This window comes from Mesocricetus auratus, unplaced genomic scaffold, assembly GCF_017639785.1.
Source record: "Mesocricetus auratus isolate SY011 unplaced genomic scaffold, BCM_Maur_2.0 Super-Scaffold_4256, whole genome shotgun sequence".
NCBI lineage: Eukaryota > Metazoa > Chordata > Mammalia > Rodentia > Cricetidae > Mesocricetus > Mesocricetus auratus.
The window spans coordinates 46,437,627-46,578,735 of NW_024429182.1; the positions used below are offsets into that span (position 1 = coordinate 46,437,627).

General features: G+C 37.0%; 8 protein-coding genes and 3 pseudogenes across 8 annotated transcripts; 1 reads left to right on the top strand and 10 right to left on the bottom strand.

Annotated features, from left to right (window-relative positions):
* Nucleotides 1-1,149: 1,149 nt before the first annotated feature.
* LOC101828319 (olfactory receptor 5B12-like) lies at nucleotides 1,150-8,920 on the bottom strand. The gene is made up of 2 exons (XM_005063792.3): nucleotides 7,987-8,920; nucleotides 1,150-1,169 (listed from the first exon to the last, which is right to left on the bottom strand). The coding sequence occupies exons 1-2, from the start codon at nucleotides 8,918-8,920 to the stop codon at nucleotides 1,150-1,152; spliced, it is 954 nt and encodes a 317-aa protein (XP_005063849.3).
* An 8,591-nt stretch (nucleotides 8,921-17,511) lies between these two features.
* On the bottom strand, nucleotides 17,512-20,613 carry LOC101838435 (olfactory receptor 5B2-like). Its single transcript, XM_013110693.1, has 2 exons — nucleotides 20,577-20,613; nucleotides 17,512-18,419 (listed from the first exon to the last, which is right to left on the bottom strand). Exons 1-2 carry the CDS (start codon nucleotides 20,611-20,613, stop codon nucleotides 17,512-17,514), a joined length of 945 nt encoding a protein of 314 aa, XP_012966147.1.
* Nucleotides 20,614-28,318: 7,705 nt separating this feature from the next.
* Nucleotides 28,319-29,275, bottom strand: LOC101838697 (olfactory receptor 5B12-like). Its single transcript, XM_005063245.3, has one exon. The coding sequence runs from the start codon at nucleotides 29,270-29,272 to the stop codon at nucleotides 28,319-28,321; it is 954 nt and encodes a 317-aa protein (XP_005063302.2). The 5' UTR covers nucleotides 29,273-29,275.
* A 10,743-nt stretch (nucleotides 29,276-40,018) lies between these two features.
* LOC101838963 lies at nucleotides 40,019-40,577 on the bottom strand (annotated as a pseudogene).
* Nucleotides 40,578-61,405: 20,828 nt separating this feature from the next.
* On the bottom strand, nucleotides 61,406-62,359 carry LOC101828587 (olfactory receptor 5B12-like). Its single transcript, XM_005063793.1, has one exon. The coding sequence runs from the start codon at nucleotides 62,357-62,359 to the stop codon at nucleotides 61,406-61,408; it is 954 nt and encodes a 317-aa protein (XP_005063850.1).
* Nucleotides 62,360-71,816: 9,457 nt separating this feature from the next.
* Nucleotides 71,817-72,575, top strand: LOC110341882 (annotated as a pseudogene).
* Nucleotides 72,576-82,004: 9,429 nt separating this feature from the next.
* On the bottom strand, nucleotides 82,005-82,937 carry LOC106020828 (olfactory receptor 5B3-like). Its single transcript, XM_013110702.1, has one exon. It carries the CDS (start codon nucleotides 82,935-82,937, stop codon nucleotides 82,005-82,007), a length of 933 nt encoding a protein of 310 aa, XP_012966156.1.
* Nucleotides 82,938-94,226: 11,289 nt separating this feature from the next.
* Nucleotides 94,227-95,159, bottom strand: LOC101829926 (olfactory receptor 5B3-like). Its single transcript, XM_040732534.1, has one exon. It carries the CDS (start codon nucleotides 95,157-95,159, stop codon nucleotides 94,227-94,229), a length of 933 nt encoding a protein of 310 aa, XP_040588468.1.
* Nucleotides 95,160-101,312: 6,153 nt separating this feature from the next.
* Nucleotides 101,313-108,986, bottom strand: LOC110341883 (annotated as a pseudogene).
* A 10,764-nt stretch (nucleotides 108,987-119,750) lies between these two features.
* Nucleotides 119,751-120,677, bottom strand: LOC101829651 (olfactory receptor 5B2-like). The gene has a single exon (XM_005063797.3). It carries the CDS (start codon nucleotides 120,672-120,674, stop codon nucleotides 119,751-119,753), a length of 924 nt encoding a protein of 307 aa, XP_005063854.1. The 5' UTR covers nucleotides 120,675-120,677.
* An 11,761-nt stretch (nucleotides 120,678-132,438) lies between these two features.
* LOC106020991 (olfactory receptor 5B3-like) lies at nucleotides 132,439-133,362 on the bottom strand. The gene has a single exon (XM_013112136.1). The coding sequence runs from the start codon at nucleotides 133,360-133,362 to the stop codon at nucleotides 132,439-132,441; it is 924 nt and encodes a 307-aa protein (XP_012967590.1).
* Between the last annotated feature and the right edge of the window lie 7,747 nt (nucleotides 133,363-141,109).

Sequence of the window (141,109 nt, forward strand, 5' to 3'; positions counted from 1 at the left end):
TCATATTTGCCAGATATCTACCAAGAAAGTAGGATGTTTAGAAAGTAAGACAGCAAGCCATGAGTAATGTGACAAAGCATAGATAAGAACTATGGGTTAATTAAAATGTAAGGGTTAGTAACAAGCTTGAGCTATTGACCAAGACTTTATAAGTAATCTTAAGCTCTGAGTGTTTATTTGAGAGTGCCTGCTAGGCAGGAAATTTCTGCTTACATTATTTTTCTCTTTTCCATAAGACAAAAATTTCTGTGCAAGGGGGAAATCACCTCACAACCACAAATTGCATATTTTCCAGAAACAAATTACAATCTTTACACAGGAAGAAAATCACATTATGATCACAGTTATGTTTTTCTTAGAAACCTACAAGTAGTTATCTATTTTTTGGGTATTAATTTTTGCACCCAGATCAATGATTTTTTTATTGTTTAACCAAGTAGAAAACACACCAAATTAATTTCAGTCAGTTCATTTGTACTTTCAGGCAGCTGTCTGTGGTTTCAGTGTACCAAAATTCCTATCTTATCTGTTCTACAAAACCTCAAGCAAGTGGTCTAGCTCACCATCTATTCTTTTTTTTTACACATAATAGGGCATTTAATTTTTTTTCACAAATTTGTTGTTTCAAGGTGCATACCAAAGCCTGTGATTAATTCTATAAGCTATGTAGCCAAGAAATTCAAACCTATTCTTGTATGTAGGAACATAATTACTCTCTTTGATCAGCATCTTACTTTTCCACAGGCATAAGTCATGGGTCTATAATGCAAGACATTTCTTTGTTTTCATTTTCCACTCTTGGCATGTCTTACATCTAGAAAAAAGGAAGGTAACTTCTAGCCTTACTTTTACAATTCTTCTATGTCTTACTGGAATAATTTACAGAATAACCTAAACCATGTCCCTAATCATTTTTACTAACCACCTGCATGTTTAAATACTTGATCTAACTGAATGCCATAGCTCTTTAAGTTATCTTCATTATAATATGAAAATAAATTGAACATTGAGGAGTGGGATTTTCCCACGAAACAACCATACTCTATAAGATACATTGGAATTCTTTCAGAGAAGTAAACACACCATGCCAAATACACTAAGTACGCAAGAGCAGCCAGCAGGAAAAAGCACAACAGAAGCAAGGGGAATTCAGAAGACAAAGCCCAGAGGGATTTGCTTCTCTAGGATTAACCTATTATAGCTGTGCTATATGGTGCATTGTATTCCATTAGTTCCACTCTGTGTCCACCACCAGGTTTCCTTTTCACTTAAATGATTGTTTCTTCAGCAATGCAGATTTTTAGTTATATGAAATATCAACTGTCAGTTTTTGGCCTTAATTCTTCAGCAAATGAGAGTCCTATTTATAAAATTCTTTCCTACTTTATATCATGGATTAGGTATTATCTTCATTTTCTTCCATCAGTTTCAGTGTTACAAGTTACATGTTTATGTTTTGATCCATTTGGAGTTGAATTTCTGTAAGGTGACAGATAAGGGTCTAATATTATTCTTCATGTGGACATCCAGCTTTTCAAGCAGCATTTCTTGAAGATTCTTTCTTTTTAAAATACATACTTTTGATATCTCTGTCAAACATTAAGTGGCTACAATTATGTGTGCTCATGTTTCAGTTGACAATTTTATTCTGTTGCTCCTCATGTGTGCTTTTCTGCCAATGCCATATTGTTTTTATTGCTACATCAATAATATATCTTACAAATCTATAAATGTAATGTCTCCAGCATTGTAATTCTGTTCAACATAGTTTTTCCTATCTGCAGGAATTTGGGGTTATATATGAATTTTTAGGCTAGTTTATTTTTCATTCTGTGAAGAAGAAAATGGGGAGTTTGATTGGAATTGCACTGAATATGCAAATATCTTTTGATAGAATTGACATTTTCACAGTATTATTTATATCAAACCATGAGTATGCAATGTCTGTCTATTTTCTAGTGCCGTTCTTCAGAGGTTTCATATTTTTGTTGTAGAGTTTCTATACTTCCATGGTTAGGTTTATTCAAAGATATTTCATTTCTTTTGAGGTAATTTTGAATGGGAATATATTCATAATATCCTTCTCTGTGTTGGTGGTTGCTGTGATATGGACTATGACTAGCTGGTTCTGTTTCCTGCCACATTGTTGAATATGTGTATCATTCCTAGAAGTTTCCTCATGGGATTTATAGAATCACTAATAGAGTACCATGTCATATTTTGACTTGCCCCTTTCCTATTTGTGTCCATTTAATTTCTGTATTTTACCTTATGCTTCAACTACTATTTTGAACTTAATAAAAATCAGTAAGGATGGTATACATCCCATTCTCATTTATGACTTCAGTAAGTTTGCCTCAAGATTTTCTCCATTTATGATATTGTTGGTTGTGTGTTTCTTTCTATTGCCTCTCTGGTATGCTCATTAGTCTTGGGTAAAAAGTAATACCTTCTGTGTTTTCTTTAGGTTTGGTGTTAGATATAAAATTTTATGCTGTTCATTTTGTGGAAAGATTTTCTTTCTTCTTCTTCAATCATCAAAGATAGTTTTGCTAGGTATATTAATCTATGTTGGTCCTCATAGTCATTTAAGACTCAAAATGCCTTGATCCAGGATATTCTAGGTATTTATGGATTTCATGTCCTTCACCAAATTAGCTGTTTTTCTGATGGGCTTTCCTTTAGATGTGACCTGCTTGTTGTTTTTTCTCTGCTTTTATTTCTTCTGTTTTTTTTGGTCTTTGACTTTTTTATACTTTCCTTAATATGTATACTTTATGTTTTAGCTATGATGTTCCTTGAGAATATTATTTTCTGGTCTTGTCTATTTGATATTTTATGTGTATTTTCTTAGCTTGGTGAAGCATACTTCTATGATCTTGTTGGAGATCTGGTCTATGTCATTGACCTGTGATTCTTATCCCTGTTCTATAACTGTAATTCAAATGTTTGCTTTTTATCAAGGTGTCTCATATTTTCTGTGTCTTCTTTCCCTAACTTTAATTTTTTATATTCCTTGCTTATCTTCTCTAGATTCTCTATTTTATCTTTGAGTCCCATTATTCTATATTCTGCTTGATTCATTATACTTGAGAGATTTTCTTTGAGTTTTCCAGCTGGGTTATTGGGTTTCTAAATTTTATCATTTCACCTTCAGTATTATTCAATGTTTTCATCTCTCAAATGAATTTCATTCTCAGCTTCTGGATAGTATTCTTCATTTCCACAGAGCCTTATGTTTTTACTTCCTTAACTATAACTCTGATGTTTATTCTTTATAATCTATTTCTCTTCTATTTCATTGAGCTGCTTCTTTGTGTCCTCTTTAAACACCTTGAATTGTTAATGAAGTCTGTGTTATTTTTTAATTCTGTGTCCTTGGTTTCATCTAGGTAATTCTCATTTGCATGAATGTCTAAAAGACTGCTATAAATTGGAGAAAAGATACTAGCTTGATTTTTTGGAGTGCTGGTATTCTTGCGATGAGATTTGAGCATGTGGACACTTTTGTTCTGAGTTTATTAGACCTTGAGAGAACAATTCTCGACTTTACATAGAAAATCAAGAACATTTGTGCAGCACCTATAGGATATGACATTTTGTCAGTGAGAAACCCTTCCATTAATTTGTGTGTGACTGCTGAGTAATAAATAAAGGCCACCAGGGAGTCATTGCTCAGGAAAAACTACATGGGAGTGTGGATCTGGGAGTCCAGGATCATCAACATGATCATCCTGAGGTTCCCAACAGTCATGATCAAATAAATGAGAGTGAAGGTGATAAAGAAAGGGACCTGAAGCTCTGTGGTATTTGTTAACCCCACAAGAAAAAAATCTTAAAATATTCTCCATGGAATTCATTTAGTAATTGCTATGAGATATGCCTAGGAGGAGATGAACAAAAAATTGTTAGTTGATAATGTCAGAAAGAAAATATGAACAAGTTCTTGTGCCTATACTTTTTCTTTCTATCCAGAGGACAAGCTACATGCAAAATGACACACTGAATCTAGGTAGGAACAGAGAGTTTGATCATACAGAAATGCTACAAATGGTAATTCAAACTTTGTAGGCAGTGGCAGCCATAGGTGGTATAACAAAATTCTGGAGCTCAATTCCATTTGCTGTGAATTTAGAACTATATAGTCTGTTCTAAACAGACCATAGAGGTCTGGAGAATGGAGCAAGCCACTGCCACACCTTATCTCCTTAGTGTCTCTGCAGACAAGAAAAAGACTTACTGTTTCTCTCTGCTTATATCCTGTTTCTGTCTAGCCACCTTGCTTCCTGACTGTCTGTACAAATCTCAAACCTCTATATTTAGCTAGTGGCAAGTTTTCGTCTCTGATCTTCAGACAGGCTTTATTTGTACAAGCAAGATATCACCACATATACCCAGTCAGAATAATAAAATAAACAGAGTAAAGATTATACATAATGGGTTTTACAGTTCTGCAGTACCTCTTAACTTCACATGAATAAATTCATTCTGCCCTGAGATATTTTCCACCAAACTCAATTGGGAATGATCATTACTCACTCCTAGGATGTGATGACACAATAATATTTGAAGCATGATGAAGGTCAGGATGTAGCATCTTTTGTAAAATAAAACTTACATAAAATTCTTATTAGGGCAGGTTGCATGGGTAGTATAAATGGACATTGAAACTTTAAATTTAGGGCTCATTACAAATTGTGTGGTATATGATATTTTTATTGTAGTAAGTCAACTTAATATATTATTTTATTTATATTTTACAAACACAAGTTCAGTAAAGTATTACTAAAAGTGTATTCAGAAGAAAGTATGCTTTGCAAAATCATGGTGTCAAAAACTGTAAAATTCATTTCCTGTCTCTGACAGGTATACCAAGTTAATCATAATATAGTGTCTTAGGGTGTTGCTTAGGAATATACACCATTTCTTCCTCATTTTGAAGTTTTTAGTGAATGCTTTGACCTACAATTTGGGCCATTTGGGTTTCTATTTGATTTATGGGGCCTGTGTGTAGTGATTATTTGGATATATTCAAGCATGTCAAAAATTAAAGAGAAGTTTACTCGATTTCCTTCCATGGCTTGATTTTTTCAAGTAGGCTTATAATTTCCATTTTTGCCATCAAACAAGTCTGTATTACTTCTTTTGTGAGGAGGATATAGGAAGCATGAAGAGTTCCTTTGCTTCTGCCTATGGATTCTGTGCCCTCAATCAGTCTGTATTTCCTAATATATTTAGTTGTTCTCACTTTGATGATGCCTTAGGCGACACCTGCTAATTATATTTTTGGTTATAGTATGAAGTGGCCTTTTAAATCCCAAAATGATTTTAGTCTACAGTTGGGACTTAGTCATTTGCTTTTACATATTAAGGTAAGAAATTATGTAGTCTTGCCTTAAGGGCCTTCTAAATAAGAAGCATTTTTCATTTTATTTGCATATTGAATCTACACCTATATAGTAAATAATATGTAAGTTCTTTGCAAGTTATAAAAGAAACTATAGTTTTAAACGCAAACAATGGGAGCTGTTACTTTACATAGTGTATTTCATCTTTTCCTGGATGCTACATGTTGCTCAGTTCACAGTATCAATGCCTAACAGTTCATATTCTTTAAAAAAAAGTTACATAACCGTTTCACTAGTCAAATGAGTATAGGAATATCTACAGTCTCTAAAGTGACAAAGAATGTAATTGTAATTACACTTATACTCCTGAAAATTGCTCATAATAAAAGAAAATTATGAATGTGTTGTCGCCTTTTGAGCATCACTATCTCTGTAGAGTCAAATAGGCCTGAGAATGGAAATTCATAGGCCTGGAATAACACAGGATAACAGAAATAGTAATGGTTCAAGGTTAAGAAAATTTTTTCAAAATATTCAGGTTGTCATGTGTTCCAGCTGTTTAAGTCTTCTTAGCATTAGTTTTCATACCCGCACTTTCATTTGAAAAGTAAAGAAAGTCGGATATTTTACTGTCCTTGACAGTACTATTTTGCTATGTTATGACATTGGAATGCTTTTTGATTCTTCCTGGCATCATACAAATATGAAAGCATAGGAAATATGGAATCTGCTTCATATCCAAACACTGGTTCAATGTCTATATCCAGGAAAGCATCTATCTATTATCCTTTCCCATTTGTGAAGTACTCATATATAAAGGAACCAGAGCTTGTACCCTTGCAAACATGAAGGCAGAGATGGAAGCTTTGCCCATGTCTCAAGGGAAGCAGTATCATGTAGATGGTGATCTTTAAAGATTTATGATCCCACACTGGACTTTCACCCTGACCTTTGTGAGCACACAGAGGAAAGCATGTGAATTTGTTTGTGAAATGCTTATAAAAGAAAAGGAGAACAGAAGATCAGAATAAAGAACCCAATTTATCATATCATTGGAGAAAGCACGTATTTTTAAAGACAAAAATATTAGTGTATAGTTGAGACTCAGATAGCTCTAAGACAGAAGACTAGAGAGTTTTGCATATATACTGAGTATACTGAGTAATGACTAAAGGCATAGAAAGAATCTTACTGAAAACCTTAAACACCAATGATGTAGTAATAAAAATACAATTTATAAATGACTAAAGATCTAAGTAGACTTTTATCCAAGGTACATATATAAATATGTACATAACACACTTCAAACCATGTCAATATCATTAAATACTAGATATGTGCAAGCTAAAACCATAATTATATATCTCACCTACACAGGGTAGCCAAAGGAAAAAACAGAAAAAGGCAATCAAATGTTATCCAATACTACTGTAGAGAAATGTGTATCCAAATGTCTTTATGGGCCCATAAAAATAATTTGAGAAATAGTCAGGTAACTCAAAACCATCATCATATACTCATTTATGTTGCTATAAAGAAACAGCATGGACTGTGTGGTTCACAATGAGCATTATTTCTGGCAGTTCTGAGGCTTAATGCTTGCATACTCCATACAGCACAGCTGAGGTGGAAGAGGATGTAGCATGAGAGGGAAGCAGAGACTTGGGGTTTGCCGTATGGTCCTCTCTGTCCACTGTTCTAATCTCAAGGTCTAAGTAAGCCGAGGTTTGATCAGGAAAACAGCCTTGAGATCTTAGCAGTGTCTTTAGGGCCATGCTGCACTGTTCTGATTAATAGCAACCGACAGTGTCTGTTCTTGCTATTCATTCCCAAGTTATGAATATAGTTTGCTGAAATCCATGGAGTGAATAGTTTTAGAGGATATATTGTTCTTTACTACTGAAACTCATCTTCAGAACTATTTTAGACTCAAAGTCCAAAAAGGCATATGTCATGTTTTTATGTTAAAACAAAATTATGAGAATTAAAAGTGTTTGGGATGAAATTCTGGGATATACATTCTCTCAGGGTGTCTCAAAATGTTTGTTTAAAGTGCTGTTAAAAACTATAGATTTACACTGTATAAAAAATTGGAATGGAGATATACTTATTGGGCAACAGTTCATAGTTTCAATTATAGATAAACTCAGTTATGCCCTGGACCTATATAATAAAAAGGGAATTAACTGCTGAAAACTGTCCTCTGACCTCCATAGTGGAGTTGTGACTTACACACATACACACACACACATACACATATACACATGCATGCACACACGCACACCAAATAAACTGTATTTTCAAAAATCAGATATGTTAAACTATGATAATTAGCATATAAATGGCATGTGAGATTAGATTAAAAGATTTCATACCAATTATGTTAAACAATGTGATCGTGGCAGTATACAACATTATAATGTTGATTTTAAAATTGAATTGCTTCATATTTCTGCAGGACATTAACAATTTCCTATTAACTATTCATGCTGAAAATAAAGATAGAGATATCATGTGTAAAGGAGGATTAAAAGAAATATAGAATAAATAACTTAAGAAAAAATATTACAAGACAATATATATCTAATGGAAATTTTCAGTTTCAAACTGATTTGTAAATAACTGATTTAGCAAGATTATGATTTTGATTTTCCCACAACCTTCTTGAATGCAGTCTTGACCTCTTTGTTCCTAAGGCTGTAGACAAGAGGATTCAGCATGGGGATGACCATGGTGTAAAACACAGATGCAATTTTGTCAGTGTCCAGGGAATGGCTAGAGTTGGGTTGTAAGTACATGAAAATGATTGTTCCAAAAAAGATAGACACAGTGGTGAGGTGTGATGCACAGGTTGAGAAAGCTTTCTTCCGGCCCTCAACTGAGTGCATCCTTAGGATTGTAATGAAAATAAGCAGGTAAGAATTCAAGATAATGAAAAGAGTAAAAACAACATCAAATAAGGCCAATATAAAAACTATAATCTCATTTACATGGATATCAGAACAAGAAAGAGCCAGCAGCGGAGGTATGTCACAAAAAAAGTGATTAATCACATTGGAATGGCAGAAGGAGAGGTGGAAGGTGAAGGAAACATGGATGGAGGATTGCAGAAATCCACATATATAAGAGACAGTTACCATCAAAACACACATGGGATTTGTCATGGTGGTCGAGTAATGCAGGGGTTTGCACACAGCTGCATGACGGTCTAAGGCCATTGAGGCCAGAATGAAACTTTCAATAGTAGCAAAGGCTGCAAAGAAGAACATCTGGGCAGCACATGCTTTGGAGGATATCATCTTATCTCCAGTGAGAATCCCTTCCATTACCTTGGGAGTGACTGCTGAGGCATAAACACAGTCAACCAAGGAGAGATTACTGAGGAAAAAATACATGGGAGTATGGAGTCGGGCATCCATCAGAATCAACACAATCATCCCAAGGTTCCCAATTAATGTGATCAAATAAATGAGAGTGAAAATAATAAATAAAGGCAACTGTAGCTCCGGGGCATCTGTTAATCCAGCAAGAATAAATCCGGTTCCCTCTGAAATGTTCTCCATCAAAGCCATTTTGGTCTTGCCATGAAATGCACCTACAAAAAGATGAAGAAAAATTACAGTTTTTGAACTTAACCCTGAGATCTGAAATATGTGTCTTTTTTGTGCAAAGGCTTCATCTTTCTGTCTAGTGTGAAACTGTATGCAAGAAGATGACTTGAGTTCTGGGTAGAGACAATGTGTTCAGATGTAACGATGCAGAGAGGAACTGAAATTTCTTTGTTCATAGAAACTGACACAGGTGGTTCATAATATTCCTGTGAGGTTTACTTCTTTTTTTGGTGTATGTCTATACTACTCTTAGTAACAATGTTCATTATTAAGATAATAATTTCTGCTAACATTCTTGTCTAGGATGTACAATGAAAGATAAGTCAGCAGAAAACGTGATGTGGAGGCATGTTGCCTTGCCCTATTTTTCTATGATTAGCTGGCAGTGAGTTTTTCATCTCTAATAAATATCTCACCACCTGGAAGGTATCCAAAACCTAGGACTCTGTGTTAGGAATAAGAAACTATTTCTCTAATTCATGAAAGCATTCTTAGTTGGATATTTTATTTTAAATATTGGAACCTTCAAGATATTGAATGTTCTATCTATCATATTCTTGATGAAATCTTGGTTTATTTCATCATCTGAAAAAGCAAAGAAACAGTTTTTCAAATAGTAGAACTAACATTTTTACTGTTTTCTCTTATCATCCTGATCTTTCTTTTTCAAATAAATTTGATGCTTTTTAATTTTTAGAAACACTCTTATTTACATATCCATCCCCTCATTCCCTCGCAGTCCAATCCTCTCATGCTTCCCACTGACCCCCCAACCCACCCACCACCCACTCCCCAAGGATAGTGAGACCCTCCACGGGGGATCATCGAAGTCTATCACATCATTTTGGTCATGAATACCTTGGCTAACCATTCCTAGAGCCTTGGCCCAGTAGCTGATTGAAACAGAAACAAACACTCACAGCTGAGCACTGAGACATACTCCCAAAATCCAGTTGCGGAGAGGGAGGAAAGATGAACCGAAGACAGAACTGGAGATACGTGCAGAAACAGTTGGCCTGACTTAATGAGAAATTTTGTGCTTTTTATTTCTTGCCATCAATGTATCTTTGCTTTACTTGTGTTTGAGAATGCAATAGGAAAAGATGGAAGGAAGAGTTACTCTTATTTTGGCCTGTAGACATGCTGTCCTCACAAAATCATATTCTATTGTAAATCTAGCTATACTCACCTACACAGTGGCTCAGGTGACAAATAGCTTTACTATTATTCTTAGAGTAAAAGAGGATGTTTCCAGCTTAAAACAATAATAATAAAATAAAAAATCCTCTAAAGTTGTTTGGAATGTTAATTGTACACATTCCTCCAAACTACTTCATACTTAAAGTGGAAAATGATTAAGATTTGTCATTAAGGATAGCGAAAGTAAAATTAATTCTTCTATATATGTTCTCCCCATGTTTTATTGAGTATATACTCTGCACTATTCCTAAAACATACCTGATGATAATCCAGACAGAAGAAATTTTAAATCTGTAGAGCACAGTGGTAGAATTGGAATAATGGTGAATCTAAAAGGAGAAAACACCTAGAAAGGCATACCTTTAGTAAGGATGTTTAACCATTGTGGGCATCAGCCCCCACACAAACCCTCCCATTTTCATTTGTTTGATTGTGGTTTTTTTGTTTGTTTGTTTGTTTTCATTGTAAGGTAAAACTGGTTAGAAATTCTAGAAATAGTTCTAGAAATTCTATCCTTTCTTCTAAATATGTATAATCTAGCTATACATTTTAATTTTGTCCTAAGAAATAGGGCTACCAAATGCTAATAATGGAAAAACCTCATGTCCATATTACTGACTCAATTTGACTCAATTCTCTTTTCCCACCTGTAGAGCTTCTCCTTTCAGGTTTGTGGTGCTCCTCTGTGGACCAGAGCCTGGGCTTATGTTCTTGCCAATATTAAGTTAGTGATGGCAACTTTGCACACATCTCAAGGGAGGCAGTATATGACACTGAATATCTCTAGAGCATTAAGATTCTATATTGGCCTTTCAATCCAAACTTAATGGAGACAGAGGAGGGAACATTGCATTTGCATAAAAACTGCTTACGGGGGCATGGGTGTATAGAAGCTGGAGGAAAGAGACCCCATTTCTGTGTGAAAGACAGGTTTTTCAACAAGAATTAATTTTTGTTTGCAGAAAAAACTCCGGGTACACGCCTTAGCTGTCTTTTACTAAAATTTCTCTATAAAGACTTTGCTATGAGCCATGACATACTGTGCACTTAAATACTCTCTAAGAATTGAGCCTGAGATGTAGATCAATAAAAAATGATTTGGATAGCATGTGTCAGGCACTGAGATCTATTACTAGTACCGAAAAAGAAGAACCAAATCATATTATGACAATTAAGTGTTTTATTTGTTATTAAATAATAAATCGTTTCTCTTCAAATACATTTTATAGATAGAAGAGGTGTTTAAGAAAACCATTCATTATGAGTTACAAGAAGAATAGGAATAATATGATTGTCTAAATATTCAAAGACATAATATATGATAAAAATCCTGAAAAAAATAGGATACATATATAGGCTATTTATGTCAAACCTATGGTGAAAGCTTTACTAAATGGTAAAAAATAAACTTCTAATAAGATAAAGCATCAGCCAACAGTGTCTATACTCTCAACTCTTTTGCAATTGAAAATTAAAGTCTTTCCTATAATCATGTATTTTAAGACTCCCTAAAACTTTTGGCAATGTCTTAGAACTTATAAATACCTTGAGCATGAAACAGCATAAATAATCTAAACAAAATTAGTAACTTTTGTATATACCAATAATGTCAAGCTGCAAAAGACACAAAGAAACATCCATTGAAAAAATTAAAATACGGAAATTAACCTAGCCAAAGAAGTGAAGGAAACCTATAAGGAACATTTGAACACTTAAAAATAAATTATTTGGAGTTTCCCAAATATAGAAATACACAAATCCTGGGTTTTAAGGTCTCCGCAAAATCCAAAGGAAAGATATTTTAATACTCTTTCATTGGATATTGTCATAATTAAAGCAGGTAAATAAGAAAAAGGTACTAGAAAGAGAAAAACACACGTGGTTAAAATAACATTACCAGGAATAAGAAATCTACAAACACAGACAGCACAGTGTACCTTTTTAAGGCTGTTGTGATATAAATACTACTCCTGATTGTAGACCCAGATAAACCATTTTAATTACACTGAAACAAAGGTGTAAACATTAGTAATCATTCCTTCAAGCCTCAGCAGTCACTGTCCATGTACATACCATTCCTTAATATTTAAAGAGTTTGAAGTCTTTGCAAAGAAGCTTAGTTTGATTGTGACATGATGGTCATTTCATGAGTTGGCCAGAACTAAATTTCTCAGCAATAAATAAATGATTGTCAAATCATAATATAGATTCTAGAGGTTTCTCAACCTGAGATGTAGCTTTCTGGAGTCTCACATTATTCAGATGACATTACTCAGACAACTTCTTGGCTATTAAATCTAGTTTCATGTACACCTTGTAACATTAGTCACCAGTTTTAGTACAGAAATAAATTACTATATAATGTAGCACTGATTGGATTCATTACTGTCTGATTGTTCTACCCTTTAGTGATTAATGTTTTCATTACTTTAAAAATAAACTATCTCTGGATGAAGCCTCCAGGATGGTTATAGACATCAAGTTCACTATCAGGAATAGGCATTCGAGGTGGACTTTACACTATTGCTTAGCTTGCCAGTTGGTGTCATCCGTTTAGATCACTAGAGGTCACAATGGTGCCTGATCTGTCTTCTAACCTATGATTCCCTCTTCCCCCCTAGCAGAGGCAAACACCCACAGTTAAATACTGAACAGAACCCAAGGAACCCAGCGACAGAGAGAGAGGAGCAAATAGCAAATTGGCAAAGAATGGGCTGGCAAAACCAGCAGAGACTGCTGATCTGAGCAGGGGAGAGCTCTTGGACCCCAGACCGACAGCTGGTAGGGCATCATGGGACCGATCCAGACCCCCTGAATGTGAGAGTCAATGAGGAGGCCTGGGCTACCTATGGGGTCCTGAGCAGTGGATCAGTGTTTATCCCTAGAATACTAACAGACATCGTGTGTCCATAACACAAAGAGGGTTGCTCTCTCTGCCTTGACTCTTAGGGAAGTGCCTGGACCCTACCCAATGATAGACTCTAGATATCCCCTATGTGCCTATGTGGAAGGAATTGGCAATAGGGTGGGGGGGGATGGTGGGAGGGTGCAGGAGGAGGGGAGGGAGAGGGAACTGGGATTGACATGTAAAACAAGCTATTTAAAATTTAAAAAATGTTAAAAAATAAACTAAAATAAAAAACCTATCTCAGCTTAAACAAAGACTAAGTGCTTATCATAAAAATATTTCCCCCTAGAAACCAAGGTCTTTCCTAAATAGTTCTTTTAAGGTTATTTTTAAATTTTGACCTTAATTTTTATTCAGTTTTGTGGAATTAAAATTTTTCAGAGATTTAATTCTTATGGTAATACTATGTCAAATATTGTTCACGGTTTCTATCATTATTTGGTAAGTGATATTTTCAATTTTAAAAATCAAAGCATTGTGCCATTATTTCTTAATTTTTATCAGTTTTAATGTTTAGCTTCTTTATATATATAATTGCTATATAATGTTTTAAAACTTGTATATTTTCTTATTTTTATCTTTACATAGTGGATTTGTTTTCTCTTCTGTAGGATTCATACTCTTTATTGCATTTCTTTGGGGATTTTTTCATGAAAAAGATTCAAATCTATTTCAGGAGAGTTCATCACATATTTACGTCTTGTATTTAGTATTTTTAGACAAACTACATCTACCAACTAAATTTGCATTTTAATGAATAAGGTTCCATATATTTATAGGTATTGTATTGCTGTGACAGAAATTTTTCCAGATATATTTTTGTCTTGATACTTTGCCTACTGAATGACTCTTCCTCTATATCATTACTGACCCAGGATCTTGTTATGGTTATCAAAGTGAGACAAAAAAATATCTTTAATCCACAGAAAGATATCCTTAGGTGGACACACATGGACCTATCTGTAAATCCCTGATGGAAAGCTCAGCAACATGAATATACAGATAAAATACTACAATGTTTGTCTTGGAGTTGACAGGCAAAGATACAGCGTGAACCAATTCTCTGTTGTTGTTTACTAATTGTAAAACAAACGTTTTAAATTTTTTTCCATGCAGTAGAACAAACATTGTGCTTAATTCTTCAGATATCCCATCCCATTAGATGTCAGGACAACTATAAAAAGTAAATATTTCTATTGCTTCCTGTTTGTAAAAGTTTTTGTATTAACTACTGTGTTAATATAATTTAAAGAGATTTTATATTGAAGAAGAAATGATGTAATTTTGTTATGACTATAAAGCAGCCATTGATGTTTTCTTGATATTTTCTTTCTTGTGTGGATTCCATAGAGAAAGCACTGGGTACTAATAAACTATTTTTTTTATTTATTTATTTATTTATTTTTTATTTTTTAAAATTTTTTTATCATTTTTTATTTTAATTTTAAATAGCTTGTTTTACATGTCAATCCCAGTTCCCTCTCCCTCCCCTCTTCCCACACCCCCCTTCCCCCCTCCCTCCCACCCTATTGCCAAATCCTTCCACATAGGGGATATCTAGAGTCTGTCATTTTACTCTTGGTAGGGTCCAGGCACTCCCCTAAGAGTCCAGGCTGAGAGAGCATCTCTCTTTGTGCTATAGGCACATGAAGACAGTTTGTATACTAGGGATAGACACTGATCCACAGCTCAGGGCCCCATAGGTTGCCCAGGCCTTCTCACTGACACTCACATTTGGGGGGTCCAGATCAGTCCCATTCTGGCCTCCCCACTGTCGGTCTGGGGTCCAAGAGCACTCCCCTGTTCAGATCAGCTGTCTCTGCTGGTTTTGCCAGCCCATTCTTTGCCAATTTGCTCATCACTCCTCTCTCTCTGTCACTGGGTTCCTTGGGTTCAGTTCAGTGATTAGTTGTGTGTTTGCCTCTGCATCCATCAGTCACACGATGAAGGCTCCCGGATGGTTATAGACATCAAGTTCATTATCAGGAATGGGCATTCGAGGTGGTCCTTCCACTATTGCTTAGCTTGCCAATTGATGTTATACCTTTAGATCACTCGAGGTCACTCTGGTGCCTGATCTGTCTTCGATCCTATGATTCCCTCTTCCCCCTATTCTACCCCCACCCCCTCAACTTCCTGTTCCCCCATGACCAACTCCCTTCCTCTTTACCCCCTCTATTCTTCCCAGGTCCCACTCCCCCCCACCCCTCGCCGTGTTCCCCATCCATTCAGAGGATCTTGTCTCCATCCTCTTCTCTTGGGTACTATGCATATATCCATATCTTTTAGGTTCTTTCCTGTTTCCCAGACTCTCTATCTGTGGAAGTTCAGACTGGCACTAATAAACTATTTTTTACAAGGCTTACAATACCTTTTCTGTGGTTTTCTTTGAAAAATGAAAATATTCTTTGTCAGTATGTAGAACTAGACCTGAATCCCCTACATGGATGCCAGTTGATCTCACCTCTAGTTACATTCTGTCCATCAGGCAATGGGTTCAACTATGTTATGCATCCCTGTCATACATTTTCATCATTAGAGATTTTCCCTTGAGTAGCAAGCATCTTGATGTTTAGTGTCATTGTTGGTTTAACTCCAATCCATTGTTTTTCCAATGTTCTTAAGTATGTGAAGTTTCCGTATTCAATATATAAGATATGTTTAGTGACATGTTCGGGGTAAAATTAATGAAACGTGAAAAAGTACACAATTTAAAGTTCAGTGATGTACATGAAGAAAAGATATTGTCCAATAATATTAGATTTCCCTTCTTTATGAGCATAGAATAATCAGTCCCAGAGTTCTGTGATCACCAACATGGAATCCAACTTGGTGTTTACTCATTCATCAGGTTTTAGTTATGCTTCCTCTCATCAAACACTCATTTAATCCCTTGTATACTTATTAACCAATCACATAATTATTTGTTACTTAATTTTAACTCTTTGTTGAATATTCATTTAATAATTCCTGTAAAAAACAAGCTTGGTAGATGAAAAGAGAGCTAATAGAGACCCATTACTATCAGGAATGCATTATTCCCTCTGGGTATTAGTTCTAGTGATCATAATTAATGTTCCTCCATATCAACTCTGGTATGGAACTCCCTTATTAATCATTCCCTCTCAGGCCACCAAAAAGAACATCCAATTACTAATGTTCTTGTGTTTGATATCTTTATATAACTCAAAGTATAACTTAGTAGTGAAGGGAGTACCTCATTGTAATTTTCATCCTTATGGGTTCTGTTCCCATGAGTAATCCATTTATAAACTTCCCATTGTCTAGATTCAGTAAGATATTTATGGAAAAAACTATGAAACACAGTAATGGAAAACATTTCCTTACAAAATATGCAAGAGATGTGGTTACTATCTAGAATGCATGGAAAGAATAGATGTTTTAGAAGTAATGTTTTATTTGTTTTTTGTGCCCTTAACCTTTTATCATTTCACAAATATGTTAAGAAAAATACTACTTAAATAGTCAGAGGATTCATATTTTGTTACTTAGAATTACATAAGTTATGAAGTACACTAAAATGATCTTGTAAATTAACTTTTGTTGACTGTAGTCTGTATTTGGCTTATGCAATTCAATATTAATTAGATTAAACAATATTATTTCCCTCATTGTGGAAACTCCATCACTCAAATTGTTTTAACATCGACATTCAAAATTACTGTATCACTGCAACCATGTGAAATTGTGTTATGTGGAGTGAGGTCTTCAGATTCTGCATGACAAAATCTCAAGATGATGCTTCATAAGCCTAATACCAGAAAACAATTTATTTATATCAGTTAATATTATGGATTTATTTTGCACTTTAATAATGATGAATGAGACCATAAGGAGAGTAAATAAAAGTATATGACATGGCCGGGCGTTGGTGGCGCACGCCTTTAATCCCAGCACTCGGGAGGCAGAGGCAGGCGGATCTCTGTGAGTTCGAGACCAGCCTGGACTACCAAGCGAGTTCCAGGACAGCCTCCAAAAGCCACAGAGAAACCCTGTCTCGAAAAACCAAAAAAAAAAAAAAGTATATGACATGATTTGGAAAGAAGAGAAAAGGGAAATTATGTAATTATACTCTATAAACAAACAATAGTAATTAATAATGATAATAAAAATAAATTAAAATATAATCATTTCATGACCACATGAAGTTGGCCTATGAACTACTCTATGTCAATTGATGAAGCAATATTGCATGTTAATTTTCTAGCGTTATTGTATTGATTTAATAGCATAAATTGACATCTTATTTCTTACAAGATTCACTCCAAATTTACTATAAATTTTTAGTCATATTACCAGTAAATGAAGACATAATTCTTCTTTTTAAAAATACTTAAAGAGATCACAGACAAAAATAATTACAAGTAAATTATTTTTAAAAAATATAGGTCCAAGTTTCAGATGCTTGAAAAATACAACAGAATTAATTGACTAAATTCAGTGAGGACTTTATTTTTCTAACAACTTTCCAGAATGCGTTTTTGACATCTTTGTTCCTCAGGCTGTAGACCACAGGGTTTAACATAGGGATGACCATAGTGTAAAATACAGATGCTATTTTGTCTGTGTCCATGGCATGTTGGGTTCTAGGCTGTAAGTACATGAACATTAGTGACCCAAAGAAAATGGATACAGTAATGAAGTGAGAAGAACAGGTAGAGAAGGCCTTCCTCTGTGCTTCAGCTGAATGCATCTTCAGGATAGTGATGAAAATAAGCAGGTAAGTGTTCAAGATGACCACAAGAGTGAAAGCAATGTCCAGTGTAGCCAAGATAAGGAGTGTAATCTCATTTGTGTAAGTATCAGAACAAGAAATGTTAAGTAGTGGAGGAATGTCACAGAAAAAGTGGTTAATCACATTGGAATGACAGAAGGAAAGACGAAATGCAAGGCCCACATGGATGGAAGATTGCAAGATTCCACACATATAACAGCAGGTGACAATTAGGGCACAGGTGGTGCTTGTCATAGTGGTAGTATAATGCAGCAGTTTGCACACTGCTGCATGACGGTCATAGGCCATTGAGGCCAGAATCAAGCTTTCAATAGCACCAAAGGCTACAAAGAAGAACATCTGGGCAGCACATGCATTGTAGGATATAATCTTATTTCCCGTGAGAAACCCAACCATTACCTTTGGAGCAACTGCTGAGGCATAAACACAGTCCACCAGGGAGAGGTTACTGAGGAAAAAGTACATGGGAGTGTGTAGTCGGGAGTCCAGCACAATCAACATGATCATCCCAAGATTCCCAACCAATGTGATCAAATAAATGAGAGTGAAGAAAATAGACAAAGGGATTTGCAGTTCTGGGGCATCTGTTAACCCTACAAGAATGAATTCAGTGGTGTTATGTTTAGGAAGTGGTCTCCTGTACCAACTCGTTGAAGAGTATCTCCCACTTTCTCTTCTAAAAGTTTCAGTGTGGCTGGATGTATGTTGAGATCTTTGATCCATTTGGACTTAAGTTTTGTACAAGGCGATAAACATGGATCTATCTGCAGTCTTCTGCATACCACTACCCAGTTATGCCAGCACCATTTGTTGAAGATGCTTTCTTTTTTCCACTGTACAGTTTTAGCTTCTTTGTCAAAAATCAGGTGTTCATAGGTGTGTGGGTTAAAATTAGGGCTTTCGATTCGGTTCCATTGGTCTACCTGCCTATTTTTGTGCCAATACCAAGCTGTTTTCAGGACTATAGCTCTATAATAGAGCTTGACACCAGTGGCACAGGCACTGAGATCAACAATTAACAAATGGGACCTTCTGAAACTAAAAAGCTTCTGTAAGGCAAAGGACACAATCAAAAAGACAAAAAGGCAGGCCACAGAATGGGAAAAGATATTCACTAACCCTACATCTGACAGAGGGCTAATCTCCAAAATTTACAAAGAACTCAAGAAACAAGTCTCCAAAACACCAAAGGATCCACTTGAAAGGTGGGGTACAGAGCTAAATAGAGAATTCTCAGTAGAGGAGGCTAAAATGGCCAAGAGACACTTAAGAAAGTGCTCAACATCCTTAGCCATCAGGGAAATGCAAATCAAAACAACTCTGAGATACCATCTTAATCCTGTCAGAATGGCTAGAATCAAAAACACCTAAGACAATTTATGCTGGAGGGGATGTGGAGAGAGAGGAACACTCCTCCACTGCTGGTGGGAATGCCAACTCATACAGCCTCTTTGGAAATCAGTATGGAGATTCCTCAGGAAAATGGGAATTAATCTACCACTAGACCCAGCAATTCCACTCTTAGGCATTTATCCAAATGAGGCAGGTTCATACAACAAGGGCATCTGCTCCACTATGTTCATAGCAGCATTGTTTGTAATAGCCAGAACCTGGAAGCAACCTAGATGCCCCTCAACTGAAGAGTGGATAGAGAAAATGTGGTACATTTACACAATGGAGTATTACTCAGCAGAAAAAAACAATGGAATCTTGAAATTCGCAGGGAAATGGATAGCACTGGAAGAAACCATCCTGAGTGAGGTAACCCAGTCGCAAAAAGACAAACATGGTATGTACTCACTCATATATGGATTTTAGATATGGATCAGGATAGTGCCAGTCTGCACTTCCACAGATAGAGAGTCTGGGAAACAGGAAAGAACCTAAAAGATATGCATATATACATAGTACCCAAGAGAAGAGGATGGAGACAAGATCCTCTGAATGGATGGGGAACACGGCGAGGGGGGTAGTGGGACCTGGGAAGAATAGAGGGGGTAAAGAGGAAGGGAGTTAGTCATGGGGGAACAGGAAGTTGAGGGGGTGGGGGTAGAATAGGGGGAAGAGGGAATCATAGGATCGAAGACAGATCAGGCACCAGAGTGACCTCGAGTGATCTAAAGGTATAACATCAATTGGCAAGCTAAGCAATAGTGGAAGGACCACCTCGAATGCCCATTCCTGATAATGAACTTGATGTCTATAACTATCCGGGAGCCTTCATCCTGGGACTGATGGAAGCAGAGGCAAACACACATCTAAGCACTGAACTGAACCCAAGGAACCCAGTGACAGAGAGAGAGGAATGATGAGCAAATTGGCAAAGAATGGGCTGGCAAAACCAACAGAGACAGCTGATCTGAACAGGGGAGTGCTCATAGACCCCAGACCGACAGTGGGGAGGCCAGAATGGGACTGATCTGGACCCCCCAAATGTGAGTGTCAGTGAGAAGGCCTGGACAACCTATGGGGCTCTGAGCTGTGGATCAGTGTCTATTCCTGGTATACAATCTGTCTTCATGTGCCTATAGCACAAAGAGAGATGCTCTCTCAGCCTGGACTCTTAGGGGAGTGCCTTGACCCTACCAAGAGTAAAATGATAGACTCTAGACATCCCCTATGTGGAAGTATGTGGCAATAGGGTGGGAGGGAGGGTGGAAGGGGAGTGCGGGAGGAGGGGAGGGAGAGGGAACTGGGATTGACATGTAAAACAAGCTATTTAAAATTAAAAAAAAACTAACGAAAAAAAAAAAAAAGAATGAATTCAGTAAACTCTGAAATATTCTCCATCAATGTCATTCTGGCAAAGATCAGTTCCTAGGACAAATAAGATTATGCACTATTTAAATATCACAACAAATCTAAACTATGACAAAGGTATTTTTTATTTTATTATTCCAGTGACGGACACTGTTTAGAAGATGGTGAACTTCATTCTGGGGGAACTTTGGGCAGTTTGCTCATATGGAAGCAATAAAGATTGGCATTGAACTTCTTTGCTTCCACAGATGGTTAATATATCTGTTGGGTTCAATTGCTTTTCCATTAAATAAAGTGTTTTATACTTCACTAAATCATATGATATTCATTATTATTAGCTGTAATATACGTATTTTGTATAAAATAGATAATTGAAACACTAAACAGCAGCAAACACTTTGAGGAACATATGGATTTTGTGTCTCTGCATACAAAATGGATATTACATGTCTGATATTTCCCTCATCACCTTAAAGGTATACAATGACCTTGGAGTCTGATCTAGACACACCCAGCTTTTCTTTCTAATTAATTAGAAATCTTAGTTGGCTCTTCTTAGCTTTAAATATTAGCACTTATGGGATATTGCATGTTATCTTCATATATTTCAGCAGAACAAAATGAACTCAAAACTGTTGAACAAATGTATACCTACTTTTTCTCTATGCCACATTTTTCACAGAGATTGATGCTTTTACTTATTCACCATAAACAATGTTTGATTTGTGTTTTGGGAGAACAGAGGAGAAAATTACTTTCATACTTCCATAGAGACCTGGTGCTCTTCAGCAAGGCATATCACATACCATATCTGGTTTACTTACCTCCACTGTAGCTCTGATGACAGATACTTGCTACTGGTTACTGTATGAAGGACCCTCCAGCCAAGAGAAGCCTCTGACTATGGATGTTGGGACACACTAACTCACAGCAGTGAACATCATTCTTACTCAAGGAAGGAGAAAATATATGAAGATAGCCAAACTGAATGTGATTATTCCCCATCTCATAGGTTCCACCTTTGTAATTTATTTTAGTTTTTCCATCATATTATCAGCCTCTAAAAAGGAATTCTCAGATCCTGAGCATCAAAATATGAACAACATAAAACAGTGTGATATGGTGAAAAAAGCAATGAAGCAGAAAGGAGAAAATAACTTACAGTGTGTCTACAATATGGCTATTGAAGTTGTGCCATTATTTTCTATTTTGTAACTTGGAAAAATGGTTTAATTTTGTCCCCTTTAAAATTCTAAATTGCTACCACTACATATTTTAATACACACTACTGTTCTAGGAACAGACTAGTGTACAAAGGGAATGGAGCATGAAAATCTTCATGCCCAGAAAATTGTCTTGGTATCCACATCTAGGAAACTGTTGTAAGGAATGCTTTGATTTCCTGCCTGTACAAACTCTGCTGTACATCAGAATCCTGTCTTGTGCTTTTGCCAGTATTTTTTGAGCTCCACAAAGTCTCAGGAGAATAGGGGTAGGAGAGTGGAGATCTCTGGAGGAATGTAATCCCCTATTGGCCATTTATCATAACTTTAATAGAGACATCAAGAAGTTTTGAAATTTTGTGGAGCATCCTTATGAGGATGTGAGGGAATAGATGCTTAGAGGGAAGTGGCTACAATTATTAAGTTTAATGAGAAAAATAAAAATCTTTAGAGTCTAAAGGCTAGATACCCACCCAGGACTTTTAGCTTTGTCACATGGTTTTATAGCACATTTTCTTTCCTTCTAATTGGATTTTAATAAAACTCTTATTGTCTTAGCACCACAGTTTTCATCTTTGAATTTCATCATTTTAAATTTCTTTTATAGATTTATCAGCATTTAACAAATATACATAAATGTGTGTGTGTGTATGTGTGTGTGCAATAACCACTGTGTAAACCAGGAGAAATTATTTTTCTATGTAATTTTGACATTACCTGTCAATGTGGGAACACCCAAAGTTTTCTTTTGGAGTTATTTAAAAAATCACTGTTTCTCAAGCTGACCTGACAAGGGTTAGCTCTTGAATGCCAGACTGATGCCTAGGAATCCAGCATGGGACTGATCAAGACCCCCTGAATGTGGGTGTCAGTGAGGAGGCCTAGGTAATCTATTGAGCCTTGGGTAGTAGATCAGTATTTATCCCTGGTATACAAATGGACTTTGGACTCCCATCCAACAATGAGAGATGCACTTTCACCATGAACTCTTGGGGGAGGGTCTAGGCCCTGCCCTGGATGAAATGACAGACTATGGACACCCCCATGGAGGGCCTCACACTTCCTGGGGAAATGAGGTGATATTGGGGGGGTTGGTGGGAGGGCACGGAAGGAGGGGAGGGAAACGGAGAAGGACCTCGAATTGACATGTGAAGCAACCTTGTTTCTAATTTATATTTAAATTTAAAAATTATATATAAAATTATATATAAATTTAAAAATTATATATATGTATATATATAATCACTGTTTCTCTTAACCAAAGTGATCTTCTTTGTAGTATGTTTGTAACACATTAGTAGTAGTAAGTGATTTTTTTCTCTTTAAAATCAGAAGCTACACTTGTAAAGTCTTACCATGACTGCCTAAATATGAGATGAACAAGAACAAAAATAGTATACCAATGTGAAAATATCAAATATCATGAGACCTCAAACCCACCTGTTGTATGGGTGGATGCATGGTATAAAATAAACTTTCTCCAGATTAACAGAATCAGTAGAATACACCAAGATATATAGGAAGTGTACTGTGAGGAATGTGGTATGAGACTCTGGAGAACAAGAATTCCCAGGACTTATAATGTTGAAGTTGGGGCCTCAGAGAGCCAATGGTGCACTTCCAGAACAATTCAAACCTCAAAACAACAACAACAGCAATAATAACTCAGTCAAAAAGGTGATTTCCAATGCAAGTCTGAAGGCCTGAGTACCCATAAAACCATTGCTTCAAAACAGAGGGCAATGGATATGCCAAGATCATCTTTCCTTTGCTTGTTTGTTAAATCAATCCCTCAATAGATTGGAGGATGTCTGCCTATCTCTAATGTGGCAGTATTTTCTGTATGGTAAGGCAGATACCTAGATAGAACACTACAAAGGCCCAAATGTGTTTAACAAATTCTCTAGGCCAGGTGACAATAAATTAATAATTAAGGTAATAAAATTATAGAATCTAGCCAATACTTCACAAGTTTTAATTCTACCCAGGTAAATATAAGTGAAAAAAGTCATGGTACACAACAAACAACCTGTAATATAAAAAGAAAAATCAATATGAAATCACAAAATGATGATTATAATGTAAAATTTTGACAGTTAACATTAGTATTAACTAGACAAAAATTTGCTCAGACTGGTATTGACCTTGCCACCATCCTAACTCATCCAACCAAAATCTGAGACTAAAAGTATGTGCCTTACATCTTACAACAGCAATCTTTTATTATAATGAGCCTAATGTCAAGCATTTCTACAGAAAAAAATGAAATGGTCTCGTCTTTAAATGACTGAATTGCATAAATGCCAACTGATATTTCTAAACCAAGACAGAATACCAATCAAATTTAAGTGAAAAGTCAAGCCATTATAAGATACAAAAAAATTAAAAAGTAGCTTTAGTGTCCAAAGGAGTATGTACAGAATGAAAGTGATGCATCACAGAAAAGAGACACAATTAATATCATGTGGGAAAATAGGGTACAGTTATAAACAGAAAAAATCTCAATAGTGTAGATATATGTATTTTTTTACCATGGACAGTTCCAAGTAGCTACACAGAAGCTTATATTAATTACAAATGCTCAGCTGATAACTCAGACTTGTTACATTTCCTACTTTGTTAATGCTTCAGATTAAGACATTTACCTTTCAGACAGGTGTGTTTGTAAACATGTGTCCTTGTCAACTGCCCTGGCTATTTGGGAAAACTGACGAGACCCCCTTGACCAACAACCCAATTAGATGCAACCCATTCCTGCTATTGAATCTCAATTTGGTGACAAGAGATATCAAGTTGAGGCTCTGACTCCCCTCTTATTTGGTGATGTCACTTATATTGCCTTCATATATTTATATATTTTGGAAAGTTTCCATTATATTAGCCCTCAAAAGTCCCTCAATTTTCACTGTCCCTCCTCATATTCCTTCCTTCATTCCCATCTTCGCTCCATCTCTCTGCTTGATATTCCCATTACTGTACTTCCTCCTCAGGGAAATGTAGCTCAAAACAACTCTGAGATACCATCTTACACAGACCAGAATGGCTAAAATCAAAAATACACTGATAATCTATGCTGTAGAGAAGGGAAAGAAAGAGGAACACTCCTCCTTCCTGGTGGGAGTGCAAACTTGTAAAACCACTTTGGAAATCAGTATAGAGGTTTTTCAGGAAAATGGGAATCAGTCTACTTCAAGATCCAGTAATTCCTTTCCTGGGCATATACACTGTAAAAAGAAGCTTTTTTCTTGAGTAAAGCCTTCCCACAAGCCTGGTTCTAGAGCCGCATCAGTCTCAAATAAACACACAGGAGGCTATATTAGTTATGAAGCTGTTTCTTACTGGCTAGCTCTGACTTAAGTATTTATCCCATAATTGTTAATCTAAGTATTTCTCTTACTGGAGAATAGTTCCGGGCTTCCTACCCCATGGTGGTTACATGTCGACTCCTTGTGTTTCTCCTTCCCAGAGTCCTCCTGGACTCCTAGTCCCACCTATCTAGATTCCTATTGGCTCAACAGTGCTTTATGGACAAATAACAGGCAAATAACAGGACTTCCCCAACATGTTCTCAGTCATATATGAATTTTAGACATAGAGCCAAGTATTCTCATCCTATAATCCATACGGCCTGAGGAGCTAGGAAACAAGGAAGACCCCAAAGGAAGAACACATGGTCCCACAAAGAAGGGGAGGCAGACAATAACCCCTGAGCAAGTTGGGAGCATGGCGAGAGAGAGGAGGGTGGTGGGAAGGGGAGGGGGAGAAGGGATGGAGGAGAAGAGAACAGGAGGGCTGAAACCGGAGAGGAATAGAGAAGGGCAATAAGAGAGATGCCTTGCTAGAAGGACCCAGTACAGGTTTGGAGAATGGTCTGGCACAGGGGAAATGTTAGGGGATCCACAGGGATAATCCCAACTAAGAATATAGGCAGTGGTGGAGAGGCTGCCTTTGATGCCATTCCCCTACAATGAGATTGATGATTACCTTGGTTACCATTCCTAGAGCTGATTGAGGCAGAGACATGCACACACAGCTAAACACTGAGCCATAAAACCCTGAATCCATTTGTGGAGATGGAGGAGAGATGAGCAAAGGAGCCAAAACAGTGCTGGAAAACCCCACAGAAACAGCTGACTTGACCTAATGAAAGCATGGAGACCCTAGTCGTAAAGTTGTGCAATCAGCATTGGACCAAACCAAACCATCGGAATGTTGGTGCCAGCTAGGAGATCAGGGAAGTCTATGGGACCTCTAACAGTGAAGCCAGTGTTTATCCCTAGATCACAAATGGACATTAGGAGCCCTTCCCCTATGGAGGAATACTATTGTAGCCCATATAAAGGAAGAAGGGCCTGGGCCCTCTCCCAAATGATGTGATGTACATTAATGATCCGTGGAAGGCCTCACTATCCCTGGGGAGTGGGTGGGGGTGTGTTAGGGAGTGGGTGGGAAGCATGGAGGGTGGGAGGACAAGGGAATAGGGGTATGGATATGTAAATAAGAGTGCTTCTAAAATAAATTTTTAAAAATGCTTTAAAAAAGAAGAAATAGGGAATACCCAGGTGGGCAACATTGTCCTCCCTCCATTCTCTTCCAATGCAGCCACCCGTAGTTTGGAGGCCATTTGCCAGGAGTGTCCCCTTCTTTCAGACTCTTGCCATGCCATTGAAACTCACTTCATATCAGCACCACTGGTTTCCAGAGAAATTATAACCACACATGTGCTTCTGTTCCCCTTTCCTCTTACTTCTTCCATTCTAGTTGCTTAAGCAGCATTCAACCTCTAAGCCTTGGACAGATACTATATGTCCTGTATAAGCTAATGAGTCTCCTTAACCCATATCACCTGCACTATATCCAAACTCCAGGCTTAGCCCTGGTAACATATCTCTATGACTACAAAAAACTTGATGAATCCCTGGAATGTCTTCTGCTCATGCTAATACCAACCACAGGTCTTGCCTAGGCCATACAACCAAAGGCAGCCTGGAATCTCATGTCAGACACAGAGCCAGCAAAGAAGTCAATATGCTCAGAGGTCCTTATAAAACACACACACACACACACACACACACACACACACACACACACAGAATATGTATGGCCAAAATTGTATATCTTTCCTAAAATTCAATGTCCTAAAGAATTGTATTCCAGGGTAAATAACCTGAATACACCCTACAACATAGACCTCAAAAAATAATACTAAACTTATCAAAAGATTCAAGGTGTTTGGAGAAGACATGAATAAGCAGCTCAGTGGACTTAACATGAATAGCAATAGCTACCTGTATGGTGCTCAAGAGAATACAAGCATATGCCTGAGTAAAATGCCAAAGACAATATGAGACTTGAAAACTTATACTAATAAAAGGATAGGACTATTGAATCAAACTAAGGTTAAAGTAAAGATAATATTGAAAAATTCAATAACCAAACTGGAAACATCAGAGGAGACTTTGGCACACAATTCTGCCACTAGATAGTAAGGTATTGCCAACTGATAACTACTGGAAAAGAAAAATTGTATGCTCCAAGCCCACACCTCAAAGATTACTTGATAAAATTGGTCTTAAATGAAGAACACAATTTGCATAAAGATTGATGTGTGAGGAAGGGGAAGAAGTTGAGAAAGAGAGGAGTAAATAAAACAAAACATTGAGTGGAACATTCAAAAAACCTAGTAAAACTTTAAAATATATTTGAAACTATAATTCTGCTATCTCTGGATCTGGTTATATACCTATTCATGATTTGTCATTAAGTAGTTCTTCAGTTACTATCCTGAGATGTAAATACATCCCTATAAAAACCCAAAGATGTCACTAACGGTAGACTAGATAAACAATTCAGTGCAAGTCTATATTTTGGTACCAAAGAAGGTATTTCTGGTTTTGATTTACATGATTATGGGTAGGGAGCTGCCTACAGGAACATGTATATATCTAACAGAAAAGCATCATTATATAGTTCAGGCAACATGACTGATCACTCAGGGGGAAAATGAATTACTAGAACCCAATAAACAACGTTCAAAAAGTATGGTTTGAGAGACTCCTTAGATATCAACAGTTTACTGTTGTAGTTCTGTGAACCAATCTTTGCAGTCCTGCAACTTTCTGAGATCTAAAGCCTGGTATGTTTCAATGACATTTTGAATCTTGTAAATTTTGGGAAACATCTGAGCTACAACTTTTATTTAAGAGACTTTTAAGCTCCCACCTTTCTCAAGGAACCAATTTTGCAATCCAGAGGACACAAATATACAACAGTAGTTCACACACACAATTTCAGTATTAGGTATTATAGTATATTGGACAATATTTAATTTCAAAATTGAAGTGCCTAATTTCTATAATAAATTATCCAAAATTATCTGTTCATACAATCCAAAAGAATGAATGTAAGAGGCCTTATCTATTGTACATACAGACAAATTAAAATCATGGAATAAATACATTTCAAATATATATAGACAACATAACTTGAAGTTTCACATCATTTACAAAACTTTACAGTAAATTCACTAATCCCAATGAAGATAATGCTTTTCCAGAAACCTTCTTGAATGCAATCTTGACTTCTTTGTTCCTGAGGCTGTAAACAAGAGGGTTCAGCATGGGGATGACCATGGTGTAGAATACAGATGCCATTTTGTCTGTGTCCATAGAGTGACTGGCGCTAGGCTGTAAGTACATGAAGATAATTGTGCCATAGAAAATGGAAACAGTGGTGAGGTGTGATGCACAGGTAGAAATGGCCTTCTTCCGACCCTCAGCAGATCGCATCCTCAGAATTGCAACAAAAATAAATAGGTAAGAGGTAAAGATAACCAGTAAAGTAAAAGTGACATTGAATGCTGCTAACATAAACAGCACAATTTCATTTGTGTAGATACCAGAACAAGAAAGAGCAAGTAGAGGGGGAATATCACAGAAAAAGTGATTCACCACATTTTTGGAATGACAAAAGGAAAGTTGGAAAGTGAGGGACACATGGATGGAGGATTGCAAGATTCCACCTATGTAAGAACCAGTAACAAGCAGAGTATACATTGTAGATGTCATAATGGTCGAGTAATGCAAGGGTTTGCACACTGCTGCATGACGGTCAAAGGCCATTGATGCCAGGATGAAACTTTCAATAGTAGCAAAGGCTGCAAAGAAGAACATCTGGGCAGCACATGCATTGTAGGATATGATCCTATTTCCTATGAGAAACCCTTCTATTACCTTGGGAGTGACAGCTGAAGAGTAAACACAGTCCACAAAGGAGAGATTACTGAGAAAAAAGTACATGGGAGTATGGAGTCGTGCATCCAGCAGAATCAACACCAGCATTCCAAGATTCCCAATCAGTGTGATCAAATAAACGAAAGTGAAGATGACAAACAAAGGGACCTGGAGCTCTGGGGCATCTGTTAACCCCAGCAGAATAAATTCCATCACTTCTGAAATATTCTGCATCAGTGCTATTTGGGAATTATGACAGGTTCCTAGGATGAAAAGAAGAAATGAAAAACATGTTCTATTTGGACCTCAACATGAGATCTTAAGTATAATCCAGTTCTCATACTCAGATGGCAGCCCCCTGTCTAGTGTGAAAGAACTTGCGTTGAGTTATGGGTAGAAAGTTGGTAAATGAAGCCTCTATCTGGGAGTGGTGTGCCAATGGAAGCATATGGAAATTTTCACTTCTTTGCCTCCAATAGGGGTCCCTATAGCTTATTTCATTTTCCTAGTAAATAATAACACTTAGTTCAGCAAACCAAAAAGGGCTTGTTATTTCCAGTAATTTACAAACACACCTGTCTGAAAGGTATGTAAATGTCTTACTCTGAAGCATTAACAAAGTAGAAAATGTAATTAATGCATTTTAGCACCAGAGAATATCTAATGAATTTGTCATGTCTGATACTTGTACCATGTTCAATGGCCTAGCTGTGTCTGTGCACTGATTTATGGTACTGCTCAGTTTTATGTCTAATTTGATAAGGTTTTTCCTTACTTTTTAAATCTTGGACTGAATAATAACTGCTTGATATATGGGGCATATTCCTTGTGAAGTTTAGAAATTTGGCCATACGTGGAAATCTAAATACATAATTTTTTCAAAAAGTGGAAATAATTTTAACTTCTTTCTTTAAATGTAATGGTCCTATTTTGCACAGAGAAAGTTACTTTCTATTACCATCACAGAAGATGTTATATTTGTGTTTGATGGAGAATAGAGTAAAACTCAATGAAGTGTTTCTTTTCCTTTCACTACATAATCTGCAACCTCAAACATGATTATTTCACAGTGTATCCTCTTGTACTATTTGCATATTGTATCATATGACTATTGACTATCTGGCAATGGTTAAATATGAGCCTGCCTCTTAACTTGAGAGCAACTTCCAACTTGGGAATCTTGGGCACATCCATCCGTTTGCATTGATATCATTTTATATCAGATGTTATACATATGTTATAATCATATTCATTAAATGACCAGGGTGAAAATCATCATTTTCATAGAATATATGTGCATTAACATTACAAGGAACATGTAAGTTCTTCCAAGGTACAAAAGTCACGAAAATATTAACATTTCAAAACCATTCAAGTCATAGTCCTTACCTTCCATGCCCTTGCTCATCTTTTCTCCATTTCTTCAGAATGTTCAGCTCATGATATTAATGTCTAGAGATTGATGCTCATAGGAAAGTGCACCTAGCAATTGATATTCTTAAATTGAGTTTGGAATTCATGCAATCTTCTGAAATTAAAAATGAACTATTCAGTGGACTTTTAATCCTGTATAAAATTATAAATATTAGTAAATTAGAGCATAATCTCCTTCTGGAATGAAGCCATAACTCCAAAATCTAAAAAACCTTATCTGACTACTCTTGAACACAATAGTAGTGAAAACTGGGATTGACATGTGAAGCAAGCTATTTAAAATTAAAGTAATAAAAAATTTAAAAGAAGAAAAGAACACCGGGGAAAGAGTGAGAATATTATTAGTAATAATTGGGCTGTGGCCCTGGTTCTTCACTTCTCTCAACATTAACTTCACTTTTTTTGCACTTAAGAAACAAAAATGCCTGGGTATTTTAATAGCATATATAGTTAAGACTACCTATACTCAAATAATTTTAGTACTTACTGTCTTGCTATGAGAAGACCAATATGAGTAAAATGCAGAGGTGTGAAATATTTCATGTCCAGAGTATTGACCGAATATCCATATCTAGACAACCATCTTACTGTTCTACTTTTCCATGGAATAGAATGTGGTCTTGTAGTATTACCAATATCACAGCAGAAAAAGCAAGCTGTACATGTATCTCACGAGCAGCAGTGCATGTAAGCAGTATCTCTTGAGACTTATCAACCTACAGTGGTTTTTCAGCCTGATCTTGCTAATGGCAACAGAAGATAGTGCTTTCACTTTTTTTTAATATCACTTATGAGGACATTGGGGAATGGAAGCAGAGTAAAGAGAAGAGCCTCCATTTATCACAGTTATTCCATAACCAGGTTGAAGAAAAGGAAACAAACAAGCAAACAAAAAACTTGAAAGCCTCATTAAAATTTCTTCTTAAACATCTTCAACAATTTATACAAGTGTTGTGATATCATATTTTCTCAAAAGTTAAGAGATGGTCCCAGGATATTTTATTCTTTCATTTTAAGCTTTGTAAAGAAGAAACTCATTTTTCTTAATGCAATGACCATCATTTAGATATATGTTTTTCTTATTCATTAAAATTTAAGGCATCCCACATTATTCTCCAGGGCCTATCCATTAGTTTGCTACCAACATTCCCAGTGAGATTATTTCTGTAACACTCTAGATCTAGTCTGGGTCTACAAATAATGCCACTATACATTCTGTTCAACCAAATCTACACTGCGGACAAAATCTAGGCTTCTACCAGCACTAGAACCCATTCTATCTGCATCCTCTTGCAGGTAAATTCGGGACTTCATCCAGCCAATCTACACACCAAATTGCTCACTTCCTTATAGAAAGACTAGTTTGTTGTCTCTCCTTGACTTACCTATTCAGACATTCTCAAAAAACTTGAGCCTAAGTTCCCCTCCACATAATGTCTAGCCTAATACCTCCTACACCATAGATAGATAGATAGACAGACAGACAGACAGACAGACAGACAGACAGACAGATAGATAGATAGAAAGATAGATAGAGGCTCAACCTGGTCAAAAATCCTACAATCTATCCTAATATGCTCTTACCATATCAGAAGTAGAGCTAAATAAAGAAATCCACATGCCAATGTATCACTGTAAAAGTACCAACAACATAAAAGTTAAGGCCAGTATTTTCTACATATCTATTATATATGTAAAAATAATTACCAATAGAAATTTCCTACATGACCCCCAGGATGCAGAACACAAGAAAAACCTTAAACTTCATTAAGGAATTCAGCACATCTATGGAAAGACACAAAAATATGTAAATGAATCTACGGAGAAATAACTTAAGTAGAATAGTAACCTGAGAAATAATAGCAAAAGCAGAAAGCTGATCTAAATAAAGAAGATAATTCAAGACTCTACAAAGTAATTCAGTCTGAAGACAGAAAAAGTGACTAAGACTAAAATTAAGTTGAAGATGGAATTTTAAATCCCAATAACAACTAGAAAAGATAGAGGGTGTTCTATGTTAACGTCAGGTCATTTTTACATGCTAAATAAATCGTTTAGATGTTTTTTCAGCAATGGAGGTTTGTATCATTTTGTGGAGAGCAACTTACCTCTTATCAGTAGCCTCGGTTATTTGCATATGACCCTGGGAGCCCAATTTTCATGGTTAAGGGTCTTAGAATACCACCAAGCTAACCTCCATAACATATAGTTAGAAGCTGTGTACATACTTCTGCAAGGCTCTCTGCTTGCCACTTCAGTCTCTGTAAGCGCATATGATTCTGATTAGTTTATTCAGTAAGCCATATTCTCCATGTCCTCTGACTCCTACAATATTTCCCACTCCTATTCCATGGGCTTCCCTGACCATGGAGAGGATGAACCAGATGGGTACCTCCAAATTATGTAAACTTTGCCATCAGAAAATGTGGAGAATAGCAAGTAGCCTTGGAAATATCTTATGATACTTAGGGTTTCCATATTGAACTCATAAAATGTAAGATTCACATATTTTAGAATATTCTTTTAGTTTTGTGTTAATTCACTCAGAATGATTTCCAAGTAAATTTCCTAATGCTATTTCTCATAGCAACTGAACTATATTCTTGTGTTTAAATGTGCTACATTTTTATTGTCCATTTATTAGTTCATTGACACCTGCAAAATAAAAAAGACAAACATGGTATGTACTCACTCATATATGGATTTTAGATATGGATCAGGATAGTGCCAGTCTGCACTTCCACAGATAGAGAGTCTGGGAAACAGGAAAGAACCTAAAAGATATGCATATATGCATAGTACCCAAGAGAAGAGGATGGAGACAAGATCCTCTGAATGGATGGGGAACAGGGCCGGGGGGGTAGTGGGACCTGGGAAGAATAGAGGGGGTAAAGAGGAAGGGAGTTGGTCATGGGGGAACAGGAAGTTGAGGGGGTGGGGGTAGAATAGGGGGAAGAGGGAATCATAGGATCGAAGACAGACCAGGCACCAGAGTGACCTCCAGTGATCTAAAGGTATAACACCAATTGGCCAGCTAAGCAATAGTGGAGGGACCACCTCGAATGCCCATTCCTGATAATGAACTTGATGTCTATAACTATCGAGGGACCACCTCGAATGCCCATTCCTGATAATGAACTTGATGTCTATAACTATCCGGGAGCCTTCATCCTGGGACTGATGGAAGCAGAGGCAAACACACAACTAAGCACTGAACTGAACCCAAGGAACCCAGTGACAGAGAGAGAGGAATGATGAGCAAATTGGCAAAGAATGGGCTGGCAAAACCAGCAGAGACAGCTGATCTGAACAGGGGAGTGCTCTTGGACCCCAGACCGACAGTGGGGAGGCCAGAATGGGACTGATCTGGACCCCCCAAATGTGAGTGTCAGTGAGAAGGCCTGGACAACCTATGGGGCTCTGAGCTGTGGATCAATGTCTATCCCTGGTATACAATCTGTCTTCATGTGCCTATAGCACAAAGAGAGATGCTCTCTCAGCCTGGACTCTTAGGGGAGTGCCTTGACCCTACCAAGAGTAAAATGATAGACTCTAGACATCCCCTAGGTGGAAGGATTTGGCAATAGGGTGGGAGGGAGGGTGGAAGGGGAGTGCGGGAGGAGGGGAGGGAGAGTGAACTGGGATTGACATGTAAAACAAACTATTTAAAATTAAAATAAAAAATATCCAAGAGTAGTGAACATGGGCAAGCAAATATCTCTGAAGTAAATATCCAAATATGATATGGTTGTGGCTTGAGGTTTGACTATCCTCAACTTCATGACATAGCACCACACTGATTTCCAAAAGAGCTGTATAAGTGTCTAGCTCCAAATGAGTAAGTGTTCCTGTTTTATTTCCCACAACCCCAACATTTACTGTCATTTGTTTTATTGATCTTGGCCAATTTTCTGTTCAAAGATGAAGTCTCAAAATAGATTTAATTTGGATTTCCCTGATACTGAGTATGTTGAACACTTCTATAATTGTTTCTTGACTCTTTGCATTTCATCTTTTGAGCAGTCTGTTTAGTTTCAAGAGATGACATTCATTGTTAGATTTGTCTATGATATTAGTATACTATTCAGTGTCTTTTCCTGTGTCAATTAGTTATATAAAAAGCAAAAACCAAATACTAAAAATGGTGCTAGGAAAAGGAAAACTTCACAGCTAGAAACCATAATGTTTAATGAGTTAACTCACGCCCAGAATGACAAATATAAAATATAATCAATCATTGGAGGCTTCTATGTTCAAATATTCAAATGTGAACACATATCCTTAGTACATACAAAAATCAGGATTGAAAAAAGATACCAGATTGGGATAAAGGATGAGGAATAATAAAGAGAGGAATAGCATTGTATAAGAGATATGATCTACTAAATGGGAAAGGCAGTGTCTTAGAGAGTGGACATAGAATATACATACAGGAAGGGAGCATGGTAAAATATGTTCATATTTTAACTTCATACCAAATCTATGGAGTAGTATGCAATGCTGGATATATATATATATATATATATATGCAATTATAATTTAGATTTAGAACTTAATTAAATCTTGTTTCTGACAAGACTATCACAGTTTACTCTAAGTTATAGTCTCAAAAATGAAAAATGAGCAGGCAGTGGTGGCACATGCCTTTAATCCCAGCACTCAGGAGTTAGAGGCAGGCAGATCTCTGTGAGTTCGAGGCCAGCCTGGTCTACAGAGTGAGTTCCAGCACAGCCTCCAAAACAATACAGAGAAACCCTGTCTCAAAAAAAAGACAAAAAATGCAAAACAAGGTTTCATACACAAATAACAGATGAGAAATAATACAAATGAAAATATTCATACAAAAGACAGTTCCAATGAAATTTGCATGGCTTGAAAAACCTTAGTTAATTGACTAAGCCTAGTGAAGACAGTACATTTCCAGCAGCCTTCTTGAATGCATTCTTGACCTCTTTGTTTCCAGGGCTAAAGACCAGAATGTACAAAATGAGGATGATCATGGTGTAGAACATAGATGCCATTTTGTATCTGACCATGGAGTTACTGGAGTTGACTGTAAGTAAATGAAGATGGTTGTCCTATAGAAGATAGAAACAGTAGTGAGGTGTGAGATACAGGTTTAGAAAGCCTCTTTTTAGCCCTCTGTTGAATGCATTCTCAAGATATCAATGAAATAAGTATGTGAGAGTTCAAGATATCTGTGGAGATTTGCTATGTTTCCTATTATGTGGTCAATTTTAGAGAAGGTTCACATTCCACCCAAATACAAAGGGATATACCTTCTTCTCGGCACCACATGGAACCTTCTCTAAAATTGACCACATAATAGGAAACATAGCAAATCTCCACAGATACAAAAAAATTGGAATAACCCCCTGCATCTTATCAGACCACCATGCATTAACATTAGAATTCAACAATAACACAAATCGCAGAAACCCTACAAACTCATGGATATTGAACAATGCACAATTGCACCATCCCTGGGTAAAGGAACAAATAAAAAAAGAAATTAAAGACTTCCTCGATTTCAATGAAAATGAAGACACAACATACACAAACTTATGGGACACTTTGAAAGCAGTGCTAAGAGGAAAGTTTATAGCACTAAGTGCTTACGTGAAAAAAACTGGTGAACAGTCATACTAGAGAATTAATAGCACAGCTGAATGTTTTAGAACAAAAAGAAGCAAACTCCCCCCAGGAGGAGCAGACGCCAGGAAATAATCAAATTGAGGGCTGAAATCAATCAAGTAGAAACCAGGAAAACACTGAGAAGAATCAATGAAACAAAGAGTTGGTTCTTTGAGAAAATCAACAAAATAGACAAACCTCTGTCCAAACTAACCAAAAGACAGAGAGAGAACATGCTAATTAACAAAATCAGGGATGAAAAAGGGGACATAACAACTGGACTCTGAGGAAATCAAGAGAATCATCAGGGCATACTTTGAAAATCTGTACTCCACAAAATTTGAAAATTTAAAGGAAATGGACAATTTCCTGGATAGATACCACTTGCCAAAACTAAATCAAGAACAGATAAATAATCTAAACAGACCTATAACCCCTAATGAAATAGAAGCAGTCATCAAAAGTCTCACAAATAAAAAAAGCCCAGGCCCAGATGGCTTCAGTGCAGAATTCTACCAGAAATTCAAAGAAGAGCTCATTCCAATACTTGTCAAAGTATTCCACACAATAGAAGCAGAAGGCTCACTGCCAAAATCTTTCTACGAGGCTACAATTACCTTGATACCCAAGCCACACAAAGACACAACTAAGAAAGAGAACTATAGACCAATTTCCCTCATGAACATTGATGCGAAAATACTCAATAAAATACTTGCAAACTGGATTCAAGAACACATCAGAAAAATCATCCACCATGATCAAGTAGGCTTCATTCCAGGAATGCAGGGATGGTTCAACATTAGAAAATCTATCAATGTAATCCACCATATTAACAATCTGCGAAAGAAAAACCACATGATCATCTCACTAGATGCTGAAAAAGCCTTTGACAAAATCCAGCACCCCTTCATGATAAAGGTCCTAGAGAGATCAGGGATAACAGGAACGTACCTGAATATAATAAAAGCAATATACAGTAAACCAACAGCTAACATCAAACTAAATGGAGAGAAACTCAAAGCAATTCCTCTAAAATCAGGAACAAGACAAGGCTGTCCACTCTCTCCATATCGCTTCAATATTGTACTTGAAGTTCTAGCTACAGCAATAAGACAACAAAAGGAGATAAAGGGGATACAAATAGGAAAAGAAGAAGTCAAACTTTCACTTTTTGCAGATGATATGATAGTTTACATAAGTGACCCAAAAAACTCCGCAAGGTTACTCCTAGAGCTGATAAACACCTTCAGCAATGTGGCAGGATACAAGGTAAACTCAAAAAAATCAGTGGCCCTATTATATACAGAGGATGAAGTGACTGAGAAAGAAATCAGAGAAACATCACCTTTCACAATAGCCAAAAACAGTATCAAATATCTGGGGATAATGTTAACCAAGGAAGTGAAAGACCTGTATATCAAGAACTTTGTGTCTTTGATGAAAGAAATCAAAGAAGATACCAGAAAATGGAAAGATCTCCCATGCTCTTGGATTGGTAGGATCAACATAATAAAAATGGCAATCTTGCCAAAAGCAGTCTATAGATTCAATGCAATCCCTATCAAAATTCCATCACAATTCTTCAAGGACCTGGAAAGAACATTAATCAACTTTATATGGAAAAACAAAAGGCCCAGGATAGCCAAAACATCCCTATACAATAAAGGAACTTCAGGAGGCATCACCATACCTGACTTCAAGCTCTATTATAGAGCTATAGTCCTGAAAACAGCTTGGTATTGGCACAAAAATAGGCATGTAGACCAATGGAACCGAATCGAAAGCCCTAATTTTAACCCACACACCTATGAACACCTGATTTTTGACAAAGAAGCTAAAACTCTACAGTGGAAAAAAGAAAGCATCTTCAACAAATGGTGCTGGCATAACTGGGTACTGGTATGCAGAAGACTGCAGATAGATCCATGTTTATCGCCTTGTACAAAACTTAAGTCCAAATGGATCAAAGATCTCAACATACATCCAGCCACACTGAAACTTTTAGAAGAGAAAGTGGGAGATACTCTTCAACGAGTTGGTACAGGACACCACTTCCTAAACATAACACCAGTGGCACAGGCACTGAGATCGACAATTAACAAATGGGACCTCCTGAAACTAAAAAGCTTCTGTAAGGCAAAGGACACAGTCAAAAAGACAAAAAGGCAGGCCACAGAATGGGAAAAGATATTCACTAACCCTACATCTGACAGAGGGCTAATCTCCAAAATTTATAAAGAACTCAGGAAACAAGTCTCCAAAACACCAAAGGATCCACTAGAAAGGTGGGGTACAGAGCTAAATAGAGAATTCTCAGTAGAGGAGGCTAAAATGGCCAAGAGACACTTAAGAAAGTGCTCAACATCCTTAGCCATCAGGGAAATGCAAATCAAAACAACTCTGAGATACCATCTTAATCCTATCAGAATGGCTAGAATCAAAAACACCGAAGACAATTTATGCTGGAGAGGATGTGGAGAGAGAGGAACACTCCTCCACTGCTGGTGGGAATGCCGACTCATACAGCCTCTTTGGAAATCAGTATGGAGATTCCTCAGGAAAATGGGAATTAATCTACCACTAGACCCAGCAATTCCACTCTTAGGCATTTATCCAAATGAGGCAGGTTCATAAAACAAGGGCATCTGCTCCACTATGTTCATAGCAGCATTGTTTGTAATAGCCAGAACCTGGAAGCAACCTAGATGCCCCTCAACTGAAGAGTGGATAGAGAAAATGTGGTACATTTACACAATGGAGTATTACTCAGCAGAAAAAAACAATGGAATCTTGAAATTCGCAGGGAAATGGATAGCACTGGAAGAAAGCATCCTGAGTGAGGTAACCCAGTCGCAAAAAGACAAACATGGTATGTACTCACTCATATATGGATTTTAGATATGCATCAGGATAGTGCCAGTCTGCACTTCCAGAGATAAAGAGTCTGGGAAACAGGAAAGAACCTAAAAGATATGCATATATGCATAGTACCCAAGAGAAGAGGATGGAGACAAGATCCTCTGAATGGATGGGGAACAGGGCGAGGAGTGGGGGGGAGTGGGACCTGGGAAGAATAGAGGGGGTAAAGAGGAAGGGAGTTGGTCATGGGGGAACAGGAATTTGAGCGGGTGGGGGTAGAATAGGGGGAAGAGGGAATCATAGGATCGAAGACAGACCAGGCACCAGAGTGACCTCCAGTGATCTAAAGGTATAACACCAATTGGCCAGCTAAGCAATAGTGGAGGGACCACCTCAAATGCCCATTACTGATAATGAACTTGATGTCTATAACCATCCGGGAGCCTTCATCCTGTGACTGATGGAAGCAGAGGCAAACACAAAATTAATCACTGAACTGAACCCAAGGAACCCAGTGACAGAGAGAGAGGAGTGATGAGCAAATTGGCAAAGAATGGGCTGGCAAAACCAGCAGAGACAGCTGATCTGAACAGGGGAGTGCTCTTGGTCCCCAGACCCACAGTGGGGAGGCCAGCATGGGACTGATCTGGAACCCCCAAATGTGAGTGTCAGTGAGAAGGCCTGGACAACCTATGGGGCCCTGAGCTGTGGATCAGTGTCTATCCCTGGTATACAAACTGTCTTCATGTGCCTATAGCACAAAGAGAGATGCTCTCTCAGCCTGGACTCTTAGGGAAGTGCCTGGACCCTACCAAGAGTAAAATGACAGACTCTAGATATCCCCTATGTGGAAGGATTTGGCAATAGGGTGGGAGGGAGGGGGGGAAGGGGAGTGCGGGAGGATGGGAGGGAGAGGGAACTGGGATTGACATGTAAAACAAGCTATTTAAAATTAAAATAAAAAATGATAAAAAAAAGAGTTCAAGATAACCACAAGCGCAAAAACAACATGAAATGCACCCAACAAAAGGATATAATCTCATTTATGGGATATTAGAACAAGACAAGAGCAATTATTTTGGGAATGTCACAGAACAAGTGATTAATCACATTAGAATGACAAAAGTATAGTTGGTAAGTGAAAACAACATGGATGGAGAATTGGAGAAGTCCATCGCATAGTAACAGGTATAGTAACAGATGCTACTTTTCATCAAGGTTGATTAATGTAGGGACTTACACACATCTGCATGAAGGCAAAAACTATTGAGGACAGGAAGAAACTTTCATCAGTGGCAAAGGCTATCAAGGAGAACATCTGGGTAGCACATGCATTGTAGGATATGACCTTGTGCTCTGTGAGAAACCCTTCCATTATTTTGGGAGTAACTGATGAGGCATAAACAAAATCCACCTGGGAGAGGTTGTTGAGGAAAAAATACATGGGAGAGGGAAGTTGGGAGTTCAGTAGAAACAGCATGATTATCCCAAGGTTCACAATCAGTGTGATCATATAAATGAGAGTGAAAATTCCAAATAAGGGTACCTAAAGCTCTGAGGTATCTGTTATCCCCACAAGTATACATTCAGTCACCTCTGAAATATTTTCCATGAAAGTCAATTGGAATTGTTATGAGATATGCTTATAAACAAATAAAATTTGTAGAAACTGATCATCGATGTCAGATAGAAAATATGAAAAAGATATTTTGCCTATATATTGTATTTCTATCCAGAAAGAAGCTACATACAACTGAAACTGGGTAGGAGCAGGGAGTCTGTTCATATGGAAATGTTACAAACTTCTTTGAAGGGAGTGGTTGACACAAGTGTGCCACATCATAATTGTGGGGCACAATTCCATTTGCCTGCAATTTAGAACACTATTGTCTCTTCTAAGCTTAACTGTATTAATACTTTTATAACTATTTGTAATAGCAACAAACATTTTGTTTAAGATTAATGTTGAAAACTTAGCCAGCAGACAGCACTGTGAAGAACAGGTCATCATGATTTGGTATTGTCTGAAAAAAATTGGAAATTTATTTTCATTCTCCAATGTATCCTGCAACACTTTAAATATTCAGTGATCTGCCATATTTTGTAAAGGCAGGGCATATAAACGAGCGCATGAATTTCTTCCTATTTTTGTAAATTTCTATGTACTATAAGGTAAATGAATCATTTTAGCAAGTGTTTTACACACCAAGAGTCATGGCTTGTATTATTAGCCGCAGCAAGGTATTAGATGACATAACAAGCTTTGTTTAATGACGTTTCGTCTTTACTGGAGAATAGATAAATAGCCTTGACCCTCAGTCTGTCTACTGTGCTAAAGGAAGCTGTGGCTCACCTTCAGATGATGGAAGTAGTCTGATAAAAGCTAAATTCTGAGCATATGATGTCTCTTGCTGGGAAACATCAGCAACAATCCTGGAAATTCATGAAGATTCCCCATGAAAATAAGGAAGGGAATATATCAGGAGAACAGGGAAAAAGGCTAACACAATAGGTGACGTTTCTCATACAAACCTCTTCTCATAACCCTTAGTAGGGTAAACCCCATCCTAGATCAACCTCATGTCAGAACAATGACTACACAGAATATATTTCTACTCATTGAAACATTGAATCCAGTGAAGCTCAAAATGCCTAGCATGAAAAACTTAATCAAGCAGTGAAGACACCCAGCATGTCCAGAAATAAGAAATATAAATCAAACCTGCAGGCTCAAAGATCTGTGTGTTCAGTACCTTCTAATTCCTCAAAGACAATAAGTTATTAGTGGAATTACCAGTTATGGTTGAATACATAGGCTTTCAAACCTCATTTACTCCTGTAAATTTCAAATATGCTAAGTGGCTGAAGAATCATACCCCAAAAAGTCACTGTTCTCCTTCTGAAACAGCTACTGTTACACAACCATCATAGAAACAAGAATGCCTCCTGTTTGTTTGTCACTAAGCAACAGTCTGCATCAATGTGCCAGAGAACAAAGGATAATGGTGATTAGTTTTATTAAAGCATATTTATTAATTCTCAAGTCAATAAAAGATTCAACTTTAAAAGCAAAAAAAATATTCAGTGATCTGTGATCCTTCACTAGGGATACTTGGATCTAATTAATTTCTCCCTAATTATTGAGGCTTTGTGTTGGGTCATTTCCTTCAAATATTTGCACCTTTAAAAAACTGCATATTCTATGTCACACATTCTTAATTTAAATATTCATATATGCAAACATTTCAAATAAAGGAGTATGTTGAGTAAGACGATATTGTAAATAAATGGATTTGGTACTACATGATGAAAGGAAAGAGCTGATTAGCATATTGTTGTAGTGAGAAATTGACTCCTGCAACTGTAGTGCTGAACATGCCCTTTTCAGTGTTGTCACAGGTACAGATGTGATCAGATAAAAGGATTGAATTGGGGCTCAGAATGCCCCTTCTGGGTGCTGAGAGCATCAGGATGGCAGGGTCTGCATTCTTGGAGTTGGAGCAACAGACAGTCACTTGTTTCCTGTGTAAGTTCATTTTCCCCCAATAAATTCCTCTTCATTCTATACTGAGTCTAGTGAATGCTGATTTCCATGCCCACATCTGACACTCTGAAAATGGGTAGACTCACTTGACCAACCTCTATAACAGCAATGGAATACCCAGATTAACATTCCTCCATTATCAAATATGAACCATAAACAAGCTCATAGTTGTGGTAAAGATATTGTAAGGCACTATATAAAACAGACACCATCTATCTAGACTGTAGAAAAACAGAATACAAGTGTCAAAATATCAAAAGCCCTACTCTTAAAGTGGCAAACAGATGAACCTGTCTGGATGGGGCAATGTCCTATGACGTCTGAGAAGCTAGAGGCTCTACAAAAGCTGGTATTTGTTATCTAAAAGAAATCTGGAAAATGGAAAATGCTTAAGGACCTGAGAACCATCAATAAAGTAATTCAGCTAATGCGCTCTCTACAGCCTGGAATGCCTTTGCTGGTACCTAAAGAATAGCCTATTATGGCTAGTAATTTAAAAGGTTGTTTACTATTGCTTTACAAGAAAAAGATAGAGAAAAATTTGCCTTCATGGTGCCTACTTACAACAATTCTCAGACTGTCAAGTGATATCAATGGAAGGTCTTGCAACAGGGTGTGTTAAAGAGCCTCACCCTGTGCCAATATTTTGTGCAAAAACTATTGGGAATAACGCATAAACAGTTTCCACAATACATAATTTACCATTATATTGATGATATATTGTTGGATGTCTAAGATGTTAGAAAAATATTTGAGGAAGTAAAGGAAGTTTTACCTCACTAGGGAATAAAAATTGACCCTGAAAAATACAAAGAGGAGATTCTATCAATTATTTAGGATATAAGATAGTTCTACAGAAAATTAGACCACAAAAAGTAAAGATCAGGAGAGATTGATACCAGACTGTTAATGATCTTCAAAAATTTCTAGGAGAGATTTCCCAGCTGCAGACTATTATTGGATTAGGACATTATTTAAAAAACTTGAAAATTACCCTAAAAGGGGACAAGTTGTCCATGAATATTATCAGCTGAAGTTGAAAAGGAATTAGAATGGGTAGAAAAGAAATCACTAGTAGGACATGTGGACCATGTGGATCCAAAGCTAGAGTGTATTCTGGTTATATGAGCATCTAGAGAATACCCCTCAGGGATTTTGATGGAGAGGGAAGATATCATATTAGAATGGATATTTCTACCATACAAACAGAATAAAAATTAAAAACATATATAGAAAAAAATTTCTGATTTGATATTAAAAGGAAAAGCAAGAGTTTGTCAACTGACAGAGAGGGACTCAGAAGAAATTATAGTACCTTTAACTAATGAGGAAATGTCTTCCTTATGGAAAGATAATAGATATTGGCAAACAGCTTGAAGTAACATTTTGGGAACAATTAGCAACAATTGCCCTAAAAATGAGAAAATAAAATAAAGTCATTTGGATCCTTCCATGCATTGTAAGGAAAACACCAATCTCTGGAGTCCCTACATTTTGCAAAAAATCAGATAAGACAGGATGTAAATCAGGAAAACTAAAGTAGTTCAAAGTCCTTATAACTCTGTACAAAAGGCAGAGTTGTATGTCTTCTCGTGGTACATAGGGATTTTATAGAACCTCTCAATATAGCTACTGACTCTCAATATGCAAAGAGAGTCATCTTACACATTGAAACTGCTTTATTTATTCCTGATGATACAGAATTAACTTCATTGTTTATACAATTACAAGAAATCATCAGAAATAGGAATCATACATGCATGTATGTATGTATGTATGTATGTATGTGTGTGTGTGTCACATCAGATCCCATACAGGTCTGACAGGTCAACTAGTACAAGGCAATGATGAAATTTGTCATTTATTAATGGGAAGTATGCTGGAGGCCTCACAATTTCATTAAAAACACCATGTGAATAGCAAAGGTTTAAAACGGGATTTTTTCCAACACTTGGCAACAAGATAAGGAAATAGCAAAAAAAAATGCCCTACTTGTTCCTTTTATAACTTCTTTACCAGCAGGTAGTAACCGTAAAGATATACATACAAATGAAATTTGGCAAATGGGTATGTTTCACTTTGCAGAATTTGGAAAATCAAAAAATGTGCACCATGCAATAGACACATTTTCAGGATTTCAGTGAGCCACTGCTATGAGCTCTGAAAAGGCTGATTCTGTTATTACATACCTATTAGAGGTAATGGTCATTATAGGTATACCTGCACAAATAAAACTGATAATGCTTCAGCATATGTCTCCAGCAAATTGAAACAGGTTTTATGTTATATTATAACATAAGGCATATAACTGGTATACCACAAAATCCTACAAGGCAAGCACTTGTTGAGAGATCTAATTTCACTTCAAAGTAAATGGACAGGGGGAGCCAAGACCCCCAAACACAGATTACATAATGTTTAACTAACATTAAACTTTCTTAATGCTAATGAGGAAAGAAAAACAGTTGCAGAACGACCTCTGGTAGTGGATCAGTATTTATCCCTAGTATATGAGTGGACTTTGGGAGCCCACTCCATATAGATAGATACTCTCTCAGCCTAGACACACAGCAGATGGTCTATGTATTGCTCCAAATGATATAACAGACTCTGAATATCCCCAATGGAAGGCCTCACCCTCCTTGGGGAGCAGAAAGGGGATGGGATAGGGGTTAGTAAGGGCCAGAGGAGGAGGAGAGGGAACTGGGATTGACATGTAAAACAAGCTTGTTTCTAATTTAAATAAAAATGAAAAAATAAAGACACTGGACATAGAAACAAACTTCTGAGCTAAATCATCCGGTGTACTTCAAGGATGCATTAACCTTAGTATGGAAACCAGAATATGTGTTATGTTGGAGGCTTTTGCCTTTGTTTCTACAGGAGAAGAAAAGCTTTAGATACTCTAAAAGTTGACCAAGAGCTGATTTGAAAAGGAGAAACTTCTTGATGAGGAGAAATGATAAGTCATTCACCAAGGTATATGCTGTGAGTTGTATGGAGACCTCACAAAGGTAGGGGAAGTGTTCTGTTCTTGTCTTTACAGGAATACAGAAAATACCCATCTTCAAGAAACCAAAATACACAAAACATGTAAATGCCTAAAGAAGAGGGAATAGATATCCAGAAAGAACCATGAAACAAAGAATCTGATGTACTCATCGTAAAATCCTCATACTAAACTTGTGTCTTTTTACTTTCCAGTACAATCATAGTCCTAATTCACATAAAAATCAAAATTGTCTTAGGAGTTGGATTTGGCCCTCCTCCAAATTCAAACATATTGTTTAATTAAAATTTAGAGTTTCTGTCTCATATCAAAAGGCCAACTGATATAAGAAAGAAGAAAACAAAATTTAGTTCTACTATTGTCTTAATTCTGTTCTCTCACAAAAATTCTATTCCCTCATACTTATTTTCATCCATATTGTTACCTTTCCATGTTTGCTTAACTATTAAAGTTAAACCTTCTGTGTTGATATTAATGTTTAAGTCTTCCACAGTGAACAAAAAATATCCTAACAGCAATCTTTGAATTCTCTGGAAAGAAGGTGGGGTCCCCACTTCATCAATCCACTTGATTCAACATGAAGTCTTTGAACTATCAAACACCACGCTAAGACTGGTTTGGGACTATACTGATCTAGACAATTCCAGACTAAGTAGCTGAAACTGTACACCTCCTTATTATACCCTGGTGAGAGAGTCAGATAAGAACTTCATTGGCCCAATGCCCACATCCTGGAAATAATCATGTTGTGTAGTCTTCTTCCATATCTGAAACTTTGCTGTGGTGTAGCATCTAGGCTTGTTCTTGCAAAATTTCAAGTTATAGGTCATAAGATTAGCAAATGTCTGGGGAGCAGTGACATATGATTGAGTATCTTTATAGGCCTATGATCCAGGTAAACACTCCAGAGATCTGTTAACATTTTGTCTGTGAGTGTTTATGAAGATATTGAAGGATAGTTCAGAGAATAGAACCTGAAATTATCAGTTCAGCTGAACTACAGCAAACTTAGGCAGAAAAATAACAAAACAAACCTCATTGAAAACTCAGTGCACATCATGGAATTCTTGTCTGCTTTCATTACTACCATATTTTTCATTACAAAAAAGAAATTTCATATTCAAATGTATTTGATCATATTCTTCCCCTCCCCTAAAATAGAGCTTTGACACAAATGACTTAGTATGATCTCAACATAAACGTTTCTTTCTGCCCATTTAATTGTAAAGAAAATATCCATTTTATCACTACACTTCTTCATATTTATTTTATTTTTAAATACCAATCTTAATGAATATAAGTAGAGTATACAATATAATGATATGATATAAATACACACAATGAAATGATCATTTTGTAGGTCTAATTTACACAGTCCTCATCTTACACATCCATACTTTTTAGGTTTAAGAACTTTGGTTCTTTCCACCTTAACCCACCTTTAATTACTTGAATAATACAGCAAGATATCTTATAATCAAAGTTCAGGAATATGTTATATCTTAGAAAACTAAAGAGAACTGATAGTTGTTTTCTGGTCTCAAGTCTCATAGTGGAACTTTCACTGGTCTTAGGGACACTGGAATCTTCTTTTTCAGAGATTAGTACCCAAGCAAACCTGGATTAGTGTCTTAAATGGAGAAATGAGATTCAAGGATAAAAATATGATGCACAGTTTGAGATATTAAAAGAAGAATGGAACTTTTCCCTTCTCAGGGGTTCTATGTATGTCACTCTTAAGGTTCTCTTTGTTTCCTAGATTATCTGGGGTTGTGAATTATAGCCTGGTTACACTTTGCTCTATGTCTAGTATACACCTGTGAGTGAATACATACCATTTTGTCTTTCTGTGTTTGGGTTACCTCACTCAGGATAGTTTCTCCTAGTTTCATCCATTTACCTGTAAATTTTGAGATTCCATTGCTTTTTTTCCACAGAGTAATACTCCATTGTGTATATATACCATATTTTCTTTATCCATTCTTTGGTTGAGGTACATATAGGTTGCTTCCAGGTTCTGGATATTACAAATAGTACTGCTATGAACATAGAAAAAGAGATATCCTTGTAATATGAGTTTGCACTTTGGGTATATGCCTAATAATAAATAGCTTTGTCTTGAAGGAGACCAATTGTTATTTTATTTAAAAACCTGCCTTAATGATTTCCAAAGTGGTTGCATAAGTTTGCACTTCCAACAGCAATGGAAGAGTGTTCCCCTTCCTTCACATCCTATCCAGCATAAACTGTCATTGGTGTTTTTAATTTTAGCCATTCTGACAAGTGTAAGAAGGAATCACAGAGTTGTATTGATTTGCATTTCCCATATGGCTAATGATTTTGAGTAAGTCCTTAAGTACTTTTTGGCCATTTGAAGTTCCTCTGTTGAGAATTCTATTTGGATCTGTAACCCACTTTTTAATTGGATTATTTGGTGTTTTTGTGACAAGTTTCTTGAGTTCTTTATATTTTGAAAATCAAACCTCTTTCAGATGTGGTATTGGTGAAGGTCTTTCCCCATTCTATAGGCTGCTGTTTTGTCTTGTTGAATGTGTCCTTTACCTATAGAAGCTTCTCAGTTTTAGAAGGTCCCATTTATTAGTTGTGGATCTCAGTGTGTGTGCTACTGGTGTTATATTCAGGAAGAGGTCTCCTGTGCCAATGCATTCAAGGCTACTTCCCACTTTCTCATTTGAAGGTTCAGTGTGTATAAATTTATGTTGAGGTCTTTGGTCCATTTGGACTTAGGTTTTGTGCATGTCAATAGATAAATATCTATCTGTAGTCTTCTACATGTCAGCATCCACCCAGTGGAGGCATCCCCCTCTGTGAAGAAAAGATGGGGGCTGGAGTGGGGAGTGGGAACATGGGAGGGAGAGGGAATTTGTTTTTATGTGTTAAATAAGATTGTTTTTATTTAAATAGAAAATTAAATAAAAACAGTAAAAAACACAGAATGGAAGGTGCTCTAATAACCATGGGTTAGGAATGTTGGTAAGACAAGTGAGAGTTTCTCAAAGGAGAGTCATATTATGTGGTATTTTTACATGTGTGTGTGTATATGTGTGATCTTCAATGGTTTATCTATAAATGTTACTTTTCTGCTAATATACATGCACACACACACACACTTTCTCTCTCCCTCTCTTTTTCTCCTTTACAATGCTATCCTGAAACATCATTTGTTACAAGGGTAAATGTTAAAGAATTCTGTCCCAGTAAACCAATTTGCAAGATGGAGTCATCAGGAATATCATTAAGAAGAGTGAGAATCTAGGGATATTAGATTACACATCATATTAAGTAGAGATAAGCATGTCATAGTTATTGTCTTTGACAGCCTTGATTGAAATATCTCTATGGATGTACCATTTAGATCTACTTAAACACAATTTACTTAGTCTCTTTGATAAGATGCCTTTGAAAAAACATCATCAATATTGATGTTGGATCCCCTTCTGAATGCTGTCAATATGTTTTAGTACTATTGATTAATAAAGAAGCTGATTTTTCCCATAGCAAGGCAGAATATAGCCAGGGAGGAAATACAAACAGAGATATGGAAAGAAAGACAGTGGAGTCAGAGAGATGCCAGCAGCCACTGAGGCACCAAGCTGTGAGGCAATGCCATGATTATATGGCAATATATAAAATAATAGAAATGGGTTAATCTAAGTTGTAAGAGCTAGTTAATAATAAGCCTAAACAAATAGGTCAAATAGGTTGTAATTAATATTAATCTTCAGAGAGATTATTTGGTAGAAGCTTCAGGACATGGTGGTACAGAAAAACTCCTACTATACTGTATCTGAGGGCCAATGGTCCTCATCAGTGCCATATAAAGTCCCCTGCCTTTTGTAAGCAGAGAAAGCATGGGAGTAGAGACTCCTACCTCTTTTCCCCATTACTGTAATTCCCTTTATTTCTGCCCTTCCTGAGAATACCTTCCTTTATCAATGGAGATGTATTAGTTATTTTCTGTTGCTGTGATAAAACACAATGACCTAAACCAACTAATAGAAGACAGAGTTTGTTTAGATATGTGGTTCTAAAGGGTTAGAGTCCATAATGGTGGAAAAAACATGGCACCAGGTGAGAGCATCAAGAAGCTGGCTGATCACATTTCTTCCCTATATAGGAAGCAGAACTGGAAGAAATATGAAGTTGTAAAATTTAAAAGCCTAATCCCAGTCCTCCAGCAACACTGTACCTCCTACTGGTTCCATAACCTACCCAAATGTCATTATCATTCAAATACATGAGCTTCTGAGATAAATTTCTCATTTAAATCCAAACTTAAGTTAATTAGAGTAAGACTCTTAATTTGTATGCTAAAGTGGCTTAATTTCAGATCCTACTTTGGCACCTGTTGTGGTATAATCTTCTTCAAATTATTTGTGTCTAAAAATTTAGTAAAATATGTAAAAACGAAAATGCCGTGTTTTGTCCTTAGGTGTATCATAATGATAAAATGAGAAGACTGATGTTTAGAACTTAGGAGGGCATGAGAAACATGTCAAGAGTTTAAAAAACTGAAGTATTACTATTTTTCATAAATTAAAATCATATCACCTTTTGAACAAAGCAGGGTACTTAAATATTATACTGATTGCCAATAATTCTAAAATCCTTGATATTGATTGGATTATGAACTAGTTACAAAAATGGATTAAATAAGGGTTAGGCATGGGGGCCCTGCACAGAACCACCAGAGACCTAGGAACTGTACAATACAGATCCCATCTCAATAGGATTTAGCTCACTCAGAGACTGCCAGCATCCAAGTCCCATTCTCCACCCACAGGACAGGTGAGGTAAGTGTGGGCCTGTTTCTAGCCGGGCTTCTGGTGGCCTGAGCAAAACCACAGGAGACCTGGGAACTGCTCACTGAGGATCCCATCCAGACAGAATCCAGCCTACCCAAAGACTGCCAAGATCCTGGTCCTAGGACTACTCCATTCAAGCAAGAGGAGAGCCACCAGAGTATTGGACCTGCTTGCACCCACCTGAAGGGAACCAAGGTCACATACCCGTGAAGAGAGAAAGAGTCTCCTTATGCACTCGCTGGAAGTAGTGATAGGTAGAGACAATATAAAAACACGCTCAGGAATAGAAAAAGCAACATGACACTGCTAGAGACTCTATGCCAGCATGATCTGAATACCCCCATGCAGATGAAGGAGAACAGAGTGAACTTAAAAACAAATTAATGGAAATGATAGAGGCCCACAAAGAGGATATGAGAAAATCCCTTAAAGAAATGGAAGAAAAAGCAACACAAAAATTCCAAAAAAATGCAAGAAAGGGAGGGAAAAACAAAGCAAAAAATCCAAGAAACAATTCTAACTGTGAAAGCTGAAACAGAGGCAATAAAAAACACAGTCTGAAGGAAAGCTGGAAATAGAAAAGCTGGGAAAATGGTCAGGTACGATGGATGCAATCTTAACCAACAGAATACAAGAGATGGAAGAGAGAATCTCAGGTATTGAAGATACACTATAAGAAATAGATTCATCGACCAAAGAAAATCTAAAGTCCAACAAATCCCTAATACAAAATATCCAGGAAATATGGGACACCATGAAAAGACCAAACCTAAGAATAATAGGTATAGATGAAGGTGAAGAAAACCACCTCAAAGGGACAGAAAACATATTCAAGAAAATCATAGAAGAAAACTTTTCCAACCTAAAGAAAGACATGCTAATGAAGGTACAAGAAGCTTACAGAACAAAAAATAAAATGGACAACAACAACAAGAAAATCCCCTTGCCACATAATAATCAAGACCCCAAACATACAAAATAAAGAAAGAATATTAAGAGCAACTAAGGAAAAATGTCAAGTAACAAATAAAGGAAAACCTATCAGAATTACACCTGACTTCTCCATGCAAACTCTGAAAGCCTGAATAGATATTCTACCAATACTAAGAGACCACAAATGCCAGCCCAGACTACTATACACAGGAAAGATGGAGAAAAAGGATATTCCATGACAAAACCAGATTTAAATAATACATATCCACTAATCCAGCCCTACAGAAAGCTCTGGAAGGAAAACTCCACCCCCAAGGAAGTTAAATGCAACCAGGAAAATATAGAAAATAGATAATTCCACTTAGCAACAGCCAAAAGAAAAAAGGGGTGAAAATCCACTCACAATTCCAACAACAACAGCTCCAAAACAAACAAAAGTGAGCAGTCAAAGGTCATTAATATCCCTCAATAGTAATGGTCTTAACTCGCCCATAAAAGACACAGGTTTACAAAATGGATTTGAAGACATACAAGAAACACACCTCAACTTCAAAGACAGACATTATCTAAGAGTTAAGGATTGGGAAAAGATTTTCCAATCAAATGGACCGAAGACACAAGTGGGTAACAATCCTAATACCTAACAAATTGGGCTTTAAACTAAAATCAATCAAAAAAGATGAAGGAGGTCATTTAATACTCATCACAGAAGAAATCCACCAAGTGAAGTCTCTATTCTCAACATCTATGCCACAAATACAAAGGCATCCAAATTTTTAAAAGAAGCATTACTAAAATTCAAATCATACATAAAACCTCAAACACTTATAGTAGGAGACTTCAAAACTCTACTCTCACCACTAGACAGGACCACCAGACAGAAAATTAACAAATAAGCAAAGGTACTAAAAGAAGATATGACCCAATTGGGTTTAACAAACATCTATATAACATTCCATCCAAAAAAAAAGAATATACCTTCTTCTCAGTATCACATGGAACCTTCTCAAAAATTGACCACATACTCAGCAATGTATCAAACTTCAACAGGTTTAAATAAAATGGAATGACAACATGTATCTTATCAGACCACTGCGTGTGAAAGTTAGAATTCAACAACAATACAAAGTGCAGAAACCCTACAAACTCATGGAAATTGAATAACGTGCATTTGCACCATTCCTGTGTCAAAGAAGAAATAAAAAACAGAAATAAAGGACTTCCTAGAATTCAATGAGAATGAATACACAACATACCAAAATTCATGGGACACTTTGAAAGCAATTCCAAGAGTAACGTTCATAGCACTAAGTGCCCACATGAAGAAACTGGAGAATAATCTCTCTAGAAAATTAACAATGTAACTGAAAGCTCTAGAACACAAAGAAGCAAACTCCCCCAGGAGTAGATGCCAGGAAATAATCAAATTGACACCTGAAATCAATAAAGTAGGAATCAGGAAAATAATACAAAGAATCAGTGTAAGGAAGAGTTGGTTCTTTGAGAAAATCAACAAGATAGACAACCTTTATTCAAACTTACCAAACGACAGAGTGTTAACATGCAAATTAACAAAATCAGAAATGAAACTGGGGACATAACAAAGGACACTGAGGAAATCCAGAGAATCATCAGGTCATACTTTGAAAACCTGTATGCCACAAATTTTGAAATTTTAAGGGAAATGGAAATTTTTTTCTGGATAGATATCACTTGCCAAAATTAAAAAGATAAGTAATTTAAATAGACCAATAACCCTTAAGTAAATAGAAGCAGTCATCAAAAGTCTCCCAACCAAAAAAAAAAAAGCCCAGGGCCAGGTGGCCTCAGTGCAGAATTCTACCATAACCCCAAAGAAGATATTTAAGAAGGAGAACCTTAAGAGAGTCATACATGGATCTCCATGGGAAGGGAAAACAGACATGATTTCCTAAGAAAATTGGGAGAGTGGAAGGGATGGGGGAGAGGAGACAGGGAGGGGGAGAAGACCATGAGGGAATGGGATGGTTGATATGGGAGAAGGACAGAAAGTGAGAGCAAGGAAAGAGATATCTTGATTGAGGGAGTCATTTGGGGGCTAGTAAGAAATCTAGTACTGGAGAAATTCCCAGGAATCCACAAGGATGACCCCAGCTAAGACCCTAAGCATCAGTAAAGAGGGTGCCTGAGCTGATCTTCCCTTGTTATCAGGTTGATGAATACCTGTATTGTCATCATAGAATCTTCATTCAGTAACTCAGTAACTGATGCAAACAGATGCAGAGATTCACAGGTAAGAACTGGGTCAGTCTCTCAGAATGCAGTTGAATGAGGGAAGAAAAGATAGCATTAGCAAAGGTGTCAAGACCAGTTCGGAGATACCCACAGAAACAGCTGACCTAACCTAGTGGGGGCTCACTGACTCTGGACTGATAGGGGGAAACCTGCATAGGATCACACTAGGCTCTCTGAATGTGGGTGACAGTAGTGTGGCTTAGACAGGCTGTAGGGCCCCTGAGAGTGGAACCAGGATTTATCCCTAGTCCTTGAACTGGCTTTTTGGAGCCAATTCTCTTTGGAGGGATACCATGCTCAGTCAAGGTATAGGTGCTAGGAGCCAGAGTTGGCTGACTCCCGATGGAAGCCTTACCATCTCTGAGAAGTAGACATGGGTGGGATGTGGCAAAGGAGGGGTAGCATGAGGAGGGATGGGAGGAGGAACTGGGATTGTTATATAAAATAAGAAAAGATTGGGTTTTTGGGGTTTTTTTGCTTTTTTTATTTTTCAGTTTAAATTTAGATAAGAAACAAGGTTGCTTCACAAGTCTGTTCCAGGTCCCTCTCCCTTTCCCTCCCCTCCTCCCGTGCCTTTCCCCCAGTGCTGCCATTATCCCCTCATTTCCCCAGGGGGGTGAGGCCCTCCATGGGGGTGTCCATAGTCTGTCATTTCATATAGGGCAGGGCCTAGACCCTTCCACAAGAGTTCAGGGTGAGAGTTCACCTCACATTGTTGGATGGGAGTCCAAAGTCCATGTGTATACTCGGGATGGGTACTGATCTGCTGCCCAAGGCTCAATAGATTACCTAGGCCTCCTCACTGACACCCACATTCAGGGGGTCTTGATCAGTCCCATGCTGGATTCCCAGGCTGATGCCTGGGATTCAAGAGTTAACCTTTGTCAGGTCAGCTGTTTCTGGGGGTTAAACCAGCCCAGTCTTAATCCCTTTGGTCATCAGTCCTCCCTCTCTGTTACTGGCTTTCTTCAGTTCAGCTCAGTGCTTAGCCATGGGAGTGTGCCTCTTCTTCCATCAGCCACTGAATGAAGTTTCTGTTTCCCAGACTCTCTGGCCATGGGATTGTAGGCTGGCACTCCCCAGATCTATGTCTAAAATCCATATATGAGAGAGTACATGCCATGTTTCTCTTTTTGTGACTGGGTTACCTCATTCAGGATGGTTTCTTCTAGTGTCATCCATTTGCCTGCGAATCTCAGGATTCCATTGTTTGTTTCTGCTGAATAGTACTCCATTGTGTAAATGTACCACATTTTCTCTATCCACTCTTCGGTTGAGGGACATCTAGGTTGCTTCCAAGTTCTGGCTATTACAAATAATGCTGCTATGAACATAGTGGAACAGATACCTTTGTTGTATGAATGAGCATCTTTTGGATATATGCCTAAGAGTGTAGTTGCTGGGTCTTGTGGTAGGTTTATTCCCATTTTTCTGAGGAATCTCCATACTGATTCCCAAAGTGGCTGAACCAGTAGCAATGGAGGAGTGTCCCCCTTTCACCACATGGTCTCCAGCATAAATTGTCATTGGTGTTCTTGATTTTAGCCATTCTGACAGGAGTGAGATGGTATCTCAGAGTTGTTTTGATTTGCATTTCCTGGATTCTTTTTAAAATAAAAAATTAATTTAAAGCATGAGAGTAGTATAAATGAACATTGGAAATTTATATTTAAGGTTAATTTCAAATGGTATTGTATTTGATATTATTTATTACAAAATTCACCTCAATATCATTTTATTTACATTTTCAACATCTTATAAGTGCACTTAAGGCAAACTTTGATTCCTTTAGTATACATCCAATGTTCATTCAGAAGAAAGTAAAGTGTATGCTTTTCAATATCATGGTGACAAAAGTCCTAAAATGCATTTACTGTGTCTGAGAGTTGTATCAACTTATACATAGTCTAGTATCTTGAGTGCTGCTCTAGTAATACACACTCTTTCTTCTTCACCTATGAATTCTTTAAGCAAAAGCTTCAATTTAAAATGTGGAGCATTTGGGTAGCTACTTGATGTATGAGACCTGTATATAGTGATATTTGGATATATTTAAGCATACCAAAAATTAAAGAGAGTTTTACAAAACGCAAACATTACTTATTGGTTATTTTTCATGCCTACTTGACTTGTTTTGTGAGCATAACAGAGGAAGCGTGAAGAGTTGCTTTTCTTCTTCCCATGAATTTTGTGCCCTCAACTAAGTAATATTTCCTAATGTGTTTGATTATTCTCACTTCCATAATGTCTCAGGTGACACCTGCCTATTATTTTTGGTTATAGTATGAAGTTGTCTTGTAAGCCCAATAATGCTTCTAGTCTAGAATCTTGTGTCTTACTCATTTGCTTTTATATATTAAGGTAAGAAATTATATATCTTTAAGGGCATTCTAAATGAGAATCATTATTCCCTTTATTTGCATATTGTATATGCACCTACATAACAAATAATATTTAAGTACTTTGCAAGTTATAAAAGACACTATAGTTTTAAAAGAAAACAATGGGAGCTATTGCTTTACATGGTCTATCTCATTTTGACCTTAATACAGCATTGTGTGCAGTTCACAGTATAAATGCCTAACTATTGATGATCCAAAAGAAAATCACATGATCCTTTGTGAAGGCAAATGTTTGTTGGATGATCTACAGTCTGTGAAATTACAAGGAGTCTTATCATTATACTTCTACTCCTGTAAAACATTCTAAATAGAAGAAAATTTTAAATATTGTGTCATCTTTTGAACATCAATGTCACTCCAGAGACAAATGATCCTAAGTATGGAGATTTATAGGCCTGGAGAAATACAGGATAACAAATGACAATGATTTTTTACCATCTTTTACAGTTATAACTGGCTATGATACGATGTTGGTATGCTTTTTAATACTTCCTAGTGTCAGACAAATATGAATACATAAGAAAATATGAAAACTGGTTTCATATTAAGAGCATGGATTCAACGTTCGCATCTAGGTAAGCATCTTGCTGTTATCTGCAGGATGCCTTAGGAATACAGCAGGTAATGACTGGTGTTCAGCAAGTCAATCCACCATATTAAAAACTCTCTCATGGAGAAGCTCCACTTGAAAAAGATCCTGAGGTCACTGACTATAAATGACAATTTGCTTCTGCCTATAATTTCTCTCATGTGCTACTACATTCCTTACATAACAACAGCTATTATGTAAGTGTATTGTGGTGTATCTCATGTATATATTCCATAGTTGGGCACACATGTAGCTGTGGATAGTCAGAAAGACAATTTCTGCTTAAGTTGTCTAATTTCAATGAATAGAAATAATACTGGGATATTTTTTATTATTCAGACTGACATAGGAAAGTAATAGTATTCTCAGTCACAAAGACAGCTAATTTTCGACATCAGGAAAAAAATCAAGGGAACTAGTAGCTGCTGGAGATGAATATACAAGGACAAATTCCCAGGTGTTTATAGCTGATTCAAGGTCATATTGAAGCAACTTTGGTAGACATAACTACTGAAGTCATAGACTTTCTGCACAATCTTCCAATCTGAAGGGTCAGTAAATTTACTGTTTATTCCTTAAGGCATGAATTTCCATGTCATCCTCTATCAGGGAACCCTGACCAACTCAAAGCTATGTGCACAGCTAAGTGTTACTCACTGGCTTGTCAGCACAACTTCACTAACCTTAGAGAAACTATGTGATTTTTCATTTCATATCATTCTATATATAACCTTCTAGCAAGATGGCCTATACCATGTTCATACATACTCTAGGCACTAATTATACCTAGTTCATTATAACATACAAAAAGACATGAAGTTAAGAGGGAAAATGTTCTAGGGTAGGCTTGACAAGTTGGAGGAAGAAGATAAGGGGTTAATGTGTTCAAGATCCATTGTATTCACATACAAAATATTCACATAAAAGCTAATAAATGAAAATTCTAGGAGTAAGTTTTATTGTCTGCTCACTTTTATATTTTTTTTTTGTTTTTTTGAGACAGGGTTTCTCTGCATTGTTTTGGAGGCTGTCCTGGAACTCGCTCGGTAGACCAGGGTGGCCTCGAACTCACAGAGATCCGCCTGCCTCTGCCTCCTGAGTGCTGGGATTAAAGGCGAGCGCCACCAACGCCCGGCTTGCTCACTTTTATAATTTTAATGGTTAGCTTGATATCAGTGATTACTTGTGTGTTTCTTAGGTATATTTTTCCAAATTCCTAATAATATAATTAAATACTTATCATAAAAAATATTTTTCTCAGAAACTGAAATCTTTCCTATAGAGGTCTTATAGAATATCGTTAAAATTTGACATTGATTTTATTGGTGTTTTTGCAATTCTTTTTCAAAAATTTAATGAAAAATGTTCCCTGTATTTATTTTTTTTGGCATGTCCTGTGATATTTTATTGAGGGAGAAATAACTTATGTGAGAAGCCATGAAAGCTGAGAGCCAAAGGTCTGCATGCCCAGTCGTGGTCAGCGCTATGGGTAGGTAAGATCTCTTCCTACAATAAAGTCTAGTTACTCATTTTTTCTTTCGTTTGTGATTTTGGTGCTACATTTAAGAGGCCATTGTTTGACCCAAAGCTATGACTTTACACCTGTGTTTCCATCAAAGAGTTTTATGCTTTTAACTTTTACATTTAGTTTTTTGTTTTTTGTTTTTTTTGTTTTTTATATTTTTATCATTTTTATTTTAATTTTAAATAGATTGTTTTACATGTCAATCCCAGTTCCCTCTCCCTCCCCTCCTCCCGCACTCCCCTTCCCCCCCTCCCTCCCACCCTATTGCCAAATCCTTCCACAAAGGGGATATCTAGAGTCTGTCATTTTACTCTTGGTAGGGTCAAGGCACTCCCCTAAGAGTCCAGGCTGAGAGAGCATCTCTCTTTGTGCTATAGGCACATGAAGACAGTTTGTATACCAGGGATAGACACTGATCCACAGCTCAGGGCCCCATAGGTTGCCCAGGCCTTCTCACTGACACTCACATTTGGGGGGTCCAGATCAGTCCCATGCTGGCCTCCCCACTGTCAGTCTGGGGTCAGACATACCATTCTATTAAATGTCAGGCCAACTCAACCAAGTAAATATTTCTAATGCTTTCTATAAGAGGTTGTTTTTAACTATTGTGTTAATATAGTTGGAAAAGATTTCATGATGGAAAGTCAATGAATTAATTTTCTTATGGCTATAAGTAAGTGATTGATATTTTCTTACTATTTATATTTCTGGGGTAAATTCCTTAGACAAGGCATTAGATACTAATAATTTCGTTTTTCCAGTACTGACAACCTCATATTTGAAAAATAAGAATTCTCTTTGTTAGTATGTAGTACTATACCTGAATTTCATACATGGATGACAGTTGACATCACCTCTAGTTACATTCTGTTCAACAGGAGTTGGAGGTTGAAGCATGGGCTGTTTTCCTCTACTATGTTTTCAGCAATTGAGATTCTCATAAGAGAATCAACCATATTGATATTTATACACATTTTTTGTTTGACTCAAGCTCATCCTTTTCTCCTAATTTTCTGAAGCATGTAAATAGTTTCAGGGTTCAAGGTAGAGTATATGCTGAGAAATAAGGTCTGGGTATAATTAATGAAAACTTATAGTTCAGTGGTGTACAAGAAGTCAGATTATTTTATACTAATCTTAGATGGTTGCTTCCTTAAGTGCATAGAATAATCAGTCCTAGAGTTCTGTTATTCACTCATTCTGTCTCAGTTACACTTCTCACTGACTCATTCATTTACTCCATTTTATAATCATCCATAAGTTAAATAATTAATTTATTTAAATGTAATGTGTTGCTGAATATAATTTAATAATTATAACAAACAGCAAGATTAGTAGATGATAAGAAGACTAGTAGAGATCAGTTAGTATCAGGAATGCACAGTTACTACCAGGTATCAATTCCAATGTTCATAATTACTGTACTTCCATATTAAATCTGGTATCAAGTATCCTTCTCAAATATTCCCACTGCATCCCACCAAAAGTATTTTTCATTTCTACTGTTCTTGAGTTTTATATGTTCATTTAACTCAAAGTGTTATTTAGTAATGAAAGAAAGAATGCAGTCATTTTTACCCATCAGATGGTTTCCATTCCCATATGGAAATCCATTTATGAACTTCCAATTGTTTAGGTAACTTACAAAAAGGATAGAAACACAGTGATGGAAAATTTTGTTGTGTGATAAACATATTACATGTGCTTAAAAATTATCTAGAATGTAGGAAATGAAGAGATATTTAGGAGAGAGTAGGTCATGGGGGAACAGGAAGGTTGAGTAGGGGGGTACAATAGGGAGAAGAGGGAATCATGGGTTAGAAGACAGATCAGGCACCAGTATGAACTCTAGTGATCTAAAGGGATGACACCAATTGGCAAGCTAAGCAATAGTGGAGAGACCACCTCGAATGCCCATTACTGATAATGAACTCGATGTCTATAACCATCCTGGAGCCTTCATCCAGTGACTGATGGAAGCAGAGGCAAACACCCACAGTTAAACACTGAACTGAACCCAAGGAACCCAATGACAGAGAGAGAGGAGCTATGAGCACATTGGCAAAGAATGGGCTGGCAAAACCAGTAGAGACAGCTGATCTGAACAGGGGGAGAGCTCTTGGACCCCAGACCGACAGCTGGGAGGCCAGCATGGGACTGATCCAGACCCCCTAAATGCGAGAGTCAGTGAGGAGGCCTGGGCAACCTATGGGGCCCTGAGCAGTGAATCGTTGTTTATCCCTGGAATACAAACAGACATCGTGTATCCATAACACAAAGAGGGATGCTCTCTCAGCCTGGACTCTTAGGGGAGTTCCTGGACCCTACCCTGAGTGAAAGGACAGACTCTAGATATCCCCTATGTGGAAGGAATTGGCAATAGGGTGGGAGGCTGGGGGGATGGTGGGGGGTGCGGTAGGAGGAGAGGGAGAGGGAACTGGGATTGACATGTAAAAAAAAGAAACAAACAAAAAAAGAATTGTTTTGTTTATCGTTCACTCAATATTTTATCACCATTTTATACATATTTTTAAGAAAATACTACTTAAATGGTGAGGGAATTCGTATGCTGAAACTTAAAAATATATAGGTTATGAAGTAAACTAATTAACCTATAAATAATTTTTTTTCTGCAGTCTGTATTTGTGCTCCAGAATTCAGTATTAGTCAGATTTAAATAATATGCTTCTACACATTATGAAAACTCCATCACTGATGTAAAGTTTCAAGATTCTATATCACCAAAACCATCTGAAATTAAATTATTTGGAATGAGACCTTGGAATTCTTCAGGATAAAATCACAATATAATTATTTGTAGCACTAATACATGAGAACAATTAATTTGTATCAGATATAAATATACTGGAGTCATATTTAACTATAACATTTAGTGAAAATTGAGACTATGAATTATAAAGTGATCAAGCAGGAATATATATTATTAATTGGAGGGAAGAAAGGAAAATGGAAATTATTTAATCATATTTAAAAAAAGAAATAATAGTAATTAATTATGGCAATAAAACCATTGAAAGTATAACTCGTCTTGCATACATTAAGATAATCTAAAAGTATATCGTACCAATTTATGAAGTAGTATTGCATGTAAATTCTATAGCACAGTAAAATTGATTTAAATATTAAATTGAGTTCTCATTTCTTGCAACATACACTCAAAATTGACTATAAATTAGTCACATAACCAATGCATGATGACAGATTTTCCTTTGTAAAATAACTGTTCAAAGAAACCACAGACAAAAATAATTATAAATAAAGTATTACTCAAAGATACAGGTCCAAAGTTTCACATGCTCAGAAAAAATCTTTGGAGTTAATTGAGTGAGGTTACTGAAGACTTAACTTTTCCAACAACCTTCATGAATGCATTTTTGACCTCTTTGTTTCTCAGACTGTAGACCATAGGATTCAGCATGGGAATGACCATGGTGTAAAACACAGATGCAATTTTGTCTGTTTCCATGGAATGGCTGGAGCTGGGCTGTAAGTACATGAATATGAGTGACCCAAAAAAGATTGAAACAGTGATGAGGTGGGATGCACAGGTAGAGAAGGCCTTCTTCTGGGCACTAGCTGAATGCATCCTCAGGATAGCAATGAAAATAAGCAGGTAAGTGTTCAAGATAACCAAGAGAGTCAAAACAACATCGAATGTAGCCAAAATAAGGAGTGTAATCTCATTTGTGTAGGTGTTAGAACAAGAAATGTTCAACAGTGGAGGGATGTCACAGAAAAAGTGATTTATTATGTTAGAAAGACAAAAAGAAAGACGAAATGCAAGGCCCACATGGATGGAAGATTGCAAGATTCCACACATATAACAGCAGGTGACAATTAGGGTACAGGTGGTACTTGTCATAATGGTAGTATAATGCAGGGGTTTACACACTGCTGCATGACGGTCATAGGCCATTGAGGCCAGAATCAAACTTTCAATAGCAACAAAGGCTACAAAAAAGAACATTTGGGCAGCACATGCATTGTAGGATATAATCTTATTTCCCGTGAGAAATCCAACCATTACCTTTGGAGTGACTGCTGAGGCATAAACACAGTCCACCAGGGAGAGGTTACTGAGGAAAAAGTACATGGGAGTGTGGAGTCGGGAGTCCAGCACAATCAACATGATCATCCCAAGATTCCCAACCAGTGTAATCAAATAAATAAGAGTGAAAACAATAGACAAAGGTATCTGAAGTTCTGGGACATCTGTTAGCCCAACAAGAATAAATTCTGTGAACTCTGAAATATTCTTCATCAGTGTCATTTGGGAATAATCATGACAAGTTCCTAGGAAAAATAAAAAATACACTATTTGAATATCTCTGGAATTCCAAATTATGACCCGGTCTTTTACACATTTATTTTTCTAGTGAAGGATACTGTTTAAAATATGGTGAGCTACATGCTGGGTAACTGTGGGCTGCTCATAAGGAAGCTATACAGATGAACACTAAAATTCTTTGCTGCCAAAGATGAGTACTGTATCTATGGAGGTCAATTCCACTAAATACAGTGATGCATATTGCACGAAATCATATACCATTCATTATATTTACTTCTTTACTTCTAATACTTAGATGCATGTTTATATAGAATAGAAATTGAAAGTCAAACTAGCAGCAAACACTGTGAGGAAAATGTGGACTTTGAAATGGATTTTGCATTTCTAATATATCCTCCAGTATCTTAAATATATAGAGAGGTATGGGAGTGAAGCCTAGGCATAGCCAGCTTTACACCATAATTAATGAAAACACTTAATTAGTTCTTATTCCCTTTAAATATTAGCACTTATGGAAGACTGCATGCTATCTTCACTTCTTTAATCAGGACAAAATATAAGGGAACAATTTTTCAAAATTGATGAGCAAAACTGTACTTCTTTTTCTATGTCAATTTTTTACATAGACTTGTGTTTTCCATTATTCACCATTAACTATGTCTTTATGATTTTTGTTTAAAGAGAAGAAAGAGAATAATAAGAAAATTGTTCTCATTCATCATCAACAGAGACTTGGTACTCTTTAGCAAGTGATAATGTATAATATGTTTTGCTTACCTTCACAGTGGCTCCAATGACAGATGACTGCTACTGGGCAAAGTATTAAAGACCCTGTATATAAAAGAAACCTCTGACTCTGAAATGTTGAGACATACTAATTCTAAGCACAAAACATCCTTCTTATTCAAGGCAGGACAAAATATAAAAGGATAACCAAGCTGACTGTGATTTTCCCCTACCTCACTAATTCCACCTATGAATTTCTTTTGAGTATAGTCATCTTTTTACCATTGTCTAAAGAGAATCTTCTGATCCCCAGGATCAAAATATGAATAATATAAAGCACTGTTCTGTAGTGGAAAGAGCAATGAACCATAGGGGAGAAGATAACTCACAGTGTGTCTGTAGTAGGGCTATTCAATATTTATTACCATTATTTTTATTTTGTTTTCAGTTGGAAAAATTAAAATGGCTTGATTTTGTTTCCCTTACAATTCTGAATTGCTAGCACTGCATACTTTACTACTAACCATTGTTCTAGGAACAGACAAATGTACAAAGGAAATAAGGTATGAAAATCTTCATGTCCAGTATTGACCTGCATTCACACACAGGAAAGCATTGTGAGAAAGTCTCTCCTTTCACTCCTTCACAAGCTCTTCTGTAGAACAGAACTCAAACCTGTACTTTTTGCCAGTATTAAGATATAGATTGCAAGCTCCACATATATCTCAGGGGAACAAGTGTATGAAAGTATACATCTTGGGAGACTTAATGGAGACATCAAAATATTTTGAAGCTTGGTGCAGAATCTTTATGAAGACATGAGGGAATAGATGCTTAGAGTGAAGTAACCATAATCATCAGGCCAGTTGGGCTATAGAAAGTTTGAAAAAAATAAAATCTCACTCACCCTGGGCTTCTGGGATTCATCACATCTTTCAGGGATCATTTTTCTTTTCCTCCAGTTGGTTTTAATCTGTCTTAGCACCACAGGTCTGTTCTAAGATTTTCCTTTTCATCTTATTTTTTTTACTTTAAAAAATATTTACCTTTATTGTTCCTACATCCTTTTTTCTTTTTCTTTTTGAATGTAAATTAGAAACAATCTTGTTTTGCATGTCAATACATCTCCCTTCCCTCCTCCTCTGACCCCCACCAACTCTCTATCCCATCCCCTTCCCCATGAGGCCTTCCATGGGGGATTTTCAATTCTTTCATATCATTTGAAGCAGGGCCTAGACCCTACCCCATGTGTCTAGGCTGAGAGAGTATCCTTCTATGTGTAGTGGTGTCCCAAGTTCCTTCGTGTACTAGGGATAAATACTGATCCACTATTAGAGACCCCATAGATTAAACAGACCTCCAAATTGACATCCACATTCAGGAGGTCTGGGACAGTCAGTCTTGAGTATAAATTTATCAGCATATAACAACTATATACATTCATCAAATTATAAGGGAGAATGTGATATTTTAACACATGATCAGTATGTAATCATGGAAATTAACATTCCCCATATGTTTAGCATTTACTAGTTGTTGTGAGAATGTACAAAGTGCACTATGTTTCTCTTAGCTAAAGTCATCTTATTTTGAACTATGTCTATAGTTAATTGGTACCAGTAAGTACTTTCTTCTCATTAAGATCAGAAGCTACATTCAAAAAGTCTCACCATGACTGCCTAAATATGAGCTGAACCATGAAAAAGCAATAGCATACCAATATGAATGAGGAAAAGATAATGAGCATCCAACCCACCATAAAGAACTATGGGCAACTAAGGAATGTTGAGAGTAGGTTAAGTAGTCTTGTTCAGGGAAAAGCACACACACAATGCTAAGTCAACATCACTGAAAAAAATTAGATAGATAGATAGATAGAGATAGAGATATATAATTAAACATACCAGGTTATATTTTTATATTTAGGAATATAGATAGATAGATGATAGATAGATAGATAGATAGATAGATAGACAGACAGACAGACAGATAGATAGGATGCATGAATACACAATCAATGGAATAATGGCCATGCATTTGCAAGATAACAAAGAGGAGTTTATGGATGTACTAGAAGGAAAGAAGGTGAAGAGATGAATTATATAATGATATTATAATCTCAGAAGAAGAAAAATTATGTGGATCTATTTCATTTTTAGATAATTACCTCTGATTTCAAGTCCCACAGTACAATTTTCTTTATTTTGTCAATGTAGTATAGAAGAGTTTTCCATCTGTATTTGTCCTGAGGATTACCTTCAAAGTTTATTCCTGTTCCCTATTGCAGTGTTGTCTTGGCTGGCCAATTTAATCTCTCTAAGATTCAGTGTAACACTTGTGAGCAAAGGTACTGAATAGATGCCCCTCATTTAGTGAATTATTTTTACAAAGAAGTGAATAAGAAGTTTTGAGGACCATGTGATTGAGAGGATAATGTCAGGGCTAGGGTCAGGCATTTCACACACATACACAATAAATTACTACATGAATCCCCTACCTCCTCTCTCCCAGCATTCACAGATCTCCTCCAACTTGATCAAATTCCATGTGCTCTTAGTTTCTTTGACATTTAATTAGCTCTACTTTACACTTGGCTGCGGAGCCATGAACTCATGGACAATGTACCCTAGGCTAATCTCCAAAGGACAATGATTCTTCTTTTCCCACTAACTGATGCCAACTGTCTGTAATTTTAAGTCAGGAATAAGGCCACACCAATTTTTATGCAATTTGTTCTATTTCTTGAACTTTATTTGATAAAAGAACAAAAAAATGGCAATTACTGATCGTCTAAAAATTTTAGTAGTACTTATTTAGTTACCAGATTTCAAGAATGGAAATGGAGAAAAGAAAAAAAGTATATGTTGAAAAACTTCCCTTAGAGAATCTTCTTTTTTCAATGGACAAGAACAGTCAATAAACATATGCATGCCTGGTCCAAGTGATGAGAATAAGAAACTGAGGTTTCAGACAAAAATGGAACATCTATATTAATTCTACCACCACCACTACCTAGCCTCAGGGAATAGTTTTGAAGGGGAGAGAAAATATAAGAGCCAGACAATGGGAAGTATAATAATGAAGCAATATCTACTGGACATGGCATGGTTAATATAATCGTGAACTCAGCAGCTGTGACTACCTGCACAAAACATATACAAGACAAATTTTGTTAGATGATCTCCAGGCCTCACCTCTGGAAACTGATAGTTGCTATAGGAGAGAGAGAATCATTATTTTTTGAGAATGTGACAATGTTATATTTCCCATTCTCCAGTATGTAGCTCCAGACCCATACTTATACCTCATTGGATTTAGTGGGTTATCAAGAAATCCATAAGAAATGGAATTGGGTGGATGTGTATTGAGGGAGTCATATGGAAAGTTGGAGAGTGAACTGGAGGATGTATTTGTAGATGTGAAATTTCATTTTGTGTCTGTGTGTGTGTGTGTGTGTGCAATTAAAAATGAGGATTTCCAATAACTGTAAATGGATTAATCTTATTGCACATATGTTAGAGTGATGGCTTAACAAAATGAGGAAAGACGGAAAGGAAGCAATTACTAAGACATTTCTATGTACTTTGGAATATTAAACAAGATTCCTGTGCACTTAATATGCATATTCATAAATAAAGTGTCACAAGGGAAATGATTATTTAAAAGAGAATATTTTCCCTGGAGTCTTCAAGACAGCAGTTTTCTCAAGATTCCTATATATCAAGGTCAATAATCCCATCTTGATACTATATTACATTACTTCAATGGGGTCATTGACTGAGCAGAATCCTTTTGATCATTTAAGTGGTTGCTAATATTTTGTCCACAAAATAATCTTCTTCCATACTGACTACTTATGGTGAGTCTTCCATAATAGCCAGAGAAGGCTCCCAAGGTATCAGGTATCCTACTCATTCTGACAAGATAGCTACATACTAAAAATCTAAAATTTTTTCAACAACACTATTTCATTAATTATGTTAAAAAAGCTTATTTTCCTCAAGTGAAGAAAATGTTCCTAATCAAAGAAAATAACTTCTAATAATATTGAAAATATATATAGTAGCTGCTAAACATAAAGAAAGGCATCATAAATTCTTGTTACTAATCCCATCATTGTGTTTTTATGCCTCAGGAGCCTTATAAATTTTCATTGGGAGATTTTATTTTTTTGAGAAATCACTTCTCCAAAACTATTTGTATAGTAATTCACAATATAATATTGTATTATTTTTAATTTTTGAGGAGTAAAATTTCATATTCATTAAAAATATCAGTAAAACTATAATTGACATGAAAACAATCAATCATCAATGTCATCTATAAAGTTTTGATGATCCATATGGATGTTTGACCTACTTTTCCCTGAAAAATAGTAATCATCACAGAGTTTAAAAATGAAGATTATTGCATTCACATAAATACAGAGGTATTTATGGAATGGCAATCCTTCTCTTAAAATAATCAGCTGAAACCTAGGGTGCATGGTCCTTTGATTGTGTTGTTGATAGAGTCCTAATTTTATTGAAGGGTGAGCTTGCCCAAACAGGGTGAAGGACATGTCTTCAGATCCTAGGGTGTCATTCTTAATGTACAGAGCTCTTTATTAAATTTTTTATTTCAGTTCTCTAAAACCTCATTCTTTTGAAGTTTTTTTATTTAGAAATCCTAGTAAAATGATTTTTACGCCAAAAATCATTAGAGATAGATTTGATTTTTGATTACACTTATGCTATATATAGACTACTAAGAAGACACCTTTCCTTAATTCTCAGAATTGCAACACACACACATATGTATATATATATTTACACTCATACATATATAAACATGTGTATAAATGTTTGTTTTTATACTTTTACATGTGTATGTTCATTTACTGTAGGTCTCCTTCCTTAGTCTGATAAAGTGCTAAACATGCAGTATTTATCAGGCCATGAGTTTGAACAAGAATGGAGACGGTTATTTCAGATGATTTGGAGGAAGGGAAAGGAAGAAGAAATGTTTTAACTACATTATAATCACATTTTTAAGTATAATAAAACTTCACAATGTAAAAATTAGTATTTCCTGCCACTTTGCTGAAGGTGTTCATCAGCTGTAAGAGTTCCCTGGTAGAGTTCGAACTATGAATCTTTAAAGAAAGAAATTAAAGAAGCCCTCAGAAAATGGAAAGATCTTCCATGCTCTTGGATAGGTAGGATCAATGTAGTAAAAATGGCAATCCTGCTAAAAGCAATCTACAGATTCAATGCAATCCCCATTAAATCCCAGCACAATTCTTCACAGACCTTGAAAGAACAATAATCAATTTTGTATAGAAAAGCAAAAGACCCAGGATAGCCCAAACAACCCTGTACAACAAGGCAATATCCGGAAGGCATCACCATCCCTGACTTCAAGCTCTATTATAGAGCTATACTCCTGAAAACAGCTTGGTATTGGCACAAAAATAGATAGGTAGACCAATGGAATCGAATTGAAAACCCTGATATTAACCCACACGTATGAACATCTGATCTTTGAAAAAGAAGCTAAAAATATACAATAGAATAAAGAAAGCATCTTCAACAAATGGTGCTGGCATAACTGGAGTATGGCATGTAGAAGAATGTGGATCAATCCATGTTTATGGCCATGCACAAAACTTAAGTCCAAATGGATCAAAGACCTCAACATAAATCCAGCCACACAGAACCTCTTAGAAGAGAAAGTGGGTGGTACCCTTGAACAAATTGGTACAGGAGACAGCTTCCTGAACATAACACCAGTAGCACAGACAGTGAGATCAACAATTAATAAATGGGACCTCCTGAAACTGAGAAGCTTCTGTAAGGCAAAGGACACAGTCAGCAGGACAAAAAGGCAGGCCACAGAATGGGAAAAATATTCACTAATCCCACAAGCCAAGAGGGTTGACTTCCAAAATTTACAAAGAACTCAAGAAGCAAGTCTCCAAAACACCAAAGGACCCATTTAAAAAGTGGGCTGCAGAACTTAATAGAGAATTTTCAATAGAGGATACTACAATGGCTGAGAGGCACTTGAGAAAGTGCTCAACATCCTTAGCCATCCGGGAAATGCAAATCAAAACAACTCTGAGATACCATCTCACTCCTGTCAGAATGGCTAAAATCAAAAACACCAATGACAATTTATGCTGGAGAGGATGTGGTGAAAGGGGGACACTCCTCCATTGCTGGTGGGAGTGCCAACTTGTTCAGCCACTTTGGAAATCAATATGGAGATTCCTCAGAAAAATGGGAATAAACCTACCATAAGACCCAGCAACTCCACTCTTAGGTATATATCCAAAAGATGCCCATTTATACAACAAGGATGTCTGTTCCACTATGTTCATAGCAGCATTATTTGTAATAGCCAGAACTTGGAAGCAACCTAGATGTCCCTCAACCGAAGAGTGATAGAGAAAATGTGGTATATTTACACAATGGAGCACTATTCAGCAGAAACAAACAATGGAATCCTGAGATTCGCAGGCAAATGGATGACACTAGAAGAAACCATCCTGAATGAGGTAACCCAGTCACAAAAAGAGAAACATGGCATGTACTCTCTCATATATGGATTTTAGACATAGATCTGGGGAGTGCCAGCCTACAATCCCATGGCCAGAGAGTCTGGGAAACAGAAACTTCATTCAGTGGCTGATGGAAGAAGAGGCACACTCCCATGGCTAAGCACTGAGCTGAACTGAAGAAAGCCAGTAACGGAGAGGGAGGACTGATGACCAAAGGGATTAAGACTGGGCTGGTTTAACCCCCAGAAACAGCTGACCTGACAAAGGTTAACTCTTGAATCCCAGGCATCAGCCTGGGAATCCAGCATGGGACTGATCAAGACCCCCTGAATGTGGGTGTCAGTGAGGAGGCCTAGGTAATCTATTGAGCCTTGGGCAGCAGATCAGTACCCATCCCGAGTATACACATGGACTTTGGACTCCCATCCAACAATGTGAGATGCACCCTCACCCTGAACTCTTGGGGAAGGGTCTAGGCCCTGCCCTGGATGAAATGACAGACTATGGACACCCCCATGGAGTGCCTCACCTGCCTTGGGGAAATGAGGGGATAATGGGGGGGGTGGGGGAGGGCACGGGAGGAGGGGAAGGAAAGGGAAAGGGACCTAGAACTGACGTGAATCAACCTCATTTTTAATCTAAATCTAATCTTAAAAATAAATAATAGTAATAATAAAATTAGTATTTCCTTATACAACACTCTTTATAATATAACTATGAATTGTAGTGATGTGTGATTTTTCTGTTTAAATAATCTAAATATACACATAGATTTTTAATATATTTTTGATACTTGTCTTAATCATGTGTCAAATGGCTCTCCAGAAGTCCACATTGTAAGCCCAGGTACTTGTGTCTTTGTGCTGTAGCTTGACTGTGTTGTTTAGAATGTTCTGGAGAGTCTGTGTGGGTCTAAAAGAAAGAGCAGACATCAGGAAGCAGAACACATGTTTCTTCTGCAAACATTCACACTTAATGCTATATTGAGCATGAGATATTGAAAAATAAATAATTTAAGGTCAAACATGAGGAATACAGTGCATCAGGTCCAAGAAAGGAAAGATTAAGGACAATTGTTGACAGGCAGGGATACTCACCACCATACTAACAAGGAATGGACAGATGTTGAAAGGGAATCTCTGAGCTCAAGCTAAAATAAAAATTCAAAGAGTGCATTGATTCAAGATACCTTGGTTTATTATGGCTCATAAGACTAGCTAATATGGTCACCTGTAGTGAAAATGAAGGAATATCACTGAAATACTACAAAAAGGGAAGAGAAAAACATGATGCATGCCTGCCTGCTTTCAAAATTCACCTCTATCTTGAAACCTTAGACTCTCAACTCTCCTACCCAGGAAAACATCATCTTCCATTTGAATACTAATAATGCAACTATTGTATATCAGCTATTTCCCACTGATTATCTCATTTAAGTCTTATAATAATTATTTAGACATACCCAGTGAAATCTATTCATTACTTATGGACAGAGACATTAGATACAAATCAATATCTCTAGAAGTAAATATGAAAGGTGATAAATGAATATTCATAACCTTTTCCTAGAATACACATTTTTAAATCTGATACTTTATCTTCTTTTTAGAATAAACTTTTTGGTTGAACTGGACTGTAATGACACATTCATTTTAATCTATATACTATTCAGATATTTGTAAATTATGCAACAATTTAGTTTCAAGTACTAAGCTGTGTACAGCAAATGTAATGATTGAGAAAGAACTGCATGAACTTAAATGAATTCAAATTCATAAGTAGAACATCTTAGACATTACTGCTTAATGTATCTGACACTCTGTACTCTGTGAATGTTAGTTAAATTTCACAAAATCTTTGATGCTATAGGCTTGTATAAATATGGAAATTATAACTAATCAGATTCACAGGATTGAAAAGACTAAGTGTATCTCTGCATATAGTATGCCAGGCATGTGAGTTTTTCTTTTCCTTTATATTTGACTATTTCAAAGGATATCCTGTGGATACAGAAAAACATCTATGAAGAACAGCACAGGAGTGAGTTAATTCATCCTCCCAGGACTAACCGAAGCTCCAGGACTTTGCGTATTCCTCTTTATGATGTTCATATCATATCTCTTTATGATGTTCACATTTATCTATGTCTTCATTTTGTTTGGGAATCTTGAAATGATCCTTCTGATTTTTCTAGAAGCTCATTTCCTTACCCACAAGTACTTCTTCATCAGTAATTTGTTCTTGGTAGACTTTGGTTCTTCCTCAACAGTCACTTCAAAAGTTATGACTGGACTCCTTACAAGAAACAATGTAATTTCCTACAATACCTGTGCTGTTCCAATGCCCTTCTTTGTGGTCTTTGCCCCAATGGATAGCCACGTTTTAGCCTCAATGGCATATGATCATTATGCCACAGTATGTAAACCCTTACATTATATTACCACCATGATAAAAGTTGTCTGTACTTCTCTGGCCATTGGCTCCTATGCCTTTGGTATTTTGAAGGTTTCTATACAAACAGAGGACACCTTCTGCCTCCATTTTTATACATACTAAGTGATTAATCACTTCTGTGATATTCCAACAATGAGGGTTCTAACTGTATCTGATAAGCACATGAATGAAATGATTCTTATCCATATGACTAGCCTTCACATCATGTTTGCTTTTCTTGCTATCTTCATTTCATATTTACTCATATTTACAAATATTTTGATGATGTATTCAGGTGAGGGATACCAGAAGACTTTCTCCACATGTGTTTCTCACCTCACTGCAGTTTTCACATTTTTAGAGACTATTACCATAATGTACATAAAGCAGAGGTCCAATCATTCCATGAACACAGATAAATATGTGTTTTATACTATGATCATTCACATGCTGGATCCTGTAGTCTGTAGTCTGGATCCTGAAGAACAAGGAAGTTAATGCAATTAAGAGTATTGTTCAAAGATCAAAGCTATGTGTAGGTTTGGTACTTTAGTGATACACATTGGTTGAATTACCATTAATTGTCTCTGATTACTTACATGTTAATTATCATATGGAATATTTAAAACATAAAATTCTATGAGCCAGGTGGACTTGCCCCCAGAGGTCCAAGCAACCAGGAGCCGGTCTACTCCCAACTCCACTCAGGGCAGAGTTCTCACCCACCAGGAGAGGGAGTAACACAGACCTGTGGGCACCCACCATGAGACTCATTAGAGTATCAGACCTCCTTGCACCCACCAGAAGAAAACCTTGGACCCATACCCACCAGGAAAGGAAGAGACCCCACCTGTACCCACTGGAAGAAGGTATGGGAACACAACATTCACTAGGAGAAATAGTTTCATTGACCAAAGAAAATCTTATGTCCAACAAATCCCTAACACAAAATATCCAGGAAATATGGGACACTGTGAAAAGGCCAAATCTAAGAATAATAGGGATGGAAGAAGGTGAAGAAACCCAACTCAAGGGGGCATAAAACATATTCAACAAAATCATAGAAGAAAACTTTCCCAACCTAAAGAAAGACATGCCAATGAAAATACAAGAAGCTTACAGAACAACAAATAGAGTGGACCCAAAAACAATTCCTCATGCCACATACTAATCAAAACCACAAACATACAGAATAAAAAAGGATATTAAGAGCAGCAAAGGAAAAAGGACAAGGAGCATATAAAGGCAAACCTATAAAAATCATACCTGACTTCTCCATGGAAACTCTGAAAGTCAGAAGGTCCTGGATAGATATTCTACCAAAACTAAGAAACCATGGATGCCAGCCAAGACTAATATACATAGCAAAGCTTTAAATCACTATAGATGGAGAAAATGTATATTCCATGACAAAAACACATTTAAAAATACATATCTACTAATCCAGAAGCTACTGGGAAGAAAACCTAAGGATGTTAACTACACTAAAAAAACTATAGGAAATAAATAATCCAACTTTACCTAGCCAAAATAAACAGTGGGGTAAATCCATAAACAATAACATCACCAACAACAAATCAAAAGAAACAAGAATTAACACTCAGTAGGCCTTAATCACCCTCAATATTAATGGTCTTAAATTGCCCATGAAAAGACACAGGTTAACAGAATGGATATGAAGAATGAATCCATCCTTCTGTTGCATACAAGAAATACACCTCAACTTCAAAGACAGACATTACCTCAGAGTAAAGGGTTGGGATAAGATTTTCCAACAAATGGACACAAGAAGTGAGCTTGTGTAGCTATCCTAGTATTGAGCAAATTAGACTTCAAACTAAAATCAACCAAAAGAGATGAAGAAGGTCATTTCATAGTCATCATGCGAACAATCCATCAGGAAGAGGTCTCAATTCTGAATATATATACCCCAAGTACCAAGTACCCATGTTCGTAAAAGAAACATTACTAAAACACAAATCACACAGAAGGCCTTACACAGTTATAGTGGGAGACTTCAACACCCCACTCTCACAACTGGACAGGGCCACCAGACAGAAACTTAAAGAAACAAATGGATTAACAGAAGTTAGTTCTGTTAAGCCAATTGGGTTTAACAGATATCTGTAGAACATTCCATCCAAACACAAAATATACCTTCTTCTCAGCACCACATGGGACCTTCTAAAAAATCGACCATATACTTGGCAACATAGCAAACCTCAACAGGTACAAAAATGGAACAACCCCCTGTATCTTATCAGATCACCATGCTTTAAAATTAGATTTTAACAACAACACAAATTAAGAAACCCTACAATCTCATGGAAATTGAACAATGCACAATTGTACCATTCCTGAAGAAAGGAAGAAATAAAGAAAGTAAAGACTTCTAGAATTCAATGAAAATGAAGACACAACATACTTATGGGACACAGTGAAAAGGCCAAACCTAAGACTAATAGGTATAGAAGGCAAAGAAACCTATCTTGAAGGTGCAGAAAACATATTAAACAAAATAATAGAAGAACACTTTCCCAAACAATAAAAGCATGTGACTATGAAAGCACTAGAAGCTTACAGAACACCAAATAGACTGCACCAAAAAACCACCAATCAGTCCCCTTAGCAAAAAATAATCAAACACCAAACATACAGACTGAAGAAAGAATATTGAGAGCAGCAAAGGTAAAAGGCCGAGTAACATATACAAGCACACCTCTCAGAATTACACTTGATTTCGCAATGGAAACTCTGAAACCCAGAAGGTCCTGGATAGATATTCTACCAACATTAGAGATCATGGATGCTAGCCCAGACTACTATACCCAGCAAAGCTTTCAATAACTATAGATGGAAAAACCAAGATATTCCATGAAAAACCAGATTTGAACAAAATGTATCTACAAACCCAGCCCTTCAGAAAATACTAGGAGGAAAACTCCAACCCAAGGAAGTTGAGTACACTCACAAAAACATGTGCAATAGAGGCTCTCACATTACCAAAAACCAAAAGAAGGGGGAGGGGAAATCCATACAAAATACCACCAACAAAACAAGTAAGAATCAACAATCAATGGTCATTAATTTCCCTGAATGTCAATAGTCTTAACTCACCTGTAAAAAGACACAGAATATAAGAATAGATATGAAGACGGAACCCATCCTTCTGTTGCATCCAATAAACACATGGAAACTTCAAAGACAGATGTCACCTCAGAGTAAATGGTTGGGAAAAGATGTTCCAATCGAAAGGACCTAAGAAACAAGCTGAATTGGCTATCCTAATATCTAAAAATTACACTTAATACTAATATTAATCAAAGGAGATGAAGTTATTTCATATTCTTCACAGGAAAACTCCATCTCAATTCTGAACAACTATACCCCAAATGCAAAGGCACCCGCAGTCATAAAAGAAACATCACTAGAACTCAAATCACAAATAAAACCTCACACATTTATAATGGGAAAATTCAACACCCCACTCTCACCACTGGAAAGTACTACCAGACAGAAACTTAACAAATAAACTAGAAGAAGTGATATGACCCAATTGGGTTTAACAGACATCTATAGAACATTCCATCCAAACACAAAAGAATATACATTCTTCTCAGTGCCACATTGGACCTCCTCTAAAATCGACCACATACTCGGCAGCATAGCAAACCTCAACAGATAACAAAAATAGGAATAACCCCCTGTATCTTATCAAATCACTGTGGTTTAAAGTTAGGGGTCAGCAACAACACAAATTACAGAAAGCCTACAAGTTCAGGGAAATTGAACAACATTCAATAGCATCACTCCTGTGTCAAGGAAGGAAGGAAGGAAAGAAGTAAGAAAACATATTGAAAGCAGTGCTAACAAGTTCATAGCACTAATTGCTACACATGAAGAAACTGGAGAATAGTCACATGAGAGACTTAATAGCACTGAATGCTCTAGAATTAAAAAGAAGCAAACTCACCCAAGAGGAGTAGATTCCAGCAAATAATCAAATTGAGGACTGAAATCAATAAAGTAGAAACAAAGAAAACAATACAAAGAATAAAAAAAAACAGTTGTTTCTCCAAGAAATTCCACAAAATAGACAAACATCCAAACTAATTGAAAGGCAGAGAGAAAATATGCAAATTTAAAAAATCAGGAATGAAAAAGATGACTAAACAATGGACATGGAGGAAATCAGGTCATACTTTGAATCATCAGGTCATACTTTGAAAACCTGAACTCCACAAAATTGGAAAATTTTAAGGAAATGGAAAAGTTTCTAGATAGTAAACAATTCCCATAATTAAATCAAGAACACATAAGCAATTTAAATAGACCTATAACTCTTAATGAAATAAAAGCAGTCATCAAAAGACTCTAACCAAAAATAGCCTAAGACCATGTGGTTTCAGGGCAGAATTCTACCAGAAATTCAAAGAAGAGCTAATACCAATATTTCTCAAATTGTTCCACACAAAGGAAGCAGAAGGATAATTGCCAAACTCTTATTGTGAGACTATAATAATCTTGATACCCAAATGACATAAAGAAACAACTAAGAAAGAGAACTACAGACCAATATCCCTCATGAACATTGATGCAAAATACTCAATAAAATACTAGCAAATCGAATCCAAGAACACAGAAGAAAAATGATCACCATGTTCAAGTAGGCTAAATTTCAAGAGATGCAAGGATGGTTCAACATATGAAAATCTGTCAATGTAACCCACCATGTAAACAAACTGGAAAATAAAAACCACATAATCATATCACTAGATACTGAAAAAGTCTTTAACAGAATCTAACATCCCTTCATGATACAAGTCTTGGAGAGATCAGGGACAACAGGAACATACCTAAATGTCACAAAGGCCATATAGAGCAAACTGACAGCCAACATAAACTAAATAGAGAAAAACTCAATGCTATTCTTCTAAAATCAGGAATAAAACAAGCTTGTCCACTCTCTCTATATATATCTTCAATATTGTAATTGAAGTTCTAGCTAGAGCAATAAGACTACAATAGGAGACCAAGTGATAGAAATTAGAAAGGAAGAAGTCAAATTTTCACATGATATGATTGTTTACATAACTGACCCAAAAAAACTCTACACAGGAACTCCTAAAGCTGACAAACACTTCAGTAAGGATACATGATCAACTCAAAAAATCAGTAGCCCTCCAATATACAGACGATAAATAGGCTAAGAAAGAAATCAGAGAAACATAACCCTTCACAATAGCTACAAACAACATAAAATATCCTGGGGGTTATCTCTAACCAAAAAAGTGAAAGATTTGTATGACAGGAACTAAGAGTTTTTAAAGAAAGATATTAAAGAAGGTATCAGAAAATGGAAATCTCTCCCATGCTCTTGCATAGGTAGAATCAGCATAGTAAAAATGTCAATCTTACCAAAAGCAATCTACAGATTCAATGCAATCCCCATCAAAATCCCAGCGCAATTCTTCACACACCTTGAAAGAACAATTCTCAACTTTATATGGAAAAACAGAAAAACCAAGATAGCCAATATAACGCTGTACAAGAAAGGAACTTCTGGGGGCATCACCATTCCTGAATTCAAACTCTACTATAGAGTTTGAGTAGTGAAAACAGCATGGTATTAGCACAAAAGCAGACAGGTAGGTAGATAAATAGAATCAAATGGAAGGCCCTGATATTAATCCACATTAATATAAACACCTGATTTTTTAAAAAGAAGCTAAAACTATACAATGGAAAAAAGAAAGAATCTTCAAAAAATGACACTGCTATAACTGGATAGTTACATGTAAAAGATTGCAGATAGACACATGTCTATTGTGATGCAAAAGGCTTTATTCTGAATGGATCATAGACTTCAAAATAAAACCAGTCACACTGAATTTCTTAGAAGAGAAAGTGGGAAGTACCCTTAAAAGAAATGGTACAGAAGAACAGTTCCTGAACATAACACCAGTAGCATAGACACTGTGATCCACAATTAATAAATGGGACTTCCTGAAACTGAGAACCTTCTAATAGATAAAGGACACAGTGAACAAGACAAAACAGCAGTCCACATAGTGGGAAAAGATTTTCACCAATCCCGTATAGGACTAATTTCCAACATATACAAAGAACTCAAGAAGTTAGTCACCAAAACACCAAATAATCCAACTGAAAGGTGGGATAGAGAACTAAATTAAGAATTCTCAGTAGAAGAATCTAATATTACTGAGAGGCATTTAGAAATTGAACAACATCCTCAACCAACAGGGAAATGCAAATCAAAACAACTCTGAGATGCCATCTTCTACCTGTCAGAAATGGCTAAAGTTAAAAACACCAACAACAGTTTATGCTGGAGAGAATAGGGAAAAGGATTTACACAATCGAGTATTACTCAGCAGAAAAAAACAATGGAATCTTGAAATTCGCAGGTAAATGGATGGCACTGGAGGAAGCCATCCTGAGTGAGGTAACCCAGTCGCAAAAAGACAAACATGGTATGTACTCACTCATATATGCATTTTAGACATGGATCAGGATAGTGCCAGTCTGCACTTCCACTGATAGAGAGTCTGGGAAACAGGAAAGAACCTAAAAGATATGCATATATGCATAATACTCAAGAGAAGAGGATTGAGACAAGATCCTCTGAATGGATGGGGAACACGGCAAGGGGTGGGAGGGAGTGGGAGCTGGGAAGAAGAGAGGGGGAGAAGAGGAAGAGAGAGTAGGTCATGGGGGAACAGGAAGTTGAGTGGGTGGGGGTAGAATAGGGGGAAGAGGGAATCATAGGTTAGAAGACAGGTCAGGCACCAGAGTGACCTCTAGTGATCTAAAGGGATAACACCAATTGGCAACCTAAGCAATAATGGAGAGACCACCTCGATTGCCCATTCCTGATAATGAACTTGATGTCTATAACCATCCTGGAGCCTTCATCCAGTGACTGATGGAAGCAGAGGCAAACACACAATTAAGCACTAAACTGAACCCAAGGAACCCAGTGGCAGAGAGAGAGGAGTGATGAGCAAATTGGCAAAGAATGGGCTGGCAAAACCAGTAGAGACAGCTGATCTGAACAGGGGAGAACTCTTGGACCCCAGACTGACAGCGGGGAGGCCAGCATGGGACTGATCTGGACCCCTGAAATGTGAGTGTCAGTGAGAAGGCCTGGGCAACCTATGGGGCCCTGAGCAGTGGATCAGTGTCTATCCCTGGAATACAAACAGTCATCGTGTGCCCATAGCACAAAGAGGGATGCTTTCTCAGCCTGGACTCTTAGGGGAGTGCCTGGACCCTACCAGGAATGAAATGACAGACTCTAGATATCCCCTATGTGGAAGGAATTGGTAATAGGGTGGGAGACTGGGGAGGGAAGGGGAGTGCGGGAGGAGGGGAGGGAGAGGGAACTGGGATTGACATGTAAAACAAGCTATTTAAAATTAAAAAATGATTTAAAAAAGTAATTTCAAAGAAAAAATGAAAAATGACTGCCTGGGCAGTCACTCAAGATTCCTCTGCGATGTCAGTGTATAAGCCTAGCATATCTGACAGAAAATTCTGTGAAGCAGATAATCTGAAGGACTATTGTGCCTTGTCTCGGCAATGTTTGTAGTCACTCTTTTGGTGTCATTTTTGTCAAATTTGGGCAGCATACTGTCAGATGTTGAGGCAAGGGCACTTTCTTCCCCAATGACTGACATTGGTCCCAGAGAAATTAAACTCAATGTGGAGTTTCTTTGATGTCCTTCATCTTGTCTGCACTAGATTTGTGTCTCATTGTCATAAAAAGAACCTATGTTATTAAAACATTTTAAATGCCATATTTTATAGATCTCTGAAGTGTTTGAAGACAACTTGTCCTTTTAAAATATATCTCTGTTTGACTTGGTGAACAGTATGATTGTAAGTTTTATTGTAATAGTTGATTATTTAATAACCTTTATTTCCTTATTATCCTATATAGCTAATGATAATAACTTCCAAGGACTAGAAATTTGCAATGCCTCGTTAAATGTGATGTATACTTACAATACCTTGAACAATATTAGAAATGTATATACAGCATGTTTTATCTAATTAATTTCTAATTGAATCCATATACAGTATTTGTGTACAATATACAAAATTCCAATCCAAAGTAAAATATTTAAATTTCTTTTAAAAAAGAGGAACACTCCTCCATTGCTGGTGGGAGTACAAACTTGTACAGGCACTTTAGAAATCAGTATGGCTGCTTCTCGGCACACCCATATATAGATATTATCCATAGTGCAAAGGATAACCAGCTTATTATCCACAACCCCATCAAAGCTAGGGAGACCCTAAAAGAGACATACATGGTCCCATGGAGAAGGAGTTAAGATCTGTCTAATTCAAGATCCAGAAATTCCACTCTTAGGTATATATCCGAAGTATACACATTCATACCACAAGTGCATCAGTTCAACTATGTTTATAGCACTGTTGTTTGTAATAGCTAGAAGTTGAAAGCAACCTAGATTCCCTTGAACTGAAGAATGGATAAAGGAAATGTGGCCCATTTACAAAATGGAGGACTACTCAGCAGGAAAAAAAAAACAATGACATCTTGAAATGCTCAGGCAAATGCATGGAACTAGAAGAAACCATCCTGAATGAGGTAAGCCACACACATAAAGACAAAAGCGGTATATACTCACTCATATATAGATAATATCCATAGTGCAAAGGATAACCAGCTTATTATCCACAACCCCATCAAAGCTAGGGAGACCCTAAAAGAGACATACATGATCTCATGGAGAAGGATAAAGAGTTAAGATCTCCTGAGTCAATTGGGAGCACGGGGGGGGGGATAGGGAGGTAAGAAAAAGAAGAGGGAAGAAAGGGAGGGAAGAAGAACATGAGAGATCAGTAAGATCAACTTGGGGAAAGAATAAAGAAGGAGAGCAAGAAAATAGATACCTTAATAGAGGGAGCCATTATAGGTTTAAATACAAATCTGGCACTAGGTAAATGTGCAGGGATCCACAAGGATGACCCCAACTAAGAATCTAAGCAATAGTGGATAGGGTACCTTAAATGCCCTTCCCCAATAATGAGATTGGTGGCTACTTTAAATGTCATCATAGAGCCTTCCCCTAGTAGCTGATAGAAGCAGAAACAGAAACCCACAACTAAGCAGTGAACTGAACTGGAATCCAGTTGTAGAGAGGGAGGAGTGATGAGCTAAGGGGTCAAGACCATGCTGGGAAAGCCCATAGAAACAGCTGACCTGAACAAGTGGGAACTAACGTACCCCAGTCTGACAGCTAGGGGACCAACATAGGACCAAACCAGGCCTTCTGAAAGTAGGTTTCAGTGGGGAGGTAAGGACAGACTATGGAGCCTCTGGCAATGGAAACCTAGTGCATAAATGGGCTTTGGAAGCCCATTCCCTATGGAGAGATATTCTCTCAGCCTAGATACATGGGGAGGTCCTAGGCCCTACCCCAAATGATGTAACAGACTTTGATGATCCATCATTGGAGGCCTGGTGGACTACAATTGAATTATTAATTGCCATTAGTTGTATTTATATCATAACCCATAGCATGTGTCAGCATAGCAATGTGTATATTAAGCTTCTTTCAACACAATCCATTTATATAAAATATATAGATTCATGATTTTAGTTGATTTTGAAAATATTAACAACATCTTGCTGATAAAAAGATTACAGTTAAATAATAATCCATTAAAAGAGTATATTAATATCCTACATTAGGAATATTGTCAAACAGACCACAAAAACTCATAGCTATGATCATGAATACAATATTTTTCTTTTACTATACAATAAAGCTACAGAAATACAAAATCAGTCCTGAAATTTAATTCCAATGGGAAGAAAAAGAGAAAAGCAAAAGCATTGCTCATCTTAGAACATTAAAAATAAATCAATGTAAACTATTTTACCATCAGCAAAACTTTTGTTAATGCACTATTGACCTCCTTGTTCCTCAGGCTGTAGACCATAGGGTTCAGCATGGGTATGACCATGGTGTAGAACACAGATGCTATTTTGTCAGTGTCCATGGAGTGACTGGAGCTAGGTTGCAAGTACATGAATATAATCGTCCCATAGAAAATGGAGACTGCAGTGAAGTGTGAGGCACAGGTGGATACAGCCTTTCGATATCCAGTACTTGACTTCATCTTTAGGATAGTGGCAAAAATGAATATGTAGGATATCCAGATAATGAAGAGAGCAAAAAAGATATTGAAGCTCACTACATAAACAAGAACCAACTCACTGACATGTCTGTCAGAGCAAGAGAGAACCATAACTGCTGGAATATCACAAAAAAAGTGGTGAACCTCATGAGACCCACAGAAAGAAAGACTGAAAGTGTCTCCAATGTGGATGGAGGCATTCAGAAAGCCACAGAAATAGGAACCTATAGAAAGGCACACATACACACTTGTAGTCATAGTAGTAGTATAGTATAGAGGCTTACACACAGCTGTGTATCTATCATAGGCCATTGAGGCCAGGAGATAATTCTCAACAGTAGCAAACGCTACAAAGAAGAACATCTGAGTAGCACAGTCATTGTAAGAAATGACCCTGTCTCCTATAAGAAGACCAGTCATGACTGTGGGGGTGACAGCTGAGGAATAACAAAAATCAACCAAGGAGAGATTTCCTAGGAAAAAGTACATAGGTGTATGAAGACGAGAGTCCAGAACAATAAGGAAGATCAACCCCAGGTTTCCCACTAGGGTGATGGTGTAGATGAGGAGGAAGGTGATGAAAAGGGGAATCTGTAGTCCTGGGTCATCAGTGAGTCCCAGCAGGAGAAAGTGTGTCACATCTGTCCTGTTCTTCATCAGTGTCATCTTTCACTCATGAGATGGTCCACAGCCATGGGTAAAGAAGAACATGATGATGAAGAAGTTGAACTAAAAGGAAAAGCGTAAGTGAGTACATAGGTCTTTTGGTCAACAATCTGTATTTTGAGATTGTCTGGAAAAATGGACCTTTCCCCAAATCAAAACTGATGTTTTATTTATAAAGATGGTTATATATAATTGATTTTAATGATTATTAATGGAGTGCTACCGAGTTTTAATATTATATTCTATATACTAGTAAATAGATGGGAACTATTTAATAATGATAAAACTATTGTGTGGATGATCTCCAAATTTACCTCTTACATCCTTATATCTCATTGTCTCTGTTGGTCACTTTTCAAGGAGTGCTCTACACAGCCAATTTAGGTGACTACTCTTTGATTCCTCTCAATGGTATTAGAACTTGCTTTTCTGTAAATTATAGAATGCAAGAAATTGAACAATTTACACATATTACTAAAATATGAAAGGCTAGTCTGCTGTGACTTTATTTAACATTTGCTGATTTTCAAGTAGCAAAATTCAGTCAGAATTGTAATTAAATTGAAAATAACATTAAACATAATTATGTGGCTGCCTTGGCAAGAACTCAGCATTGTTTGAGTTACAGAGTTCTGTTTCTATTTCTATGTACACATTTCTGTTACAGTCTTTTTTCCTAGGGCACAAGGGTCAGGAATAAAATGTCCTATAAAATAACTACTTTGGCTTGCCACTAAGTTAATTATCCTTCTTTTTTATCTGTATTTTGGACAGTATCCTAAGAATACATAGAGCTGCTTAAAAACTACCATTGCTGAACATAGAGCATTTCATAGATATAACTCAAAATGTATGACTTTCTCTCTCCCTTTTCTCCATCTCCCTAGGACAGCAGCTACTAGCTTAGAAGCTTATCTGTGTTACCCTCAAACTCTAATAAAATTATTCTCAAACATCATTCTGAGTTTATTTCTAACGTATTTTACTAATGAGAATAGGAGATGAATATGGAATGACAGATATCTTGATAAAAGATGTTGTATATCTTTGTGTGCAGTAGATATGATGGGATAACTCAGGTGATAGTAACCACTTAAGCTTGATGCAGTTCTGAAAGACGCAGACAGTAATCATAAGCTACAGCCACACATAATCCATCCACTGTGTAGGATTAATTAGTCCTTACTAACTTCCTGGACCACTGAAAAGTAAACAAAGTAATTAGACCAACTTGGGATACTACTTTAAGAAGACAAAAAGACAGCAAAATGTTGATGTTGATCACATCCAGAAATTGTTAGCTTTCATGTTGTATTTGGATAGGAGAGTGATCTTGTTTGTGCTGATTTGATGTATATGGACACTATTCCTCCTCAAGTTGTCTTTCCTCCTACAGTAGCACCACTGAGTATCTGTGTTCTCCAGGGTGTTCCTGCTCCCTCTGAAAACATTGGTTGATATTACTACAATTACCCAGGATCCAGTTTCCTTGAAAAGAATATTTTCAGTTAGTGAATGTCTATTTTCCATCAACTTATTCTTTCCTTCATCCTGTCACACCATACTAAAGTTACCAATACTAAAATAAAATTAACAGTTTATGGTGCTCTCTGTCTGTCACATATCTTTTACAAGTGCCTTCTACTTTATGAAATCATTTGGTATGATGTGGCTGTCGTATAATAACAATGTTTCAACTCCTATATTTGTTTTGTCTCCTTCGATACAGAAGTTTATTTTACCACTCAGGTAGGTCCCTAATTCCTAAGATGAAGCTATCATCCTGCTTCATGCTTTCAAAATGACTGCAAAAAGGGCAGTTTTTTTTCCTTGAGTTGAAGCCTGTGAAAGATTATCTACCTAAGACAAACACTTATTTACCACCAGCAATCTACTGAAAATCGGAATACTTCCGGTTATAGTCTGCAGTTAATAAGAGATTTGCACAAGAATGTATAACTAGGTATTTTTATTATTATTGATTTTGGAGGTATTATTGAAGAAACTCAACATTTAAGAATTTACCAGTTTTTCTAAAGTTATTTCTTTACTTTGAAAAATTCAAGTTATTTTTAAGCCTCATAGCTGCATTGAACTCATAACTTCCACACTCTTGTAATGTAATGATTCTCTGTGTGATTGCAAGGGAACTGTTTGTATTTTTTAGTGAATCACTCAGCATTTTTGAAATTTCAAACAGATTAGCTTATTCTTGGTTTTTTTTTTGTCTTTTGATATTTTGAGACAGGGCTTCTCTGTGTAGCTTTGGAGCCTATCCTGTCACTTGCTCTGTAGACCAGACTGGCCTTAAACTCACAGAGATTTGCCTGCCTCTGCCTCCTGAATGCTGAGATTAAAGGCATGCACCACCAAAACCCGGATACTCTTGTGTTTTCTTATGCCTTTTTCTGCAGTAGTAACATAAATATGAAATAGACAACATTCACAGATATTCAGTATGTCTTAGTTCTTGAAAGGTTCATAGACATAATGTGTTAAGAGAATACCTACATTTCATAAGATGGAACTTTTCTGCATTCATGCCATGAACCCACTTAGTTCTTTTAAAGAAACTGTTTCCATCATCCCTTTGTCTTTTAACATTATTCACTGTAAATGTTATTGCCCAACTCACTTTCCATAAATTTCAAGTCTCACTGACAAAGGTTATGCAATGTATAAGACCATCAGTTCTTTTAAAGAAAGAACAATAACTCCAACAGTGAGTATGAGATCATCAAGTCACCTACAGAATGCTGGTTACACAGATCTTTCTTAGGTAATGATTGAATATTTTCATGCTATCTGAGACACTGAAGAACAGAGGAAATAGAAATAATAGGAATCTACTTCTTAAAGTCTATAAAGTCTTCCTCTTTCAAAGAAGGGTCACTCACTTGCCTTCTTACAGATCAAAAATGAGAACATTGCATATCTCACAAAATTTATCCCTTGTGACTGAAGAAAAAGATAACAAGTCTACATGACATCACACCAATTAAAAGTCTGTTAATATAGCTTTTACCTTTGAGTGTTTTTCCTTAACCAAGCATGAAGTTTGACAGAAAATCTTCAGTCACAAGGTGGCCATGAAAGAGATAACAGTGAATACCATTCAAATGCATAGATGAACTCTTATGAAAAAAGACATCAAGCATGTTGTTATTTAAGAAGCTAATGCATGAAGAACAAGAAAAACTATGTAGACTGGGATATCCCTAGAGATTTAATTTATGGGAAGACCAGCAACTCCCAATCTCCTTCCTAGGAAAGAAGCAATTAAAACTGTGGGTACTCATATGCCTTTGGGAACTGCTTCTGATTGAACTCAGAGAGTTATTAATGATAGTGAAGTAAGGAAGTCATGAAGTTGGGATAAAAGATGAGAGGTGAAAGGCTAGTAGTGGTGGATGTATATGATCAAAATAGATTATATCAATTTATGAAATCATCACATAATGAATTAAACATCATGAACAAACAGGAAAGACTGGTTACTCTCACTGTCCACTTGTGCTCATATTACTTGGCTCTGTGTCCTTTTAAGGTGTTTCTATTGATGCATATTATCTATATTCCAGAGCCCACACACTGTAGTGTATATATATATATATATACATTGGTTTTACGAGACAGGGTTTCTCTGTATTGTTTTGGAGGCTGTCGGTCCAGCCCGGCCTTGAACTCACAGAGATCCACCTGCCTCTGCCTCCCGAGTGCTGGGATTAAAGGCGTGAGCCACCAGCACCTGGCTGTAGTATATATTTTTGTGTAATGTGTCTTGCATATGTTCTACACAATGCCTGTACCAATATATCTGAGATTATCTTATATAAGTTGTAAAAACATAAAATAAATCTCAACAGACAAAATAAGAGTCTTTTAATAAATAAACAAGTGGAGATGTTTGAAGTGGAGATGTAATGAAACTTTAGAGAGGGTACCTTTTTCTGCATGGAATGTTCTAGTGTTCAATTAGTCTCAATGATGAGTCTGAAAAGAAACTGAAGTACATGTGTTTTGTATTGGAAATATGTTTCAGTATTATTTATCAATTAAAGAACAAAAGTCAGAAGGCTATAGAGATTTCCCAGTGGTTAAGAACACTTATTGTTCTAGCAAAGGATCAGAGTTTGGTTCCCAGCAGCAATGTCAGGGGGCAGACAACTGACCTGTCATTCATTCCAGATCAAGGGGATCTGATGCCATTGACTTCTACTGGCACCTGGACTTATATATGACCACACACATAAATTATATGCATGCACGCACACACACACACACACACACACACACACACGGGTGCACAAACTCTTAAAAATACTAAAATAATCCTTGAAAAAATAAAATGCTTTTTCAAAGTAAATTATAATATGGTTTAAAAATACTGGTGAAAGTAACTATGAAGATCAATTTAAAACTAAGTACTGTCATAGTATTTTTAGATTAATTTTTTCTATGTAGTTCAAATAATACAAAAGGCATAGTTGTTATCCTGTTAGTGGACATAAAATGCCTCAAGATATCATTTATTATCAACGAGCATAAACTTGGAAAGAGCACCTGTGCAATAGGAGCTGGATTGATTACTGCTTCAATTTTCCTTGTAGTTCTACAATTTTCAATAGCATTGACTTCCCTCAATCTAGCACATTCTGGATCATTTGCATGTGTGGAATTTTCATATTTAATAGCCAGAAAAGCAAATTTGTCATAGCAAATAAGTGTTCTATTACTTCTGATTGTGATCATATCCCTATGTAACCAGAGTTTGACTATGAGATTTGGTTTAAGGAACATATTCCTAGAAATGAACTCAATGAAGATTCTTTCTGGTTTTTAGGGGCTTAGCTTTCTAAAGGGCACCAAACACTATATTCATCAGGAAAGAGAGAATGGCAAACAAAAATGCTATTTGACATTATTAAAGCATAAAATAGCATCATTGAACACTGAAAATAAAGCATGTGAATAAAATGGTGTATATCAAGAAATTTGTAATAACCAGTTACCCATGGAAGTCCAGATACAAAGAGGAAGGCCTAGGATCTCCCCCAAATGATGTGACAGACTTTGATGATCCCCCACGGAAGGTCTCACCCTACCTGGGGAGTGGATGAAGGGTGGGATACGGAGGCTGGTGGGGGCCAGGGGACGATGGGAAGGAGAGGGAACTGTGCTTAATATGTAAAATATGATTGTCTCCAAATTAAATAGACAAAAAATTTAAAAATGTGATAATCTTTGAAATCATATATCAGCTTAAAAATTCATGTGTTGGAGCCGAAGTTTCAAGATGACTTCATTAATAAATGAGACCTTTATAGGAGATGATTAGAACATGAAGCAATCCTCAGTGTGGCAGTGTGTGTTCATCTCATAGGAGGCAATGAAGATATTTCCACATCATTAAGGGCCAGTGAACACTACATGGCTATTAGGGAGTTAGCTAGACTTTTTCATGCATTTCCTTCTTCCACTTAATAAGGATTCAAAAATCTCATCTGTGAGAATGGTAAGGATTCAGGCATTGTGCTAGCCTGCTCCTGTCACCTGGCAGAATGCATTCAGGCAATACCCTGGTCACCCCAGTGTTCCATGATTACTAGCTTGCATTCAGGTGCAAAGGACACCTTTAAAGTCAGACACTGGCCCACTCACACTCCTCTCTATCCTGCTCTCTTTCTTGCTTTTCCTCTGGAGCAGACAGGACTTCTCATACCTCCCTCTTCTCTTCTGTTTTCTCTCTGTCTCTGTGTCTCTACGTCTCTATCTCTCTTCTCTCTCTCCCCCCACTTCCCTTTCTAATAAAACTTCTCACTAAATTGTCTGCCTGGCATGTTTACCCCCTTTTTGGCCACTCTCCCCTGCCATTGAATACACCAAGCTTCCCCTAGCTTCCTCCAAGATTCCCCCAAGAACTTCATAGCTTCTGTATATTTTCTTTCTACATAAGGAAATAGAGCAAAAAGATGTCCAACAAGGAAGGAACCCTCATATAGCTTAGCCTCAAGTTGTTGGCAATTTGAATTTGTACTCCCAAGCTTCTAAATTCTAAGAAATAAATACCTCTTGTCTACACGTTTTATCCTATAAGGTGCATAGCATAAGACAGATAAACCATCACATCATGAATGATACTTTTGAAGGTTTCGTAAAACATAATGTTTCTTGTTACTCCTGATTTCATGTGTGGAAGAGAAAACAAGATAAAGAATATGATTGCTGTTTTAGCTTGTAGCTATATTGCTGAGGATAATGAAACCAGTCCAATCTTGTGAGTGGCTGATGTGGAAACCAATAGGATAGTAGTTTTAAATTATTCTTTCACTTGACAAAGATATGCTACTTAGGAAACTTGGTATTCATAATTAAGTGGCATTCATCCAAACACTCTTAACCCAGTGTAAAACAGCATACTGATCTCTCTGAGCTAGAGAGATTCTTTAAGTGTTTATTTTGTCATTGATTGCTCTACCAGGTCCCATTAACTGTGGCTTTTAGATGCAAATGAACCATGAATTCCCACACATACTAATGAAGGTCCAACCCTGAAAATTCGGACTTGACAGTCTCCAAAACTGAGTAGCACTTATTATTTAAAACAAAAATAAAATTATGGTGACTGTGCTTCATTGAATGTAAATGATTTTTATTAACTAAAACTATTCATTTTTTTGTTTTACCCAAGTTTACCCTCCCTCTTAACCACATTTCCTCTCCCAAACCTCCTCTCTGACCCACATTAAATCCACTCCTCCTCTGTTTTTATTCATAATGGTCATGCCTCCCATGTGTCATCAGAGCATGGTATATCAAGGTGAGGTAGGACTTAGCTCCTCTCCTCATATTAAGGCTTGTTAAGGCAACCTAGTATGATGCATAGGCTCCCAGAACCCTGCCATAGCCTCAGTGACTGGTCTCATAACTACTGCTAGGAATCCTACAAAACTCCCATGAGTCTACATGTTTTTTAAACAAATGTCATTCATTTTCAATATTGAAATTCACTTTGAAGCTTTCCTATGTTTAGCCAGTGTAAATCTGATCATGACCATTTCAACACCTTACTCAAAGTCCCCTGAGCCAAAGCAAACAAATATATTTCCCTAATTCATATAAATTTTAATTTAACAAAATAATTAATATTTACTTACATTTCATCCTCCCTTCCAAGTTCCAACTCCTCCCACATACCCCTCACCCAGAAAAATTGATGTTTCCTTTCATATATATATATATATATATATATGTATGTATATATATATATATATTCATACAAGGTCTGAGTCCAGTTAGTGTGGCTTTTGTTTATCTGACTTCAGGTCTGACCAATTTATACTGAATAACCAATAAGGGGTCTCATCCCTGTAGAAGCTAATTCTCCCTCTCTCAGTCCTTAGGTGCCTGTAGTCCTCTCCATGGAGATAAGTTTCTTCCCCTTTAGCATAGCATTTGTATTGGTATTGCCATTTTATGGGTCACGTTAGACACCATTATTGTTGATGTATCATGGGTGTTGCTTTCAAGCCATTTCCTCTTTTTAAAAAAATGTATTACCTGAGGCCAGTCAGTACTATTCACAGATGTAAAATTGTGATCTTTTTTATCTAGAATGAAAAGCATATCAATAGACATCCTCCAAAGAAAGTAGGGTTGTTACAGTTGTCCCATTTGGAAATGAGCCCCCCACAGTCACTTCTCTGCACTTAGACCAGCTGTGGTAATCTCTAATGACCTCTGCCTCAAACAAGAAGCTTTTTTCTGAGGACTGAGTGCCACACTAATCTATGGGTGTAAGGGAAAGTATTTAGATGTCAGTTGGAATATTTTAATCAGTTGTGGGAATTCTCAAATACAAATACCAATTATTTACATAATATTTAACTTAGTAATGATATTTAAGGTTTTATTTAAGCCACTTAATTAAACATCAATTCATAGTAAAACTTATTAGATGAGTTTATATTGTACTTAATAAAGGGAATCATAGGACGTCATTAGGAATAGAAGTGACGAGTGGAAATTTAGTGAGAATGTACAAAATAATGTTTCAGTAGATCAGGAAATTAGCAATGTCTCTTGAAATATGCTAAATGTGCCTGCAGTTGGTAATTATTATGTGGGATTCACTGACATAACCCATGATTCAATAGTTCAAACTAAATTCCACATGTATGCTACCCATTCATAAATTGTTTATAGAGAAGCTATACTGGCAAAGACTTCTGACATAATATTAAGTACCATTATTTTTATCAGAATATGGTAATTATACACAAAAGTTTTCTTATAGCATTTTATACACACATACAAGTATTTTTAAGCTATTGTCTAATTCAGTCTATCATTTTCTATCACATATACATGTGCATGAATGTATGAGATTTGTGCATGTATGAGCATGTGTGTGTCAAAGTAGAAAAATATTTGAACAAAATATTCAAATGAAATATTTTATGCTCCCATGGAATTTATATTCTGCATAAAAGGATGCGTAGGTATTGACATTATGAATACATGCTCAGTGAAGTGTAACAAAACTATTGAGTATGACAGAAGAGGGCAGGACACTGTAGGCAGTGAGTTGAGCACAACTAAACCATGAAGGTGGTGATGGCAGGATTCTTTGACTCAGTACATTTGAGGAAGGTCCTGAAAGGTATAAAATCCTTTCTCAAAGGTCCTGAGGCAGGATCATACTTGTAACCACATAAAGCAGGCAATGATAAGACTGAAGGCATGACAAGAGAGAATGCAAATAAGCCAAAGTAAAAACGAAATAGGCAGCTCTTTCATAAAGGAACATTCACATTATCACTCTTTTGAGAGAACAGTCTAGACTATTTAGTAATAGATAAAAACATTGATTTTTTAATTTTTCAATTTTTTAATTTTAAATAGCTTGTTTTACATGTCAATCCCAGTTCCCTCTCTCTCCCCTCCTCCCGCACTCCCCTTTCCCCCCACCCTCCCACCCTATTGCCAAATCCTTCCACATAGGGGATATCAGAGTCTGTCATTTTACTCTGGGTAGGGTCCAGGCACTCCCCTAAGAGTCCAGGCTGAGAGAGCATCCCTCTTTGTGCTATAGGCACACGAAGACTGTTTGTATATCAGGGATAGACACTGATCCACAGCTCAGGGCCCCATAGGTTGCCCAGGCCTTCTCGCTGACACTCACATTTGGGGGGTCCAGATCAGTCCCATGCTGGCCTCCCCACTGTCAATCTGGGATCCAAGAGCTCTCCCCTGTTCAGATCAGCTGTCTCTGCTGGTTTTGCCAGCCCATTCTTTTATGTTTGTATGTTCTTTGACAAGTTATCCCCCTGAAAATTAAAATGTGAATATATTGACTACATAAAAGACCATGATCAAGCCCAAATTCTAATCCACAAGAGACTTCAGAAGAGTAGGTCTTTATTTATAATATACAAGAAGAATATTCACTGTAATTTAATAAATAATGCATCTTCTGAAACTGGATTCCTAGAATGGCAATGAAGTAAATAAGTAGCATGCAGCTTTTACATTATAATGATCAAATTAAAAATTAATTTCTCGATAACAAACGTGGCTGGATTATTTTCTGTGTTGCCCAGTGAAACAGAAACAAAATTGAATGAATTTAAACACACATGTATACAAAGCATGACATTTATTATGAGTATGGTTTCATGTGATATTGTACTATGTAAAACCCCTAATATGTTGACTGAAATCTAGAGAATAAAGAAAGTATGTAGTCAATGCAGTCTGATTTCAATACCCTAAAAATGGAAAGAGTGAGATGGGTACCATAAACTTTGAAGTTCAGACTGAATTTCTGATGTCAAAGAATCAGAAAAGATATATGTTCTCTATAAAGCAGTTAGAAAGGGGAAGGGGAAAATAAAGAAAGAAGTTAGAAGAGAGAAGGGGAATGACAGAAGATGGTGAAAGAGAATGGGAGAGATGAAAGGAAAAGAACAGAACCACCTACAGAGACAGTGAGAAGAACCACTGGTTCTTTATCTGGCTTCTGTTCTATTCGGGAGTGCCTACAATGAATGAGACGCTGTCAGCACACATAGATGTGGGAAAATCTTTATAAATTCACTGCTGCAAGTATAAGATATTTTTAGAGAAACACTTTCAGGCACAAATAGGCAAATGTCCTATATTTACCTGGCTTAATCTAAATCCATTCTAATTAACAGATGATATCAACCTCCAGAACACACGTGTTTAATTTAACTCAAAAATTACTCATGTCAATGAGTGTCTTTCTTCTTAAGTTGCCCATATGCATGTCTGTTGTTCAAAAGCTTCTTTCTACACTTATGTGCTTTCATCTTCACTTGCTGGGGAAAGATGAAGAAAACTGAGCAAATTCATCAATATCCTGACTGAAGGTTTGTGTAAGCAACTCCTGATGGTTTTTTTTTGACATTTTTAAGCTGTTGAGCATTTATTAGGATATATTTGATACTGACTTATTCAGAGTGGGGCCTGGGAAATTTCAGACCCTTCATTTTACAACTTAGCTCATAGTCAACAAATTTGCATTATCACACAGTCCCACAAATTGTTAGTGCTCTTCATTGTGATCTTTCTCATTCAAACACACACACACACACACACACACACACACTTACACACACACTGCCTCCCTCTCCCATTCTCTCTCTCTCTCTCTCTCTCTCTCTCTCTCTATCTATCTCTATCTCTATCTCTATCTGTCTCTCTCTTTCCCTTCACACTCTTTTTTTTATATATTTTATTTTCCAGTTTAAATTTAGATAAGAAACGAGGTTGCTTCACAAGTCAGTTCCAGGTCCCTCTCCCATTCCCTCCCCTCCTCCCCTGCCCTCCCCCCAACCCCCCCCGTTATCCCCTCATTCCCCCAGGGAGGGTGAGGCCCTCCATGGGGGTGTCCATAGTCTGTCATTTCATATAGGGCAGGGCCTTGACCCTTCCACAAGAGTTCAGGGTGAGAGTGCACCTCACATTGTTCTATGGGAGTCCAAAGTCCGTGTGTATACTTGGGATGGGTACTGATCTGCTGCCCAAGGCTCAATAGATTCCCTAGGCCTCCTCACTGACACCCAGATTCAGGGGGTCTTGATCAGTCCCATGCACACAATAATTTAGGTATGTGTTTTTGGGAATAATTTTAATGTTTGTTTGTGCAAAACAAATGTTTCCTAGACTTGCACAAAAGGTGGGTTTTAAATGTAACTCAGTAACAAGAAAATTCAGAAAAGACTGAATCCAAGTATCATGAGTCTCTGAAGTGAGAAATAAAAGTCACAAATATTTTGCTTCCCAAACTATCTTTTTGAATGCACCCTTCACCTCTTTGTTCCTCAAGCTGTAAACAAGAGGGTTCAGCATGGGAATGATGATGGTGTAGAAAACAGAGGCAATTTTGTCAGTGTCCATAGAGTGACTGGAACTGGGTTCCACATACATAAAAATAGCAGTTCCATAGAAAATGGAGACTGCGGTGAAGTGGGAGGCACAGGTGGACACAGCCTTGTGATGTCCTGCAGCTGACTGCATCTTCAGGATGGTGACAAAAATGAATACGTAAGATATCCAAATAACTATGAAGGCAAAGAATATGTGGAAGCTCACTATATAGACAAGAATCATCTCACTGACCTGTCTGTCAGAACAAGAGAGAACCATGACTGCTGGAATATCACAGAAAAAGTGATGGACCACATTAGAATCACAGAAAGATAGACAGAATGTGTCTCCAATGTGTATGGAGGCATTCAGAAAACCAATCACAAAAGAGCCAATGATCATCCATGTGCACACACGTGTAGTCATGGTGGTGGCATAGTGTAGGGGCTTACATACTGCTGCATAGCGATCATAGGCCATTGATGCCAACAGGTAATTTTCCACAGTACCAAAAGCTACAAAAAAGAACATCTGAGCAGCACAGTCATTGTAGGAAATTACGTTGTCTCCTATAAGAAAACCAGCCATGACTTTTGGAGTAACTGCTGAAGAGTAACAGAAGTCAACCAGAGACAGGTTACCTAGAAAATAGTACATGGGAGTGTGAAGCTGAGAGTCCAGGACAATCAACAGAATCATCCCTAGGTTCCCTATGAGGGTGACAGTGTAGATGAAGAGGAAGGTGATGAAGAGGGAAAGCTGGAGGCTGGGGTCACTTGTGAGTCCCAGAAGGAGAAAGTGTGTCACTTCTGTCTTGTTATTCACCATGTTGTACAATATCTGCAGCAATAAAAAGTGCAATGTGATAACAAAATGAAATAGTAATCAAAAGGTATGAGGAATGTATGCACTCTTGCTATTGCAGCTACCCATTTCACACTAATACTTTCCAAAGAAAGTATAAACTTGAAAAACTAATTGAATGTATCAATTGTTTACAAGGCTGCACAGCATCAAATTTGGGTAATCTGCACAATTTTAACATTTTATCAATGTGTAAGCAGGCATAAGGACTGTTTAATAATTTGATGAAAATCATTAGTCTGGATGAACCTATTAGAAAGCTCATTTTCCTAATTACACTTCCATTTGAACGCCTTTCAAAAATTGCTGCTGACACATTGATTTAGCCTGTACAATACCCTCTCAGCCATGTTACTTGTCACCTTTTATAAGTACATGAAGTGAGCAATTCATTCATACTGTTATGATCCTTAGTTGCAATCTTGTCTCTGTAACCGTGTGAATTTTTAATTCAGAATAGATAATTCCTAAGTAGGCCTGAAGTAGATTCAAGTTAAGTTAAATTTAAACCTTTGATTCAAGTTACAAAACTATTAACTAGCATTAGTCACAACACTCTAAACTGACAGTGGAGGTAAAATCAAGCAGATAGAACCCTGAAGGATGTCTTCTGCCCTCTTTTAATTACAACAATGTCATCAATTAATTAATTTATATATTCTTTTAAATTTCATTTTACATTCCAACCACAGTTTTCCCTCCCACCCCTTCTCCAGCCTGTCTGTTGCCTCCCCTCTCAGTCTACCCCCAGTCCACTCCTCCTCATAGGTAAGAGTTCCATGAGTAGTCAACAAAATCTGACACAATAGGTTGGGGCAGAGCCATGCCCCTCTCCCATGCATTCAGGCTGAGCATAGCATCCCCACCATAAGGAATTTGTTATTCTTATTTGGCCTGTAACTTTTTCTGCACTAGCTCATGATTATTAGATCCTGCATATTGATGTATATTTATGTCTGTAAACTGAAGTTAAAGATGGGTTTGCCTATTCAATCTCAGGGCATTCTTAAAATGGGGAATTATTAGGGCAAGTTTAACTACCAGAGACAACTCTAAGTTCTGTATATCTCCAGTTATGTGCATCAGAGAATTCAGGTTCTTCAAATAGATGTTGCCATTTGCCTCCTAACATCGTATTTCCATCAGAAAAATTCAGATTATAAATAATGTCTATGTTCTATTAACACTGTTAGGCTAGTATATAAATAAATAAAAATAAAATAGGTTAGGATAAAAAGAAAGTCAATTTTGAATGTTTATCATAGGTGACAAAGCCTATCATGTTATTATTAGGATGGGACAATGGAAATCATGGTTTGGTCATGGTCAGTCCTGGTAATGCAGAGCTTCATTTGCCATGAGTGAAGAGTTGACATTTCACTGCCCAATTTTCCATATCATAAACCCTGGTATCAGTGAGTGTCTACACCTTCCAGAATTTAGTTATCTTTACTCCAAACATACAGTTGCTGCTTTTGTAATACCATCTGAGCAATTTTTTTGAAAAATTTCCTTCATGAAATTTTCATTTTAATCTGGGCAAAAGAGTCCAACACTGTTAATACATAATTTTCCTTTGTGAATTTAATATTACCACCAACTATCATAGACACTGGGGAGTGAAAGGGGCCTTTAGTTCTCAAATCAGTTTTGTTGGCACATTCCATCTTCTAAAATATGGATTTGAACTTCTCTAGTATAGTAACCATATGTATTATTTCCTTATTTGAATTATAACTCTGGCTTGGAGATATTCCATAGTTAACTTGGCCTTCTTTACTGTAAGTCAGTGGAAATTTCAGTTAATCAACCTGGTCTTAAAAATTATTATGTTGGGACTCTTATATATTGTATTTTGTGGGAATGGGGTAGGTAACATAGTTATTCTTTTATCAGTAAGGGGAGTGAGAACTAGAGGAAATATGTGCAGTTATAAAATTATAGATGCAATATAAGAATACTCAAGATGTTTGGACTTCATGTGTGTTTTTTCCTATGAGTGAGTGTGTGTGTGTGTGTGTGTGTGTGTGTGTTTCAACCCTTCGATGAAATGTAAACATACAGTAAAGAAGATAGTCATTACCTCATCAATCAAAATATCAGTTCTTTTACTCCTGCTCATATTTTATAAGACACATGAATTGCAAAATTAGACATTTTGACATATATGTTCCAGTATCGCCTCAGTTTAAATAAGTCTTTTGAAATCATCTCTATTCTCAAAGAACCTATTATAGAGTGAGGTTCCAGAATACTTTGCATAAATTATACTTCTCACTTGAATACGTGTGAAACATGGAATGGCATGCCACTTTGCTAGAAGAGAAAGAATATTTAATTCAGAAAGTTATTTTAAGTCATAAATTCAGCTATATTGTAATTAGTAAATACTATCAGATGATCTCACTCAGGAAGGGGTCAAAATATTCTACCTTTTGTAATGCAGAATGATGAAAAGAATAGCAGCACACATCAAATAATGTATGTATCTTGCATACTTTCTGTATCATTTAAAGAGTCACTCACCTCCATTATATTTGCAAAAGACACATTAATTTTCTCTCACAGGACATATTTATGTCTGCAAATGACAGGTGAAAAGTTACAAAATATCGTCTGAAGAGGTCGTCATTGAAAAATACATATCTTTCCTCCTTGATCTCATATCTTACCATGGTTGAGGCATAAGAGCAAATCATGAGGTCAAGAAATGCTATTATGTACTCAGAAAGATTGCCATTCAAATAAAGGATATCCAATGGGGCATGTTATACAGAACACTTCTTATAAAACACATAATACTGAATCACTTTGGGTAGTACATGGGAAACTGGAATGATTACAGTGAGTTAGAAATCTCTAGAGATTTCCCTCTAGAGAATATATAACCCAAACATCCAACTACCCACCCAACCGAAGAAGCATTTAACTAGCCTCTAGGGATCAAGATGTTTATTATCTCTTCCAAAAATAAAATTTATTATTTCATTAATAAGAAAATATTACGATATATCATAGTGCATTATACCATGAATTATTTACAGACACACCATGTGATATTTAAATGAGACTAAATGTATCTCCCTCCAAAGATTCATTAGATCTTTATGATGAAAATTCAAATGTTTTTCTTCTCTGGAACTCACTCATTGTCCTTGAATGTTATCTATAGTCATCCTGCTGTGTAATAGCACACTAAAACATATGATCACAAATAATAACTACTATACAGCCTTTTTTATGTCCCTTCACTCCTTTGTCTGTATTCTTTTGTCACTATTATTCAATTGTCATCTTTTGTGAGATCCACTTTTAAAGGTGCTACATATGAGTGAAATCAGTAAGCAACTGTTTGTCAGTCTGGCCCATTTTACTAACATTGTGATCTCTAGTTCCATGCATGTTTCAGCAAAGTCTGTTTACTTGTTTAAGCATGAACACTGTTCAATGATGTTCACACTCCACATTTTCTGTATGTTTGAGCAGCTGACAGATGACCTGTATGTTTTCTTGAGCTAGTTATTTTGAATGAAGCCACAGTCAACTTTGAGAGAGATGCATCCTTTGCATATTAATTTCATTTTCTTTGAATTATGCTTAGTAGTTGAGTGACTGGATCATCAAATGTTTTTATCAACTAATAAATTTGCTCTAACAAGTACAACTATGTTGCATGATTAAACATTGTTCTGAATATCAAGCTTTCTTCTCTTCACATTTGCATAATGAATTTATGCTTCTCACAGACCTTCCCAGTAGTGAAGCTGAAGATATTGTGTTGCCATTCTCTCAACTTTTACAGAAGTAATTAAAATGGCATTTATGTCAAAGAGAGCGTTATGCTAACATATATCAGCTTCCTTGGGATCAATAATGTCTTTATATACAAAATTTGATAAAATGTGAACAACAAAACTACTGGTAATATATCTGCCTAATTAATATGTTTGCCCACCAGCATGTTTCACCTCATCCAAGAATTAAGTATAATTGATGTATGTAATGGGCCACTGGAACATTTTCATGGTTTCGTTGTTAGATTGTTCTATTTCTTAGAACACACATTCCATGTTTCCATTGTCTTTTATTGCCTACGAAATATCCAAATTAAATAACCTAGAAAATGCATTCGAAAATAATTATGCTTCCACAGCTGTTGTCTTATTGTGACAAGATAAAGAAAAATCCTTTTTATAATTTTTTATTTAATTTAGAGACAAGCTTATTTTATATATCAACCCCAGTTCCCTCTTCCTCCTACTTTCTCATGCACCCCATCCCACCGCCAGCCACTCCCCAGGGAGGATGAGGCCTTCCATGTGGGATCAAAATCTTAACCAAATTACTTATACAACTATGTAACAGACATGTAGCAGCATAAGTAAGAAAGAAATAAAATGAATGATAAATTGAAAAAAAGGTAATGGAAACATGCTATTGAAAATAATACCTTCAGCTGCCTGAGACTAAGATCTCAAGGCTTTTTATATCCTCCTAGAGAGATACTTATTCAGGCCACATTCTTTGAGGCTCTATCCACAATAAACTAGTAAATGGAAGTAGCCTAGATAGATGTTCATCAGCTGATGAGTGGTTAATGAAAATGTAGTACACATACACAATGGAATTCTATTCAGTGACAAATAAAAATGAGTTCATAAAATTTGTAGGCAAATTCCTTTTGGAAGGATACTATTGCACCCCATATACGGGAAGGAGGGCCTGGGCCATTTCCCAAATGATATGAGGGATTTTAATTTCCCATTTTCTCCCCCCCCACACGTGGAGAGCTTCACTATCCCTGGGGAGTGGGTGGGGGTGGGTTGGGGTCTGGTGGGGAGCATGGGAGGATGGGAGGCCAAGGGAATGGGGCATTGATATGTACATAAGAGTGCTTCTAAAAATAAAAAAAATTAGAAATAAAAAAATTTGTAGGTAAATGTGTTGAACTGGAAAGTATACTAAGTAAGGGTACTCAGACCCAAAGATGAGAAACACTGTATGTTTTATCTTATTTGTTGACCCTAACTCTGAATCTTTAGATTTGTACATATGATCTAAAGTAAATTTAGAAGCCAAGAAAGTAGAAAAGGGAATGTTGAAAGAAGTTGTAGAGAGTTGGATAGTAAAACACTGTGATATGAATGGATAAAAGAAATCACGGTACAGTCTTAAAAGGGGAGAGAGATGAGGGTAATAGAGAGGAAGATGAGGAGAAGAGAGATAAATGACACTAAGGATGCTTTAAAAAGCCATAGAGATTGATATTAATTTGTGGACTAATCACAGTACAGTCTTAAAAGGAGAGAGAGAGATGAGGGTAATAGAGAGGAAGATAAGGGGAAAAGAGATAAATGGCACTAAGGATGCTTGAAAAAGCCATAGAGATTGATAATAATTTGTGGACTAATATACACATTTGTGTGTCTGTGCATGTATATGTGTGTGTGCATGTGCCTGTGTATGTGTGTAGTTTAAATAGAGTTATCCCAAATGGGGTGAAAATGCTCCATCCATGATGGACTATGTAATTAAAACCTCAGTGCTGACCAAGGGAAATTTCCCTTTCAGTAATGGGTTGCAACTTCTAAGAGATTACCAAAACAACACAGGCTATTGTCTGCTAGAATATGAAAGTAAGACCTTATTGATAAAGACAATATATATTTCAGACACAGAAGTTTGAGGCAGCAAGCTGATAGTGACCTGGATGCCTCTTTCATAAAGACAAGCTTTCATAGTATTGGAAGGTACTCTATGAGCTACCAAAGGAAAACAACCTGAAAGATATTTGCAATGGTGTACTGGCACTAATACATAGGGAGCAATTAACAATGTCTAAGTGGACTAGAAGCATACTCAATAGCAAGAAACTTATGACTGACACTGTAAATTTAGTCAAGAACTTGTGACTTGGGAGATCATAGACCCATAGGAATTCTTGCTACTTACATTTGTCTAAATGCAGATTCTGACTCTATTCTACAAACTTATTCTTATGCCAAAAGATAACCATATCTCACGTCCTTCATCGAAGAAGTTTATTTTTGTAGCACATAAAGGCTACTACAGAGAATGACAACATACAAAAAGCTAAAATAAAGTTCCCAGGCCTACCTAACTGCTCCATGGAATAAATGGAGCTGGACTGTAAATATAGGAAGATGACCATCCCACAGCAAACAGAGGCTGCATTGAAATGATAGGAGCAAGTGGATAAAGCTTTGCAATGTTCTGAGTTGTACATAGGATGGTATCTAAAATATTCAAATGACTTTGGTAGCAAACAAAGTTAACTGCTGGAATATCACCAAATATGATGGAAACATTGAAATCACAGAAGGAGAGACTGAGTGCATCTCCAGTGTCAATGGAGACATTTATGAAACCCAGAACATAGCAGCCTATGAACAGTCATGCATACACATCTGTAGTCATGGTGGTGGAATAGACCTTGAGGCTTACACACTGCTGCATAGTAATAATATGCCATTGATGCTAGTAGGTAGTTTTCCATGCCAGTAAAGGAAGTGAAATAGAACATTTGTGTAGCCAACCATTGTGGGACATGACCTTGTTTCTTTTAAGAAATTCAGCAATGTTAGAATAGTAGCTGAAGAATAACAAAAAATCCAGCAGAAATAGGGTACATAGGGAAAGGTACATGGGAGTGTGAAGGCAGGAGTCCAGGACAATCATCAGGATCATCCCCAGGCCCTCCCCAAATGGTGATGCTGTACATAAAGAAGAAGGTGATAAAGAGCAGAAACTGCAGACCTGGGTCATTGGTGAGTCCTAGCAGGAGGGAGTATGCCACTCTTGTACTATTCCCTATCCAAGATATTTGAGATCAATGGATGTTCTTGTGACCATAAAAATAAGAGGAATAAAATTATAAAAGGAAATGATACAAAAAGTGTAAATTATGCATATAAACCACTGATGTATGACTTGTGCCTTAAGCTTCTTCAAAGAAAATCCAGACTTCAGAATCAAGTTGAGTAAACTAATTATATCAAATTATTTATTCTATGAAGTAAGAAATACTAATAGACAATGTAGTAATGGGAGGTTTCCTGTTTCTCCAGACATTATACAGGACAAAGAAAAATGATTGACAAACTTCCAATGCAGATGGACAGTTTAAAATTTCCTGCTTTGCTGCGAAGACTGCCAGGCACACTATGGCATATAGGCTAAAGATAGATGCCCCAACATTACAGAGGAACTTTGGGTGACTGTCCAGGTAGCAAGATGTCTCTGTCAATTCTAGAGTTTATGTATTATACTTCTGTGGTCTTTGATAGAGTTAAAGACAGATAGTTATAGTTATAACTACATATAGGATATAAGACTTTAGACTCACACAGATAGGATAGATGATAAAATACTTTCCTTAAATCTTACTAAATATTAATAAATAAAATATTGTAACTATAGTTCCTGCTTGATAACTGTTCTGTTATACATAATTTGACTATGTTAAAGGTAAAACCTTTTTTTTATTTATACAGAAAAGAGATGATGGGGAAGTCCTTATGTGTATATATAAGTAAAGCATGGTTGACTAGTAGGGAAGCAAGATAGGTGGGACTAGGAGTTTAGGAGGATTCTGGGAAATGTAGCGAAGAGAGTGGTTGCCATGTGATCTTCCTAGGAAGAGGACACAAGTCTGTGTTCTTGGTGAGATAAAACCTTATAAAAATGTATATTAGTAATTATGGTTAAATAATCAAGTCAGAGCTAGCCCATTAGAAACCATAGCAAATGGCCAACAACTTCATAATTAATATAGTGTCTTGTGTGTGTGTTATTTGGAGGCTAAAGCTGCAACAGAATCCAGGCAGGATCACGCAACAATGTAGAATATTATAAAACCTTCTTCACGAATGATAACATCGACAATTTAGTAATTTGATAGAAATTTCTTGTTTAGATCAGTCTTTTGCCAAGTAATCTCTCATGATCTCAGCACCAATGACACTTCCTTATTGCTCACCTCCATAAACACTGTTGAGGACACTTTTGAAGTGAGTTTATTGGCTTTCCTTAGGAATGTATTAATTGGATTGCTACATTTATGAAAATTATAAGGTACAACAGGTTGAATAATTTCTTCCTGTTACTAAACTATTGACATCATCTGCTTTGGACTCCTGCCAACTTTTAAATGATTTGAAGTGACTGTTATTTCTCAGTTTGTCATGATTTAAATAAAATCCAGTCACTTGACTTTGTAAATATTTTTGTCACTTTCCATGAAACCTGGTATTTACATTTTCACAGTGAAGTAATAGGGTGACTAATCAAGTAATAATTTCATACATTTCACCATGTAATTGTAATGAAACAAAAAAACCTTGTTTTGGTAGGTGTTACCCAAAGGTATTTTATGTTGTTTGTGACCATTGTAAAGGGTGATGTTTCTCTGATTTCTTTCTCATCCCTTTTATCATCTGTATATACTAGGGCTACTGATTTTCTTGAGTTGATCTTGTAGGCTGCCACATTGCTGAAGGTGTTAATAAGCTGTAAGTGTTCCCTGGTAGGGATTTTTGGGTCATTTATGTAAACTCTCATATCATCTGTAAATACTGAAAGTTTGACTACTTCCTTTCCATTTTGTATCCCCTTGATCTTCTTTTGTTGTCATATGGCTCTGGCTAGAACTTCAAGTACAATATTGAAAAGGTATGCAGAAAGTGGACAGCCTTGTCTTGTTCCTGATCTTAGAGGAATCGCGTTGAGTGTCTGTCCATTTAGTTTGATGTTGGCTGTTGGTTTGCTGTATATTGCTTTTATTTATGTATGTTCTTGTTATCACAGATGTCTCCAAGACCTTTATCATGAAGGAGTGTTGGATTTTGTCAAAGGATTTTAAGCACCTAGTGAGATGATCATGAGATTTTTGTTTTTCAGCTTGTTTATACGGTAGATTACATTGATGGATTTTTGTATATTGAACCATCCCTGCATCCCTGGGATGAAACCTACTTGATCGTGGTGAATGATGTGTTCTTGGATCCGATTTGCCAGTATTTTATTGAGTATTTTTGCATCAATGTTCATGAGGGATATTGGTCTGAAGTTCTCTTTCTTAGTTGTGTCTTTGTGTGGCTCAGGGATCAATGTTATTGAAGCCTCATAGAAAGAGTTTGACAAAGACTCTTCTGCTTTTATTGCATGGAATACTTTGAGAAGAATTGGTATAAGCTGTTCTTTGAATTTCTGGTAGAATTCTGCACTGAGGCCATCTGGACCTGGGCTTTTTTTTGGTTGGGAGACTTTTGATGACTTCTTCTAGTTCCATAGGGGTTATAGGTCTATTTAAATTGCTTATCTATTCTTGAATTAATTTTGGCAAGTGATAGCTATCCAGGAAGTAGTCCATTTCCTTTAAATTTCAAATTTTGTGGAGTACAGGTTTTCAAAGTATGACCTGATGATTCTCTGAATTTCCTCAGAGTCCGTTGTTATGTCCCCCTTTTCATTTCTGATTTTGTTAATTTGCATGTTCACACTCTGCTGTTTGGTAAGTTTGGACAAAGGTTTGTCTATCTTGTTGATTTTCTCAAAGAACCAACTGTTTGTTGCATTGATTCTTTCTACTTTATTGCTTTCAGCCCTCAATTTGATTATTTCTTGGAGCCTACTCCTCCTGGGACATTTGATTCTTTGTGTTCTAGAGCTTTCAGCTATGCTGTTAGTTCTTTAGTATAACTATTTTCCAGTTTCTTCATGTGGGCACTTAGTGTTATGAACTTCCCCCATAGCACTGCTTTCAAAGTGTCCCATAGGTTTGGGTATATTATGTCTTCTTTCTCATTGAATTCTAGGAAGTTTTTAATTTCTTTTTTATTTCTTCTTTGACCCAGGAATGGTGCAGTTGTGCATTATTCAATTTCCATGAATTTGTAGGGTTTCTGCAATTTGTGTTGTTGTTGAATTCTAATTTTAATGCATGGTGGTCTGATAAGATGCATGGAGTTATTCCAATTTTTTGTAGCTGCTGAGGTTTGATATGTTGCCAAGTATGTGGTCGATTTTTGAGAAGGTTCCATGTAGTGGTGAGAAGAAAGTATATTCTTTTTTATGTGGATGAAATGTTCTATAGATGTCTGTTAATCCCAGTTGGGTCATTACTTCTATTAGACCCTTTGCTTCTTTGTTGAGTTTCTGTCTGGTATTCCTGTCTAGTGGTGATAGTGTGGTGTTGAAATCTCCCACTATAAGTGTGTGGGGCTTTATATGTGATTTAAGTTTTAGTAATGTTTCTTTACGAACTTGGATGCCTTTGTATTTGGGGCATAGATGTTCAGGATAGACACTTCATCTTGGTGGATTTCTCCTGTGATGAGTATGTAATGACCTCCTTCGTCTCTTTTGATTGATTTTATTTTAAAGTCTAATTTGTTTGATACTAGGATTGCTACCCCTGCTTGTTTCTTGGGTCCATTTGATTGAAAAAAATTTTCCCAACCTTTAACTCTCAGGTAATGTCTGTCTTTGAGGGTGAGGTGTGTTTCTTGTATGCAGCAGAAGGATGGGTTCTGTCTTTGAATCCATTCTGCTAGCCTGTGTCTTTTTATGGGTGAGTTAAGGCCATTATTGTTGAGGGATATTAATGACCATTGATTGCTCATTCTTCACTGATTTGGAATGGTTGTTGTTGGTGGAATTATGTGTGGAATTTCACCCCTTTGTTCTTTTGGCTGTTGGTAGAGAGAGATTCTCTAATGCCTATGTTTTTCTGGTTGTAGCGAACTTCCTTGGGTTAGAGTTTTCCTTCCAGAACTTTCTGTAGGGCTGGGTTAGTGGATACGTATTGCTTGAATCTAGTTTTGTCATGGAATATCTTGTTTTCTCCCTCTATAGTGATTGAGAGCTTTGCCAGGTATAGTAGTCTGGGCTGGCATCCATGGTGTCTTAGTGTTGGTAGAATATCTATCCAGGACCTTCTGTCTTTCAGAGTTTCCATGGAGAAGTCAGGTGTAATTCTGATAGGTTGCCTTTATATGTTTCTTGGCCTTTTTCCTTAGCTGCTCTTGATATTCCTTCTTTATTCTGTATATTTGGGGTCTTGATTATTATGTGGCGAAGAGACTATTTTTTGTGATCCACTCTATTTGGTGTTCTGTAAGCTTCTTGTACCTTCATTAGCATGTCTTTCCTAAGGTTGGGAAAGTTTTCTTCTATATTTTGTTGAATATTTTTTCTGTCCCTTTGAAGTGCTTTTCTTCACCTTCTTCTATACCTATTATTCTTAGGTTTGGTCTTTTCATGGTGTCCCATATTTGTTAGATGTTTTGTGTTAAAGATTTGTTGGGCTTAAAATTTTCTTTGGTTGATAAATCCATTTCTCCTAGTGTATCTTCAACACAAGACATTCTCTCTTCTATCTCTTGTATTCTGTTGGTAATGCTTGTATCGGTAGTACCTGACCATTTGCCCAGCTTAGCAATTTCCAGCCTTTCTTCCGATTGTGTTTTTCTTATTGTCTCTGAAACATTTCTATGGTATGGTGCACATATTTTAATCTTCCAAATTCTGGAAAGTAAAATACACTTATTAAATTTCATTTCTGCAAATACCTTTGGGATTACTTACTTCTGTCAATGGAGTTTGATTATAGAATGAACACTTTGGACATTTCCTTATTATTACCTTGGCTTGTTGACAAGTGATGGAAAAATCCTTCTTTAAGCCTATACTATTAACATGGTGTTTTTTATGAAATTCTGAAGCTTTTTGCACATTTCCTATTAATAAGTAATCAATCTCGTCATTAGCTTGTGTTAGAGGACCTGGCAAACCCATATGGGATTTGATGTGATATATATATATATATATATATATATATATATATATATATATATGTATGTATATATATATATGTTTTCTATTTCTGATAGAGTCCTGCAACTGTGTAAACAATGAAGTTAATTCTGTATCATCAGGAATAAAGTCAGCAGTCTCAATGTGTAAGATAACTCTCTCTGCATATTGAGAGTCAGCAACTACATTGAGAGGCTCTGTAAAATCCATAAGTATCATGAGAATGGCATACAACTCTGCCTTTTGTACAGAGTTGTAAGGGCTTTAGACTACTTTATTTATATTTTCTGATTTTGAACCTGCCTCTCCTGACTTGCTTGCATCAGTGTAGAATGTAGGAACTCCAGAGATTGGCATTTTTCTTAAAATACACGGAACGATCTAAATTGTTTTCTTTATTATTTGATTCTCTCTGTTTGGGGATAATTGTAACTAATCATTCCCAAAAAAGTTACTTCAAGCCCTTTGCCAATATTCATTATCCTTTCATAAGGAGGAAATTTCTTCATTTGTTTAAGCTATAATAATTTTCTTTGGGCCCTTCCAGTTGGTTGACGAAGCATTAATTTATCTTTTAAAATCAAATCAGAGATTTTTTTCTATAGATGTCTTCAGTTTTTTATTTTGTTTATGTGGCAGAAATATCCATTCTAATATGATATCTTCCCTCTGTATCAAAATCCATCAGGGTTACTCTGTATGAGAATAATGAGAATGCAGCCTAGTTTTGAATCCACACAGTCCACATGTGTTTCTAGTATTCTCTTTTCTACCACTGTATTTCTTTTTCAGCCTCAGCTGACAATATTCTTGAAATATAAGACCTTGTTTACTTTACAGCCATTTTTAGGTGTTTTAAATCATGCCCTACTATGCCGATAATTGTCTGTAGTTGAGAAATTTCTCCTAGTAGTTTTTGAAGATCATAAAGAGTCTTATAACAGTCTCTCCTGGTCTGTACGTTTTGCTGTCTAATTTTCTGTAGATCTGTTTTATAACATAAATAGTTAATAGAATCTCCTCTTTGTATTATTGGGAGGCAATCTGTAATCCCCAGCAAGGTAAAATTTCCTTTACTGCCTTAAACATCTTTTCCAGTGTTCCTTCTATCGAATCAGTCAGCATATAATGATAAATTATGGATTGCAGAAATTGTGAATTATTTCCAAAGGGTTTGCACAAAATACTGGCATAAAGTTAGCCTATTTAACATTCCTTGTGGAAAAATCTTCCATTGAAATCTCCTAATTGGTTGAGAATTGTTATAGGTAGGCATTGTGAAAGCAAATTTTCTCCTATATTTTCTTGTGAAGGTATAGTAAAGAAGTCATCTTTTAGAACAACTGCTATAACTGACCATCCTTTAGGTATCAGAGAAGGTAATGGCATCCCAGGCCATACAGAGCCCATAGACTGAATAACTGTATTGATGGCTCTCAGATCAGTAAGCATTCTCCATTTACCAGACTTCTTTTTGATAATAAATACAGGAGAATTCCACAGACTTGTGATTCTTCAAAATGTTCAGCATTTAGCTGTACCTGAACCAGCTTTTCTAAAGCCTCTAGCTTCTCAGAGGTCATAGGTCATTGCCCTAACCAGACAGGCTCATCTGTTAATCATTTTAAGCATAGTGCTTTTGATTCCTCTGTAGGTTTGGCAGTACCATGCTGTTTCTGTACAGTCTGTGTGTTTGGTATCTATTTTTGTAGCGTCTTACAATATTTTTTCTACCACTAAGAGCTTGTTTATGATTCATATCTGATGTTAGTCTGGGTATTCCATTGTTGCAGTAAATCATGATCCCAGAGATTTATAGCATTGTCTGCAACATATGCACTCAGTCTTTCTCTTTGTCCTTCTGGCCCTATATAGCCAATCCATCTCATTCTTTGTTTTATTTGAGAGAGGGTTCCAATCCCTAAGAATTGAATGTTTACCTCTTATAGAGGCCATCTTGGAGGCCAAGATACTTGAGTTATAATAGCAACATCCATCTCTGTTTCAACCAAACCTATCAGCATAATGTAATCTATACTCTTAATTTTGGTCTTTTATCATTTATAGAAGTCTGCCAAATTATATGTTTTTTTTTGTTTTTTCCAGTTATAATTGGTTCAGTAGCTAATCTATCATCCAGAGCATCATTATTCTGTACAATAGGCAGTGGTTTTCTAGCTGTCTTGAGAGAGATGGTCTTCCACAGTGACAGGGAGTGACCAGACCACTTTCCACATGGGGGCCTTCGAGAGACCCCCCAGGGAGTTTCCCAGTTTTAAAGGGTTACCTTTTCTGTCTGTGGTCCAGTGTCAGCCTTTGGCACATCTCCTACATAATCCAGAAGGCTGAGGCCTTCTGTTTGAATCATTCCTAGGAGGAACGTTATCTCAAGAATGTTTTGCCTACAATTTCTTCTCAGATATCCTATTCTACCACAGTTAAAGCATCTGGCATTTTGATATCTTTTTAAACTTCTGGAGATTGCTTCTCCTATCCAAGTTTCTATCTCCTCGAGGTTAAGTACTTAGCATCTTGGCACCTCTTCAAACCTTTAGAAATTGCCTCTCCTACCCAATGTGGTTCCCTATCTCCCTGGCTCTTAACAACCCTCATGACTACTCCTCTCCAATATTCCATGACCCTTAGTGAGAAGTGATATAGATGGCCTACTTAAGGATGAACAGTCTACAGTCAAAAAGTAATAAGGCCTGTGTATAGAATCACAAGAAATTTTGCCATCAGTTCACTTGATTATAGAAGGCAAAAACACACATTATGGGGTTTTGTGTGTGTGAAGGCTGGAAACAAGGAAATTTTGTGAATTAATGACGGTAACATTCAAAGACATGAGAAAGGGAAAGGGGTTTGGACCAAGGGCTTGAGACTGGTAGCTCTAGTACCTAATATGTCAGAAGATAGATGTCTTTCTTGGACACAGAAAGGAAGACAGGAAGAGGAAGGTGAGCAGAGGAGGCAAGGAGAGAAAGATAGAGACATACAGAGAGGCATAGAGTTTCTAATTCTTTGTACCTCTATCAGTTTTGATATGGGTATACATGTTGAATTAGGACAAACTTCTGTGCTGAGATCACAGCTTCTGGGAGTAGTTACTTTGAGAAATGTTGGTAAAAAGCTCTCAGAAAGAGATAGGATGTGACGTTTTTGTTACTTATATTTTCCCCATTGGATTGTCTTTTGTTTTGAGTATCTTGCTATGTAACTTAAGTTAGCTTCAAATAATTAAGCCATGCATATCAGCCTCTTTACTACTGAGAATCCATGTGTTTGTCACCATATTTGACAGGAATGCTTTCATTATTAAAGTATTACCTAATATAGTTAAACTAAATCATAATATTATCACATAAAGGCAAAATGCATTTCAGTCTGAAAAACTGGCACATCTCTGTCAATGTGTCATCCCACTTGAGGGACTTTTCATGAACTTCTGTGTAGATCTTTATGTTCTTGTTTTACAAACATTTCACTGACACACAGTAGAAATAAACTGATGAAAGATGAACTAGTATATATATATTTTTTCTTTGTATTTGATAAGAAAACCCCAGCACCATTAGCGTTATCATTTTAGTTCTATGAATCTGCATATCTGTTTTCCTTTAAGGTATCATCAGGAAACTGAATTCAGAATTGGTTTTTGTAAACAAAGGAGCAGCAGAGAAACCACCAAAATGACTGCTCTATGACTGGGGGGGAGGAGGTATTTAAGATAAGAGATAACACCCAGAGGCATCTGAAAGAGTACAGAGAAGAGAGTGAAAGAAGCATACTGGGCATGGTCATGGTTATTTGCAAAAGAAGCAAAAGTAGCAAGAAAGCTAATAGTGACAATAGTGGGGCCAGGGGAAATTTTTTATCTCATATATAGAACCAACAGGCATCTGGGAAAAGGGAAAACTGCGGCCTACAAGAGCCTGGGAATTATCATAGTGGAAGAGGAGTTATGGAGGTGAAAAGGACCATAAGGCTGTAATGAACTTTAAAATGCATAAAAAATATAGGTGTGTAGGGAGTGAAGGTGATACATGCACAAATATAGAAGGGAAGCAGTGGCAATTTTGGCTCTTGGCAGTTTCCTGGAAAATGTTGACCTTAGGCTTTTACCTGTCCACCAGAAGGCTACCTTAAGCTGAGCCTAGACAGTCATTTCTGGACATATGCAATGACATTTGTAGTTTGGGAAATTGGAGTTTCCTTTAAAATTGGACAGTTTTAAATGTAAATCAATATGCTACTTTCTTAAGCTGAGAGACTAAGTTAGATCCTCAGAACCTATGTGGTAGAAACAGAACAGCTTTCCACAATCTGTCTTCTGACTTTCAAATGAGTGATGTGGAATGCCACAGGCACACACACACACACACACACACACACACACACACACACAGAGAGAGAGAGAGAGATGGGTGGGTAGATAGATGATTGATAGATGCATAGACAGATATATGATAACTGATAAATATATAGAAGAATGAATAGATTAATAGAAGGATATATAGACAATAAATAGATAAATGATCAATAGATAAAAAATCAAATCTGAAATGAATCAAGATATTGCATGTTTCAAATGTGTAAAATCAACATTGCAATGCATTGCAAATGTCATTTTGGCATTCTTTCTGAAATATTCCTTCTGAATGCACTATTGACTTCTTTTATTCTTCAGGCTATAGACTAAAGGATACAACATGGAGGTGACCATGGTGTAGAGCACAGTTTTTCCTTGTCTGTGGCATGACTGGAGCTAGACTGCAAGTACATAAAAATTTCAGTCCAATAGAAATAAGAAACAGAAGTGAAATGGATGTCACGGGTGTTAATGGTTTCCTGATGTCCTTAAGTTGAGTGCATCTTTAGGATTGTGATAAAAATCATTAGATAGGATACTAATATGACAATGAGAGTGAAAACAGCTTCACAAGAATCATAAGAATCATCTTGTTTGAATAGCTATCAGAGTAAGACAGCACCATGACTGGAGGCATATTGCAGAAAACATGATGGACCACATCTTCCTCACAGAATGAGAGACTGAAAGTGACCCTAGTATGGATTTGGGAATTCAAGAAACCACAGTTATATCATCCTGCAATAATCCATGTACACAGACATGCAATTATGGTAGTGACATAATTTAGGGACTTACACACTGAATCATAGTGATCAGGACTTACTCACTGAATCATAGTGGTCATAGGCCATAAAGGTCAGAAGGTAATTTTCTACTGCACCAACGGTTAAAAAAAATAACATCTGAACAACATCTTTCATTTCCTTGTTGCAGGAAGTGACCTATCCCTAAATCAAATTAGATGTAGTAATAATAGAAAAGGTTACATGTGGTAGAATTTAAAGATTTCTAATTGATCTACTACCCATGCTTGAATTTTTAATACTTCATAAAAAGAGATGGAGACTATTTAATTACTTGATAAAAACAATGTGTAGATGATCTCCTAATTTACCTATGAGCTCATTAAAACTCACTTTCTCTGTTGCTCATTTTCCAATGGCTGCTCTAGACTGGTGCTTTCGATATACATTCCATGTGTCCTCTCAACAATATTAGAATTTGGTGATCATTGCCTTCATGTAAATTATGAAGCACAGTCAATCAAGTAATTTATTTATGTTACTCAAGTATGAGATGTGAGTCTTTGATTTGGGTACATAGCTATTTAACCCATTCAGATTTCCAAGTATCAGAGACCAAGTGGAATGTTAATTAAATTGAAAATAATATAAAATATGATTGTATGTTTGCCTTTGCAAGAATTCAGCATTACTTGAGTTACAGGATTCTGTTTCTATTACTAAGAATGTGTTCATAGTACAGTCTTTTGTCCTGGAGTAGGATGCCCTCTAAAGCTGTGAGTTAGCAATAAATATATTTTCTCTTTTTCTTTATCAATGTATTTGATACTAGCATAAGCATAGTTTATCAGAAACTCTAAAATTCCTCATACTTTCTCCACATCCTTCCCACTCTTCTTCCATGCAGCGGTCTTAAAACCAACACTGTTGAACATGATATATTTCTTGAACATCATACAAAAATATGATTTTCTCCCTTTTCTCGTCTCCCTCTTACCAGCAGCTGCTAGATTTTCAAGTTGACTGTGTTCTTGTTTTTCTCTCAAACTCTTAAAAAATTATTCTTCTTCTAAGAAGATACTTATTAAAGGATATGGCCTCAAACTCACAAATATTCACCTGCCTTTGCCTCTTGAGTGATGGGATTAAAGGCATGTGCCACCACCACCTAATTTATGTGTGCTTATTTATCAGTATTAATAGGAATATAAATATGAAATGAATAAAAATTATAGTTACCGGTTCTTGTTTCATACATATGTGTTAAAAGAATGCTTAAAACTAAAGTTCCATTTTAGTTCCATATTGACATATAAATTTACTCCACTTTATGTTTTTTTAATAATTTTTTATTTAAATTAGCAACAAGCTTGCTTCACCTGTCAATTCCAGCTCCCTCTCCCTTCTCTCCTCTCCCATCCAATCCCCACTCCATTCCCCAGGGAGGTTGAGGCTCTCCATGAGGATATCCAAAGTCTGTCATTTCATTCAGGGCAGGACGTAGGCCCTTCCCCATGAGTCCAGGCTGAGAGAGCATCCCTCATTGTGGGAGGGGAGCCCAAAGTCCTTTTTTTATTTAATAAACTGTTTTCATCATCCCTTTTTCCTTTAATATAACACACAGTAGGTGTTGCTGCCCAATTCCTTTTCTGTGAACTGCACTTAGCACTGCCAATGTTTATGTAATATATAAGGTTACCAGTTCATTGGAAGCAAGGATAGTTCCACGGTTTGAATGTGACATAATCAAGTTAGCCATGGAATTCTGGTTATACAGTTCATTTTCAGGTAGTTAACAGAACATTTTTACATTCTCTGAGACATGGAGAATGGAAGAAATAGCAGTAATATCCATGAACTTCTGAACCTCTGTTAATTCTCACCCTTTAAAGGAAGGGCCACACATGCTTTAAAAAGCAAAAATGAAAAGATTGCATATCTCATAAAATTTATCACTTGTGACTTAAGAAAAAAAAGATATGTCTACATGAAATCATATCAATTAAAAGTCGATTAATATAACTTTATTTATGATTGTTTATCCTTAGCCATGCATAAAGATTGACAGAAAATCTTTAGTCAGGAGGCAGCAATGAAAGAGATAACAGTGAAAATCCTGCAAATACACAAATTAACTCTTCGAAAAATGGACATACAGCATATTGTTATTTAAGAAGATAATGCATGCCCGGGCTTTGGTGGCGCACGCCTTTAATCCCAGCACTTGGGAGATAGAGGCAGGCGGATCTCTGTGAGTTTGAGGCCGGGCTGGACTGACAGCCTCCAAAACAATACAGAGAAACCCTGTCTTGTAAAAACAAAAACAAAAACCATAAAAAGAAGATAATGCATGAAGAATAAAAAACTATGTAGATTTTGACATCTCTGGATATTTCTTTCATTTGGAATACCGGAGGATCCTCTTTTCCTTTCTAGGAAAGAAAAAAATTAAAACTGTAGGCAACTTAGTCCATGATGTTCTGATGTCATACAACAGATTATTCCAGTTTTTGTAGCAGTTGAGACTTGCTTTGTGACCAAGTGCATGATCCGTTTTGGCAAAGGTTCCATGAGGTGCTGCGAAAAAGGTATATGCTTTTGTTTCTGAATGACATGCTCCTTAGATAGATTAGTTGCATTTGAATAGTAATGTCTGTTATTTCCATTTAGTTTATGTCTGGATGAACTGTACATTGGTGAGAGTAGGTGCTGAAACCTCCCACTACTAATGTGTAGGGGTTTGTGTGTTATTTAAACTTTAACAATTTTACAAATGTGCGTGCCTTATACTTGGGGCATAGATGGAGACAACATCTTGATGGATATTTCCTTTGATGCTTTTGAAATGCCCTATTCCATCTCTTTTGTTTTATAGGCAATTTGCTTAGCTATTAAGATAGCTACACAAGTTTGATTTTAGGTTTACTTGTTTGAAAAGACTTTTATACAAATCTTTAACTCTGAGTTAATGTCTAGCTTTGACGTTGAAGTGTGTTTCTTGTATGCAGTAGAAGGATGGTTCCCATTTTCATCTCCATTCTGCTAGGCTGTAGTTTTTTATTAGTGAATGATTCCATTGATATTGAGAGATATTAATGACCAGTGATTATAAACTCCTGTTATTTTGTTGTTGCTGGTGGTGGTGGCGGTGGTGGCGGTGGTGTGTGTGTGTGTGTGTGTGTGTGTGTGTGTGTGTGTGTGTGTATGTATGTATGTGTGTGTGTGTGTGTGTTTACAGGTGTGTCCCTTCTTTGGGTTTTGCTGGAGTGGGATTATCTATTGCCTGGTTTTCCTGGGTATTTTCTTTCTAATACCTTCTATAGAGCTGAATTTGTGGGTAGATATTGTTTGAATTTGAATTTTGTTTCCTCTATGGTAATTGAAAAATTGTCTGGGTGTAGTAGTCTGGACAGGTACTAGTGGTTTCTTAGAGTCTGCAAGATGTCTCTCTAGACCTTTCTGTCTTTTAGAGTCTCCATTGATAAGTTAGGTGTAATTTTGATAGGTCTGCCTTCATATAGCACTGGGCTTTTTTCCTTTGCTGTTTTTACTATTCTTTCTTTATTCTGTATGATTAGTATTTTGATTATTATATGAAGAGGGGAATTTTTTCTGATTCAGTGTATTCAGTTTTCTGTAAGCTTCTTGTACCATTATAAGCTTGTCCATTTTAGGGTTAGGAAAATTTTCTGCTATGATTTTGTTAAAAATATTTTCTGAGCTTTGACCTGAGAATATTTGCCTTCCTCTTTTCCTGTTTTTCTTAGGTGTGTTATTTTTCTAGTGTCCCAGATTTCCTGAATGTCTTGTGTTAGAAGTTTTTTTTCATTTAACATTTTGTCTGACTAATGAATATATTCCCTCTGCTATATCTTCAATATCTGAGAGTCTCTCTTCCATCTCCTGTATTCTGTTGATGATGCTTTTATTTGTAGTAACTGTTCATGTACCCACATTTTCTATTTCCCTAATTCCCTCAGTTTATGTTTTCTTTATTACTTCTATTTCCATTTTCATATCTTGAACTGTTCTTTTCACTTGTTTATTCATTTTGGGATGGAGTGGTTTCTTGTCATTCTTTGAAGGATTTATTGATTTCTGCCATTTTATGTGTCTTTTCCTCAACTTCTTTAAGTTATTTTTTTTCATTTTCTCTTTAAGTACCTCTATTGTTATAAAGTTATTTTAAGATCATTTTCTTATGCTTCAGCTGCATTGGAAATTTCAGGTCTTATTATAGGATATTGTGGTCTGATAGTGACATATTGGCCTTTCTCTAATCATTGCATTTATCCCTCTGGATTTGAGATAATTAAGGGTCTAGGTGATGACTCCTACATTTGTCTTTGTTGAGTGTGTGTTTTGTTCCTTGGTTTCTGTTTCCTCTTTAGTCTTCTGGCCTAACTGGCCAAGGGTTCTAGTGACTGGAAATTCTTGAGGTCCAGGAGAGTGTCTCCACTGCAGATGTTGGCACCCTGAGTCCCTAGACCCAGCAACACCTCTGCTAAACTCTATGTCTTCTTCTAAAGTTGAAAGACAGAATATGGAGCCCAAGGGTGGGGGTGATCTGGAATTGTTCGGAGGGCTTTATGGAGTGTTAGCAGGCAGTTGTAAGTATCCTATCTGTGGTCACTAGGACCAGCCTTGCCTCATGTAAAGTCTAAGCTTTCTTCCAAATTTTTAGGTCAGAATATGGAGCCCAGGGCAGGCCTTATAGTCTAGCCTTGTTGGGTATGATTCAAGGAGTATTATCAGGCAGTGAGCAATATCTTGCTTGGGGTCTCTAGAACAAGACTAGCTGTAGGGAAAGCTTCACTGGATGTGGTGCATGGGGAGGGCAGGACACTTGATGTGCCCTGAGGACCAGGGTCTGGTTAGTGGGGATGCCAGCTGGGAGGAGATCACTCACCTGTACTTCAAACTGGTATGAACTTTACCTGGGCCAATGGAGTCTGCAGTATTAATGGGGAAGAGATGGCTCTGGGGAGGATGATCAGATGGGAAGGGGAGGGGTTAGGTTTCAGGGTGGGTCTTAGGGAAACAGAATCCAGGAAGCATGTGGCAGCCCAGCTGGTTTGTGAGTCTCGTACTTTTTCATCTACTTATGAGGACTAGACCAAAATCATGGAATTCTATCAGTGTTCACATCATAGTCTTGTAGGACTTGAGTAACATTGCTCTAGCCTCTTCTGGCTTTCAGAGTTTCCATCAACAAATCAGCTATTCTTCTAATTGGTTTTCCTTTATATATGATTTGCCTTTTTTCTTGATGCTTTCAAAGTAATTTGGAGTGAATACTTAGTGTTTTAACTATGATATTCCATGGAAATTTTCTTTTATTGTCTTGTTTATTTGGTAATCTGTGCACTTCTTCTATCTATATGGGTGTGCATTTCTTTAGTTTGGGGGCATTTTCTTCTATGATCTCTTTAAGGACCTGGTTTTGTTCATTGACTTGGGATTCTTCTCCTCATCTATCTTTATAAGTCAAATGTTTGTTTCTTTTTTGTTATTTTTCACTCTTGCATTCCATGTATGTTCCTTTCCTACAATTTCAATATTTTTCATATCACTTGATTAATTGGTATAGATTCTCTATTTTATCCTTTATTTATTAATTCCACTTGCAATGCTTTCCTTTAATTTTTCTATTTGAGTTATTGGGTTTTTCAATTCAATTTTCTTTTCAGCCTGAGTCTTTCTAAATGTTACTATCTTCTGTCTGAATTCTGTTCTCAAGACCTGGGTTATCTTACCACTGTGAAAAATTAATTTATAAATCATTGTCCTAGAATTCTCTCAACATTTTTCTGCCCTTTCATCAGAATAATTATGAAATAGATAAAAATATGAATAGAATTTGTAGAAAATACTGGTCATTTCTCTTCACTAAGACTAATTTTTGAATAAAATTTTTATTTTACTTCACCAGTTAAAGGTTTTTATGAAGGCCAGGCAATAATTGCAAACTTGTCCTAGGTTTTCCTCCAGATTAATCCCATCAGTCTCCAACTCACCCTATGGTTATTTACTAAGTCCTAGAATATATATTTGGAAGAGTTACACTGGACAGGGGCCACAACTTGTTCACATAACTTTTTTGGAAGTCACTACAACTCCCTTTACCTAGTAAATGTTAAAGCAAAAGCAATATAATATTACTAGAATATTGTAGAAGTTGATGACACCATTAAGATCTTAAAAGATGAATGGGTATGCAACCTTATTGTGTACTATTGAGCTCATCCTCTTAGCCTCTGCAGAAAATCAATGGCCCTTGGAATTTAACAAAAAAATTACAAAGCATACTTAATCAGCTGTTGATTCAAATTACAGCTACTATGTCAGCGATAGTTTCATTGTTCTAGCAATTAACACTCCTTCTTGTACTTCATTCACAGATATATTGATAGCAAATGTTTTTTTTCATACCTGTCAATGATTAGTAGGAAAAGTTTTTACAATTGGGTGACCATGTCTCAAGAAAGTTAATCATTTTCCCAAAGTACAAAATTTTTTACAGCTCTACAACCTCATGGAATTTTGATAAATCAACATAGTGATAAGTATGTAGAAACTTCAGCAGACTTATGGATAAGATATATATATATACATATATATATATATATATATATATATATATATATATATATATATAATTCCAGGTTGTAGAAAGTCAATTCAAAAAATATCCAAAGTTCTTCTGTCTTAAAGAATTTTCTAGAAATAAAATAGTATGGAACATATTGACACAGTTCTATAGAAAAGAATAAATTATTGTACCTGTACTTTCATATAAAACAAAAATTTCACACTACCTATGTGTCCTCTAAGGGTTGTGGGGGTCAATATATTCTTCATTTAAGTTTATTCTTTGAGATCATTTATCTAATGATCTGAAATTTGTAATTCTGTGCAGAGGCTAGAAAAACAGATCACTGTATAACAGAATACACTAAACAACCTACAAATCAACATGTTGGGTACCAGAAATAAATATAAAATACCTGAATATATGCAAATTAACAAAATTAACTTCAGAAAAGACAAAACAAATACAGAAATTAAATTAGTAATGACAAACATTCAAATAAAGACACTTCCAGGGACTGAAAATATGAATAGTAAACTTTTCCAGTACATACATAGTAGTATCTACTACAAAGTAATATGTGAGTACAAAAAATGATAAGCTAATGACATGCATTAGATTTGTATGGCCACTGAAACAAAGCACAGCAAACTCAAAATATCCCAGTGAACAACCTTAGAGGTATATTTCAACAGAGATTTAAAAAAATCCAGTCTAGTTCACAGTAAAGATCAACTATCACTCTGTACCAGAAGAGGAAAGTACAAAGAAACTGATGAATGTATTAATAACAAATCAACTAAAAAAAACAAAGATTTTTTTACTCAGACTTTATGCTTCTAAACAAAATGTTCCTTGATTCCCAGGACAAAATGAAATTCAGTGGCATGAATAACAAGTCAGATCTTGAAGCACTATGTTCAAAATATAACACAGTATATCAAAAGACCTGATAAGAATGAATTTTAATATTTTATATCAAAAAATATTTAATGTCATAACTATAATGGTTATTTTTCCTTCAGAATCAATTTCATGAATGCTCTCTTGACCTCTTTGTTCCTCAGGCTATAAACTAGAGGGTTTAGCATAGGGATGACCATGGTGTAGAACACAGACACAATTTTGTCAGTGTCCATTGCGTGGCTAGAGCTGGGCTGCAAATACATGAAGATAATTGTTCCATAGAAAATAGAAACTGCAGTGAAGTGGGAGATACAGGTGGAAATAGCCTTTTGATGCCCTGTTCCTGAATGCATCTTTACTATCGTTATAATAATTATGCTGTAGGATAGTGATATTATTATGAGAGCAAAAAAGATAGTGAAGCTGGCTAGACAAATAAGAACTAGTTCATTAACATGTTTATCAGAGCAAGAGAGAGCCATGACTGCTGGCATATCACAGAAAAAATGATGGACCATATAGAACCCACAAAAGAATAGACTTAATGTGTTTCCAGTATAGATACAAGCACTCAGAAAGCCACAGACATAGCATCCTGTAATCAGCCATGCACAAATACCTGTAGTCATGGTGCTGGTATAGTGCAGGGGCTTGCATACTGCTGCATAGCGATCATAAGCCATTAAGGCCAACAGGTAATTTTCCACAGTAGCAAAGCCTGCAAAAAAGAACATCTGAGCCGTACAGTCCTTGTAAGACATGATCTTATCTCCTAGTAGGAGCCCAGCCATGACTTTGGGAGTGATAGCTGAAGAGTAACCAAGATCAACAAGGGAAAGATTTCCCAGAAAAATGTACATGGGAGTATGAAGCCGAGAGTCCAATAGAATCAGAAGGAACATCCCCAGGTTTCCCAACAGGGTAATGATGTAGATGATGAAGAAGGTGATAAAGAGGGGAAGCTGAAGGCCTGGGTCATTGGTGAGTCCTATGAGGAAGAACTGTGTCACTTCTGTCATGTTTTTCATAATTGTTATCTCACAGCCTACAGATGTTATCTGACAATTAGAAAGAAAAATAATATGATAATGAACATGAAATTGATACATATAAATAAAAGATGTAGACAATCATTGTAGTAACAACTTCTTTGAAAAGATTCTCTGTAAATGTCTGGACTTTGAATGCCAGTTTAATGTTTTAGCTACATATATGGTCCCATGCTACTAAATCTAAAAAGATTTTATGAAGAGTACATGCAATTTAAAAGGGAGGGTGTCTATCAGTGTGCAAAGAGTGAAAGACCTTGGAGCACCTAGTGTTAAATAAGATGTACCCAGCAAACTTCCTGACAGGGCTCAAGAAACTATGTGGTAGAGAATGTGGAAAGATTGTAAGCTAGAGGGGATAAATGACTTCAAGAAAGCAGTGTCTTCCAGACACAACAGGACAGATATAGATATGATCTCACAGAGACTATGACAGGATCCATAAGTTCAAGCTAGATGGGGCCTCAACATGGAGAGGGGAAAGTGGACACAGAGTCTGACTTGTAACCAAGAAGCTACCTATAAATGATACACACTGGAAAAGATAAAATCTTATTTTTCCAATACAGTCTTACTGGGTATATAAACCAGGAGTTGGCTTACAGAAAATTAACTTCATGGTTTTTTGTGAGCTTTTTGTAAATCAGGGGGTATTTTTTGGCAACTGTTTATGCTTTTGGTGTTTTCTTTTATTGGTTTGGTTTTCATTATATGAGGTTTTTTGAGAGGGAAATAGAAACAGGGAAGATATACATTTGGGGGTAGAAATGGATCTAGGAGGAGTTAGAGGAGGAGAAAAAGATGATCAAAATATACTGCATGAAAAATTTTAGAAAGAAAAATGTTTTGTTCATAGGCACACTAATTCTTTAGTAATTAAATAAATGAACAACAAATAAATATATCTTCCAGTTAACTTCTGAACTCAATAAAGTTTGGCAATCCCACCTTTATCACCTGCCAAAAACTGATTTAAACAGATTGCATTTGCTATCTTATCTCAATTATATAATTAAAAGTAAATGACTAAACAAAGTTTCACTCTGTTTACTCCTTCAGGGCAATTTTATGTTTTAAACAAGAATAATTTCCTTTTATCTATGGTGAATATCCTAGTTAGGACTTGTTTTATCAACTATGGGAAACAGTATTGTCACTTTTCAGTAGTTGCATGCTCCTGGAATGACATGAATTATACTTCTTACTGTATATTCATCCTTACCAGTTGTCTTGAGGATGAAAATTTACTTACCAAGATCACTCAGTCTGCCATTAAGTCCAGTTGTGGACTGTGACATACATGGGATTACAGGCATATGCTCTGTTAATAGTATTCAACAAATTCTCAGATATCTGCAGAAAAAATAGAAGAATGATAATTAACATGCATCAATATCCTAGCTAATCATAATTTTGCTCTTCTTTATAGGTAATGTCACACCTGCCACATTGGGGATTTTAGCTGTAATACTAATTATGAGACATCACTGAAAATCTCAAGACAAAGTTAAAAATTTAAAAGAATATCAGTCTAATGCTTATTTTGAATTTAAAAGTTTATCACTGTAATATTTATCTTTGTATATTTTCTCTCACCATGGTTGAGAATCCTAGCTAATCCTCTTGTCAGAAAACTTTGTAATTACTTATTACAACTGAAATAAAAACATTGACCAACTAAGTATGGCATGAAATTTATCCCTTCAAAACTGTGGTATGGAATTGTATTTGTGATAAAGAAGCTCCTGTATGCAGATCTTGAGCAAATTATACAGAACTGGCAAGCTCTGGAGACTTTCCTCAGGAGTCTACCTGCAGTTTCTGCTCTACATTGTGTGGAAGGAGTAAATGACCCGTGAGAATCACATTGGTTACTTTATTATGTACACATCTTTTCTCAGTTGGTTTTGAAATTTATAATGTGTAATGATTCTATTGTTTTATGATCATTTGGGAACATTCTATAGCATACATCAAGAAATATTCTTAGCAAATAGTTTCAATGAGTATTTTATTTTATTTTTATAGAATATAGATTCTTTTCTCATACCATAAATCCTGACCACAATTTCTATTGTAATTTAAACCAGTGTGCAACATTCATACAACAAGGATATCTGTTCAACTATGTTCATAGGAGCATTATTTGTAATAGCCAGAACCAGGAAGACCTACATGCCCCTCAACTGAAGAATGGATAAAGAAAATGTGGTACATTTACACAATGGAGTACTTCTCAGTGGGGAAAAATAAAACAACAGATTCTTGAAATTTGCAGGCAATTGAATGGAACTAGGAGAAACCATGCTGAATGAGGTAATCCAGTCACAAAAAGACAAACATGGTATGTACTCACTCATATATGGATATTATACATAAAGCAAAGGATTACCAGCCTACAAGCCATACTGCCAGAGAATCTAAGCAACAAGGAGGACCCTAAGAGAGACATACATTGCCCTCTAGAGAAGGGGAAAGGGACAAGATCTCCTGAATAAATTGGGAGCATTGGGGGTGGGGAGAGGGAGTTAGGAGAAAGAAAAGGAGACAAGAGGAGAGGAGAGGAGGACATGAAGGACCAGGAAGCTTGAGTTGGGGGAAGAATATATAAAAGCAAGGAAAGAGATACCATAATAGAGGTAGTCATTATAGATTTAAAGAGAAATCTGGCACTAGGAAAATCTCCAGAGATGTACAAGGATGAACCCAACTAAGAATCTAAGCAATAATGGAGAGGCTACCTTAAATTCCTTTCCCCAACAATGAGATTAGTAACCGATGGGGAAGTCCTTGTGTGTATATGTTGCCTTGTTGGTTGATAAATAAAGCACTATTGGCCAATAGGGAAGCAAGATAGGTGGGACTAAGAGTCAAGGAGGATTCTGAGAAATGTAGTCAAGAGAGGAGAGTTCCTCATGTGATCCTGGGAGGGGAGAACACAAGTCTGGCATTCTTGGTAAGATAGACCTTATAAAAATATGTTAGTAATTATGGGTTAATATTAAGTCAGAGCTAGCCATTAAGAAACCATAACAAATAGCCAACAGCTTCATAATTAATATAGTGTCCTGCATGTTCATTTGGGACTGATGTAGCTCAGGGGCCAGACTGGCAGAAAGAATCTCATTTCAGATAACTGCATTACATGCCATCCTAGAACCTTCATCCAGTAGCTGATGGAAGCAAAAGCAGACACCCACACTGAAGTGAACTCCTGGAATCCAGTTGCAGAGAGGGAGGAGTGATGAGCAAAGGGATCAAGATCAGGCTAGAAAATCCCATAGAAACAGGTGACCTGAACAAGGGGGATCTCATAGATCCCAGGCTGATAGCTGGGAAACCAGCATAAGACTGATCCAGACAGCCTGAATGTGGGAGTCAGTGAGGAGGCCTCGGCAATCTATGGGGCCTCTGGTAGTGGATCAGCATGTATTCCTAGTATATGAATGGACTTTGGAAGCCCATTCCAAATACAGAAATACTCTCTCAGCCTAGATAAACATGGAGAGTCTAGGCCCTGCTCCAAATGATATGACAGACTTTGAAGATCCACTATGGAAGGCCTCACCCACCCTGGGGAGCAAAAAGGGGATGGGATAGGGAGTAGTTCGTGGGAGGCAGGGGAGGACAGGGGATGGGGAACTGGGTTTGTTATGTAAAACAAGCTTGTTTCTAACTTGAATCAAAAAAGAGAGAGAAAACAAACAAACAAACCAGTATGCAAAGTGATGGACTTTTCATTATGGCATTTTTATACCTTTGGTTTTGGTTTTTTGTTTGTTTGTTTGTTTGTGTGCTTGTTATGTGGTTCACCTCCCTAGGCCATTATTTTATCTCCTTATACCACTTTATGCTGGCACCTTTCCTTCCCCCAACAATGCTCCTTCCTCAGAAAATACTTTTCTTCTTTAACACCTACAGTGTTACCATCTTACTTCAATCCTAATAATGAAATTTTGGAACAAGTGATAGATTCATGATTTTAACGACACATTATCATAGGAATTTATTTTTTTGGGTTTGTTTTCAATACAGGGTTTCTCTGTGCCTTTGGAGACTATCCTGGAACTGCCTCTTGAGTACTAGGATTGAAGGCATGTGCTACCACCACCTGGCTATCATAGGAATTTTTAAATATGTTCTAAAATTCAAATTTGTTAAAGGAATGTACCTTTTCCACCCAAAAATATATACAAGTTAGGAAAGATAAATATAGAGAAACATGCATACATACACACACACACACACACACACACACACACACACACACACACAACAATGAAACAATAGGTAAAATATAGTGTCACAGAACCTCAAGAAATACACAACTTGTTACAGCCATGGAGTAAAGATTCTTAGAAAGGATAAGGGAGAATTTCCCATCACAAAACATGGAAGCCTTAAACAGTGAGAAAAGTTGAAGATTTAAAAAAGACAACAACCATCTTTGAAGACAGATGAGGGAATATTTGAGAGCTGACACTTATGCTGATTGGGGTTTTTTATTAAATATTAATGGTGCAATAATTTCTAAGTGGATTTTTCAACCATTCGTGCATGGAATTAATTCCAAACAACATGTGTCTCCTTGTTTCTGACTCTCTGTCTTTATGATATCTGTCTAAACAAAAACACAGACAAACATAAACATATGCACACAAAGCATACACAACTACTCACTTTTCATTTGTGTAATCTTGGAATGACAGCAATTGATATAATCAATAAGATTAATATGCAAATGAGGTATCACTCAATATGTAAATATCTACAAAAATTCAAATAAACTCAAAATGGACTATGATGAAAATTTTTGTAAAAATGCACAGGATGATGAGGCATTCAGTGGGACATGTCAGTACAGAAATCATAAATGCTTAAGCAGCAAAGTGTAACACAATAAATAAAAGACCCAGAGATAAATACTGGGGTTCAAACTTCAAAGTGAAGATCAGAAAAGCAAAGTAGCTGTCCACTAGCTCCTATTCTGTGTCATACTGAAAGGCAATACTGGCTCTACGAAACCTCAGAATGTTGCCTCTCCTCAGTGTGGTTGGAGAATCCTGAGACTTCAGTGTCTTCCTATCCTCAATTTGTCTGGAGAACGAATTATCTTTCTATCCTTCCTATCCTCTGTGTGGCTGGAGAATGAATCCCAGCTCTAAGACCATGTTTCTGTCTTAAACATCTCCCCAATGCTGGGACTAAAGGTGTGTGACCCCAGGTACTGGAATCAAAGGCATGAACTCTGTTACTCTTCACTCTTGTATAGGTCATGGTCCCTTGAACTAACAGAAATCTGTCTACCTCTTAATTCTGAGCTGTGCTACTAAAGTTGTGTATTACCACTACCTGATCTCTGCAGCTTGAGGCTGACTATGCTTCTTTAGTCCTCAAGCAAGCTATAAAAAAATCATAAAAAATATATCACCACATTTCCCATGTATGTCTAACACATAAAAACTATTAATATAAGAAAAACTATATACAATAAGTATATACAATATGCACAGGGAATAAGTTTGTCAACAATGTCTAGTCCATTTGCATTTGACAAATTCTAAGAAAATATAACAATCACAGGGACACATATCCAAATACTGTAAGGGAATATTCCACATCCCCCATTTTATAATTGGGTCTGAGTTTCAGTTTCCTGAAAACACAATGAGGGAGACAGCACATAGACAAAGATGAGGAAGATAGCATGTACCAGGCCTCAGACAGCTACCACAGTATCTCAAGGCAGTGATCAAAATGAACAATTCCTATAACCTCTCTAATACCTTGTTTTGCCAAGTATGTTACAAAACAGTAAAACCATAACCACAGCCAATTAAAAATGTATTAATGTAGCTAAACCCTCTTTAACCAATTGTGTTTGAGATGATCTAACTGCTCCTAGAATTCCCTTAGCTGAACTTAAAAGGATCCTGCATACTCCTTTGGAGGTCACAATTTTGTATAAATGCTAGACTCCCTTGTGCTAGAATAAATGCTCTTTGCTTTTATATACTATTTGAGTCTTGGGTCTTCTTCAACAATTCTTGCACCCTTACAGTAACAAGTCACATTTGAAAAAGGTCTGAAAGGAATGATAGCCATTCTTAAAAGGAAGGGAAAAGTCCTAAGGTAAGATCACAATTGTAAATATAAAGAACAAGCAATGATAACACTGGGGATAAGACGAGAGAGAATGCAACTCAAGTAATGTAGAAAAGGATTGCCAGTATTTTCAGAAAAGAAAGTACACATTACCATTCTTTATTAAAAGGAGTATAGAATACTATAGTACAGGTAGGCGAAAGACAGTCATAGGACTACCAGGGTCCTCACAGCCCAGTCTTGCAGAAGACACCCACAAGCCAGACTAGCTCTTCATTTCACTGGCAGGTGAAAGAAAGTCAAAGGCCCACCTAAGTCATCTTAGACATAGGATGGCTGAAAACATCCAGAGTAATGGTTGGACTCTCACAGCACATGTGGGTGAAAGACAGTCACAAGTCTGCCTGGGTCCTCATGGTCCAGGTGGGTGAAAAATGTTCATAGGTCCACCTGAGTTTCAAGGTCCTGGGCTGTCAGAAAACATCCATGGATCTGCTAGGGTCCGCACAGCTCTAGCAGATAAGAGACAGCCACAAGACCACCTGAGTCCACAAAGTTCCAGGACAGTTGAAGATATTCACAGGCATGCCTGGGTCCTTGTAATCCAGACAGATGAAAGAAAGCCACAAGAAGGCCTGGATTCTAATGACCCAGGCAGGTGAGAAATTGCCACAGGCACACCTGGGTCATCACAGCTCTGGCTAGCTGAATACATACATAATCTTCCCAGGTCCTCATACCTTGGGCAGAAAAGACAGGCACAAGCATGCCTTTGTAATCAAAGTTCAGAGTTAGCTGACGACATCTACAGGTCTGCCTGGGTCTTCACAGTCCAAGCTGGTGAAAGACAGCCACAGGTCTACCTGGGTCCTCATTGGCCAGGTAGGTAAAGAACAGTCAGAGACCCTGATGAGTCCTCAAGGAACAGTTAGATGAAAGCCATGGGGCTGTCTGTGATGGGGATGTTCTTCTGTATATATATATTTCTCTTATTGATTGATGAATAAAACGCTGATTGTCCAGTAGACAGGCAGGAAGTATTGGCAGAGCTACCAGTGGAGAATGTTGGGTAGAGGAAGGAGAGAGTGAATTGCAGAGGAGATGTCATGCAACTGAGGGAGGAATAACAGGTCCAGACCTTTATCCAGTAAGATAAGACCATGTAGAAATGTGTAGATTAATAGAAATGAGTTAATAATTAAGAGAGAGCTAGCTATAGGAAGCCTGAGCCATCAACCAAACAGTTTATAATTAATATGTCTCTGTATGCTTATTTGAGGCTAATAAGCAGAAGGGCCAGGTGGGAAAGAAATTTCATCTACATACCTGGGTTCTCACTTCCCCAGTAGGTGAAAGACAGCCACATGCCCTCAATGGTCCTCAAGGCTAAGGCAGGTGAAAGGTAGCCACAGGCACATCTGCACTGTCATAGGGCTGGGCTGTCTTTTTACCTGGATTCTCACATCCAGGACAGTGAAATACAACCACAGTCCCATGTGATTCCTCAAGATCCAGGTAGGTGAAAAACAACCAGAGGCATGTATGTGTCACCATGGCCCAGGTATGTAAAAGGCAGCCACAGGACACACCTAGATTCCATGACATACTTGGGTGAAAGACAACCAGAGACCTGCTTGGATCTTCTTGGATGAGGGCTTGCTGAAGAAAAACAGAGGCCAGCCTGGGTTCCCCACATCCCCAAGGCCCAGGCAGATGAAAGACAGCTAAAAGCAAGTATGAATTATCATGGCTCCAGGCTGACTGAAGATGTCCATGGACCTGCCTAAGTTCTCACAGGCTAAGTGGGTAAAAGGCAGCCACAGGCCCACCTTGATCCTCACTGCCCTTGACTATCTGAGGATATACACAGGCCCTTCTAGGCATGAAAGACAACCACAGGATTACCTGGGTTTTCACATCCCCAAGCTGTATGGAGACATTCAGAGGCCTGCCTGGATCCTCATTGCCCAGGTGGATGAAAGACTACCATAGGCCTTCATGGATCCTCAAGGCCCAGGCAGGTGAAAGACAGCCTCAGGCTCACCTGGATCCTCATGGCCCAGGAGGATGAAACACAGCCAGAGACATGCCTGGTCCTCTTGGCCTGGGGATGACTGAAGATATCTATAGGCCCATCCATGTCTTCAAGGCCCAGGTGAGTAAAAGTCAGTCACAGGCCCTCTTTGGTTGTCACAGCCCTGGGATAACTGAATACACATAGTCTACCTGGTCTTCACATGCAGGACCGTGAAAGATAGCTACAGGCCACCCTGGTTCCTTGAGACCCAGACAGGTGAAACATAGCCAGCGGCACACCTGAGTCATCATGGCCCTGGCCTGGCTGAAGACAACCATAGGCCCAAGAAGTTGATAGACAGACACAGGCTCACCTGGGTTGTTACATCCCAGGGCTGACTGAATGTATCCACAATCTACCTGGGTCCTCAATACTCAAGATAGTGAAAGACACAAGCCTTCCAGGTCCTCATGGCCTAGGGCTGGTTGAATATATCTACAAGCCTACTTGTATCCTCAAGGCCCTGATGGATGAAAGATAGCCACAGACCCTCCGGGGTCACCATGGACCCACACTGGCTGAAGACATCCATAGTCTGCCTGGGTCCTCAAGGCTTAGGTAGGTGAAAGACAACAGCTACATGTTGGCCTTGGTACTCAGGACTCTGGGTTGACTGAGGACACAAATATGCCCTCCTGTGTTGTGAGGACAACCCAGGTATGTGAAAGACATCTACAGGACTGACCAGGTCTTCATGACCAACCACAGACCAGCCTAGGTTCTCACACCCAGTACATAGAAAGGCAGTCACATGCCTGCCTGGGATGTCAAGACCCATGTGAGTGAAAGTAGCCAGAGGAAAGCCTTTGTCATCACCACCTTAGACTGGCTGAAGATATCCACAGGCCTATCTAAGTTCTCACAGCCAAAGTGAGTGAAGGCCACAAGCAAGCCTGTGTCCTCACTTCCCTGGGCTGGGTAAATACATACCCAGGCCTGCCTGGGTCCTCACTCTCCAGAAATATAAAAGACTGCCACAGGCCCACCTGGGTTGTCAGGGCTCTGGGTTGTCTGAATGCATCCACTGTCTGCCTGCATCTTCTCACAAACAGCCAGAGGTAGGTCTTGTTCCTCAAGGTCCAGGAGGGTGAAAGACAGCCCTGAGTCCATTTGGATTATCAAGCCCCAGTGATGACTGAATTAATCCACAGTCTGTCTTGATTCTCATACCCAGGACAATGAAAACCAGCCATAGGCAGATACCTGGGATCTAGTCAGCTACCAGAGACTATGTTGGTATGTTAGGTCCATGCTGCCACTGAGGCTAACCTGGGTGATGTGGGCAGCTACTGGGGCCATGGTAACATCCAGGCCAGAGCTGTAGCCTAGAACCATGTGTCGTCCATGGTCCTGATGCAGCTGGGGTCTGTACTCATCTTCAAGGAACATGATGCTATAGGGGATCATAGGAACCAAGTAGTCTGGAAATCTGAGGCCCATGCTGAGCTAGCACCACCCTATGCTGGTCCTGCCTCTCACTGACCCCTGCAGCAGAAGAATGGGCCTTGTCCCTCATGGAATAACTGGACCCACACACAGGAGAGATAGCCCCACCCCTCACTACAGGAATTGTAGAGCTGGCCCTGATGGCATTGGTGTGTAATAGCTGGTTCCACCCCTCGCTTGAGGAAGCAGCCCCAGCAGCCCAGACTGGCCAAATCAGCTACCAACCAGATGCACATCCAGGGATTTAAGTTGTCCCACCCCAGGAACCACCCCATCCATGATCTACTAGAGGGGGTGAAGGGACTAGACCTACAGAACTATGGCTACAGGATCTCCATGATTTGGGCAATGGCAAGACATCGAGGAGGAATTTCAGTAAGGGTCCAGTGTTGATTGTGTACCAGAAGCCAGAGGCCATGAACCAGACCAACAATTCATTGCAATGAACATTTACAAGTAAAGCAATAAAGAATATACTATGTGATACAATGCAGTTCCCAATGACACTAAGATTAATGAAGAGATTTTGGAGAGGTAGGAAGGATGGAGAAGTAAAGTGGTTCTTAAATTTTCCTATGGAGAACATGCTACAGGAGAAAGGGGTGGATATGGAGGGACTGGGAAATCAGAAGGATTGAAGTTCATGATGTGAAATTCCCAAAGAATAAATTTTACAATGTTTTAAAATAGTCTAGAATATGTAGTAATAGATAACAAGATTATTTTCAAAACTTTATTATGTTTGTGTTTACACTGACAAGTTATCCTTCTGAAAATTAAAGCATGAATCTATTGGCTGTATAAAAGGACATGATCAAGCAGGAGTACTAATCCATAGGAGATATCAGAATAGTTCGTCTATCAGTAAAATATATAAAAAAAAACACACACTGTCATTTAACAATGATTCTTCTGAAACTGGACTCCTAGAATGTCAGTGAAATAATTAAATGATTTGCAAAATTTACATCATTATATCAAATTAAAAATAAATTATCAGCAATAAATACATCTGAACTTTTTTCTGTGTACTCCAGTGGGGAAAAAAATCACATAAAAGTGCATGTATGTTCACACACATGTTTATGAAGCAGGACATGTATTATGGTTTCATGAGATAGTGAGGGGTGTAAAAACCCTTTAAAAAGCTAATATATTGACACAAGTTTAAGGAATAAATTTAAAAAAGTAGTTAATTGACTGAATTCAGCATGCTAAGAAAGGGGAGAGTGAAATTGCTAACTTAAATCCTGGAGCTTAGAGAGAAGTCCTCATATAAAAGAGTAAAAAAAGCATATATATATATATATATATATATATATATATATGTATGTATGTATATATGTTTCAGTTAAAAGGAGGGGAAAGAAGGGAAGAGGGAATGTTGAGAGGGAAGGAAGAAAGGAGAAAAGGAAGATGATAGGAGGGGGAGAGAATGGAAGAGGAGGAGAGTTAAAAGGAGAGAACCACCTACAAAGACAATGACAGGAAGAACTGGCCCTTTGTCTGATTTCTGTTCTTATCAGCAGAGCCAACAATGGATGAGATGGTGACGAAAAACTTTGATGAGAAAAATATCTTTACAAATCTACTGCTGCAAGTATAAGCCATTCTAGAAAACCATGCTCAGACATGAGTATACAAATGTCTTATTGTTTACCTGAGTAAATGTAAATCCAGTGAAATTAACAAATAATATCAACCTTCAGAGAAGCCATGTTCCATTTAAATCTGAAAAATAACCCACATCCCTTAATGTCTTTCATTATAGGTTTCCCACAAGCATACTTTCTGTTCGGATGTTTATTTCTGCATGTATGTGTTTTGCATTAACACGTTACTTGGAGATGCCTGGACAATGTAGTGAATTCATCAATACCCTGGCTGAATGTTTATGCAAATATCACCTGAGGTGTTTTACAGATTCTCTTTCATGTATGTGTTTTTGGATACACTTTTCCTATTTTATTTTCTTTGTTTGCTTTTGTAAAACAATGATTCCTGGATGTTGCATAAAAGGTGGAGTTTAATTATAATTCAATAACTAGATAATAGTTGAAAAGAATGTATCCAAGCATCATGAATCTCTGAAATGATAAATCAGAGTCAAAAAGATCATTTTGCCTCCAGAACAATTTTTTTGAATGCATCCTTCACCTCTTTGTTTCTCAGGCTGTAGACCAGAGGGTTTAGCATGGGAATGACCATGGTGTAGAACACAGAGGCAATTTTGTCAGTGTCCATGGCGTGAATAGAACTGGGCTGAACATACATAAAAATAGCAGTTCCATAGAAAATGGAGACTGCAGTGAAGTGGGAGGCACAGGTGGACACAGCCTTGTGATGTCCTGCAGCTGACTGCATCTTCAGGATGGTGACAAAAATGAATACGTAAGATATCCAAATAACTATGACGGCAAAGAATATGTGGAAGCTCACTATATAGACAAGAATCATCTCACTGACCTGTCTATCAGAACAAGAGAGAACCACGACTGCTGGGATATCACAGAAAAAGTGATGGACCACATTAGAATCACAGAAAGAGAGACAGAATGTGTCTCCAATGTGTATGGAGGCATTCAGGAAACCAATCACATAAGAGCCAACGATCAGCCAGGTGCATACACTTGTAGTCATGGTGGTGGCATAGTGTAAGGGCTTACATACTGCTGCATAGCGATCATAGGCCATTGATGCCAACAGGTAATTTTCCACAGTAACAAAGGCTGCAAAAAAGAACATCTGAGCAGCACAGTCATTGTAGGAAATGACCTTGTCTCCTACAAGAAAACCAGCCATGACTTTAGGAGTAACTGCTGAAGAGTAACAAAAATCCACCAGAGACAGGTTACCTAGAAAAAAGTACATGGGAGTATGGAGCCGTGAGTCCATGAGAATCAGCAGGATCATTCCAACATTCCCCACAAGAGTTACTGTGTAGATAAGCAGGAAGGTGATGAAGAGGGGAAGCTGTAGACTTGGGTTATCAGTGAGTCCCAACAGGAGGAAGTGTGTCACTTCAGTCTTGTTCATCATGTTATAGAATCTCTGCAGCATTGGAAAAAAACAGTGTGGAGTAATGGGATAAAGAAACAAAATACAAATCAGAAGGTAAGCAGACAATATGTACTCTGTCTTCGTAGCTATAAATTTTACCTCAAGATTTTCCAAAAGAATGTGCAAACTTGAAAGCCAAATTAAAAGTATTAATTGCATTTCACAGTATCAAATCTGAATCATGTATATAATTTTAACAATTTATCAGTTTTCAAACAGACATATAGACAATCTAATGTTTAATGAAAATGTTCAGTGTGAATGAATGTATTTTGACAGTTCATGTTTTTTCTAGGTACGGAAAAACCTGACACTTCCATATGCTTACCTATAAAAATTGCTGTAGATGCTTTGTGCTCTCAATAGCATCTCAATTTTGTTACTTGTTACAGTTTCTATAAATTAATAAACAGAACAAAGTGAGTAATTCTCTGATACTGATATAACCCTTAGTTATAATCTTGTCCCAGTAACCATGTGAAGATTTAACAGGCTGAATAATTTCTAAATAAGTCTAAAATAGATTTAAGTAAAATAAAATTTAAACTTTAATTCCAATTAACTGAATTCTTAAATAGTTTTAAATGCTCTTCAAAATTTGTTTTTGGTTTTTCGAGACAGGGTTTCTCTGTAGCTTTGGAGGCTGTCTTGGAACTCGCTTGGTAGTCCAGGCTGGTCTCGAACTCACAGAGATCCGCCTGCCTCTGCCTCCTGAGTGCTGGGATTAAAGGCGTGCGCCACCAACGCCTGGCCCAAAATATTTTTAACAGTCAGTGAAGGAAAAATTAAGCAAATAGAATCCTGAAGTGTGAAACAATCCCTCTTTAAATGATAAAATGGCCAATATTTAACTTATGATCTTTACTTGACTTGTATCATTTTGTGAACTATCTCATGGTTAGTATTACCTGCATATCCATGCATATCTACAATTATAAAAAGAGATTAAAGATGAGCTTAACTACAAAATCTTGTCAAATCTCAAGGAATGAACAAATTGTGAGAAAACTGGAGAATTATGAGGGTAAGTTCAAGCAGCAGAGGCAACTCTAAGGGATGTGTATCCCCAGTTATGTGTAGCACAGAATTCAGATTCTTTCACCAGCTGTATGTCATTTGTCTCTTAACAACATACTTCCATATGAAAAATTAAATTATAAATAAGGCCTGCTTTCCATTAATATTCTCGGAAAAAATATGGTAGTATATATATACTATGGGTCACATAGTATTTCACATTTATTAAAACAGGACAATGGACAACATGTTTTGACAAAGGTCAGTACTGATAATGCAGAACTTCATTTGTCATGTGTGAAGTGTTGACATTTCCCTGCCTAATTTACCTTTTCTTAGACACTGGTGTCAGTGTGTGTCTACACCGCCAGCATTTCTTTCCTTACCTAATATATACAACTGCTGCTTCTGTAATTCAGTCTGAGAAATTGGTTTTGAAAATTTTCTTTCTTCCATGAAATTTTCATTTTCATCTTGGCAAAAGAGTTAATCACTCTTAATACTCATTTTTCCTTCATTACATTTATATCACAGTCTAATATAGAGACTAAGGGTTGAAAAGTCCCACATTATTGGCTACATATAGTTCTTTTTGAAAATTTTATTTATTTAAAGGTTTTTTCATTTTATATACCAACCACAATTCCCACTCCCTCTACTACTCCCACCCCTCACCTTCCACCCATCAAACCCACATCCACTCCTCAGTAAGGGAAAGGCCTCCCATGGGGAACAAACAAAGTCTAGAATATCAAGTTGAGGCAGGAACAAGTCTCTTCCCCCTATATCAAGGTTAATCAAGGTATCCCTACATAGAAAATGGTTCCAAAAAGTCAATTCATGAGCTAGGGATAAATCATGGTCCTACTACTAGTGGTCTAACAGATTGCCCAAGTCACAGAACTGTCACCTACATTCAGACGGTCTAGTTCAGTCCCATGTAGGTTCTTCAGCTATCGGTCCAGAGTCAGTGAGCTCCCACTAGGTTGGGTCAACTGTTTCTGTGGTTTTCCCCATCATGATCTTGATCCCTCTGCTCATATAATCACTCCTCCCTCTCTTTGACTGGATTCTGGGAGTTTTACTCAGTGGTACAAAAACAATGACTTCTTGAAATTTGCAGGCAAATGAATGGAACTAGAAAAAACATCCTGAGTGAGGTAACCAATGTCCAGAAAGACAAACACAGAATGTACTCAATCATGAGTGGATATTAGACATGAAGAAAAGGATAACCAGGCTACAGTCCATAACCCTGAGAAGCTAGGTTACAAGGAAGACCCTAAGAGGTACATGTAAAAGATCCATGCATGGATACCCCAGATAAGGGTAAAAAGATAAGATCTCCTGAGTAAACTGGGGTATGGGGATTGAGGGAGGGTTGATGGAAACAGAGGAGGATAACATGATTTGGGATAGGGACATGGAAGGAGAGCAAAGAATGAGAAATCTTAATAGAGGGAACCACTATGGGTTTAGGGAGAAACCTGATTCTAAACAAACTCCCAGGAATCCACAAAGATGACCCCAGCTAAGACTCCTAGCGATAATGGAGAGGGTACCTGAACTGGCACTTCATACTTATACCAGTTGTGTTGGCACATTCCATCTGTCTTCTAAAATATTGACTTGAACGTTTATAGTGTAGTAATCATATTTAATATTTCCTTATTTGTATTATAGCCTTTGGAGGAGAAATATTTCCTAACTACTGTCTTCCTTGTCATAAGTTTGTGGGAATTTTAGCTCATCCACCTAGGCCTCAAAGATATTATGTTGTGACTCTTAGATATTGGATATTGTAGGAGTGAGATAGGTAGCATAATCATTTTTCTTTTATCAGTAAGGGAAGCAAGAATTTGAGAAACTATGTATAGTTTTAACATTATAGAGGTAGTATGAAAAATAGTCAGGATGATTAATTATCTGGGTTTGGACTGTGTGTGTGTGTGTGTGTGTGTGTGTGTGTGTGTGTGTGTGTGTGTTTCAAACCTACAGTGAAATGCAACCATATAGTTCACAACATAGTCATTTCCTCATCAAACAAAATATAATTTTTATTACTGTATTATATCAGCCATGACTTGTAAAGTGATGGAATTTTAACATATACCCTCCAGTTTCATCTGTTTACTAAGAAGTCTTTTGAAATCATCTCTTTCTATCTTCATACAACCCAGAGTAGAGAGAGGTTCCCCACAAGTATTACATGGACCGCTTCCTGAACATAATACCAGTAGCACAGAAAATGAGATCAACAATTAATAATTGGGACCTCCTCAAACTGAGAAGCTTCTGTAAGGCAAAAGACACAATCAACAAGACAAAATGCCAGCCTACAGAATGGGAAAAGATATTCATTGGCCCCACATCTGACAGAGGGTTGATCTCCAAAATTTACAAAGAACTCAAGAAGCAAGTCTCCAAAACACGAAAGGACCCAATAAAAAATGGGATGCAGAAATAAATAGAAAATTATCAATAGAGGAGACTAAAATGGCTGAAAGATACATAAGAAAGTGCTCAACATCCTTAGCCACTCTGAGATACCATCTTACTCCTGTCAGAATGGCTAAAACCAAAAACACAAATGACAGTTTATGCTGGTGAGGATGCGGAGAAAGGGGAACACTCCTTCACTGCTGGTGGGAGTGCCAGCTCACAGTCCACTTTGGAAATCAGTGTGGAGATTGCTCAGGAAAATGAGAATCAGTCTAAGACAAGATCCAGTAATTCCACTCTTAGGCATATACCCAAAAGATTTACATTCATACAACAAGGACATCTGTTCCACTATGTTCGTAACAGCATTATTTGCAATAGTCAGAACATGGAAGCAAACTAGATGCCTCTCAACTGAAGAATGGATAGAGAAAATATGGTACATTTACACAATGGAGTACTATTCAACTGAAAAAATGGAATCTTAAAATTTGCAGGCAAATGGATGGAACTAGGAGACACCATCCTGAGTGAGGTAACCAAGTCACAAGAAGGCAAACATAGTATGTATTCACTCAAATATGGATTTTAGACATGGAGCAGGGGAGGGCCAGCCTACAATCCCACCACCAGAGAGTCTAGAAAACAGGGAGGACCCTAAGATAGATATGCATGGTACCCTGGATAAGGGGGATGGGACAGGATCTCCTGAGGTGATTGGGAGCATAGAGGGAGAGGAGAGGGATCTGGAAGAAAGAGAGGGGGAGAATAAAAGGGGAAAGAGGACATGGGGAGCAGGAAGGTTGAGTCGGGGGAAGAACAGAGGAGACGAGGATGAGAGATACCAAAATAGATGGAGTCATCATAGGTTTGAGGAGATTTCAAGAGTTCTACAAGGATGATAACAACTGGCAATCTAAGCAATAGTCAAGAGGCTACCTTAAATGCCCTTCACCAATAATGAGATTGATGAATACCTTATATGCCATCCTAGAGATTTCATCTAGTGACTGATAGAAGAATTGAACTCCTGGAACCCAGTTTCAAAGAGGGAGGAGAGATGAGCAAATGGGTAAAGACCAGGCTGGTGAAATCCTCAAAAACAGCTGACCTGAACATGGACCCCAGACTGATGACTGAGAGGCCAACATGGGACTGATCCATACCCCCTATATTTGGGTGTCAGTGAGGAGGACTCGGCAATCTATGGGGCCTCAGGTAGTAGATCAGTATTTATCCCTGGCATCTGAATGGACTTTGGGAGCCCATTCCATTTGGAGGGATGCTCTCTCAGCCTAGGCCCTCCCCCAATGATATGACAGACTTAGGAGATTACCCCATAGGATCTCCTTGGGAAGCAGAGTGGGGATTGGGTTGGGGGTAGGAGGGCTTGGTGGGGTCAGGGGAGAGGGGAGGGAGAGGGAACTTGGATTAACATGTGAAGCAAACTTGTTTCTAATTTAAATAAAAAATTTTATTTCTCACTTCAATAGTTGTAGAGCATGTAAGTGGCATGCCACTTGGCTAGAAGAGAAAGAGGATTCAATTCATAAAGTGACTTTATTTCATAAATTAAGCTCTATTTTATTTAGTGAATACTATCAATCACTCTCAGAAGGGGTCAAAATATTCTACCTTCTGTAATTCAGGGAAAAAATGGGAGAAGAATAGAAAGACAGGTCAAATTTTGAATATATCTTGCATTCTTTCTGTATCCTTGGAAGATTCACTTACCTTTTTATTTGCAAAAGGCACATTACTTTTCTCTCACAATTCATAAACTATGTCTGTAAATAAAAGAGGGCTACAAAGCATCACATGAAGAGATTGTTTTTGAAAAAATACATATCATTTTTCTTTGATCTCATCTCTCACCATGGTTGAAACCTAGCAGCAAGTCATCAGGTCAAGGAAAGGCTTTTATGTACTCACAATGGCTACCATTCAGACAAATAAAGGATGCCCAATGGAGTATAGTATACAGTGCACCCCTTATAAAATACATGATGCTGTATCACTTTGGGTAACACGTTGGAAACTAAAATAATTACCCTGAGATAAGAATCTCTAGAGATTTCCCTCCAGAGGATATGAAACCCATGCATCCACCTATCCTACAAAAGAGGCAATTAACTTGCCTGTGGGGATCAAGATGACTATTATATCTTAAAAAATAAAACAAATTTCTTAATAAGTAGGATATATATTATAATGGTTTTACTTATTAAAAATTCTTTTGATATTTAAATAAGTATAAGTACATCTTTCCTTAAAGATCTGATGGATCTTCATGATAAAAATTAAAATGTTTCTCTTTTCTGAAACACATTGTTATCTATAGTCATCCTGCTGTGTAATAGCCCATCAAAACTGCTATTCACAATAAATAACTACTGTCCAGACTTTGCTGATGCTCCTTCACATTATTGTCCATAATCCCTTGTACCCACTATTCAATTCTCAATTTCTATGAGATCCAACATTACCTGGTGATGATCATGCTGGCTTTTTTCAGCTTGTTTATATGGTAAATTACATTGACAGATTTTCATGTGTTGAACCATCCCTGGATCTCTGGGATGAAAACTACTTGATCATAGTGGATGATTTTTCTAATGTGTTCTTGGCTTCAGTTTGCCAGTATTTTATTGAATATTTTTACATCAATGTTCAGAGTAGAGATTGGTCAGTAATTCTCTTTCATAGTTGTGTCTTTGTGTGGTTTGGGTACCAAGGTGATTGTAACCTCATAAAAAGACTTTGGCAATGACTATTGTGTTTCTATTTTGGGGAACAATTTGAGGAGTATTGGTATTAGCTCTTCTGAAACCGTCTGTCCCTGGGATGTTTTTGGTTGGGAAACTTTTGATGGCTGCTTCTATTTCATTAGGGGTTATAGGTTAAGTATATTGCTTATCTTTTCTTGATTTAATTTTAGTATGTGATACCTATCCAGAAAATTTTCCATTTCCTTTAAATTTTCAAATTTTGTGAAGTATAGTTTTTCAAAGTATGACGTGATTATTCTCTGGATTTCCTCAGTGTCTGTTTTTATGTCCTCCTTTTCATTTCTGATTTTGTTAATTTGGTTGTTCCCTCTCTGCCTTTTGGTTAGTTTGGATAAAGGTTTATCTATGTTGTTGATTTTCTAGAAAACCAATTCTTAGTCTCATTTATTCTTTGTATTGTTTTTCTTTGTTTGTGCTTTATTGATTTCAGCCCTCAATTTGATTATTTGCTGGCACCTACTCTTCCTGGGTGAGTTTGCTTCTTTTTGTTCTAGAGCTTTCAGGTGTGCTATTAATTGTCTTGTGTGCTATTATTCAGTTTCTTTTTTTTTTTTTTTTTTGGTTTTCTGAGACAGTGTTTGTAGCTTTTGAGGCTCTCCTGAAACTAGCTCTTGTAGACCAGGCTTGTGTCAAACTCGTAGTGATCCACCTGCCTCTACCTCCCGAATGCTGGGATTAAAGGTGTGAGCCACCATTGCCTGGACAGTTTCTTTTTTAAATTAATTTTATTTAAATTATAAAAATCTTATTTCACATACCAATCCCAGTACCCTCTCCCTCCTGTTCTGCCATTCCCTCCATCATCTCCTCACCGCACCCCCATCCACTCCTCAAGGAGGGTGAGGCTCCCCATGGGGGTCATGAAAGCCTGTCACATCATTTGGAGCAAGATCTAGGCCTTCCCCCATGTATCCAGGCTGAGGGAATATCCCTCCATAGAGAATGGACTCCCAAAGCCCATTTGCGCACTAGAGATAAATACAGGTTCCACTGCCAGTAGCTCCATAGACTGCCCAAGACCCCTAACTGACACCCCTGTAACTGGTTTGGTCTTTGCTGGTTCCACAGCTGTCACTCTGGAGTCCATAAGCTCCCACTTGGTCAGGTCATCCTTCTATGGGTTTCACAAGCATAGTCTTGACACCTGTGCTCATCACTTCTCCCTCTCTACAACTAGATTCTCTGTTCTTTCCTCAACTCAACCTTCCTGATTACTCATGTTCTCCTCCCTCCTACCCTTCTCCCCTCCTCTTTATCCTACCTCCCTTCCCCTTTGCCCCATGCTCCCAATTTACTCAGGAGATCTTGTCTTTTTCCCCTTCTCGGAGAGCCCATATATTTCTCTCTAAGGGTCCACCCCATATCCTAGAGTCTCTGGTGTTATGTAACATAGGCTAGTTATGCTTTGCTCTATGTCTAATATTCATTTATGAGTGAATATATACCATGTTTGTCTTTCTGTATCTGAGTTACCTCAC

Coding starts and splice junctions, on each gene's coding strand:
- LOC101828319 (XM_005063792.3), bottom strand. CDS start 8,920: ATGGCTTTGATGGAGAACATTTCAGAGGGAACCGGATTTATTCTTGCT. Junction 1,170..7,986: donor TGTGGGAAAATCAAAATCAT/AATCTTGCTAAA, acceptor AGAAGCAAATCC/CTCTGGGCTTTGTCTTCTGA.
- LOC101838435 (XM_013110693.1), bottom strand. CDS start 20,613: ATGGAGAATATTTCAGAGTTTACTGAATTCATTCTTT. Junction 18,420..20,576: donor GTTTACTGAATTCATTCTTT/TTTTTTTTTTTC, acceptor AATTCATTCTTG/TAGGGTTAACAGATGCCCCA.
- LOC101838697 (XM_005063245.3), bottom strand. CDS start 29,272: ATGCAGAATATTTCAGAAGTGATGGAATTTATTCTGCTGGGGTTAACA.
- LOC101828587 (XM_005063793.1), bottom strand. CDS start 62,359: ATGACACTGATGAAGAATATTTCAGAGTTCACAGAATTTATTCTTGTT.
- LOC106020828 (XM_013110702.1), bottom strand. CDS start 82,937: ATGACACTGATGAAGAACAGGACAGATGTGACACACTTTCTCCTGCTG.
- LOC101829926 (XM_040732534.1), bottom strand. CDS start 95,159: ATGGTGAATAACAAGACAGAAGTGACACACTTTCTCCTTCTGGGACTC.
- LOC101829651 (XM_005063797.3), bottom strand. CDS start 120,674: ATGAAAAACATGACAGAAGTGACACAGTTCTTCCTCATAGGACTCACC.
- LOC106020991 (XM_013112136.1), bottom strand. CDS start 133,362: ATGATGAACAAGACTGAAGTGACACACTTCCTCCTGTTGGGACTCACT.